Here is a 144179-nt window from a genome sequence, read left to right as displayed (position 1 = left end):
TACGAACACAGCATGATCTTGTCACGACTTCCGCCGAAGTCGCCTCCTCTCCTTGTTCTGCGGCGTTACCGGCTTTCTAGCCATCGCCGCTCCATTTTTCATGTATCCATTTGTTTTGTCTTGTTCCCTGCACACCTGGTTTTCATTCCCCAATCACACTACATGTATTTATTCCTCTGTTCCCCATCATGTCTTTGTGTGTGATTGTTTCGTGTTACGTGTCATTTTTGAGCGCTATTTCTGGTGTGCGTTTATTCTCTGTTTTTTATCACGAGGTATGTTTATTTGTTTGTACTTTATTATTGTGACTGTTTGCGCGTTTTTTGCACTTTGGGATATTGGATGGAGGTTTAGACGCAGTGACGTCCGTCAGTTGGTTTCTCCTGCCTAAATAAAGTGTGGCCTGTTCACAACTCTCTGCTTTCCTGCACCTGACTCCTCTCCCAGTACACACACACCTGACTCCTCTCCCAGTACACACACACCTGACTCCGCTCCCAGTACGCACACACCTGACTCCGCTCGCAGTACACACACACCTGACTCCACTCGCAGTACACACACACCTGACTCCACTCCCAGTACACACACACTTGACTCCTCTCCCAGTACACACACACCTGACTCCGCTCCCAGTACGCACACCTGACTCGATTCCCAGTACACACACACCTGACTCCACTCCCAGTACACACACCTGACTCCACTCCCAGTACACACACCTGACTCCACTCCCAGTACACACACACACCTGACTCCACTCCCAGTACACACACACCTGACTCCACTCCCAGTACACACACACCTGACTCCTCTCCCAGTACACACACCTGACTCCTCTCTCAGTACATACACACCTGACTCCTCTCCCAGTACACACACACCTGACTCCACTCCCAGTACACACACACCTGACTCCTCTCCCAGTACGCACACCTGACTCCTCTCCCAGTACACACACACCTGACTCCGCTCCCAGTACACACACACCTGACTCCACTCCCAGTACACACACACCTGACTCCACTACCAGTACACACACCTGACTCCTCTCTTAGTACACACACACCTGACTCCTCTCCCAGTACACACACACCTGACTCCACTCCCAGTACACACACACCTGACTCCTCTCCCAGTACACACACACCTGACTCCTCTCCCAGTACACACACACCTGACTCCTCTCCCAGTACACACACACCTGACTCCTCTCCCAGTACACACACACCTGACTCCACTACCAGTACACACACACCTGACTCCACTCCCAGTACACACACCTGACTCCGCTCCCAGTACACACACACCTGACTCCACTCCCAGTACACACACACCTGACTCCTCTCCCAGTACACACACACCTGACTCCACTCCCAGTACACACACACCTGACTCCTCTCCCAGTACGCACACACCTGACTCCACTCCCAGTACACACACCTGACTCCGCTCCCAGTACACACACACCTGACTCCACTCCAAGTACACACACACCTGACTCCTCTCCCAGTACACACACACCTGACTCCACTCCCAGTACACACACACCTGACTCCTCTCCCAGTACTCACACACCTGACTCCGCTCCCAGTACACACACACCTGACTCCACTCCCAGTACACACACACCTGACTCCACTCCCAGTACACACACACCTGACTCCTCTCCCAGTACGCACACACCTGACTCCGCTCCCAGTACACACACACCTGACTCCACTCCCAGTACTCACACACCTGACTCCTCTCCCAGTACACACACACCTGACTCCTCTCCCAGTACACACACCTGACTCCACTCCCAGTACACACACACCTGACTCCACTCCCAGTACACACACACCTGACTCCGCTCCCAGTACACACACACCTGACTCCACTCCCAGTACACACACACCTGACTCCACTACCAGTACACACACACCTGACTCCACTCCCAGTACACACACACCTGACTCCTCTCCCAGTACACACACACCTTACTCCACTACCAGTACACACACACCTGACTCCACTCCCAGTACACACACACCTGACTCCTCTCCCAGTACACACACACCTCACTCCACTACCAGTACACACACACCTGACTCCACTCCCAGTACACACACCTGACTCCGCTCCCACATCACACACACCTGACTCCACTCCCAGTACACACACACCTGACTCCTCTCCCAGTACACACACACCTGACTCCTCTCCCAGTACACACACACCTGACTCCACTACCAGTACACACACACCTGACTCCACTCCCAGTACACACACCTGACTCCGCTCCCAGTACACACACACCTGACTCCTCTCCCAGTACACACACACCTGACCCCTCTCCCAGTACACACACACCTGACTCCACTACCAGTACACACACACCTGACTCCACTCCCAGTACACACACCTGACTCCGCTCCCAGTACACACACACCTGACTCCACTCCCAGTACACACACACCTGACTCCTCTCCCAGTACACACACACCTGACTCCACTCCCAGTACACACACACCTGACTCCTCTCCCAGTACGCACACACCTGACTCCGCTCCCAGTACGCAAACACCTGACTCCACTCCCAGTACGCACACACCTGACTCCTCTCCCAGTACACACACACCTGACTCCACTCCCAGTACACACACACCTGACTCCTCTCCCAGTACACACACCTGACTCCACTCCCAGTACACACACACCTGACTCCACTCCCAGTACACACACACCTGACTCCGCTCCCAGTACACACACACCTGACTCCACTCCCAGGACACACACACCTGACTCCACTACCAGTACACACACACCTGCCTCCACTCCCAGTACACACACCTGACTCCTCTCCCAGTACACACACACCTGACTCCTCTCCCAGTACACACACCTGACTCCTCTCCCAGTACACACACACCTGACTCCTCTCCCAGTACACACACACCTGACTCCTCTCCCAGTACACACACACCTGACTCCTCTCCCAGTACACACACACCTGACTCCACTACCAGTACACACACACCTGACTCCACTCCCAGTACACACACCTGACTCCGCTCCCAGTACACACACACCTGACTCCACTCCCAGTACACACACACCTGACTCCTCTCCCAGTACACACACACCTGACTCCACTCCCAGTACACACACACCTGACTCCTCTCCCAGTACGCACACACCTGACGCCTCTCCCAGTACACACACACCTGACTCCACTCCCAGTACGCACACACCTGACTCCTCTCCCAGTACACACACACCTGACTCCACTCCCAGTACACACACACCTGACTCCTCTCCCAGTACACACACCTGACTCCGCTCCCAGTACACACACACCTGACTCCACTCCCAGTACACACACACCTGACTCCACTACCAGTACACACACACCTGACTCCACTCCCAGTACACACACACCTGACTCCTCTCCCAGTACACACACACCTTACTCCACTACCAGTACACACACACCTGACTCCACTCCCAGTACACACACCTGACTCCGCTCCCACTTCACACACACCTGACTCCACTACCAGTACACACACACCTGACTCCACTCCCAGTACACACACCTGACTCCACTCCCAGTACACACATACCTGACTCCACTCCCAGTACACACACACCTGACTCCTCTCCCAGTACACACACACCTGACTCCACTCCCAGTACACACACACCTGACTCCTCTCCCAGTACGCACACACCTGACTCCACTCCCAGTACACACACACCTGACTCCACTCCCAGTACACACACACCTGACTCCTCTCCCAGTACACACACACCTGACTCCACTCCCAGTACACACACACCTGACTCCGCTCCCAGTACACACACACCTGACTCCTCCCCCAGTACACACACAACTGACTCCACTCCCAGTACACACACCTGACTCCGCTCCCAGTACACACACACCTGACTCCACTCCCTGTACACACACCTGTCTCCTCTCCCAGTACACACACCTGACTCCTCTCCCAGTACACACACCTGACTCCGCTCCCAGTACACACACACCTGACTCCGCTCCCAGTACACACACACCTGACTCCACTACCAGTACACACACACCTGACTCCACTCGCAGTACACACACACCTGACTCCACTCCCAGTACACACACACCTGACTCCACTCCCAGTACACACACACCTGACTCCTCTCCCAGTACACACACACCTGACTCCTCTCCCAGTACACACACACCTGACTCCACTCCCAGTACACACACACCTGACTCCTCTCCCAGTACACACACACCTGACTCCTCTCCCAGTACACACACACCTGACTCCTCTCCCAGTACACACACACCTGACTCCTCTCCCAGTACACACACACCTGACTCCACTACCAGTACACACACACCTGACTCCACTCCCAGTACACACACCTGACTCCGCTCCCAGTACACACACACCTGACTCCACTCCCAGTACACACACACCTGACTCCTCTCCCAGTACACACACACCTGACTCCACTCCCAGTACACACACACCTGACTCCTCTCCCAGTACGCACACACCTGACTCCGCTCCCAGTACACACACACCTGACTCCACTCCCAGTACACACACACCTGACTCCTCTCCCAGTACACACACACCTGACTCCACTCCCAGTACACACACACCTGACTCCTCTCCCAGTACACACACCTGACTCCACTCCCAGTACACACACACCTGACTCCACTCCCAGTACACACACACCTGACTCCGCTCCCAGTACACACACACCTGACTCCACTCCCAGTACACACACACCTGACTCCACTACCAGTACACACACACCTGACTCCACTCCCAGTACACACACACCTGACTCCTCTCCCAGTACACACACACCTGACTCCACTACCAGTACACACACACCTGACTCCACTCCCAGTACACACACCTGACTCCGCTCCCACTTCACACACACCTGACTCCACTCCCAGTACACACACACCTGACTCCTCTCCCAGTACACACACACCTGACTCATCTCCCAGTACACACACACCTGACTCCACTACCAGTACACACACACCTGACTCCACTCCCAGTACACACACCTGACTCCGCTCCCAGTACACACACACCTGACTCCACTCCCAGTACACACACACCTGACTCCTCTCCCAGTACGCACACACCTGACTCCGCTCCCAGTACGCACACACCTGACTCCACTCCCAGTACACACACACCTGACTCCTCTCCCAGTACACACACACCTGACTCCACCCCCAGTACACACACACCTGACTCCGCTCCCAGTACACACACACCTGACTCCACTCCCAGTACACACACACCTGACTCCACTACCAGTACACACACACCTGACTCCGCTCCCAGTACACACACACCTGACTCCTCTCCCAGTACACACACACCTGACTCCACTCCCAGTACACACACATGACTCCGCTCCCAGTACACACACACCTGACTCCACTCCCAGTACACACACCTGACTCCTCTCCCAGTGCACACACCTGACTCCGCTCCCAGTACACACACACCTGACTCCGCTCCCAGTACACACACACCTGACTCCACTCCCAGTACACACACACCTGACTCCACTCGCAGTACACACACACCTGACTCCACTCCCAGTACACACACACCTGACTCCACTCCCAGTACACACACACCTGACTCCACTCCCAGTGCACACACACCTGACTCCGCTCCCAGCACACACACACCTGACTCCGCTCCCAGTACACACACACCTGACTCCGCTCCCAGTACACACACCTGACTCCGCTCCCAGTACACACACACCTGACTCCGCTCCCAGTACACACACACCTGACTCCTCTCCCAGTACACACACACCTGACTCCTCTCCCAGTACACACACACCTGACTCCGCTCCCAGTACACACACACCTGACTCCGCTCCCAGTACACACACCATTGACAGATCTGGTGTTTTGGATGGACAGCACAGTGTTGGGGTTGCTAGGTGATGGTTGTTGTTGCATGTGGAAAGGGGAACTAATTCTGGGTCCAACACCCATGTGTCAGAAGCATGGGGATGCTCATTTTGGACGATGTGGTTTTTGTGTTGCTGACTGTGTGATGTTTGTTTGTTGCTCTTTGGAAAGGAAACACATTCCGGTCGAGACCCAGCAGGAGAGGAGTGGGTCCATTAGGAGTCTCCGGATGCTCGTTTCAGTGAGCTGTTGTTCCAAATTAATCACAGAAGACTAAGAACATTGAAGGATTCAAAGTGAACGTTGTCCTTTTGGGATTTATATGTATTTTATTTTCTATTTTTTTGTGCTGCCATGCCTTTGCCATAAACAGAATGTCAGACTGGGCCTCTGGCCTAACTGAAGCATTCAACCAGACCGCAGACCCTCCATATCTACTGGAGCCAGCTCTATTCTATACATTGTTGTGAGATGAATATGCTTGACATAAGCAGGAAATCTGGGAATCCTCCAACAGATATTTCTGGAAAACCTGGCCAGTTTGGGGTAAGTTACCAGCATTTTTCAACCCTAACCTTTCCCCTCAGACGAACTATCTATAGGATATCTCATCTTTAAGATAAGCACCTGGCTTTTTAAAGTTAAATTATATCTGACGTATCGCTCTAATTTACACAGCGATTAAGGCACTTACAGTCATTAGTAATTAAAAGGTTGATAAATGTTTAATAAGAAAAGGCTAACCGGTCCGTGCCTGGGACTGAGTAAATATGGATGAGGAGGATGGGACACGGTGCCTAATTACTAGCTGTTACTAGGTAACATTAACCCTCCTTTTAAAAGTTGTTTATGGTGAGGGTTTAAAGTTTAAAGTCCATTTATAGACATTAGCCAGATAGCTAAGGCACTTAAAGGGGTATTTCACCCTGGCTTTGCCACGGCGTATAGTCATTAACATACTAACAACATTACGTTTTATCATCAACATCACAATTATCCAAACCACAAGCTACAACTACCACATTTTCATTTCACTGGTAGAATCAGGAAGGTTTAACTTTAACTGTGCATTCGTTTGCTCATAGTGGCTCATAGTGAACCACAAAGTTCGGCACTTATAGCGAATGCAGATACTGACCGCTAAGGTAGATGGGGCATGCCCACAAACTGGAATGATGACATTGTGTACTTTTAACGAACAACACACAGGAATCTCAGATCTTCTGTAGGCAAGATTTATTTTCTCTCGACAATGTTTGTTTTTCACTAACGTTTATCGTTATGCCTGGCTGTGCTAATTACAAACAAGCGTGAAAATGAGTTATCATTCACCGTTCTGCCAGTGACTTGCGGCTATCAAGAATGATGAGCCTTACAGTGACCAAAGAGATTATCAGAGTGCTTTTCAGGCTGAACTGATGGGGGATCCATTTCGACGACAACTGAGAAGTGATGCAATATCATAGATTTTTTTTTACCCCTTCAAAACCATCAGCTAAATCCATCAGCTAAATCCATCAGCTAAATCCATCAGCTAAATCATATCGCTATCTTTCTTTGGTATGCACACTGTCAATCAATTTCTAGACTGGTGACTACCTTCAGCAGAGTAAACCTGTTTGTTTGTTCGTTCTATCTTTGACTGATGTTAGCTAACGTAAGCTAGTTAACGTAAGCAAATTAAGAGTAGCTCAATCTGGTAACCATCTATTCCACTCTTGCCTGGAAAACACTCAGTTACTAGAAATATAATTCTTGATATAGCTAACTCACTCTCTGTGTATTGGTAACATTAGCGATGATGCTTGTGTATATATTGTCTATGGTTGGTTAGTTGGTTCTCAACAATCTTGCTGCCAATTTAGCGAGGCTGGTTAGCTAACAGCAAGTAGACAATATTGAAATGTCCACTTTAGGTATGGTAAGCTAACCAGATTAATAGAGATCAACTCAATTAGTGGGATGGTTAAATTGTGTATTGTTGTGTATTTTGTTGTAGGTGGTACAGAATCTAATTCCACTAACATGAGCTAGAATCTAATTCCACCAACCCCTAGCTCTACACAAGGTGAAGGTAAGTTGGCCAAAATATTTACAAGCAGATGGCTAAGATAGCTCAATTTACAGTAAGTGTCACGTCCTCACCCTAGTAAGATGTCTTTTTCTATAGTAGAGTAGGTCATTGCGTGACAGGGGGTGTTTTGTGTTTTTCTATGTTTTCCATTTCTATGTTTAGTTCTAGTTTTTCTATTTCTATGTTGGGGTTGTTTGGGGTTGATCTCCAATTGGAGGCAGCTGGTCCTCGTTGCCTCTGATTGGAGATCATATTTAAGTAGGTTTTTTTTCTTCCTGGGTTTTTGTGGGTAGTTGTTATACGTTTTGTGTGTGTTACCTGACGGAACTGTTGGTGGTCGTTTTGTTGTTTTTGTTAAGTGTTTCATTAATAAAGTAAATATGAGCACTCTACACGCTGCGCCTTGGTCCCCTTTAGACGACCCACGTTACAGTAAGCATGGTACAAACATGAATTTGTACGGCCCAGTACATCACTGGGGCCAAGCTTCCTACAATCCAGGACCTATATAATACTGTAAGTGGTGTCAGATGAAAGCCCATAAAATTGTCAGAGACTCCAGTCACCCAAGTCATTGACTGTTTTCTCTGCTACTGCGCGGCAAGCAGTACCGAAGCGCCAACTCTAGAACCAAAAGGCTCCTTAAATTAACAGCTGCTAACCCCAAGCCATAAGACTGTTGAACAAATCAAATGGCCACCAGACTATTACATTGACCCCCCCATTTGTTTTGTACACTGCTGTTACTCGTTGTTTATTATCTATGCATAGTCACTTCACCCCTACCTACATGTACAAATGACCTCTAACCTGTACCCCCGCACACTGACTCGGTACCGGTACCCCCTGTATATAGCCTCGTTATTGTGTTACTTTTTATAGTTTTTTACTTTATTTGGTAAATATTTTCTTAACTCTTCTTGAACTGCACTGTTGGTTAAGGGCATGTCACGGTAAGGTCTTCACTTGTTGTATTCGGCGCATGTGACAAATAAAGTTTGATTTGATTTGAATTTGGTAGTGTATGTTGTGTTATGGGGTTGCAGGTGATTAGAGGTAGCCTGAGGACTACAAAGTACCTTCCAGACCATGTCATCAATTTAGTCTACCCATCTTCTCTTTTTACCTTTTCTCTTTGTAAAACTCTGGTTTTCTGGAGTCATTCCACATGGCCCTGCTGAAAAATATTCCAAAGCATGAGAGAGCGGACACACCTTGCAATTATGGAGCACAACAAGAAACCAGCAAGGGACAATGAAAGGTATCAAATCAAGACTCTGTAGCAGTAATGACACAACCACCTCATTCTTCTCTCTGCAGATTCTCAAAACACAAATACAAAGACATGTCTTACATAAGTCCCCTGCAAATGGCTACTACTCTGTAAACCCAGACATTTAAATAGACTGATTTATCTGATTGTGGGCAACACAATATTGGTGTTGTGCTAAATTGACACTTCTTTGTGACTACAATGTTTATTTAATTTTTGAGTGCACAGAACTTTCTTTGTATTATTGAAATGACCTGCATAACAGGTTTTAAGTTAAGGAGGCTTGTGATATTTGTTTTTGCAAGAAGTAAACCCAATGAGTTTGTAGCCGTTTGACGCTAAAAGTTAACAGACGTCATCAACGTGGGAAACGTGCTGTACGTCCTTTGTAAAAATGTTAAATGAACATGGCAGTCTTCGGTTATAAAAGTTGATAGCTTGCTAACTTTTATGATTTTTGCGAATAGTCGTCTGATGTATTGGAGAATCTTAAAACGTGGTAAGAAGAAAACATGATGGAATTGATCTTTTGTTAAGTATAATCTTAGATTTCACAAGTAGTTTGTTTTCAAGTCCACAACTGTGAATACAGTTGAAGTCGGAAGTTTACATACACTTAGGTTGGAGTCATTAAAACTCGTTTTTCAACCACTCCACAAATTTCTTGTTAACAAACTATAGTTTTGGCAAGTCGGTTAGGACATATACTTTGTGCATGACACAATTTTTCCAGCAATTGTTTACAGACAGATTATTTCACTTAAAATCCGCTGTATCACAATTCCAGTGGGTCAGAAATGTAAATACACTAAATTGACTGTGCCTTTAAACAGCTTGGAAAATTGCAGAAAATGATGTCATGGCTTTAGAAGCTTCTGATAGGCTAATTGACATGATTTGAGTCAATTGGAGGTGTACCTGTGGATGTATTTCAAGGCCTACCTTCAAACTCAGTGCCTCTTCGCTTGACATCATGGGAAAATCAAAGAAATCAGCCAAGACCTTGTAGACCTCCACAAGTCTGGTTCATCCTTGGGAGCAATTTCCAAAAGCCTGAAGGTACCACGTTCATCTGTACAAGCTATAGCTAGCAAGTATAAACACCATGGGACTACACAGCTGTCATACCGCTCAGGAAGGAGACGCGTTCTGTCACCTAGAGATGAACATACTTTGATGCGAAAAGTGCAAATCAATCCCTGAACAACAGCAAAGGACCTTGTGAAAATGCTGGAGGAAACAGGTACAAAGTATCTATATCCACAGTAAAACAAGTCCTATATCGACATAACCTGAAAGGCCGCTCAGCAAGGAAGAAGCCACTCCTCCAAAACCGCCATAAAAAAGCCAGACTACGGTTTGCAACTGCACATCGTTATGTTTGGAAGAAAAAGGGGGAGGCTTGCAAGCCGAAGAACACCATCCCAACCGTGAAGCACGGGGGTGGCAGCATCATGTTGTGGGGGTGCTTTGCTGCAGGAGGGACTGGTACACGTCACAAAATAGATGGCATCATGAGGAAAGAAAATGATGTGGATATATTGAAGCTACATCTCAAGACATCAGCCAGGAAGTTAAAGCTTGGTCACAAATGGGTCTTCCAAATGGACAATGACCCCAAGAATACATCCAAAGTTGTGGCAAAATGGCTTAAGGACAACAAAGTCAAGGTATTGGAGTGGCCATCACAAAGCCTTGACCTCAATCCTATAGAAAATCTGTGGGCAGAATTGAAAAAGCGTGTGCAAGCAAGAAGGCCTACAAACCTGACTCCGTTACACCAGCTCTGTCAGGAGGAATGGGCCAAAATTCACCCACCTTATTGTGGGACGGTTGTGGAAGGCTTCCCAAAACGTTTGACCCAAGTTAAACAATTTAAAGGCAATGCTACCAAATACAAATTGAGTGTATGTAAACTTCCGACCTCAACTGTAATTCAATATCTTGCTGCTTAGCAAGTGAGCCAAACAGATGCCAGCTGAGTGTGAGAGTCCTAGACTGTTCGTGAGTGACTAGAGAACCTTTTTTAATCTTATAGAAGAGGGAAAATACCTGAACCTGACAGTGAAGCTTGTCATGGTAAGTAAGCATTTCACTGTAAGGTCTACTACACCTGTTGTATTCAGCATTTCACTGTAAGGTCTACACCTGTTGTATTCAGCATTTCACTGTAAGGTCTACACCTGTTGTATTCAGCATTTCACTGTAAGGTCTACACCTGTTGTATTCAGCATTTCACTGTAAGGTCTACTACACCTGTTGTATTCAGCATTTCACTGTAAGGTCTACTACACCTGTTGTATTCAGCATTTCACTGTAAGGTCTACACCTGTTGTATTCAGCATTTCACTGTAAGGTCTACACCTGTTGTATTCAGCATTTCACTGTAAGGTCTACTACACCTGTTGTATTCAGCATTTCACTGTAAGGTCTACTACACCTGTTGTATTCAGCATTTCACTGTAAGGTCTACACCTGTTGTATTCAGCATTTCACTGTAAGGTCTACACCTGTTGTATTCAGCATTTCACTGTAAGGTCTACTACACCTGTTGTATTCAGCATTTCACTGTAAGGTCTACTACACCTGTTGTATTCAGCATTTCACTGTAAGGTCTACTACACCTGTTGTATTCAGCATTTCACTGTAAGGTCTACTACACCTGTTGTATTCAGCATTTCACTGCAAGGTCTACTACACCTGTTGTATTCAGCATTTCACTGTAAGGTCTACTACACCTGTTGTATTCAGCATTTCACTGTAAGGTCTACTACACCTGTTGTATTCAGCATTTCACTGTAAGGTCTACTACACCTGTTGTATTCGGAGCACGTGACATATAAACTTTGGTTTGATTTGAGCTAATGTTAGCTAACTTATCTGGGTAGTGAGACAAAATGATCGTTTCAGATTTTAATTAGCACTAGCTAGTAAACAAAGTTAGCTAGCTATCTAGCTAGTAATGAAGTTCATGAATTAGTAAAGTGGCTGTGGATTGTGTGTGTGCCATCTTAACACGTGCGCATGCAGTCATATGGATGTTTGCCGAGAAAGCCTGTCAACATTCTGCTTTTGTACCCCCCCTCCTATCCATCCACCGTCATTATTCTAGGATCAGTCCACTTCCGTGTCTCTAAAATGATTTTCTGTGCACCTGAGTGACACTGGTCAATTGAGGACTCAGCTCAATTATAATTGGAATGAAGGAAGGGGCATTGGAGGACATCCTGAGGATTTAGGATCTAAAGGTAGGTCATACAGTATGTCGCCTGTAGCATACATTTGAGAAGTTTTCATTTGAATCCACACTGAACTTCAAGGGCCAGTTTCCCAGGCACAGATTACGCCTGGTCTAGAACTAATAGGCTTTTCCATGGAGAATCTCCGTTCACATCCTGTTTTAGTCTAGCACTTGGCTTAATCTGCGTCCAGGAAACTGGGCCCAAATGTACCAGATCACATTAGACTGCAGTTTCACACATTTTATAGAGCATATTCTTACAGGAACAAGTTGATGTCAACACTAGATGAACCACCATTCTCCGCGCCCTTCCTGTGTTTCTGAGTGAAGATGCCTCAGGATTTTAAGACATGCAGGGGCCAGTTGTTTACCTGTATATTTATGTCTTTCCCATGAAGCATCTCGTCTTAACTCCTAGGCACATGAGTGTCACGAATACGCAGGGAAGCAGGTGCAGAAGGAGAGTTTAATAATTATGAACAAATGCATACACGAATGCAAACCAATACTGTCTGATGACTGAGGCTACTGAGGGCTAAATAAAGGGAAGGTAAGGGGACCAGGGACCAGGTGTGTGGGTAATGATGGGGACCAGGTGTGTGGGTAATGATGGGGACCAGGTGTGTGGGTAATGATGGGGACCAGGTGTGTGGGTAATGATGGGGACCAGGTGTGTGGGTAATGATGGGGACCAGGTGTGTGGGTAATGATGGGGACCAGGTGTGTGGGTAATGATGGGGACCAGGTGTGTGGGTAATGATGGGGACCAGGTGTGGGTAATGATGGGGACCATGTATGGGTAATGATGGGGACCATGTATGGGTAATGATGGGGACCATGTATGGGTAATGATGGAAACCAGGTGTGGGTAATGATGGAAACCATGTATGGGTAATGATGGGGACCAGGTATGGGTAATGATGGAAACCAGGTGTGGGTAATGATGGAAACCAGGTGTGGGTAATGATGGGAACCAGGTGTGGGTAATGATGTGGACCAGGTATGGGTAATGATGGGGACCAGGTGTGGGTAATGATGGGGACCAGGTGTGGGTAATGATGGGGACCATGAATGGGTAATGATGGGGACCAGGTATGGGTAATGATGGGGACCAGGTGTGGGTAATGATGGGAACCAGGTGTGGGTAATGATGGGGACCAGGTGTGGGTAATGATGGGGACCAGGTGTGGGTAATGATGGGGACCAGGTATGGGTAATGATGGGGACCATGAATGGGTAATGATGGGGACCAGGTGTGGTTAATGATGGGAACCAGGTATGGGTAATGATGGGAACCAGGTGTGGGTAATGATGGGGACCAGGTATGGGTAATGATGGGGACCAGGTGTGGGTAATGATGGGGACCAGGTGTGGGTAATGATGGGAACCAGGTATGGGTAATGATGGGGACCATGTGTGGGTAATGATGGGGACCAGGTATGGGTAATGATGGGGACCAGGTGTGGGTAACATGGAGAGAGATGCTATGCTACTAGCTTCATGTCATGAATATGCATAGCTGTCTCGAGAGAGAGAGAACTCCAGTAGTGTTTTTTTTCTCCAAGTTTCAGGGATGTCACGTGTCCTGCTTACCATATATCAGTGCACATCTAACAACCTGAGCATTACAACACTTTTATTTAGATCCAATAAACCTCACGTAGCAAATAAGCCGTTACAATTTTTTTGGTGACCAAATTCAACACTCTCATTTACCTCTCTCTTCACCTCTCCCTCTCTGGTCCTAAGCAACCTGTTTACCCTTTACGGAACGGAGTAATTTTGGAGGTTTCAATATGTTTTTTCACACCTGCACTGTGAAGTTGACAATGTGTAATTGTCTAAGGTGCTTCTGAACTTTTGCTTTTTTCAGTGTAGTTAACTCACTGTTTTGTATTTACTGTTTATTTGAGTTAAGGCTAATTGAGAAAAATGTTGCTAATCAGTTTCCTAAAATGTTCTAAGTAAACTTACAGTTACATTTGAGTAATGGTGAATTACAATGTATAAGTAAGGGTGACTTTGCTAAACTCAAACATTTCAAGTATACATGCACCTATACACTTATTAAGTGACTTTGACATAAAAAGATTGTGGTGTTCACGTCACCATATTGATTTAATATAACTAGTGTTTTTTATGTACAGGAAATCAAAAATAACTAAGCTGATTTACATGACAATGTAAGTATACCTTACTCAAAGAGCAGAATTTGTATTACTCATATGAAGGTAGTACTGTTAACTTCAGCTATTTTAAGGTTCTTAACAGACTTTTGAGGTAATCAGTTTCCCAAAAAGTATTTAGTAGCCACAACTCATCCAGTTTTACAGTGTATCAGCTGTGTAGTGTTAGGGGGCAAAAACCAAAACGTGCACCCCTTGGGGTCCCCAGGACTGAGTTTGGGAAATGTTGACTTACGGCTCATGTACACTAGCACGCGGTAATTTGCCGAGTGCCGCTTCGACCGTCCAGAGTAGCTCACTTGTGGGCATGCGTCAAGAATTCCGCATAGAAAGTTTGTATGAAGGTCTGGTTGTTAAATGAGTACATAGTTTAATTCGTTCTCCGTTTCATGAATGTATTCACAGGTCAATAGTAATATAATCTAAAACGCGCAGGTGACAATCACAGTTGCTGCCCTGTTTCCAATCATCCACATGGCTGGGAGAACCTATTCAAGTAAGTAAATACATTTCAAAAATGTATTTTTTTTTATGCATTATTAGCTAACTAGCTACAGTGCAGGTTAACTCAAATGAGCTGCTAACGTAACTAGCTATCTATCTAGCCCATTTTACATACTGTATAGATAGCTATCTACGTTAATTCAATATTACCAGCTACCTAACTTTATATTAGCTTGCTATCTTGATGTATTTATCACTGTAAAAAACAAACTCCAAATGCATTTGTAGGTAGCTAGCTAGCAGCCATGGAGGAGGGTGAAAGGATAGCAGCCCCAACTGTCAAAGTGAGAGAGTAGACTATTCTGGATAGGGCAGGTACTTTTGTGTAGTTCCTGTCCCTAGAAGTGAGGACGGAGATAATAGAAGTGAGGATAGAGATAATAGAAGTGAGGACGGAGATAATAGAAGTGAGGACGGAGATAATAGTAGCATTATATTCAGTGCGGTCTGATTTGAGTATAATGAAGTCTGTTTCTTGTGAGGTTTTCTGTCCTCAGATACAGAGAGCTGTGAAGGCATGTCTGCAGATGAAGAGCAGTGGTTCTCAGTCCTGGTCCAGGGGACTCAAAGGGGTGCACATTTTTGTTTTTGCCTTAGCACTGCACAGCTGATTCAAATGATCAACTCATCATCAATCTTCAAGTGGTATTAATTAATTCATCTGTGATGCTATCCTTGATATGATCCTGTTATTGTCACATGCTACACATTTACATGTGTGTACACATGCATCTATCTATCCAATGTTGTCATGATTTGTTATCAGGGATATTATACTTTAGTAATCCACAATGACCTGGTGATGTAAAAGTCTAATAAAGACATTGTCTTCCATATTCCTACAGATACCTTGTAACTGGAGATTCCTTCAAAACGATTGCCTACAGTTACCGTGTAGGGCACTGCAAGGTTGGGTGACCAGGGCCATCTGGGACTGCCTCGTGGGGGAATTCAGGCATGTGTGGAGGCTACCTGTGTCCTGCATAACTTCAAGGGAATGGACATGAGGACCAGGAGGGGATCTGCAGCTCGCCGTCGTGTGCCAGAGGAGAAGTCTGCTGCACTGCAGGATGTTTCAATGCCGGGGTCCAACAACGCAGCAAGAGAGGAAATCTGTGTGCGGGAGATCTTCACCTCCTACTTCTTAGAAGAGGGTGCTGTTCCCTGGCAACACCATGGACTACACTATGCACAACCAAAGGCTCTTTTAAGAGCCATTCACATTGCAATAAGAGTATTCTTCCATTTACTTAACTATGTCAACTGCAGTTATTCAATTCCCAGTTTCTCTCATTTTGATTTCTAATTCTCAGGTGAGGGTGCTGTTTAGGTAAGGGTGTGACGTCTGTACAAAAACAAAACAGGCTATTTTAAATCACCCATATTGAAAAAATGTAGAACAATTAGACTAAAACACACACGTACACACTCATGTTTCAATCTGATTAATGGATTGTGTTGTGCAGTAAGCAGGCTCAGGTGTATATCTGTGGTTCCTTCCACCTTCAAAGAATAGGCAAGAGGGCCAAACATGGAGAATAGTAAGACACTTCATAACTACTCTATATTGTTGGTCCTTGTGTGTCTGTGCAGGTTTTTCAGTATAAAGTACTCTGCAGCCACTTAGTGTGGACACCAGGTGAGCTCACACACAGATTCCTGTTGAACACTGTTTCTTTAACTACCTTATTTTCTCAATAACAGTCTCTTTCCTTACCTTCATTCCTCTCTCCTCTTCTCCCTAAATCCTCTAGGGTTATATCAGCTGTGCCGGTGAACCCCTCCCGCATCTGAACTGGCTACATAGATGGCACAACATGAACAGAGGTGAGAGGTCACTTGGTCAGGTCAACAGGAAGTATTATTAAAGAGATGCTTTACATTGAAATACAGATAGATGTAGTAGTCCCAGAGTTAATGATCCAAGGTCATTTTGCATTTCACCTCCTGATGATTAGGATGACTGACAGTGTTAGAATAACAAAAAAACTCAAGGCTTAATCATGCTCTCTCTCCATCTGTCTCTCATCTGCAGGTATGTTTTGATGTGAGAGAGGATGCCAACCCCCATTCCCATCATCGCCACCTCACCCACTCTTAAGATAACCTTCGGGCTGACTAGAGACACTATTATATAATTGTGATGAACTGAGAGAATATTAGGGTAGCACTGTGATTCATTAATCATATGCTGTCTTCTCTGTTCTTACCTCTTTCCCTTTCTGTCTTTTACACCTCTCTCCGCCTCCTCTTTCTTCCTCTGTTTTTATAATGCACATCAGATGTGCATTGAAATACAGACTGAACTTGTATTTATAAAATTAAAATTATAATATTTATAATGCATGTATTATGCATTTATAACCCTTGGATAATGAACTTTCAATAAAACATTTCACATTCTCTACTGGTTGAAATGAAATCTCTCATTTGATGAAAAACTACACCTATCCTGTGTTTATCAGATCAAAGCAGATGAAGGAAATTAGATATTAAGATGAACCGGTTTTAAAGTATTTACATGATGCATAGGAAGTGTAGTGTTTTAAAAAATTATATTTATGTATATATGATTTACAAATCAGCCTTTAACTAGTTAAATCATGTTTCAATGAAATGTATTTATAAAGCCCTTCTTACATCAGCTGATGTCACAAAGTGCTGTACAGAAACCCAGCCTAAAACCCCAAACAGCAAGCAATGCAGGTGTAGAAGCACGGTGGCTAGGAAAAACTTCCTAGAAAGGCTTAAACCTGGGAAGAAACCTAGAGAGGAACCAGGCTATGAGGGGTGGCCAGTCCTCTTCTGGCTGTGCCGGGTGGAGATTATAACAGAACATGGCCAAGATGTTCAAATGTTAATAGATGACCAGGCGGGTCAAATAATAATAATCACAGTGGTTGTAGAGGGTGCAACAGGTCAGCACCTCAGGAGTAAATGTCAGTTGGCTTTTCATAGCCGATCATTAAGAGTATCTCTACCGCTCCTGCTGTCTCTAGAGAGTTGAAAACAGCAGGTCTGGAACGGGTAGCACGTCCGGTGAACAGGTCAGGGTTCCATAGCTGCAGGCAGAACAGTTGAAACTGTATCAGCAGCATGACCAGGTGGACTGGGGACAGCAAGGAGTCATCATGCCAGGTAGTCCTGAGGCATGGTCCTAGGGCTCAGGTCCTCAGAGAGAAAGAAAGAAAGAAAGAAAGAAAGAAAGAAAGAAAGAAAGAAAGCAAGAAAGCAAGAAAGAAAGAAAGAAAAAGAAAAAGCGAGAGAATTAGAGAGAGCATACTTAAATTCACACAGGACACTGGATAAGACAGGAGAAATACTCCAGATTATACAGACTGACCCTATCCCCCCAACACATAAACTATTGCAGCATAATTACTGGAGGCTGAGACAGGAGGGGTCGGGAGACACTGTTGCCCCGTCCGACGATACCCCCGAACAGGGCCAAACAGGCAGGATATAACCCCACCCACTTTGCCAAAGCACAGCCCCCACACCACTAGAGGGATATCTCCAACCACAAACTTACCATCCTGAGACAAGGCCGAGTATAGCCCACGAAGATCTCCCCTCCTTTGCTATGATGCCCCTACATAAGATCTGGTGCAAACAATTACCTTCAGAATTCACATAATTTGTTAAATAAAGTCCACCTGTGTGCAATCTAAGTGACACATGATCTCAGTATATATACATACACCTGTTCTGAAAGGCCCCAGAGTCTGCAACACCATTAAGCAAGCGGCACCACCAAGCAAGCGGCACTATGAAGACCAAGGAGCTCTCCAAACAGGTCAGGGACAAAGTTGTGGAGAAGTACAGATCTGGGTTGGTTTATAAAAAAATATCTGAAACTTTGAACATCCCACGGAGCACCATTAAATCCATTATTAAAAAATGGAAAGAATATGGCACCACAACAAACCTGCCAAGCTGCCACCAAAACTCACAGAGGGCATTAATCAGAGACACAACAAAGAAACCAAAGATAACCCTGAAGGAGCTGCAAAGCTCCACAGCAGAGATTGGAGTATCTGTCTATAAGACCACTTTAAGCCGTACACTCCTACACTCCACAGAGCTGGCCTTTACGGAAGAGTAGCTTTTCTTCCGGTGAAACTGGAGCTATTCAAATAAATAATCATAAATATTATGGATTTTAAACATTTAGGTACATAAACATGTCATATATCGGCTGAAAGCTTAAATTCTTGTTAATCTAACTGCACTGTCCGATTTACAGTAGCTATTACAGCGAAAACATGCCATGCAATTGTTTGAGGACGGCGCCCCACATCAAAATATTTTTACACGGTGCAGGTTTCATACATTCACATATAAATATTAAATATTTACTTAATTTTTGAAAATCTTCCTCTGATTTCTCATCCAAAGGGTCCCAGCTATAACATGTACTGTTGTTTTGTTATATAAAATCCTTCTTTATATCCCCAAAAAAGTCAGTTTAGTTGGTGCCATCGATTTGAGTAATCCACTTGTTCAACTTGCAGAGAAAGGAATCCAAAAATCTATCCCTAAACTTTGTTTCAACAAGTCAAAATACGTTTCTATTTACTCCTCAGATACCCTAAAATGTAATCAAACTATAATATTTATTTTGGAAAGAAGTATGTTCAATAGGAAACCAATTTTAGCAGGTGTGTAATGTCTTCATGGCGCACAAACACTAATTTCCAAGACTGTGTCCTATTAAAACTGTTATTTCTTATTCGTTTTTGAAGTTACTAGCCTGAAACCTTGAACATAGACTGCTGACACTCTGTGGAAGCCATATGAATTGCATCCAGGGAGCAAATTGTCAATATTACCTTTCTCTTGCATTTCTAAGAGGATGGTCTCTCTCAACAAAAAAGATTCAGGTTGGTTTTACTTTGGATTTTCTCCTACCATATCTAATGTGTTATATTCTCCTACATTATTTAACATTTCTACTTACTTCCAAGGGTTTTCTTTCAAATGGTACCAATTATATGCATATCCTGGCTTCAGGGCCTGAGCTACAGGCAGTTTACTTTGGGCACGTCATTCAGGCAGGAAATGGAGAAAAAAGGGGCCTAGCCCTAAAAAGTTAAAGAAAAAAATAAGCAAACACGTTTGGTGCTCACAAAAAGGCATGTGGGAGATTCCCCAAACATATCGAAGAAGGTACTCTGGTCAGATGAGACTAAAATTGAGCTTTTAGGCCATCAAGGAAAACACTATGTCTGGTGCAAACCCAACACCTCTCATCACCCCGAGAACACCATCCCCACAGTGAAGCATGGTGGTGGCAGCATCATGCGGTGGGGATGTTTTTCATCGGCAGGGACTTGAAAACTGGTCAGAATTGAAGGAATTATGGATGGCGCTCAATACAGGGAAATCCTTGAGGGAAACCTATTTCAGTCTTCCAGAGATTTGAGACTGGGACCGAGGTTCACCTTCCAGCAAGACAATGACCCTAAGCATACTGCAAAAGCAGCACTCAAGTGGTTTAAGGGGAAACATTTAAATGTCTTGGAATGGCCTAGTCAAAGCCCAGACCTCAATCCAATTGAGAATCTGTGGTATGATTAAAGATTGCTGTACACCAGCAGAACCCATCCAGCTTGAAGGAGCTGGAGCAGTTTCGCCTTGAAGAATGGGCAAAAATCCCAGTGACTAGATGTGCCAAGCTTATAGAGACATACCCCAAGAGACTTGCAGCTATAATTGCTGAGAAAGGTGGTTCTACAAAGTATTGACTTTGTGGGGTGAATAGTTATGCACACTCAAGTTTTCAGTTTTTTTGTCTTATTTCTTGTTTGTTTCACAATAAAAAATATTTTGCATCTTCAAAGTTGTAGGCATGTTGTGTAAATCAAATGACAACAAAAAAATATATTTTAATTCCAGGTTGTAAGGCAACAAAATCAGAAAAATGCCTAGGGGGGTGAATACTTTCACAAGTCACTGTAGAGTACATGATCAGTGAATATATTAAATGTACAGGCTACAATGTGGGGATCTCATGCATGGTAATAACTACATATATATACAACTTGCATCCTTGGCACAAAGTTATATTATATTCTACTCTATCCATAGGCTTCATTAATGTCATTCAGACTGTTTTGAAGTCGATACAACTGGCTATGATAGCTGAGGTTCATAGCTAGGTTCTGAACTAATATGTATACCAAACGTTTTAGGGTCCATACACATAGCAGCTACATAGCTAGCTATGCATCCGTAGGCATGCAGGTATTTTTATCCTCCACTGCACAATAAGCAAGACAATAGTTAGCTAGTTGCGTTACTTCAGCTGCATTGCATGGAAAATATCAGGAAAGCAAGCTTACAAAATGTACATTAACTTTGCAGTAAATGCTTTAGCTAGCTAGATTCTTTACATCCACTGTTTCACAAGACGACAGCCCGGTTTTCTGGTTGTTTCAGGAGTCCCTAAAACAAACCAGAATTACAATTTCATACTCATGTCACAACACCCATAAAGCTAGCCAGCTAGTCAGCTAGCTTGCCTCCCACGCCACGTTCGCGCCGCCCAACAGCTCCGCCCTCTCCATGTCTCCTCAATTTCCCATACTCAACAATTCCTACTATGTAGGAACTGCCCTTATAAGACCTTTCACTTTATCTTTAGCTCCCCATTCATTTTGATGACTGATCTTTCCTCTCAAAAGCAGCTCCCAATGTCCCCCTCATTGTTTCTAAACGCTAGCCAGTCCCATTCGGTTGACACCTTTACCAACAAAGGTGTGTCGCTCTATGTCCCTTCCACAAAACATGTAAAACGCTAACACCACATGTCTTTCCAGGAGAAGTGCAGTACCAGCAAATCTTCTGCAAGAGGACCAAACAGTTGGTGGTCAACAGAACTTTCGGCAGAGTCTTATCCAGCTAGCCATACACCGCAGACAAGACAAGACCATTCGCCATAAGCACAAAGAGTCTCAGCTTCCCCAGCCCACCATGCCAAACACCATTGCCAGTGTACCGAAGCCAGATAAAGGACTATGGCTGCGTTTACACAGGCAGCCAAAATCGGATATTTTTTTTTCAGTAATTGGTCTTTTGGCCAAACAGATCAGTTCTGAAAAAGATCTGATGTGATTAAGATCAATTGGTGGGGGAAAAGATCAGAATTTTTCTGCCCGTGTAAACGTGGCCTTTGTGGCTCAGCATAAGACCATGCAGAACAGGGGTCTCAGACCATGTAGAACTGCCATTCCCAAAGAAACATACAGTAAGAAAATACAGTATGATCAGTGTCTTAAAATTCAGGAGTGTGTCATGATCAAACTGCCATTCAGCTCCTCATGAGATATCTGCTTGAAATCCATCATAATACAGTGCATTGGGAAAGTATTCAGACCCCTTGACTTTTTTCACATTTTGTTAAGTTACAGCCTTATTCTGAAATAGATATATATTTTTTAACAATCTACACACAATACCCCATAATGACAACGCGAAAAACGTTTTTTAGAAATACCTTATTTACATAAGTATTCAGACCCTTTACTATGAGACTCGAAATTTAGCTCAGGTGCATCATATTTCCATTGATCATCCTTGAGATGTTTCTACAACTTGATTGGAGTCCACCTGTGGTGAATTCAATTGATTGGACACGATTAAGAAAGGCACATACCTGTCTATATAAGGTCCCACAGTTGATAGTGCATGTCAGAGCAAAAACCAAGCCATGAGGTCGAAGGAATTTTCCCCAGAGCTCTGAGACAGGATTGTGTCTGGCACAGATCTGGGGAAGGGTACCAGTTGGGGGTGAAGGGTACCAGTCGGGGGAGAAGGACCTTGGTTAGATAGTTGACCAAGAACCCGATGGTCACCATGACAGAGCTCCAGAGTTCCTCTGTGGAGATGGGAGGACCTTCCAGAAAGACAACAATTTCTGCAGCACTCCACCAATCAGGCCAAGTGGCCAGACGGAAGCCACTCCTCAGTAAAAGCCCCATGACAGCCCTCTTGGAGTTTGCCAAAAGACACCTAAAGGACTCTCAGATCATGAGAAACAAGATTCTCTGGTCTGATGAAACCAAGATTGAAGTCTTTGACCTGAATACCAAGCGTCACGTCTGGAGTAAACCTGGCACCATCCCTACAGTGAAGCATGGTGGTGACAGCATCATGCTGTGGGGATGTTTTTAAGCAGCAGGGACTGGGAGACTAGTCAGGATCAAGGGAAAGATGAACGGAGCAAAGTATAGAGAGATATAGATCAAAACCTACTCCAGAGCACTCAGGTCCTCAGACTGGGTTGAAGGATCCAACAGGACAACGACACTAAGCACATAGCCAAGACAACGCAGGAGTGGCTTCGATCAAGTCTCTGAATGTCCTTGAATGGACCAGCCAGAGCCCGGACTTGAACCTGATCGAACATCTCTGGAGAAACCTGATAAAAGCTGTGCACCGACACTCCCCATCCAACCTGACAGAGCTTGAGAGGATCTGCAGAGAAGAATGGGAGAAACTCCCCAAATAAAGGTGTGCCAAGCTTGTAGCGTCATACCCAAGAAGACTCGAGGCTGTAATCGCTGCTGAAAGTCCTTCAACAATGTACTGAGTAAAGGGTCTGAATACTTATCTAAATGTCATATTTCAGTTTTGTATTTTTTTTACAATGCAAATAAAATCTATAAACCTGTTTTTGCTTTGTCGTTATGGGGTATTGTGTGTAGATTGATGAGGGGAAAAAACGCTTTAATACATTTTAGAATATGGCTGTAATGTATCAAAATGTGGAAAAAATCTATGGGTCTGAATACTTTCCGAATGTACTCTATCTAATCCCACGTGAGGGATACAGTCCATGGGATACAGTTCTGCTACAATGACATGCAAGCAAAGGAATTCTGTTTGTGTATCCACGGTCATAATAGTAACTAATGTTAACTCTCGTCAATTTTGTTACGTAACTAGCTAGTAAAATCATTTAGTTGCTGATGTTACACGTTTGCTAACAAGTTACAAACGTGAGGCATGGCGCGTAACAGAGAAAGAGACAAAGCTGCATGTGAGCGCTCACATTTTTCAACATGTTTTTTACAAAAGGATAGATTTGGAGTTATATAAACTTGGATTTTTTGGGCAGGTACATATTCAGGATGTTACCTTCCACAGCATGGCCTTCGCTCCAGATCAAAACTGCAAACCATCAACCTAATTTTGACCAAAATTAACCGGAGAGATTACTGCTTCCAAGGTTTTCTTTTTCCAGGCTATACGGAGGGTGCTGTAGCAAACAAACAGCAGAGACCTGAGGACAACATCCAACCTGGAACTGAGTGAGTAGTGTTTGGTCTGATGCTATTTTGAAAGCCAAGAATATATATCTTTTTTTTAAATAAAGTACATTACAATTATATATTTTACTTAATGGGGACTGAATGCTGAGTTAAGGTTCCCAGGCTTGCAAGGACAGACCAGATACAAATTCAATCAGCACTAAGGTGTGAAGTAAAAGGTGTTGAGGCCTTTTGGCCCAACAAGTGTCAGGAGTCTTTGAAGCGTCCTCTGAAGCCCCCTCCTGCTGTTCAAAGACCATTCACTGGCATTTTCTACAAGAAATCTGCCTCCAGAAATAAAAGCTTCTCCCAAGTGGGTGTAACACGTACTCCCGTTGCCTGATGCACTGCTGCTTGGATTCCACCTGGCGATCTGTTCACTGTCTGCCCTGGTTGTCTCTCCCTGTCTGGTACCCCCACCACACTCCCCCTTCATTCCCGAGCTTTCGCTCGCCTCCAGCACTCAGGCACTGTTGGGGCGAGTGACTCTAAACTTACAATGGCTAGTCCCAACTCGTTATATATATTATATTTCTATTGTGCATTTTGCTATTCACCTCATGACTCCTGCATGCTTTGTTGACTACGAACTTTCTTTACCCAACCATGGGACAGACTATGTTTGTTCCCACACTCGAGACTCTGACTCTCTATTGGTTACACAGACTTTTGGCCTCCCATCCTATTCTAACCACCTCTCGCCGGCTTTGTATTCATGTTACCTGATGAAATTGTTGTACAATATGATCTTGTTGCCATCTGGTGCACATTCAGATGTTATAAATTAGCACTGCAGAGCTCTCCCTGTCCTCTGCCGTGCCTTGATTGTATTTCTGTTGATGATATCTAGAAATGTGCATGTACACCCTGGCCCATTTACTGTTGCTAGCCCCAATTCTGACTTGTGCTTTGATATCTGTTGCACTGATTTCTGCTCTCGTAAAAGCCAGGGTTTTCTGCACGTTAAAACTAGAAGCGTATTACCTAAAATGGATCAATTGAAAGTGTGGGTTCACAGCTCATTACTGAGACGTGGTTAAGGAAGAGTGTCTTGAATACTGATGTTAACCTTTCTGGTTCTAACCTTTTTTGGCAAGACAGATCTTCCAAAGGTGGTGGAGTGGAAATCTTTACCAAGGATCACCTTCAGTGCTCGGTTGTCTCCACCAAGTCTGTCCCCAAACAATTTGATTTGCTGATTTTAAGCATTAAACTTTCAAATAGCTCTTTGTTGACTGATGCTGAGTGCTATCGTCCTCCATCAGCACCGGCCTGTACCCTACCTGCCCTAAGCGCTCTCCTGGCCCCTTACACTAAGTCTGAATTTGTCCTGCTTGGTGACCTAAACTAGGACATGCTTAAACCACCTGACCAAGCCCTAAAGCAATGGGATTCCCTAAATCTTTCTCAGATTATTACCAATCCCGCAAAGTATGACTCCAAACACCCAGAAAAGGCTACTCTCCTCGATGTTATCCTCACAAATAATCCTGATAGGTATCAGTCTGGTGTTTTCTGTAATGACCTTAGTGATCACTGTTTTACAGCCTGTGTTCGTAATGGCTGCTCAGTGAAACAACCTGTCCTGATTTGTCATAGAACTTCATTGAGCAAGCCTTCCTTCATGAACTGGCCTCTGTAAAATGGTATAGGATCAGCTTGATCCAATCTGTCGAAGACTACTGGACCTTCTTTTTTTATATTTTCAGTGGTATTGTTAACAAACATGACCCCGTAAAGAAAATGACAATTAAAAACAGGTTCAGCCCCTGGTTCGACCGTGATCTTGCAGAGTTACTCCACCTCAAGAATTACATTTGGCGAAAGGCTTGGCACATGCCTGCTCAGGCTGACTGGCTCTCGTTCAGGCAAATGAGAAATAAGTGCGCACAGGCTATCCAGAAAGCCAAAGTTAGTTACTTTATTAAGGAGCAGTTCTCCCTCTGTGGGTTTAACCCAAAGAAGGTCTGGAAAATGGTTAAAGACCTGGAGAATAAACCCTCCTCCTCACAGCTGCCCATGTCCCTTAATGTTGATGATGTGGCTGTTACTGACAAGAAGCACATGGCTGAGCTCTTTAATCACCACTTCATTAAGTCAGGATTACAATTTGACTCAGCCATGCCTCTTTGCCCGTCCAGCATTTCCTCATTTTACATTTACATTTAAGTCATTTAGCAGACGCTCTTATCCAGAGCGACTTACAAGTTGGTGCATTCACCTTATAATATCCAGTGGAACAACCACTTTACAATAGTGCATCTAAATCTTTTAAGGGGGGGGGTAGAAGGATTACTTTATCCTATCCCAGGTATTCCTTGAAGAGGTGGGGTTTCAGGTGTCTCCGGAAGGTGGTGATTGACTCCGCTGTCCTGGCGTCGTGAGGGAGCTTGTTCCAGTTTTGACTGGGCTGAGCGGGAACTGTGCTTCCTCAGAGGTAGGGAGGCGAGCAGGCCAGAGGTGGATGAACGGAGTGCCCTTGTTTGGGTGTAGGGCCTGATCAGAGCCTGAAGGTACGGAGGTGCCGTTCCCCTCACAGCTCCGTAGGCAAGCACCATGGTCTTGTAGCGGATGCGAGCTTCGACTGGAAGCCAGTGGAGAGAGCGGAGGAGCGGGGTGACGTGAGAGAACTTGGGAAGGTTGAACACCAGACGGGCTGCGGCGTTCTGGATGAGTTGTAGGGGTTTAATGGCACAGGCAGGGAGCCCAGCCAACAGCGAGTTGCAATAATCCAGACGGGAGATGACAAGTGCCTGGATTAGGACCTGCGCCGCTTCCTGTGTGAGGCAGGGTCGTACTCTGCGAATGTTGTAGAGCATGAACCTACAGGATCGGGTCACCGCCTTGATGTTGGTGGAGAACGACAGGGTGTTGTCCAGGGTCACGCCGAGGCTCTTAGCACTCTGGGAGGAGGACACAAGGGAGTTGTCAACCGTGATGGCGAGATCATGGAACGGGCACCCCTTCTAATGCGACTATCCCCGATGCTTCTCCCTCTTTTTCTCCTGCCCCGCTACAAAGATTCTCCCTGCAGGCAGTCACTGAGTCCGAAGTGCTAAAGGAGCTCTTTAAACTTGACCCCCAAAAAACCATCTGGGTCAGATGGTTTAGACCCTTTCTTCTTTAAGGTTGCTGTCCCTATCATCTCCAACCTTTTTAACCTCTCTCTCCCTCCTGGGGCGATTCCCATTGCTTGGAAGGCAGCCACGGTTCGTCCGTTATTTAAAGGGGGAGATCAAGCTGATCCTAAGCTGATCCTAAGGCCTATTTCTATTTTGCCCTGTTTATCAAATGTGTTAGAAAAACTTGTCAATAATCAACTGACTGCCTTTCTTGATGTCTATAGTATTTTCTCTGGTATGCAATCTGGTTTCCGCTCACGTTATGGATGTGTTACTGCAACCTTAAAGGTCCTCAATGATGTCACCATTGCTCTTGAATATTGTGCTGCTATTTTTATTGACTTGGCCAAAGCTTTTGATACGGTAGATCATTCCATTCTGTGGGCCGGCTAAGGAGTATTGATGTCTCTGAGGGGTGTTTGGGCTGGTTTGCTAACTACCTCTCTCAAAGAGTGCAGTGTATACAATCTGCTGTCTTAGCCACTGCCTGTCACCAAGGGAGTACCCCAGGGCTCAATCCTAGGGCCCACGCTCTTCTCAATTTACATCAACAACATAGCTCAGGCAGTAGGAAGCTCTCTCATCCATTTATATGCAGATGATACAGTCTTATACTCAGCTGGCCCCTCCCCGTATTTTGTGTTAAATGCTCCATAACATAGCTTTCTTAGTGTCCAACAAGCTTTCTCTACCCTTGACCTTGTTCTGAACACCTCCAAAACAAAGATAATGTGGTTTGGTAAGATGAATGCCCCTCCTCCCACAGGTGTTATTACTACCTCTGAGGGTTTAGAGCATGAGGTAGTCACCTCATACAAGCCCTTGGGAGTATGGCTAGACGGTGCACTGTTCTTCTCTCAGCACATATCACTTGAAGCCATTGAGTCTGGTCAGTTTTTTTTCAGTTTTGCCTAAAGGACTGTGTTGTTAGTGTCCGCCTCCTTTTCAAAATCAATACACAGGAAGTCGCCATAGGGTGTATCAGTCAATACACCGGAAGTCGCCATAGGGTGTATCAGTCAATACACCGGAAGTCGCCATAGGGTGTATAAGTCAATACACAGGAAGTCGCCATAGGGTGTATCAGTCAATACACCGGAAGCCGTCATAGGGTGTATAGTTCAGCGCAGCGAAGTCCTGACCTGCCTTCCTCCTGGGCAATTATATGTGAAACATCTCACTGTTCTAGAAATGCCTCAGACATGATGAAAACAAGCCCAGATTCCCCCAGGGTGAAATTCCCCTTTAAATAATGCAAACCACAGATCTGCATTATTCAATTTCTGAATCGTTGGTCAGTGCTTCAGTTTCTTCCCAAAGATTTAGCATGTTACCCAGACAAGGTACTTTATAATGCAAACCACAGTTCAAATAACCATTTCCCTTTCTCTCATTGATAATTAACTGTATTTCATTATGAAATGAAAACTGAGCTAGAAATTTTGGCTAAATGTAAGCGTATGTTATACAGAAGTGGTATCTTAATTGATCACCCTGATGCAGGATAACTTTCCTGCAATGCAGGAAATTTAAAACATTGAGGTTTAAAAAGACTTCCGAAGTTTGTCATTTCCACGTAGAAATTTCAGACCTGATTTTCTCTTACAAAAATGTCCATTAATTATAATCCACATAATAATTCACATTTCATTTTGCTGCAGGATCAATTTCCTGCTGTAGAAAACTGTCTCAAAGGAAGAGCCTTCATGTGAAAACCTTTGCGTTTCAGTCCATAACAACAGATCAATATCAGTAACAGGACTGAGCTGCTCGCTGGCTAACATAATGATGGCCCATTATCATTAGGAGAGAGAAAACCACTCAGAGTTCATTTGTATGCATAGTAGGCTAGCTAAGATAATGTCTGCATCACAAATGAGACCTTATTCCTTCCATAGTGCACTACTTGTGAGCAGAGCCCTATGGGTCTGAAAAGTAGTAACCTATATAAGAAATGGGACAGACTGAATAGTACAGGGCAGTTACCCTTAGATATACACTGAGTGAACAAAACCGTAAGAACACCTTCCTAACATTGAGTTGCAAGCCCCCCCCCCCCACCCCTCTCTTTTGCCCTCAGAACAGCCTCAGTTTCATCGGGGTATGGACTCTTGTCAATACAATAGAGGTTGATATCTACAGTATACACTGAGTGTACAATATGTTGGGGCATTGATTCTACACGGTGTAGAAAGCGTTCCACAGGGACGCTGGCCCATGTTGACTCCAATGCTTCCCACAGTTGTGTCCAGTTGGCTGGATGTCCTTTGGGTGGTGGACCATTCTTGATACACACGGGAAACTGTTGAGCGTCAAAAACCCAGCAGCGTTGCAGTTCTTGACACAAGCCTGGCACCTACTACCATACCCTGTTTAAAGGCACTTACATCTTTTGTCTTGCCCATTCACCCTTTGAATGGCACACATACACAAACCATGTCTCAATTGTCTCAAAGCTTACAAGTCCTTTTTTAACCTGTCTCCTCCCCTTCAGCTACACTGATTGAAGTGGATTTAACAAGTGACATCAACAAGGGATCATAGATTTCACTTGGATTCACCTGGTCAGTCTATGTCATGGAAAGAGCAGGTGTCCTTAATGTTTCGTACATTCAGTGTATATTTAAGCAATGAGGCCCGAGGGGGGTGTGGTATATGGCCAATATACCACAGCTAAGGGCTGTTCTTACGCACGACGCGTCGCAGAGTGCCTGGACACAGCCCTTAGTCGGGGTATATTGGCCATATATCACAACCCCCCGATGTGCCTTATTGCCATTATAAACTGTTTACCACCGTAATTAGAGCAGTAAATAAATACATGTTTGGTCATACGCATGGTATACGGTCTGATATACCACGGCTGTCAGCCAATCAGCATTCAGGGCTCGAACCACGTAGTTTACGCTACATCATTAACCCCAGGGTTTAGTAACTCTTATTTTAACTCAATGACTGGACATATTGATGTACTCTAGTTAAAGAGCATTGCTGTGTAAGCTGATTTAGTAAAGGATTTAGTGTGTTTGTTGACTACAGCGTGTCTGGAGGTTTTCAGCAGGCGGCTCAGTATTGAATTAAGTGTCTGCCAGCTGTTGTCTTCTTCTCCCCTGTCTCATCTGTCTCATCCGAGAATATGTGTGTGTGTGTGTGGGTGTGTGTGGGTGTGTGTGTGTGTGTTTGTGTTTGTGTTTGTGTGTACCTCAAGCATCCATCCATCATCAAATAAGTCCCCTACACACTGTCTCCTAACTGAGCTGAAATACAGTAACTGTATACCTCTGTATACTTTCTCACTAGAAAGGTATTACAGCGAATGAGTGGGGTATGAAGTCAGCTTAAGTGAGTTTAACAGAAGACAAGTTTAAATTCACACTGTTTCTTGTGGAACGTTAAGTTTTCAATAACTCCTAGGTGAAGAGTCCATTACAGTAAGTAATTGTCAATACATTTGTTGAGTATATGTTAGGTCGTCTAATGTTAATATAGTACGGTAGGATTATATGTAAGGTAATCTAATGTTAAAACCTGTTGAGGACAGACGTGCGCTCCCAGGACTGCTACTTCCACAACAAATGTTGTTTTTGTTCCAAATAATCCATAGTTTTGTCCAAATACCCCTGTTTTGTTCATGCGTTCAGGTCACTACTCAATGGGCAACGCACGAGCACATTTCCACTCAAAAAAATTCAAAATGTTCCATTACCGTACTTAGAAGCATGTCAAACGCTGTTTAAAATACATTTTTATGCTATTTTTCTCGTAAAATAGTGATAATATTCCAACCGGACAATGCTGTATTCATTCAAAGAGGGAAATAAAAAATGGTGTGGTCTCGTGAATGCGCATCTCCAATCTCTTTGTCACCAGGCAGTCCACTGACAAACTGAGCTGCTAGTATCTGCCCAGAGACAGGAGACGCCTCAATACGGTTTCTGAAGGCTTTAGAGAGCCAATGGAAGCCTTAGAAAGTGCCACGTAACCCCACAGATACTGCAGTTTCGATAGAGAAGCAAAAGGAGAACTACAAATTCGCAGACAGGCCACTTCCTGCTTGGAATTTTCTCCGGTTTTTGCCTGCCATATGAGTTCTGTTATACTCACAGACACCATTCAAACAGTTTTAGAAACTTTAGAGTGTTTTCTATCCAAATGCACTAATTATATGCATATTCTAGTTTCTGGGCAAGAGTAGTAACCAGATTAAATCGGGTATGTTTTTTTCATCTGGCCGTGAAAATACTGCCCCCTATCCCAAACAGGTTATTAATATAGTATTGTAGGATTATGTGTTAGGTCATCTAATATTAATGTAGTATGGTAGGATTATGTGTTAGGTCATCTTATGTTAATATAATACAGTAGTATTATGTGTTAGGTCATCTAAAAAAAATTTTTTGGGGGGGGGGGCGGGGCACGGGGAGTTTTGTGGAGTCAGGTTTGGTACCTGAGCCAACTCCTCGTGCTTACCGTGGAGAGCTGAGGGGTGAACCAGAGCCAGTCAGGGAGATGAGTGAGGAACTTGACGCAAGATTCCGGAGAGAGGTATTGGCATTGAGAGCACTGCAGAGCGGGCGTGCTGAGGAGCGTGACACCAGTCCGGTGTCATATGCACCAGTTTCACGCATCTGGCCTTCAGTGCGCCTCCCCAGTCTGGCACGTCCTGTGTCTCCTCTACGCACTCGCTTGAGGGAGCGTGTGACCTGTCAGGCACCATGTTTTGCGGTGATATGCACGGTGTCTCCAGTGCGCATTCACAGCCCAGTGGGTCCTGTGCCAGCGCCCCGCACTTGCCGGGCTAAAGTGAGCATCCAGCCAGGACGGATTGTGCCAGTCCCACGCTCCAGACCTCCAGTGCACCTCCACAGCCCAGTACGCCCTGTGCCTGCTCCTCGCACTCGCCCTGAAGTGCGTTTCACCAGTCTGGGGCCACCTGTCCCGGCTCCACGCACTAGGCCTTCAGTGAGTCTCTCCAGTCCGGTGTGTCCTGTTCCTGCTCCCCGCACTCGCCCTGAGGTGCGTGTTACCAGTCTGGTGCCACCTGTGCCAGCCCCACGCATCAGGCCTCCAGTGCGCCTGCCCAGTCCAGGGTGCCCTGTCCGAAGGTGTTATAATGCCATCTAATGTTAATGTAGTACGGTAGGATTATGTGTTAGGTCATCTAATATTAATGTAGTACGGTAGGATTATGTGTTAGGTCATCTAATGTTAATGTAGTACGGTAGGATTATGTGTTAGGTCATCTAATGTTAATGTAGTACGGTAATTATGTGTTAGTACTTATTAATTTACGGTAGGGTGTTAGGTCATCTAATATTAATGTAGTACGGTAGGATTATGTGTTAGTCTTTTATTGTACTGATGTTAGGTAATCTAATGTTAATGTAGTACGGTAGGATTATGTGTTAGGTAATCTAATATTAATGTAGTACGGTAGGATTATGTGTTAGGTCATCTAATATTAATGTAGTACGGTAGGATTATGTGTTAGGTAATCTAATATTAATGTAGTACGGTAGGATTATGTGTTAGGTAATCTAATATTAATGTAGTACGGTAGGATTATCGAGTTGTGCCCCCTACATATCTTTGTAAATACATTCATCAAAAAAATATTCAAAATATAAATTTTACTTCATCACAGGGCTTTTCTCTGATGTAAATCAATGAGGCCTGCAAATATTTGAGGACCACTAGCCTTCGTCTCTTCAACAGAAGACTTTACCAATCAGTCACCCAAACAGAGTTTCAATGCATTTGTTTTGCAAATAGACCTTGAAAAGGTTTTCACAGCTATTCAAAAGACAAAATAAATCAAAATTGGACTGAGGTTTGGACTGAAGGACGTTGTCTGTTCTACATTCCCTGTGTCTTACACCTTTGTGTCAAAACTTTACGTTTTTTTTTCTTGTGTAATAGAAAACCCGGAGGAAGGCTCAACCTTGGAAGGGAATTAATAAAAAAAAACTAACTTTTGTAAGAAATATTTTTTGATATCACAGTATCGCTTGAGGGCGCATTGCAACTTTACTTATGATTTTCTAGCAGCTAGTTATTTACCCTGCTTTAACCTAATATGAGGAAGGTGTTATTATAGTGTGAGATGAGAAAGATGAGGAAGGTGTTCTAGAGAGGAAGGTGTTATTACAGATAATAAAAATAGTGTGAGATGAGGAAGATGAGGAAGGTGTTATTATAGTGTGAGATGAGAAAGATGAGGAAGGTGTTATTATAGTGTGAGATGAGGAAGATGAGGAAGTTGTTATTATAGTGTGAAATGAGGAAGATGAGGAAGGTGTTATTATAGTGTGAAATGAGGAAGGTGATATTAAAGTGTGAAATGAGGAAGGTGTTATTGAAGTGTGAAATGAGGAAGGTGATATTAAAGTGTGAGTGTCTGAAGCCAGAAGCTTCCCAACAGATGTAGAGATAGATGGACGGTAGCCTCTGCAGGTGGGGAATCAGATTAGGCCTTCTGTCAGCCACCGAACCACAACGACATTCTTGGATACAGAGAGGCAGACCCTGTAGGAGAGACAGTCTTCTTCTCTATGTGGGAATGGTTTGGCAGGAGGGCAGCAGCCAGTACAGTAGAGCAAAGGAGAGGGACATTGAATGGGCACTTCTGTGACGGCTTGATAACAAAAAGCATGTTTTTTGAAATTATACCTTACAGTTGCTGCTGCCACAGTGACAGAGAGAAGAAGACCCTTCATGTACTGTACTGTCCTCCTCTCTGTTGGAGAGGTATTCTATCCTCTCCTCTCCTCTCCTCTCCTCTCCTCTCCTCTCCTCTCCTCTCCTCTCCTCTGTCTGTGAATGGGTTGGCAGGAGGGCAGTAGCCAGTAGAGAAGGGAAAGGAGAAACATTTGGAGCAGTTCAGTAATGGCTGGCAGACGTAAAGTATGCAGTCACAGTTCTTCCTCAGTCACACTACGGTGTTTATTTGCTGTGAGTCGCAGTTCTACCTCAGTCACACTACGGTGTTTATTTGCTGTGAGTCACAGTTCTACCTCAGTCACACTACGGTGTTTATTTGCTGTGAGTCACAGTTCTACCTCAGTCACACTACGGTGTTTACTTGCTGTGAGTCACAGTTCAGCTGCAGTAGAACAACATTCAACATCATGCACATTTACATCCTGTATAGTTGGAAAAAAATTGAATAAAAAATAAAGCCGCAGTTGAAAAACAGGCTAAAGTTAAAATGGCGCCGGAAGAAATAGCAGCAGTTTTACGGGCGCCCAACCAATTGTCCTTCACCTAATACCTTTTTTTTTGCACTATTGGTTAGATCCTGTAAGTAAGCGTTTCACTGTAAGGTCTACACCTGTTGTATTCAGCGCACGTGACAAATAAACTTTGATTTGACTTGATTCAGGACGGCAGCTGAATTCCCTTCAATGGTGTTCATTGCTGACACGTTTCAAAGCGAGCTCCTTTGTCAAAGGACAACATAATCAAGCATGAACTCTTCAACTCTGAGGCTCGACAAGATTGAGCTCTCAATCTATTTAGTTTATGGTATCATTTCTTTGTCTGAGTCAGGCCTGGGAGTAGGACGGACCTACATGAGAGCTCTGTTTTACATGAAGACACGGGACCAGCTGGCAGCAGGATAAAACATTATACAGCTGTTATACATGAAGACATGGGACCAGCTGGCAGCAGGATAAAACATTATACAGCTGTTATACATGAAGACATGGGACCAGCTGGCAGCAGGATAAAACATTATACAGCTGTTATACATGAAGACATGGGACCAGCTGGCAGCAATATAGCACCCTATTTTCCATATAGTACACTATTTTTGACCAGGCCTATAGTCGGTCATATGGAGAACATTGTGCCATTTGGGATGCAGATTCGCACATCCTGTTGGGACTGAATAACCAAGCAGTTGGCTCCAGCTACGTCTGACTGGGGGCACAGCTAGATTAGACAGCTCAGGGAAGGTCAATGATTATCAGAGTCTGTTTCAAATAGAGGACCTGGCAGACTAAACCTGGAAGCTCTGCTACTGGTCCTGGTCAAAAGTAGTGCACTACATATGAAATAGGGTGCGATTTTGGATGCAGAGGCGTCACATTTCCCTGAAATGGAATTGGGAAGAATTTAACGACATGAGGAGGACAAGGTTTGGCCTCGGACTGGAAGGGAGAGATAGAATCAGACAGGACTGGAAGGGAGGGATAGAATCAGACAGGACTGGAAGGGAGGGATAGAATCAGACAGGACTGGAAGGGAGAGATAGAATCAGACAGGACTGGAAGGGAGGGATAGAATCAGACAGGAATGGGAAGGGGGGATAGAATCAGACAGGACTGGAAGGGAGGGATAGAATCAGACAGGACTGGAAGGGAGGGATAGAATCAGACAGGACTGGAAGGGAGAGAGAATCAGACAGGACTGGAAGGGAGAGAGAATCAGACAGGACAGGAAGGGAGAGAGAATCAGACAGGACTGGAAGGGAGAGAGAATCAGACAGGAGTAAAAAGGGGTAGGAATGACACACACTCAGACAAACACACACACACACACACACACACACACACACACACACACACACACACACACACACACACACACACACACACACACACACACACACACACACACACACTCAAAAGCTTGCATGCATGCACGCACACACACCTACAGACAGGGGGAGGGAGAGACAGACAGAGATTTTGGACACAGATAAGGCAGACAGATAGATAAGGTAGACAGATGGGGATGGGTAATTTCGCTGATTGACTAAAGTGCTGCAAGGTCATACTCTCTCTGTCTGTCTCTCTGTCTGTCTGTGGGTTTCGACTTCGTTACTCACATTTCAGACACATGAAATGAAATTAGATTAGATGTGATGTAATGCTATCGGGCCCTCAGACAGTGGGCCTTCTCATTACCACTGTAATGTTGTAAGACTACTGTAGTTCAGACAGTGGGCCTTCTCATCACCACTGTAATGTTGTAGAGACTACTGTAGTTCAGACAGTGGGCCTTCTCATTACCACTGTAATGTTGTAGAGACTACTGTAGTTCAGACAGTGGGCCTTCTCATTACCACTGTAATGTTGTAGAGACTACTGTAGTTCAGACAGTGGGCCTTCTCATTACCACTGTAATGTTGTAGAGACTACTGTAGTTCAGACAGTGGGCCTTCTCATTACCACTGTAATGTTGTAGAGACTACTGTAGTTCAGACAGTGGGCCTTCTCATTACCACTGTAATGTTGTAGAGACTACTGTAGTTCAGACAGTGGGCCTTCTCATCACCACTGTAATGTTGTAGAACTACTGTAGTTCAGACAGTGGGCCTTCTCATTACCACTGTAATGTTGTAGAACTACTGTAGTTCAGACAGTGGGCCTTCTCATCACCACTGTAATGTTGTAGAGACTACTGTAGTTCAGACAGTGGGCCTTCTCATTACCACTGTAATGTTGTAAAGTCAACTGTAGTTCAGACAGTGGGCCTTCTCATTACCACTGTAATGTTGTAGACTACTGTAGTTCAGACAGTGGGCCTTCTCATTACCACTGTAATGTTGTAGAGACTACTGTAGTTCAGACAGTGGGCCTTCTCATTACCACTGTAATGTTGTAGAGACTACTGTAGTTCAGACAGTGGGCCTTCTCATTACCACTGTAATGTTGTAGACTACTGTAGTTCAGACAGTGGGCCTTCTCATTACCACTGTAATGTTGTAAAGTCAACTGTAGTTCAGACAGTGGGCCTTCTCATTACCACTGTAATGTTGTAGACTACTGTAGTTCAGACAGTGGGCCTTCTCATTACCACTGTAATGTTGTAGACTACTGTAGTTCAGACAGTGGGCCTTCTCATTACCACTGTAATGTTGTAAAGTCAACTGTAGTTCAGACAGTGGACCTTCTCATTACCACTGTAATGTTGTAGAGACTACTGTAGTTCAGACAGTGGGCCTTCTCATTACCACTTTAATGTTGTAGACTACTGTAGTTCAGACAGTGGGCCTTCTCATTACCACTGTAATGTTGTAGACTACTGTAGTTCAGACAGTGGGCCTTCTCATTACCACTGTAATGTTGTAGAGACTACTGTAGTTCAGACAGTGGGCCTTCTCATTACCACTGTAATGTTGTAGAGACTACTGTAGTTCAGACAGTGGGCCTTCTCATTACCACTGTAATGTTGTAGAGACTACTGTAGTTCAGACAGTGGGCCTTCTCATTACCACTGTAATGTTGTAAAGTCAACTGTAGTTCAGACAGTGGGCCTTCTCATTACCACTGTAATGTTGTAGAGACTACTGTAGTTCAGACAGTGGGCCTTCTCATTACCACTGTAATGTTGTAGACTACTGTAGTTCAGACAGTGGGCCTTCTCATTACCACTGTAATGTTGTAGAGACTACTGTAGTTCAGACAGTGGGCCTTCTCATTACCACTGTAATGTTGTAGAGACTACTGTAGTTCAGGCAGTGGGCCTTCTCATTACCACTGTAATGTTGTAGACTACTGTAGTTCAGACAGTGGGCCTTCTCATTACCACTGTAATGTTGTAGAGACTACTGTAGTTCAGACAGTGGGCCTTCTCATTACCACTGTAATGTTGTAGAGACTACTGTAGTTCAGACAGTGGGCCTTCTCATTACCACTGTAATGTTGTAGAGACTACTGTAGTTCAGACAGTGGACCTTCTCATTACCACTGTAATGTTCTAGAGACTACTGTAGTTCAGACAGTGGACCTTCTCATTACCACTGTAATGTTCTAGAGACTACTGTAGTTCAGACAGTGGGCCTTCTCATTACCACTGTAATGTTGTAAAGTCAACTGTAGTTCAGACAGTGGGCCTTCTCATTACCACTGTAATGTTGTAGAGACTACTGTAGTTCAGACAGTGGGCCTTCTCATTACCACTGTAATGTTGTAGAGACTACTGTAGTTCAGACAGTGGGCCTTCTCATTACCACTGTAATGTTGTAGAGACTACTGTAGTTCAGACAGTGGGCCTTCTCATTACCACTGTAATGTTGTAGAGACTACTGTAGTTCAGACAGTGGGCCTTCTCATCACCACTGTAATGTTGTAGACTACTGTAGTTCAGACAGTGGGCCTTCTCATTACCACTGTAATGTTGTAAAGTCAACTGTAGTTCAGACAGTGGGCCTTCTCATTACCACTGTAATGTTGTAGACTACTGTAGTTCAGACAGTGGACCTTCTCATTACCACTGTAATGTTGTAGAGACTACTGTAGTTCAGACAGTGGGCCTTCTCATTACCACTGTAATGTTGTAGACTACTGTAGTTCAGACAGTGGGCCTTCTCATTACCACTGTAATGTTGTAGACTACTGTAGATCAGACAGTGGGCCTTCTCATTACCACTGTAATGTTGTAGACATCTGTAGTTCAGACAGTGGGCCTTCTCATCACCACTGTAATGTTGTAGTGGATATTGTAGGGTTGTGTTATGGAAATATTGATTGAATTCATATACTGTGTAAACGATGATAACAGAATAACAATAAATATCTCCAGGCATTTGTTTTACATGGGTAGAGAGTACATTTGGAAACCGATAGTACAGGAAATATTAGAGCAAGATGCTCTGAAACTTTTCAAACACCAAATACTTTTTGTGATAAAGGCGGATGACAAAATCATAGTAATTGGTCATTCACGTGTACTGTCTGAATAAGACTACACTTAGCGTTTATTACAAGACATAAAAGGAACAACGTCTGTGTCATTTGATGTATCGCTGCTTGAGTTTGCCCTCAACGTTTCAGAGGCTGCATTTAATTATGTTGTCTGTGTCCAAAATGGCAACCTTTTAACCAGAGCCCTATCAACCCTGGTCAAAAGTAGTGCACTATATAGGGAATAGGGTGTAATTTGGGATGCTAGCCAGTACCACATGAATAATCAGTACCCTGTAATATACCAGCGTTTCTGTTTTGCAACAGATCTGAGTCACAGAAATGAATAGTTTATTCACATGAAAACTCCACTCATGCCCCCTGAGGATTACATGCTGACATGCGTCCACCATTGCGGGCACATTGATTTTGTTCATCCACACCAGACGCGATCAGAACACACAAGTTGAAATATCGAAACGAACTCTGAACCAACTATATTAATTTGGGGACAGGTCGAAACACAGTAAACATTCATGGACATTTAGCGAGCTAGCTTGCTGTTGCTAGCTCATTTGTCCTGGGATATAAACATTGGGTTGTTATTTTATCTGAAATGCACAAGGTTCTTTTTTTCCTGGATCTTTGTAGAATTGTTACCCATTATGAGTCACAAAAAAAATGGTGTGTTCTCTTCTCCGACAATTAATCCACAGATTAATTAGGCCGATACGTAAGCTTATTAAATATCAGTGATACTATCAAGAACAGTGTGCGGTTTCCTTTTTTTTTCCTTCATCCTGTTTCAACTGTTGCCATGCACCTGTAACAAGATTGCTCAGATGTGCGAGTGCCTTTTGAATCTTCAATTAATCCACAGATAAAAGGGGAAACCTAGTTAGTTTCTAGTAATCTCTCCTCGTTCAGTCTTCTTTTTCTTTTTCTTCTTCTTCTTTGGACTTTATATGGCGGTTTTGCAACCAACTTGAAGGTGCATTACCACCACCAACTGGACGGGAGTGTGGACTCTTAAAAACCATTGAGGAGATTGGAGAGGCGGGACTTGCAGCTCGTCAAGCATCAAAAATAGAAGTTCTATTTTAGCGCCTGGCTATGCAGACGCTCGTTGACGTGTGCGAGCAGTTTGGATGACGTGATTGAATAACATGTACTGTTGAAGTCGGAAGTTGACATACACTTAGGTTGGAATCATTAAAACAATTTTTTCATCCACTCCACAAATTTCTTGCTAACAAACTATAGTTTTGGCAAGTCGGTTAGGACATCTACTTGGTGCATGACACAAGTACTTTTTTCAACAATTGTTTACAGACAGATTATTTCACTTATAATTCACTGTATCACAATTTCAGTGGGTCAGAAGTTTACATACATTAAGTTGACTGTGGCTTTAAATGGCTTGGAAAATTGCAGACAATTATGTCATGGCTTTAGAAGCTTGCGATAGGCAAATTGACATCATTTGAGTCAACTGGAGGTGTATCTGTGGATGTATTTCAAGGCCTACCTTCAAACTCAGTGCCTCTTTGCTTGACATCATGGGAAAAGTAAAATAAATCAGCCAAGACCTCCACAAAAATGTAGACCTCCACAAGTCTAGTTCATCCTTGGGAGCAATTTCCAAATGCCTGAAGGTACCACGTTCATCTGTACAAATAATATTACGCAAGAATAAACACCATGGGGCCACGCAGCCATCTTACCGCTCAAGAAGGAGACGCGTTCTGTCTCCTAGAGATGAACGTACTTTGGTGAGAAAAGTGCAAATAAATCCCAGAACAACAGCAAATTACCTTGTGAAGATGCTGGAGGAAACAGGTACAAAAGTATCTATATCCATAGTAAAACGAGTCCTATATCGACATAACCTGAAAGGCCGCCCAGCAAGGAAGAAGCCACTGCTCCAAATCCGCCATAAAAAAGCCAGACTACGGTTTGCAACTGCACATGGGGACAAAGATCATACTTTTTGGAGAAATGTCCTCTGGTCTGATGAAACAAAAATAGAACTGTTTGGTGATAATGACCATCGTTATGTTTGGAGGAAAAAGGGGTAGGCTTACAAGCCGAAGAACACCATCCGAACCGTGAAGCACGGGGGTGGCAGCATCATGTTTTGGGGGTGCTTTGCTGAAGGAGGGGCTGGTGCACTTCAGAAAATAGATGGCATCACGAGGATGGAAAATTACGTGAATATATTGAAGCAACATCTCAAGACATCAGTCAGGAAGTTAAAGCTTGGTTGCAAATGGGTCTTCCAAATGGACAATGACCCAAAGCATACTTCCAAAGTTGGAACAAAATGGCTTAAGGACAACAATGTCAAGGTACTGGAGTGGCCATCACAAAGCCCTGATCTCAATCCTTTAGAAAATGTGTGGGCAGAACTGAAAAAGCGTGTGAGCAAGGAGGCCTACAAACCTGACTCAGTTACACCAGCACTGTCAGGAGGGAATTTTTACTAGGATTAAATGTCAGGAATTGTGAAAAATGTAATTTAAATGTATTTGGCTAAGGTGTATGTAAACTTCCGACTTCAACTGTATGTGTTAATGTATTTTTGCAACATTTGCACACACAATGCGGGTAGTGTGGTCAGCATGTTAGAAACCAAATGACTGATAGTTAATTTGTGAAAGGATGATGCTTGTACTTTAAGCCACTTGGAGGTTTATAGAGAGGCAAAGAGAGGCATTGTCTGAGCGTTAAGGAGAAAATACATCTTCTGCTTTGAAATATAGTGTATGTACTGCATTGGTCTCAATGGGAGACAAGCCGTGGGTGGTAGGAAGGAAGACTTCCGCTGTTAGAAGTACTGCTGAGCCTTGATGTTGTCTTCTTTCTCATTTTTGGAATCTTCATGGGAAAAGACTTATGGCATCACTTGCCTTCTTTTGATAGAGGGAGAGAGAAGGAGAGAGAGAGGGAGAGGGAGAGGGAAAGAGAGAAGGAGAGAGAGGGAGAGGGAAAGAGAGAAGGAGAGAGGGAGAGGGAAAGAGAGGAGAGAGAATGAGAGAGGGAAAGAGATAAGAAGAGGGAGAGGGAAAGTGAGAAGGAGAGAGAGAGGGACAGGAAAAGAGAGATGGAGAGAGAAGGAGAAAGAGAGGTAGAGGGGAGGAGAGAAGGAGAGAGAGAGGGAAAGGGAAGGAGAGGAGAGAGAGGGAAAGAGAGAAGGAGAGAGAAGGAGAGAGGGAAGGAGAGAGGGAAGGAGAGAAGGAGAAAGAGGAGAGGGAAAGAGAGAAGGAGAGAGAAAGGGAGAGGGAAAGAGGGAAGGCGAGAGAAGGAGAGAGCGATGGAGTGGGAAGGAGAGAAGGAGAGGGAGAGTGAAGGAGAGAGAGAGAGAGGGAAAGAGAGAAGGAGAGAAGGAGAGAGGAAGAGAAAGAGAGAAGGACTGAGAAAGAGAGAAGGAGAGAGAAATATAGAGAAGAAATGAGAATGGAGAGGGAAAGAGTGAAGGAGAGAAGGAGAACTGTGATTTAGACATCAAGCGGATTCGTGATGTACCCGTTGTACACCAGTCATGAAGTCAGGCGTCTTTAAGGCGTGGACAGCCAATATTGCTGTGCTGAGATAAACTGTCAGTCATGACTAACAGAAACATGTTCATATAAGTGTCTTCCCTTCAATTGGCTTTTTCAAAGACACTTTGTGTTTGAGAATATGTCTTAATTGCAACAGCATCTCCCATATGTCTCACATAGGCTCCTGTATGACTGTACCCCCCTGTAGCTACACTACATTTTGTATTACATTTATTTATTTATTTAACTAGGCAAGTCAGTTAAGAACAAATTCTTATTTACAATGACGGCCTACCCCGGCCAAACCCAGACCCAATTTAAATACAATCTGTTAGCACTGAAATCACACGAGTCAGTGCCTTACTGATACAATCCTTCAGTTAATTATCGTAGAACAAAAGACATGTGGCATCAGGATTGATGAAGGCTACCACTGCAAACATTGACAGCATCAATTTGCTGGGTCGATTCTGTGCTGCCCTATGGGACTCCCAATCACGTCCGTTTGTGATACAGCCTGGAATTGAACCAGGGTGTCTGTAGTGACGCCTCTAGCACTGAGATGCAGTGCCTTAGACCGCTGTGCCACTCGGGAGCCCACCTGCTCGTTGAACATCTCATATGGAGTTGGTCCCCCCTTTGTTGCTATAACAGCCTCCACTCTTCTGGGAAGGCTTTCCACTAGATGTTGGAGCAATACTGAGGGGACTTGCTTCCATTCAGCCAGAAGAGCATTAGTGAGGTCGGGCGACTGATGTTGGGTGATTAGGCCTGGCTCGCAGTCGGCGTTCCAATTCATCCCAAAGGTGTTCGATGGGGTTGAGGTCAGGTACAAAAGTTGAAGAACATATGCACATCCAGGTACTTTCCTCAGGTGCTGCTGGAGTTGTAGACAAACTCATGGAAAACAGAAAGGAAAAACGCCACACACTGCCGCTCACGTTCCCAGGTGATATTTATTAACAACGTTTCGACCTTTAGGTCTTCATCAGGGCTCTGTGCGAGGGCCAATCAAGTTCATCTACACCGATCTCGACAAACCATTTCTATATGGACCTTGCTTTGTTCACGGGGGCCATTGTCATACTAAAACATGAAAGGGCCTTCCCCAAACTGCCACAAATTTGGAAGCACAGAATCGTCTAGAATGTCATTGTATGCTGTAGCGTTAAGATTTCCCTTCACTGGAACTAAGGAGCCAGAACCATGAAAACAGCCCCAGACCATTATTCACCAAACTTTACAGTTGGCACTATGCATTCGGGCAGGTAGCGTTCTACTGGCAAACCCAGATTTGTCCGTCCCTTAATATGTCACCTGTTCATTTGGAGAGCATTGACAGGTACCAGTGCAGTTACACCTATAGCTTTACACAGAGATAAGGAGCATTGACAGGTCCCAGTACAGTTAGACCTATAGCTATACATAGAGATAAGGAGCATTGACAGGTCCCAGTACAGTTAGACCTATAGCTATACATAGAGATAAGGAGTGGCACAGCAAGCCAGCAGGCCACATATGCCCCCGATTGTTCTGTCATTTCCCACAACACAGAACCTGCGTCCCAAAAGGAACCCTATTGCGTATAAAGTGCACTACCAGGGCTGTGGTCCAAAAAATAGTGCACTAGGAAACAGGGTGCCATTTGGGAGGGATCCAGAGAGTGGGACAGAGTAGATGAATGCATCTAGGATCTAGATAGCAAAGCCAGAGAACAGAGAGAGCTTGTAAAATATGCATGTGTGCTGAAAGACCCTTTGTCATAGTGGCCTGACTGAGCTTGACATGGGAATAGCCCAGCTTTCAGTGGAGAAGGAGGAGGAGGAGGAGGAGGAGGAGGAGGGGGAGGGGAGGAGGAGGGGGGGAGGAGGAGGAAGGGGGAGGGGGAGGAGAAGGAGGAGGATGAGGAGGGGGGAGGAGGAGGAGGAGGAGGGAGAAGGAGGGGGAGGAGCAGGAGAAGGAGGAGGAGGGGAGGAGGGGGAGGAGGAGGAGGAGGAGGAGAGGAGGAGGAGGGAAAAGGAGGGGGAGGGAGGAGGAGGAGGAGGAGGAGGAGGAGGGGGAGGAGGAGGAGGAGGAGGAGGAGGAGGAGGAGGAGCTGTGGTCACTTCAAATGTCAGGTGCAAAGTGCCACATACAGCAACATGACGTGAGAACCCATCCGGACCTGTCCTGCTCCTGTGTGTGTGTGTGGTGTGGTGTGTGTGTCTGTGTGGTGTGTGTGTGCGTGTGTGTGTGGTGTGGTGCGTGCGTGTGTGTGTGGTGTGTCTGTGTGGTGTGTGGTGTGTGCGTGTCTGTGTGGTGTGTGCGTGTGTGTGTGGTGTGTGTGTGTGTGTGTGTGTGTGTGTGTGTGTGTGTGTGTGTGTGTGTGTGTGTGTGTGTGTGTGTGTGTGTGTGTGTGTGTGTGTGTGTGTGTGTGTGTGTGTGGTGTGTGGTGTGTGTGTGCGTGTCTGTGTGGTGTGTGGTGGGTGGTGTGTGCGTGCGTGTCTGTGTGGTGTGTGGTGTGGTGTGGTGTGTGCGTGTGTGCGTGCGTGTGTGTGTGTGTGGTGTGTGTCCTGCTCTTACTCCTCGTCTCCTCTCCCGTCTGCCCATGGGTGGTTCATGGCACCTTCTAAAATAGAACTTCTGTCACCTTCCAAACAAAGGGGTCACGACCTGTCAGGAGCAGAAAAAGTCCAATCTGTCAGTCTGACTGACTGTCTATCTGCATCAGCTGCTAGCTAGGGGAATCAAGAGGCTGGCTCAAAGACATACAGCTGAAATACTTAGCATCCATCCCCTAGCTGGAAATACGACCATAAAGAACAGAATACAACAGCAGATGTTGAGAATGAATCTTCCTCTAGATAGTTTGTATTGGGAATAGACTACAGGTATATTATTCCTGTGCCAGAGGAGTAAGATGGGCCAAGCCTGCACAAACAATATTATGTTTAGTATCACAAGATCTGCTGTTATTCTGACAAAGAAAACTGTTTTGGTAAATAAACTAAAATCCTCACCTCGGAGTCATCATTGTGACAGAATATGACCCACACTCCACTGTGACCTCACCATGACCCCCCAGCCCCCCCTCCCCCAGTGTCTGGAATGGAGAGATGTTCCAAAGTGCAAATATTAGGGACAACTATAAGCAGGGAATCTGAAGGGTTGTCGTGACCTCTCAAACACCTGACCCCTGACCTCCGGGTCAATCTGGGAAAAGCATCTTGTGCTACTGCTGAAGTTAGCCCTCTATAGAACCCCAGAGAGAGATGACTCTGTCTTCCCTGTTCACTCTGTTGGGGAAGGAAGATGCCTGGGATTGTTCTATCTGGTCTTGTAATATCTGTAGCTGACTTTACACTGGGCTTTCTATATCTTAAAGACATTTTTTTGGGGGGGGTAGATAGACTCTGTGTCTCTCTCTCAGCCTCTGTGCCTCTCTCTGTCTCTCTCTCTCTCTTCCATTCTCTTTCTTTCTCGTTCTCTATCTCTCTCTTTCTTTCTTTCTCTCTCTCTCTCTCTCTCTCGTTCTCTCTCTCTCTCTCTCTCTGCCTCTGTGCCTCTCTCTTCTCTCTCTCTCTCTCTCTCTCTCTCTCTCTCTCTGCCTCTGTGCCTCTCTCTCTCTCTCTCTCTCTCTCTGTCTCTTTCTTTCTCATTCTCTCTCTCTCTCTCTCTCTCTCTCTCTTTCTTTCTTTCTTTCTTTCTCTCTCTCTCTCTCTCTCTCTCTCTCTCTCTCTCTCGCACGGGCACTCTCTCACTCTCTTGTTTTCTCCCTCTCTCTCTCTGTCAGTTGGTCTAAGGTTAATAACAGGCTGTGCTGGTGTGGAATGAAATGAATTCTTTGTTGCAGAGCAGAGTTTTCCAGTGCAACAAATTGGCAGAGAGGCCCCGAAAACAGGGGGAAGTTACATATACCCAAAACATCCCCACTAAGGAGCACCATAGGCCTCCTGTTAAAACGCAAATACCACATTTTAAAATTCATATGCAGCTTTTAATATCAACTTGTAATTTCATTATGCTGTTTAAGAAATGGTCACACTTGAATTTACAACTTAATAAATTGCATTAAAATGACTTTGAAAATCACATTTTTGAGTGGCCCATTGAGAATGCTGTGAGACTGCAAAACAGGGCGCACGTCAAAACACCTGCTGTTGCAGAATGAGCAGCCCTAATGGTGGTTGGCCAAAACTCAGAGACACTCTCTGTGGAATCACCAATGGGAATTCATTAACTAGGAGGCACAAGAAGCAACGTCATCGTTACCACTGCAATGCTACAGTTGGGTTATTTCACTATACAGTATAAAGTGTAGAAAGAGGAGGAAGGGAAGCGCTACTGAGGTACACAATAGTAAATGTTGGTAGACAGAAGGTGCTCTTTGGTAAAAGGGGTGAGTTGTTCATCAAAAAGAAAGGAGGACCAAGGCACTCTTCATATAATTCATTAAAATGCCTTTATTTGTATGGCATGTTCAATAGAAACAAAGTTTTAAAAAGTCCTTTCGAAGTACTCCCTGACGAAGGCCACGCAGCCGAAACGCGTTGGATTTTTAAAACTTTGTTTCTATTGAACATGCCATACAAATAAAGGCATTTTAATGAATTATATGAAGAGTGCCTTGGTCCTCCTTTCTTTTTGATGACAGTATAAAGTGTGTGTGTGTGTGTGTGTGTGTGTGTGTGTGTGTGTGTGTGTGTGTGTGTGTGTGTGTGTGTGTGTGTGTGTGTGTGTGTGTGTGTGTGTGTGTGTGTGTGTGTGTGTGTGTGTGTGTGTGTGGAAGCTTTTAAACTAGCCATGAATAACACATTTGCTGCATGTGAGTAGGAATCAATTTACTCACGTGTTTATTTATGTTTATTTATTATGTTTATTTATTTTCCCTTTTGTACTCTATTTGCACATTGTTACAACACTGTATATATTTGAAATGTCTTCATTATTTTGGAACTTCTGTGAGTGTAATGTTTACTGTTCATTTTTGCAAGATCGAAAGGTTGCAAGATCGAATCCCCGAGCTAACAAGGTAAAAATATGTCATTCTGCCCCTGAACAAGGCAGTTAACCCACTGTTCCCCAGTAGGCCGTCATTGAAAATAAGAATTTGTTCTTAACTGACTTGCCTAGTTAAATAAAGGTAAAATAAAAAAATAAATACATTTCACTTTTGTTTATTATCTACTTCACTTGCTTTGGCAATGTTAACATATGTTTCCCATGCCAATAAAGACCCTTGAATTGAACTGAATTGAGAGAGAGAGAGAGAGAGGAAGAGAGACAGAGAGAGAGAGAGACAGAGAGAGAGAGAGACAGAGAAAGAGAGAGAGAGGAAGAGAGACAGAGAGAGACAGAGAAAGAGAGAGAGAGACAGAGAGAGAGAGAGAGAGAGAGAGAGAGAGAGGAAGAGAGACAGAGAGAGAGAGAGAGTGAGAGACTAGAGAGTGCACCACATAGCATTGTGTAATGTGACTGTTGAACCCTTAATAAACACATAGCATTACGTCAGTCTGCGTTTCTATCATTTGTATACATCATTTTTACATTTTTTAATTTAACCTTTATTTAACTAGTCAAGTCAGTTAATAAGAACAAATTCTTATTTACAATGACGGCCTACCCCGGGCCAAACCCGTACGACGCTGGGCCAATTGTGAGCCGGCCTATGGGCCCAAATTACAGCACATTCAGCCGTGGGGCCGATTTTTCCTTGAGCGGATGGTCTGGGGACTGGAACGCAGTTATAACTAACGGGTACACTGCTGGAATCCCAAACAGATATAGTGTTTGAGAAGAACAGAGTCATTTCAAACCTTGATTACATTGGGATGTGATCACACGTCTCTCTATTTATGCGTGGGAATACTTGGGAACATATTTCCTAAGTTAAAATCACGTTGAGCTCATTTCCTGGTGATTTTAGACTATTTTATGTGCTAGAACTAAAATAAAATCTATATTTTTTTTATTAAACATTTTTGCCGAATTTGGCCCTGGTGCCGCCTATTGGGGTATCCTGGCCGACACATCGGGGCGGCAGGCAGCCTAGTGGTTAGAGCGTTGGGCCAGTAACCAAAACTTTGCTGTATCGAATCCACGAGCTGACAAGGTAAAAATCTGTCGTTTTGCCCCTGAACAAGGCAGTTAACCTACTGTTCCCCAGTAGGCCGTCATTGTAAATAAGAATTTGTTCTTACCTGACTTGACTAGTTAAATAAAAAATAAAAAGAAATTCAGTGATCAAATATGAAATAAGGAAATGTATCTGATTCTGTTACATGTTCACTCCAGTAATACTATTAATCACTGCAAATAGAGTATATTTTTCTTCGATCAGTTTATCTCTCATTGGTCTGGGAGGAGATATCACAGTCTCACCCTGAGTTCCTCTCAAACTCTCCAACGCCTCCTAGCCTTCACAGTGGAAGTAAAGTTCTGAAGTGGTGAGTGTGTGTATGGAAACAGTGAGGTTTCTCTCATCCTGTAGATGTGTGTGCCCTCTTCCAGCTAGACGCTGACACTAAGCACTAACCCTTAACTGGCACTGTGCCATGATATAATGATGAACATGCCAAGTGGAGGCAGTGGAGTGTTGGGTGGGATTCTTATAGGATTTTCAAGCCTGAGTTAAGCCAGTGAGGCAATTATCACATTTTGAGAACCGAGCATGAACCCACTGCTCTGCTCTCCTCTCATCTCCTGCCCTCTCCTCTCTTCTCCTGTCCTCTCCTCTCATCTTCTGTCCTCTCCTCTCCTCTCTTCTCCTGTCCTCTCCTGTCCTGTCCTCTCCTCTCTCTCCTGTCCTCTCCTCTCCTCTCATCTCCTGTCCTGTCCTCTTCTCTCTTCTCCTGTCCTCTCCTCTCATCTCATCTTGTCTCCTGTCCTCTCCTGTCCTCTCCTCTCTTCTCCTGTCCTCTCCTGTACTCTCATCTCTTCTCCCATCCTCTCCTGTCCTCTCCTGTCCTCTCCTCTTCTCAGACAGTCCATCTTTTACTCCACTGGTCGGGCGCCTAACCAATTCTGCTATTATGTGTTTTTTGTCACGTTATTTGTAACTTATTTTGTGCATAATGTTTCTACCACCGTATCTTAATGCAAAAAAGAGCTTCTGGATATTAGGACAGCGATCACTCACCTCGGATTAGACAAAGATTTTTTCTTCAACAAGCAGGATGTACTTCGATCACCCGACAAGGCCAACATCTCCATCATTGCAAGAGAAAGAGACGCAGGTACAGAAGATCTGTACTCCACACACAGAGATGCGTACAAAGCTCTCCCTCGCCCTCCATTTGGTAAATCTGACCACAATTCTATCCTCTTGATTCCTGCTTACAAGCAAAAATTAAAGCAGGAAGCACCAGTGACTCGGTCTATAAAAAAGTGGTCAGATGAAGCAGATGCTAAGCTACAGGACTGTTTTGCAATCACAGACTGGAACATGTTCCGGGATTCTTCCGATGGCATTGAGGAGTACACCACATCAGTCACTGGCTAAATCAATAAGTGCATTGAGGACGTCGTCCCCACAGTGACTGTACGTACATACCCCAGCCAGACGCCATGGATTACAGGCAACATTTTCACTGAGCTAAAGGGTAGAGCTGCCGCTTTCAAGGTGCGGGACTCTAACCCGGAAGACTTTAAGAAATTCTGCTATGCCCTCCGACGAACCATCAAACAGGCAAAGCGCCAATACAGGGCTAATATTGAATTGTACTACACCGGCTCCGACGCACGTCTTATGTGGCAGGGCTTGTTAACTATTACAGACTACAAAGGGAAGCACAGCCACGAGCTGCCCAGTGACACAAGCCTACCAGATGAGCTAAATCACTTCTATGCTCGCTTCGAGGCAAGCAACACTGAGGCATGCATGAGAGCATCAGCTGTTCCGGATGACTGTGTGATCACGCTCTCCGTAGCCGACGTGAGTAAGACCTTTAAACATGGTAATGGCTCACATTAACACCATTATCCCAGAAACCCTAGACCCACTCCAATTTGCATACCGCCCAAACAGATCCACAGATAATGCGATCTCTATTGCACTCCACACTGCCCTTTCCCACCTGGACAAAAGGAACACCTATGTGAGAATGCTATTCATTGACTACAGCTCAGCGTTCAACACCATAGTACCCTCAAAGCTCATCACTAAGCTAAGGATCCTGGGACTAAACACCTCTCTCTGCAACTGGATCTTGGACTTCATGACGGGTCGCCCCAGGTGGTGAGGATAGGTAGCAACACATCTGCCACGCTGATCCTCATCACTGGAGCCCCTCAGGGGTGCGTGCTCAGTCCCCTCCTGTACACCCTGTTCACCCATGACTGCGCGGCCAGGCACGACTCCAACACCAACATTGAGTTTACAGTCGACACAACAGTGGTAGGCCTGATCACCGACAATGATAAGACAGCCTATAGGGAGGAGGTCAGAGACCTGGCCAGGTGCTACCAGAATAACAACCTATCCCTCAACGTACCCAAGCCTAAGGAGATGATTGTGGACTACAGGAAAAGGAGGACCGAGCACACCCCCATTTTCATCGACGGGGCTGTAGTGGAGCAGGTTGAGAGCTTCAAGTTCCTTGGTGTCTACATCACCAACAAACTAGAATGGTCCAAACACACCAAGACAGTCGTGAAGAGGGCACAACAAAACCTATTTCCCCTCAGGAAACTAAAAAGATTTGGCATGGGTCCTCAGATCCTCAAAAGGTTTTACAGCTGCAACATCGAGAGCATCCTGACTGGTTGCATCACTGCCTGGTACGGCAACTAATCGGCCTCCGACCACAAGGCACTACAAAGGGTAGTGTGTACGGCCCAGTACATCACTGGGGCTAAGCTGCCTGCCATCCAGGACCTCTACACCAGGCGGTGTCAGAGGAAGGCCCTAAAACTTGTCAAAGACTCCATCCACCCCAGTCATAGACTGTTCTCTCTGCTACCGCATGGCAAGCGGTACTGGAGACCCAAGTCTAGGATCAAAAAGCTTCTCAACAGCTTTTACCCCGAAGCCATAAGACTCCTGAACAGGTAATCAAATGGCTACCTGGACTATTTGCATTGTGTGTGTGTGTGTGTTTGTCCCTCCCCAACCCCACTTTTACACTACTGCTACTCTCTGTTTATCATATATGCATAGTCACTTTAACCATATCTTCATGTACATACTACCTCAATTACCCCGACTAACCGGTGCCTGTATATAGCCTCCCTACTGTTATAGCCTCGCTACTGTATATAGCCTCTCTACTGTTATAGCCTCACTACTGTATATAGCCTCTCTACTGTATATAGCCTCGCTACTGTATATAGCCTCTCTACTGTATATAGCCTCGCTACTGTTATAGCCTCGCTACTGTTATAGCCTCGCGACTGTTATTTTTCACTGTTTTTATTTCTTTACTTACCTATTGTTCATCTAATACCTATTTTTTACTTAATAATTGCACAGTTGGTTAGTAAGCATTTCACTGCAAGGTTGTATTAAGCATTTCACCTGTTGTATTCAGCGCACGTGACAAATAAACTTTGATTTGATTTGTCAATGTTTCAGAGGTAACCTGTAATTCAGATAACCCTGTCTGTAATTCAGCTTCCCCTACCCATAATTCAGCTGACTGTACCCATGTCAAGCTGTCCCTACCCGTGTTCAGCTGAACCTACCCGTGTTCAGCGGACCCTACCTGTGTTCAGCTTGATGCCACTTACTGCTGTGGCTGTCCAATCCCACAGAATTGATGTATGAGTGCCTTGAGTAACCGAACACAATGTGACTGGTTTTAGCTCAGCCAGTGAGTGAGTCCTGCCTAGGCTCTGGGGTAAGTTAGTGGGCAACAGAACATGATGTGACTGGTTTTAACTCAGCCAGTGAGTGAGTCCTGCCAAGGCTCTGGGGTAAGTTAGTGGGCAACAGAACACAATGTGACTGGTTTTAGCTCAGCCAGTGAGTGAGTCCTGCCTAGGCTCTGGGGTAAGTTAGTGGGCAACAGAACACGATGTGACTGGTTTTAGCTCAGCCAGTGAGTGAGTCCTGCCTAGGCTCTGGGGTAAGTTAGTGGGCAACAGAACACAATGTGACTGGTTTTAACTCAGCCAGTGAGTGAGTCCTGCCTAGGCTCTGGGGTAAGTTAGTGAGGCAACAGAACACGATGTGACTGGTTTTAGTTAGTTTAGTTAGTTAGTGGGCTGCTGCGTCATTTTCAAGTTATAAAGCTGTGGAGTTCACAGAACAGTAGTGTGGTTCACAAGGTTGTAGAAAATAGATGTTAGATTTGATATTGTGTCTCATCTAACTGATGCTCCTTTATCCTGAAGTATACTGAACAAAACATATAAACATAACATGCAACAATTTCAATGATTTTACTGAGTTACAGTTCATATATAAGGAAATCAGTCAATTGAAACAAATTCATTAGGCCCTAATCTATGGATTTCACATGACTGGACAAGGGGTGTAGCAACAGGTGGCCTGGGAGGGCATAGCCAAAGGCCAACCCACTTGGAAGCCAGGCCCACCCACAGGGGAGCCAGGACCAGCCAATCAGAATGATTTTTTTCCCCCACAAAAGAAAGGTCTTTATTACAGACACAAATACTCCTCAGTTTCATCTGCCCTCTAGTGTGTTGATGTTTGCTTAGTCCACCCTCTATTGTGTTGATGTTTGCTTTGTCCAAACTCTAGTGTGTTTTCAGCTTCAGAATCCTTCAATTTGTGAGCCTATGCCTCAACACCAGCAGTACACCTTTCTTTCCAAAGGGGGGCAGTCAAAACTCAAGTAGCTGAGAGAACTAGTGGAAAAGCCACCTTTATTCCATACTGTTGGGATTTAAGACAACAACAAAAAACGTCCACACTATCCACTCCTCCACATTGTACTGGAAAACCCCTAGAGCTATGTCCCACATGGTAATGGTAATAGTGCACTATATAGGGCATAGGGAGCGATTTGGGACACATCCCAGTTCAGAAGACAGGTTCCATAATGGGACTGTGGTGTTATTATAACAACCTGGTGGCAGAACGTTTGAATGTAGTTAACATTTATAATTTTGCCTTTTTTAAATGTCATTTAAACATCACATGTAGTTGGTTACCAGACTGGTTTAGATGTAGCTTTCTGACACTGAGTCTGATTGTAGTTGGTTACCAGGCTGGTTTAGATGTAGCTTTCTGACACTGAGTCTGATTGTAGTTGGTTACCAGACTGGTTTAGATGTAGCTTTCTGACACTGAGTCTGATTGTAGTTGGTTACCAGGCTGGTTTAGATGTAGCTTTCTGACACTGAGTCTGATTGTAGTTGGTTACCAGGCTGGTTTAGATGTAGCTTTCTGACACTGAGTCTGATTGTAGTTGGTTACCAGGCTGGTTTAGATGTAGCTTTCTGACACTGAGTCTGATTGTAGTTGGTTACCAGGCTGGTTTAGATGTAGCTTTCTGACACTGAGTCTGATTGTAGTTGGTTACCAGGCTGGTTTAGATGTAGCTTTCTGACACTGAGTCTGATTGTAGTTGGTTACCAGGCTGGTTTAGATGTAGCTTTCTGACACTGAGTCTGATTGTAGTTGGTTACCAGGCTGGTTTAGATGTAGCTTTCTGACACTGAGTCTGATTGTAGTTGGTTACCAGACTGGTTTAGATGTAGCTTTCTGACACTGAGTCTGATTGTAGTTGGTTACCAGGCTGGTTTAGATGTAGCTTTCTGACACTGAGTCTGATTGTAGTTGGTTACCAGGCTGGTTTAGATGTAGCTTTCTGACACTGAGTCTGATTGTAGTTGGTTACCAGGCTGGTTTAAATGTAGCTTTCTGACACTGAGTCTGATTGTAGTTGGTTACCAGGCTGGTTTAGATGTAGCTTTCTGACACTGAGTCTGATTGTAGTTGGTTACCAGGCTGGTTTAGATGTAGCTTTCTGACACTGAGTCTGATTGTAGTTGGTTACCAGGCTGGTTTAGATGTAGCTTTCTGACACTGAGTCTGATTGTAGTTGGTTACCAGGCTGGTTTAGATGTAGCTTTCTGACACTGAGTCTGATTGTAGTTGGTTACCAGGCTGGTTTAGATGTAGCTTTCTGACACTGAGTCTGATTGTAGTTGGTTACCAGGCTGGTTTAGATGTAGCTTTCTGACACTGAGTCTGATTGTAGTTGGTTACCAGGCTGGTTTAGATGTAGCTTTCTGACACTGAGTCTGATTGTAGTTGGTTACCAGGCTGGTTTAGATGTAGCTTTCTGACACTGAGTCTGATTGTAGTTGGTTACCAGGCTGGTTTAGATGTAGCTTTCTGACACTGAGTCTGATTGTAGTTGGTTACCAGGCTGGTTTAGATGTAGCTTTCTGACACTGAGTCTGATTGTAGTTGGTTACCAGGCTGGTTTAGATGTAGCTTTCTGACACTGAGTCTGATTGTAGTTGGTTACCAGGCTGGTTTAGATGTAGCTTTCTGACACTGAGTCTGATTGTAGTTGGTTACCAGGCTGGTTTAGATGTAGCTTTCTGACACTGAGTCTGATTGTAGTTGGTTACCAGGCTGGTTTAGATGTAGCTTTCTGACACTGAGTCTGATTGTAGTTGGTTACCAGACTGGTTTAGATGTAGCTTTCTGACACTGAGTCTGATTGTAGTTGGTTACCAGGCTGGTTTAGATGTAGCTTTCTGACACTGAGTCTGATTGTAGTTGGTTACCAGGCTGGTTTAGATGTAGCTTTCTGACACTGAGTCTGATTGTAGTTGGTTACCAGGCTGGTTTAGATGTAGCTTTCGTCGGGGCATGGACTCTACAAGGTGTTGAATGCTTTCCACAGAGATGCTGGCCCATGTTGACTTCAATGCTTCCCACAGTTGTGTGAAGTTGGCTGGATGTCCTTTGGTCCTGTCACAGGAAACTGTTGGGTGTGAAAAACCCAGCAGCATTGCAGTTCTTGACAAACTCACACTGGTTCACCTTGCACCTACTACCATACCCCGTTCAAAGTCACTTAATTATTTTGTCTTGCCCATTCACCCTCTGAACAGCACACATTTACAATCCATGTCTCAATTTTCTCAAGGCTTAAAATCCTTCTTTAACTTGTCTCCTCCCCTTCATCTACACTGATTGAAGTGGATTTAACAAGTGACATTAATAAGGGATAATAGGTTTCACCTGGATTAACCTTGTCAGCCTATGTCATGGAAAGGTGTTTTGTACACTCAGCGTATAGCAAGGAGGACTTTGGCTGAGCCTTCATAACTGGGTCAAAGCGTTAAACAGTTTTGGAATGGTCCTGTCACCTCAGAGTGAGGGGTAATGTTATGGTCCTGTCACCTCAGAGTGAGGGGTAATGTTATGGTCCTGTCACCTCAGTGTGAGGGGTAATGTTATGGTCCTGTCACCTCAGAGTGAGGGGTAATGTTATGGTCCTGTCACCTCAGAGTGAGGGGTAATGTTATGGTCCTGTCATCTCAGTGTGAGGGGTAATGTTATGGTCCTGTCACCTCAGAGTGAGGGGTAATGTTATGGTCCTGTCACCTCGGTTTGAGGGGTAATGTTATGGTCCTGTCACCTCGGTGTGAGGGGTAATGTTATGGTCCTGTCACCTCAGAGTGAGGGGTAATGTTATGGTCCTGTCACCTCAGTGTGAGGGGTAATGTTATGGTCCTGTCACCTCGGTGTGAGGGGTAATGTTATGGTCCTGTTACCTCAGAGTGAGGGGTAATGTTATGGTCCTGTCACCTCAGAGTGAGGGGTAATGTTATGGTCCTGTTACCTCAGAGTGAGGGGTAATGTTATGGTCCTGTCACCTCAGAGTGAGGGGTAATGTTAAGGTCCTGTCACCTCAGTGTGAGGGGTAATGTTAAGGTCCTGTCACCTCGGTGTGAGGGGTAATGTTATGGTCCTGTCACCTCAGTGTGAGGGGTAATGTTATGGTCCTGTCACCTCGGTTTGAGGGGTAATGTTATGGTCCTGTCACCTCAGTGTGAGGGGTAATGTTATGGTCCTGTCACCTCAGTATGAGGGGTAATGTTATGGTCCTGTCACCTCAGTATGAGGGGTAATGTTATGGTCCTGTCACCTCGGTGTGAGGGGTAATGTTATGGTCCTGTCACCTCAGTATGAGGGGTAATGTTATGGTCCTGTCACCTCAGTGTGAGGGGTAATGTTATGGTCCTGTCACCTCAGAGTGAGGGGTAATGTTATGGTCCTGTCACCTCAGTGTGAGGGGTAATGTTAAGGTCCTGTCACCTCAGTGTGAGGGGTAATGTTATGGTCCTGTCATCTCAGTGTGAGGGGTATTGTTACGGTCCTGTCACCTCGGTGTGAGGGGTAATGTTATGGTCCTGTCACCTCAGAGTGAGGGGTAATGTTATGGTCCTGTCACCTCAGTGTGAGGGGTAATGTTATGGTCCTGTCACCTCAGTGTGAGGGGTAATGTTATGGTCCTGTCATCTCAGTGTGAGGGTAATGTTATGGTCCTGTCACCTCAGTGTGAGGGTAATTTTATGGTCCTGTCACCTCAGTATGAGGGGTAATGTTATGGTCCTGTCACCTCAGTGTGAGGGGTAATGTTATGGTCCTGTCACCTCAGAGTGAGGGGTAATGTTATGGTCCTGTCACCTCGGTGTGAGGGGTAATGTTATGGTCCTGTCACCTAAGTGTGAGGGGTAATGTTATGGTCCTGTCACCTCAGTGTGAGGGTAATTTTATGGTCCTGTCACCTCAGTGTGAGGGGTAACGTTATGGTCCTGTCACCTCGGTGTGAGGGGTAATGTTATGGTCCTGTCACTTCAGTGTGAGGGGTAATGTTATGGTCCTGTCACCTCGGTGTGAGGGGTAATGTTATGGTCCTGTCACCTCGGTGTGAGGGGTAATGTTATGGTCCTGTCACCTCGGTGTGAGGGTAATGGTGTACATTATTAGCAGCTTCTCTCTGTTGTTGGATGGTGACTCTAGATATTAGAACACATGCAGCCCTTATTCCAGCAGGCAGAATGAACACACACACAGTCTGGCTCCAGTGCACCAGAGGGTCTAAGACAGTAATGTGTGGTTGTGGATACTTCACACTGTTACATTAGAGGGCCATGCCAGAGTATCTCCTCTAAATACACATTAGGTAACCCACAGCACCAGACAACCCTCTCTAGGTGTGGACTGCGAACGTTGGCAGACACACAGACAAGATATGTTTCGAGTATCTGTTGTCAACTCCGTCACTGATGGCCCTTAAGATCGTGTTTTTATTGTTGTAAATATTCTGAAAAATATATATTTGTAATCGCTGTTCTGCAACATATGCTGAAACAATGGAAGTATTTTCTGTGTTAGACCTAGGGATCATTTTTGCTTTAATAACATGTGGCTCAGTTGGTAGAGCATGGTGTTTGCAACGCCAGGGTTGTGGGTTCGATTCCCATGGGGGACCAGCAAGGAGAAATGTTTTAATAAAATGTATGCACTCACTACTGTAAGTCGCTCTGGATAAGAGCGTCGGCTAAATGACTAAAATGTAAATGTAATTTTATGTTCTAAATCTAGAAAAATATGCCAAAATGCTAACGAATTAGCCCTGGAACATTCAATAGTGCTACAAAACAAAACAAAACAAAAACATGTTTGGAGATTTGTACTACATATTTGAATAATCTAATATTAGAATTAAACAATCAAGGCCTTTAAACAATTGTTGGACAATAACTATAAAAGTAAAATGGCCTTAGACAAACTTACATTTTAGTCATTTAGTAAATGCTCTTATCCAGAGCAACTTACAGTAGTGAATGCATACAATTCATACATTTTTTTTCTTTCTCCGTGCTGGTCCCACGTAGGAATCGAACCCACAACCCTGGCGTTGCAAACACCATGCTCTACCAACTGAGCCACATGGGACCACAGAAATGAGACAAGTTAGTTGCATTTTATGAAGAAAACAATACATATAGGATGTTGTTCCTTTATGTTGTGAAGACTCATACTTTATCAAAATATATATTTGTTAATATTAAGACAAATATTTGAGATTGTCCCTTTCTTTCAAGAATCCCTGAGCTCTTATTAAACAGCTAAATCTTCTCTCAGCTCAGGGTAAAATGTAAAGTCGTATAAGATTAGCTTTAAAAGTGCATATTTTTCTCTCTGGCCCATGCTCGGACGTCGCGGGGGGTCCTGCGAAACTGCGCTACGCCACTGTACGCCATGGCAACAGACATTCGTTTATCCTCCTCAATGAGTCTGGATCTGAGTACCTACCCAACCCGTCACCAAATACAAACACATTTGGGGCCATCTGATTGGTCCAGAAACCGATGGGTTGTGCCAGAGCCAGAACACAGGTGGGTAAAGCGGCAGTTTTAAAATGTGTCATTGGCTTTGATACTCTGATTGGTTAGAGACGATGCCTTTGTTTTGGACAACGCCCCTTGTGCCCCTCGTCACCACAAACGACTTCACTGATGGTCATCTCAGACTGAAGTATGCAGCGGACAAATTTGGTGTCAGGCTAAGTCACTTCATCATCATTTGTTCTTAACTGACTTGCCTAGTTCAATAAAGGTTAAATAAAAATCATCACTGAAGTGCTGTATTTTCTCAGCACCAATAGAGGGCAGTGTTTCTTTCATTTCACTTCATCCACAGCTTCTACGTGATTTCAGTCATTTTCTCTGCTTAACTGATCCCACTGAGCACATTGCAATGAAACGTTTGTATTGATGCCTGCCTTCAATAAGCTACGATACCTTCTTAGCATTCTATTCTGTCTGTACTGCAAAGCTGTCTTATCTTAATCAGGCTCAGGATAGATAAGTTCCCTTAACTTAATCACACTTGCGATCGATAGGTTCATATATCTTAATCGAGCTCAGGATAGATAAATTCACCTAACTTAATTCAATTAAAATTCAAATGAGATTTTACTGTGTTGCAGGCTCGCAGCCATGGCCTGCATGAAACCAGTTTCAGTTCAATTCAAATTGTGTAAATGTAATGAAATAATGTTTTCTAACTTGAGAAAGTCTTATTTGAGGAAAGAACCAGTCTGACTGTCAGTGTTCCTTCTTACATAACAAGGATTCTGGGCCAGATCTTCAAATTTACTTACAACAATTAACAAACTGGGGACAAACTAATAGCAAATATTGATGTTTATTATCTTGACTTGTACACAATTTAAATGGATAGACTTTAAACATTTTCAAGCATGCATCTCTGTTTGTGTCCATTGACTGTGAAAATCAACAATATGCCACATTCATGTACATTGGCCTGAGCCTCCATATATATCTGTGTGCCTTTACTGTTGTCCAACTCATCAAACCACAAGGAACTTTCCTGCTCTTCCTAGTTAAAGATGTGTATAAATAATGTCAACCATTTTGACAACAATGCTGTAAATGCAGCCTAAAGAGAGCTAGCCTACAGTATGCTTCAGACAGAGCACTCAGCCCAAAGAGAGCTAGCCTACAGTATGCTTCAGACAGAGCACTCAGCCCAAAGAGAGGAAGCCTACAGTATGCTTCAGACAGATCACTCAGCCCAAAGAGAGCTAGCCTACAGTATGCTTCAGACAGATCACTCAGCCCAAAGAGAGCTAGCCTACAGTATGCTTCAGACAGAGCCCTCAGCCCAAAGAGAGCTAGCCTACAGTATGCTTCAGACAGATCACTCAGCCCAAAGAGAGCTAGCCTACAGTATGCTTCAGACAGAGCCCTCAGCCCGAAGAGAGCTAGCCTACAGTATGCTTCAGACAGAGCACTCAGGCCAAAGAGAGCTAGCCTACAGTATGCTTCAGACAGAGCACTCAGCCCAAAGAGAGCTAGCCTACAGTATGCTTCAGACAGAGCCCTCAGCCCGAAGAGAGCTAGCCTACAGTATGCTTCAGACAGAGCACTCAGCCCAAAGAGAGCTAGCCTACAGTATGCTTCAGACAGATCGCGAGGTATAATCGTGTTATGTGTACAAAGCATGGGGGGAGTGAAAACAGAGGGAGTTAAAATCATTCCCTTTAACAGGCAGCAGCAGCTCCATGTGTGTTCATGCTTTCCCTCTCTCTCTCTCTCTCTCTCTCTCTACGTCTCTCTCTCTCTCTCTCTCTCTCTCTCTCTCTCTCTCTCTCTCTCTCTCTCTCTCTCTCTCTTCTGTCCCCCTCGCTCTCTGTCTCTAGAACAGTGTGCATTACCAAGCACATGCATTGCATCTTTCCATCCCCTAATTGTGATGCAGTGGCTGGGAGAGATTGTGAGAGAGGAGAAAGAGGAGGGCCAGTCGTTTACCAATCACAAGGGTTTCCCCACCTCCGTCCCTCCATCCATCCCTCCCTCCCTCCCTCCCTCAGTCTCTAAGCACATTGGGGGAGGAAAAAGTGCTGGGCAGAAAAAAAAGTGATAAGCAGCTTTGAAACACATTCCCGCTGAATCAGGGTGTGTGTGTTCGACACAGACGCAGACAGCACAGCATTGGCTAGCTCTCTCTCCCCCACAGACACAGAAGCCAGCGAGTGTCTCACAACCAAAGCAAACATAGCCTTATTAACGTGACGAGTGGGAGACTCAGGGAGACACGACTGACTGTCTACTCTCAGGGAGAGGAGGAAGCTGGGAACACTTGACTTCCAAACACCCTGATCCAGAGCACCTGGAGGGAGGAAATCCTTCCCTCTGCATATGCTGAGGAACACACAACAACGACTACAAGCCTGAGAAGAAGAAGAGAGACCAGCACCAAGGTCTTTCTCTCTTTCTACCTCTCTGTCTCCTGCTGTGGAGCTCATCTCTTCAGTCCCTCAAGGTGTTCTGCTGACCGGATTGACTGATCTGCTGTCATCATGGCAGATGGAGAGGAGTGTCTCTCACCCATTGGTCTGGACTGCTGCTCCTGCTGCCTGGACCTGGCCAACTGTGACGACCCAGCTGGAAGTGGGGGCCAAGGCAGAGGCCACAGCACCCCCCTGATGGGCAGCCCCACGTCGCTCAGCCACTTCCGCCACTTCCGGGAGCAGCTGACGTTCCAGAACCAGAACGTGAACACAGACAAGCTGAACAGCATGATGAGGCTGGACTCTCTGGAGTCTGTGGTCAGAGATCCCTGTTACCTGCTCAACGAGGGCATCTGCAACAGCAACATCGACCAGACCACGCTGTCCATCCTGCTGTTCTTCCACAGGTACTGTCCCTCACCTATATCTCTCATCCTCATTTACACCTCCACCTTTATCTCATCCTGTTAAGTTGCTGATACATTAAACACCTCAAAACATCTCTAGATTCACATTATCTCAGTAAACATTACGGTGTAATTATTTTTGTAAGTACTGTACAATGTAATAATTATTGTGATTAATCATTGTTATATTGTGCTTACAGCAGTAATCTTACACTGTACCTGGGTTATGGCAAGGCGTAGGGCTGGTTAAGTGCAATGTAACAATGATTCACTTCAATACTGTCACTGTACTTACAGGACAGGTAATAAACCTTCAACACTGTACTTACAGGACAGGTAATAAACCTTCAACACTGTAGTTACAGGACAGGTAATAAACCTTCAACACTGTACTTACAGGACAGGTAATAAACCTTCAACACTGTACTTACAGGACAGGTAATAAACCTTCAACACTGTACTTACAGGACAGGTAATAAACCTTCAACACTGTACTTACAGGACAGGTAATAAACCTTCAACACTGTACTTACAGGACAGGTAATAAACCTTCAACACTGTACTTACAGGACAGGTAATAAACCTTCAACACTGTAGTTACAGGACAGGCAATAAACCTTCAACACTGTACTTAAAGGACAGGTAATAAACCTTCAACACTGTACTTACAGGACAGGTAATAAATCTTCAACACTGTAGTTACAGGACAGGTAATAAACCTTCAACACTGTACTTACAGGACAGGTAATAAACCTTCAACACTGTACTTACAGGACAGGTAATAAACCTTCAACACTGTAGTTACAGGACAGGTAATAAACCTTCAACACTGTACTTACAGGACAGGTAATAAACCTTCAACACTGTACTTACAGGACAGGTAATAAACCTTCAACACCGTAGTTACAGGACAGGTAATAAACCTTCAACACTGTACTTAAAGGACAGGTAATAAACCTTCAACACTGTACTTAAAGGACAGGTAATAAACCTTCAACACTGTACTTACAGGACAGGTAATAAACCTTCACCACTGTACTTACAGGACAGGTAATAAACCTTCAACACTGTAGTTACAGGACAGGTAATAAACCTTCAACACTGTACTTAAAGGACAGGTAATAAACCTTCACCACTGTACTTACAGGACAGGTAATACACTTTCAACACTGTACTTAAAGGACAGGTAATAAACCTTCACCACTGTACTTACAGGACAGGTAATAAACCTTCACCACTGTACTTACAGGACAGGTAATAAACCTTCAACAATGTACTTACAGGACAGGTAATAAACCTTCACCACTGTACTTACAGGACAGGTAATAAACCTTCAATACTGTACTTACAGGACAGGTAATAAACCTTCAATACCGTCACTGTAATCCAATTGTATTGGTCGCATACACATATTTATCAGATGTTATGTAGGAAACTGCTTCTGTTCCTAGCACCAACAGTGGAGTAATATCTAACAATACATAACAATAATACTGCGCTGTTGGAGCTAAGGACATAAGCAGTTCGTTACACCCACAATAACATCGACTAAATATGTGTATGCGACCAATAACACTTGATTTCATTTTATAACCCTTCAGTACTGTCACTGTACTTACAGGACAGGTAAAAATCCAGGGACTGTAACGTAAGGAGATACCCCTCCTCCTCCTACTCACCTGAACTGAAAGTTGTTAGGTCATTGTTACCCTCCATTCCACCTTTCTGTTAAACTTTCCGATTATGTCATTTTTCAATGTTTATTGACAAGGAATGTATTGGTGATATCCCTGTCATAGCCACAAATGACAACAATAATGTCATCAACCTAATGAAAAATAATAACGTAACTATTCTACCTCAATCAAACATCACAATTGATAAATTAGGTTGTTTAAAAACGGACATGCTATGAATGTTTCTGATTTGAGAGCTGAATGACATCCCTATGAAGTCAACTTGTTTTCAGTAGCCCTCATTTCTACATATAAAGATACAATTATGCATTTCCCTCTCCAATGTATAATAATAACTTTTCAAATAACTCAGTCAAAAGACACAAGAAACACAATCAAATGTATTTATAAAGTCCTTTTTTCATCAGCAGTTGTCACAAAGAGCTTGTACAGAAACCCAGCCTAAAACACCAGAGAGCAAGCAATGCAAATGTAGAAGCACAGCGGCTAGGAAAAACTCCCTAGAAAGACGAGGAACCTTGAAAGGAACCTAGAGAGGAACCAGGCTATGCGGGGTGGCCAGTCCTCTTCTGGCTGTGCCGGGTAGAGAGGAACCAGGCTATGAGGGGTGGCTAGTCCTCTTCTGGCTGTGCTGGGTGGAGAGGAACCAGGCTATGAGGGGCGGCCAGTCCTCTTCTGGCTGTGCCGGGTAGAGAGGAACCAGGCTAGGAGGGGCGGCCAGTCCTCTTCTGGCTGTGCCGGGTAGAGAGGAACCAGGCTATGAGGGCTGGCCAATCCTCTTCTGGCTGTGCCGGGTAGAGAGGAACCAGGCTATGAGGGGTGGCCAGTCCTCTTCTGGCTGTGCCGGGTAGAGAGGAACCAGGCTATGAGGGGTGGCCAGTCCTCTTCTGGCTGTGCCGGGTGGAGATTATAACAGAACATGGCCAAGATGTTCAAATGTTCATAGATGACCAGCATGGTCAAATAATAATAATCACAGTGGTTGTCGAGGGTGCAACAGGTCAGAACCTCAGGAGTAAATGTCAGTTGGCTTTTCATAGCCAAGCATTCAGAGGTCAAGACAGCAGGTGCGGTAGAGAAGGAGAGAGAGGGAGGGAGAGAAAGAGAGTTAGAGACAAGAGACAGCAGGTCCGGTACAAGGTAGCACGTCTGGTGAACAGGTCAGGGTTCCATAGCCACAGGCAAAACAGCAGGTCTGGGACAGGTAGCACATCTGGTGAACAGGTCAGGGTTCCATAGCCACAGGCAAAACAGCAGAAACTGGATCAGCAGCACAACCAGGTGGACTGGGGACGTGAAAAGCCAAGAGTCTTCATGCCAGGTAGTCCTGAGGCATGGTCCTAGGGCTCAGGTCCTCCGGGATGGAAGAGAGAGAGAGAGAGAGAGAGAGAGATGGGAAAATTAGGGGAAGCATACTTAAGTTCACACAGGACACCGGATAAGACAGGATAATTTCACCATATATAACAGACTGACCCTATCCCCCGGCAGATAGACTACTGCAGCATAGATACCGGAGTCTGAGACAGGAGGGGTCGGGAGACTCCGTGACCCTATCTGACGATACCACCGGACCGGGCCAACCAGGCAGGATATAACCCCACTCACTTTGTCAAAGCACAGCCCCCACACTAGAGGGCTATCAACAGACCACCAACGTTCTACCCTGAGACAAGGCTAAGTATAGCCCACGAAAGGGACTTCCTGTTCGGCAAAAGCGGACAGGATGTTCAGGTCAGTGACTCAACCCACTCAAGTTGAGTATAGTGGGAAAAAAAGCCTGGCACTGCGTGACGCACACCTCTCCTAGGGACGGCATGGTAGAGCACCAGTAAGCCCTTCAAAAAAACTGGGAAAAAACATCACAAACCTCTAGAGGTCACAGTAAACACAACGCATCACAAACCTCTAGGGGTCACACTAAACACAACGCATCACAAACCTCTAGGGGTCACACTAAACACAACGCATCACAAACCTCTAGGGGTCACACTAAACACAACGCATCACAAACCTCTAGGGGTCACACTAAACACAACGCATCACAAACCTCTAGGGGTCACACTAAACACAACGCATCACAAACCTCTAGGGGTCACAGTAAACACAACGCATCACAAACCTCTAGGGGTCACACTAAACACAACGCATCACAAACCTCTAGGGGTCACACTAAACACAACGCATCACAAACCTCTAGGGGTCACACTAAACACAACGCATCACAAACCTCTAGGGGTCACACTAAACACAACGCATCACAAACCTCTAGGGGTCACAGTAAACACAACGCATCACAAACCTCTAGGGGTCACAGTAAACACAACGCATCACAAACCTCTAGAGGTCACACTAAACACAACGCATCACAAACCTCTAGGGGTCACAGTAAACACAACGCATCACAAACCTCTAGGGGTCACACTAAACACAACGCATCACAAACCTCTAGGGGTCACACTAAACACAACGCATCACAAACCTCTAGGGGTCACACTAAACACAACGCATCACAAACCTCTAGGGGTCACAGTAAACACAACGCATCACAAACCTCTAGGGGTCACAGTAAACACAACGCATCACAAACCTCTAGAGGTCACACTAAACACAACGCATCACAAACCTCTAGGGGTCACAGTAAACACAACGCATCACAAACCTCTAGGGGTCACACTAAACACAACGCATCACAAACCTCTAGGGGTCACACTAAACACAACGCATCACAAACCTCTAGGGGTCACACTAAACACAACGCATCACAAACCTCTAGGGGTCACAGTAAACACAACGCATCACAAACCTCTAGGGGTCACAGTAAACACAACGCATCACAAACCTCTAGGGGTCACAGTAAACACAACGCATCACAAACCTCTAGAGGTCACACTAAACACAACGCATCACAAACCTCTAGGGGTCACAGTAAACACAACGCATCACAAACCTCTAGGGGTCACAGTAAACACAACGCATCACAAACCTCTAGGGGTCACACTAAACACAACGCATCACAAACCTCTAGGGGTCACACTAAACACAACGCATCACAAACCTCTAGGGGTCACAGTAAACACAACGCATCACAAACCTCTAGGGGTCACAGTAAACACAACGCATCACAAACCTCTAGAGGTCACACTAAACACAACGCATCACAAACCTCTAGGGGTCACAGTAAACACAACGCATCACAAACCTCTAGGGGTCACAGTAAACACAACGCATCACAAACCTCTAGGGGTCACACTAAACACAACGCATCACAAACCTCTAGGGGTCACACTAAACACAACGCATCACAAACCTCTAGGGGTCACACTAAACACAACGCATCACAAACCTCTAGGGGTCACACTAAACACAACGCATCACAAACCTCTAGGGGTCACACTAAACACAACGCATCACAAACCTTTAGGGGTCACACTAAACACAACGCATCACAAACCTCTAGGGGTCACACTAAACACAACGCATCACAAACCTCTAGGGGTCACAGTAAACACAACGCATCACAAACCTCTAGGGGTCACAGTAAACACAACGCATCACAAACCTCTAGAGGTCACAGTAAACACAACGCATCACAAATATCTTGTCATATTGGACGCGTTTTGAATTAGTTTGGGTGGATTGCAGAAGGCTTATTCAAATCTAAATATACACCTCTTTCATCACTGCCAAACTGTAAATGTAAACCACAGGTTTGTTTGGAAACATGCTGACGTGTTAGTTGGGATTAAAGTTGGCATGCAACTGATTACTGCCAGTTCGCATCTCCCTTTGGCAGCACTAACCAACCCTAGGGATGACTTAAACTCAGTTCAAATTAGAGTTAACAGACTTCCATTAAAACTCTTCCATCGCTTCAGCAGCCATCATTGCTGTACTTCTGATTTATGAAAGGTTTAACAATACTGTCTGTACACACTTTGAAAGCACTAACAGTACTGTCTGTGCACACTTTGTTAGGACTAACAGTACTGTCTGTACACACTTTGTTAGGACTAACAGTACTGTCTGTACACACTTTGTTAGGACTAACAGTACTGTCTGTACACACTTTGAAAGCACTAATAGTACTGTCTGTACACACTTTGTTAGGACTAACAGTACTGTCTGTACACACTTTGTTAGGACTAACAGTACTGTCTGTACACACTTTGTTAGGACTAACAGTACTGTCTGTACACACTTTGAAAGCACTAATAGTACTGTCTGTACACACTTTGTTAGGACTAACAGTACTCTCTGTACACACTTTGTTAGGACTAACAGTACTGTCTGTACACACTTTGTTAGGACTAACAGTACTCTCTGTACACACTTTGAAAGCACTAACAGTACTGTCTGTACACACTTTGTTAGGACTAACAGTACTGTCTGTACACACTTTGTTAGGACTAACAGTACTGTCTGTACACACTTTGTTAGGACTAACAGTACTGTCTGTACACACTTTGTTAGGACTAACAGTACTGTCTGTACACACTTTGTTAGGACTAACAGTACTGTCTGTACACACTTTGTTAGGACTAACAGTACTGTCCTGTGTAGCTCAGTTGGTAGAGCATGGCGTTTGCAATGCCAAGGTTGTGGGTTCGATTCCCACGGTGGACCAGTACAGAAAAAAAAGTATGAAATGTATGCATTCACTACTGTAAATCGCTCTGGATAAGAGTGTCTGCTAAAATACAAAAATGTAAAAAATTTTAGGACTAACAGTACTGTCTGTACACACTTTGAAAGCACTAACAGTACTGTCTGTACACACTTTGAAAGGTACACATAACAAGTGGCATGTTGGGTTTCTGAACAGTAAAATGTGAAGGCCTACTGAGAAATATCTAAGCTAAGACCAGGAGGAAGACATTATGTTGACAACGAGCATTGTTATCGACGGAGACGCCACCTTTGACTTCCATATCCAGTACATTCAGAAAGTATTCAGACCCATTGACTGAGTCCACATTGTGTTACGTTAAAGCCTTATTCTAAAATTGATTCAATTCATGTTTTTCTCTCACCCATTTACACACAATACACCATAATGACAAAGTGTAAACATGTTTTTAGAAATGTTTGCAAATGTAGTGAAAATTAAATACAGATTTATCTTATTTACATACATATTCATACCCCTGAGTCAATACTTTGTAGAAACGACTTTGGCTGTGATTACAGCTGTGAGTCTTTCTGGGTCGCTAAGAGCTTTCCACACCTGGATTGTGTAACATTTGCCCATTATTATTTTCTAAATTCTTCTAGCTCTGTCAAATTGGTTGTTGATCATTGCTAGACAACCAATTTTCAGGTGTTGCCATATATTTTCAAATCCATGCAGCGTAATATGTGACTTGTTTAGCCCTAAAGGTTTAGTCCTGAACTTTTTTAGTCTTGCCGTAACAAAGGGGTTAAATACTTTATTGACTCAAGACATTTCAGCTTTAGATTTTTTATACATTTGTAAACATTTAGAAAAACATAATTCCACTTTGACAATATGGGGTATTTTGCATAGGCCAGTGACCAAATATCTAAATTTCAAACATTTTAAATTCAGGCTGTAACACAAGAAAATGTGGAAAAGGTCAAGGGGTATGAATACTTTCTGAAGGCTCTGGATGTTAATCTCTTGTGATGATATACAAATAACAGTGAAAAGGGTAGAGTACATCGGCGGACCTATCACCATTCCATATTCCTGTGTGTGTGTGTGTGTGTGTGTGTGTGTGTGTGTGTGTGTGTGTGTGTGTGTGTGTGTGTGTGTGTGTGTGTGTGTGTGTGTGTGTGTGTTTGTGTTGTATGCAAAGGGAATACTCTGTTGTCGATGTATTTATGATAGGGTGGGTGTATCGGGCTGATGGGACTATTGCAGAACACGGGTCAAAAACCTTTAGGCCAAAGCCACTGTGGTCAACTGGTCCTTCCTTCCTCTGTAGAGTTGAGCAAATTTCCTGCAGAAACGATGATACTTGTTTATGCCAGCCAGTGATTTATTCATTAATTGGATGAATACTAAAACACATGATTTGTAGTTGGATATGATGAAGGTGTGTGGTCATTAAATGCTGCAGGACGGCCATATGCAACGGTCTGGATTGCAATGGGATGGTGAAAGACGGAGGCAGGGGGTAGTTGTAATGAAGACACCAGTCTGCAGACAGAATACTCAGCCTACTACCTGGCAACTCCCTATACCTGCAGGGAAATCACAGATGGCTAGATAAAAACTTGGCATTTGGAACAAGAACTGGCTTAGGGAAAGTGTACACCCTGGACTCTGGTACAGGAACTGGCTTAGGGAAAGTGTACACCCTGGACTCTGGTACAGGAACTCCTTCCCTCCCTCCCTCCCTCCCGCCCTCCTGCCCTCCCATCCTTCCTCCCTCCCTCCCTCCCTCCCTCCCTCCCTCCCTCCCTCCCTCCCTCCCTCCCTCCCTCCCTTCCTTCCTTCCTTCCTTCCTTCCTTCCTTCCTTCCTTCCTTCCTTTCATCCTTACTTCCTTCCTCCCTCCCTCCCTCCCTCCCTCCCTCCCTCCCTCCCTCCCTCCCTCCCTCCCTCCCTCCCTCCCTCCCTCCCTCCCTCCCTTCCTTCCTTCCTTCCTTCCTTCCTTCCTTCCTTCCTTCCTTCCTTCCTTCCTTCCTTCCTTCCTTCCTTCCTTCCTTCCTTCCTTCCTTCCTTCCTTCCTCCCTCCCTCCCTCCCTCCCTTCCTTCCTTCCTTCCTTCCTTCCTTCCTTCCTTCCTTCCTTCCTTCCTTCCTTCCTTCCTTCCTTCCTTCCTTCCTTCCTTCCTTCCTTCCTTCCTCCCTCCCTCCCTTCCTTCCTTCCTTCCTTCCTTCCTTCCTTCCTTCCTTCCTTCCTTCCTTCCTCCCTCCCTCCCTTCCTTCCTTCCTTCCTTCCTTCCTCCCTCCCTTCCTCCCTCCCTTCCTTCCTTCCTTCCTTCCTATCTTTATTACTTTTCTTTGTATTATTTTCTTTTTTCTTTTTTTTTCTTTCAGATTTTCAGTTTTTTTGTCTTTCGATTTAAAATGTTTATATTTTTTATATTTCCTTTCTTATATATATTGTATATATATTTTGCATACATTTTTTTAGGGGGTAGTTCAGCTTTAATTGCAGATAGATTGTTACTTCCATCAATGTAATTGTCTGCATCATTTCCAATCCCCCATAAATATGTTGTATAAATGTACGGTACATATAAATTATATATTTTTTATATATTTTCCTTTATTTTCCCCTAAATTAAAAAAAATAAAACAGTTACAAATAGTAACAAAAGAGGAATAAAATACACACACACACACACACACACACACACACACACACACACACACACACACACACACACACACACACACACACACACACACACACACACACACACACACACACACACACTGGGACAGCAAATAAGTTGTTGGACCATTTAGCAAACAATTGAAGACAAAACAAAAGATCGTGCCGCTCAGAATAGACTCAGGATTCAGACAGATGATGTCCCAAATTACACCCTATTCACTATGCTGCTGTTGGATTCAGACATAGATAGCTACTCAAGGTGAACTCTTTAGGAAGTCCATTATGAGTCAAGAGAGATAGAGATAGAGAGGGGCTTGGTGAGACCGACTCAGAACAGTGCAGAGAGATACAGTAATGGTGTTTTAATGGACTTGTTGAGTTACAGCATTGTTGTGACTGTGTGAATGGGTTTTGGTGCTCCGCCAGGAGATGTCTGGCAACAGTGTAGTGTCCTTGTTATATGGTGGTGTGTGTGTGTGAGAGGTGTTCCCCTGTTGTCTGTATGTCTGGTTCAGGGTACCATCAGGAGTCATCTGTACATGCTCTCTCTCCGACCCAAACGGAGTCACTCTCAGTGGGGGACAGCTGTCGCTGTCAGGCTCTGTCAGTGGGGCAATCACCACATCACCAGAGGAACTACCAACAAGGACATGATTCATTATTTATCCACTCATACAGAGATCTGCTCATACAGAGATCCACTCATACAGAGATCTACTCATACAGAGATCTTTTCATACAGAGGTCTACTCATACAGAGGTCGACTCATACAGAGATCCAGTTAAGACTCACAGGCAGACAGTCAGACAGAGATGCGGCCTCACACAGGCAACTGACTGAAACTGATTGAACAAGTCCAGTACGTTCCCTACAGTAACTGTCCATCTAGAAACAGACATTGGGCTGTGTTGTGTAGCAGCCACTCTGGGCTTGTTAGGCCATGAAGGAAGTCAATGATAATGTCATGAGTTGATACTGTCAATAGTAGTAGTGTAGTACTGAGTAGATACTGTCAATAGGAGTAAAGTAGTACGGAGTAGATACTGTCAATAGTAGTACTGAGTAGATACTGTCAATAGTAGTAGAGTAGTACTGAGCAGGCAGGTACTGTCAATAGTAGTACTGAGTAGATACTGTCAATAGGAGTAAAGTAGTACTGAGTAGATACTGTCAATAGTAGTACTGAGTAGATACTGTCAATAGGAGTAAAGTAGTACTGAGTAGATACTGTCAATAGTAGTACTGAGTAGATACTGTCAATAGTAGTAGAGTAGTACTGAGTAGATACTGTCAATAGTAGTACTGAGTAGATACTGTCAATAGTAGTAAAGTAGTACTGAGTAGATACTGTCAATAGTCGTAGAGTAGTACTGAGTAGATACTGTCAATAGTAGTAGAGTAGTACTGAGTAGATACTGTCAATAGTAGTAGAGTAGTACTGAGCAGGCAGATACTGTCAATAGTAGTACTGAGTAGATACTGTCAATAGTAGTAGAGTAGTACTGAGTAGATACTGTCAATAGTAGTAGAGTAGTACTGAGTAGATACTGTCAATAGTAGTAGAGTAGTACTGAGTAGATACTGTCAATAGTTGTAGAGTAGTACTGAGTAGATACTGTCAATAGTAGTAGAGTAGTACTGAGTAGATACTGTCAATAGTAGTAGAGTAGTACTGAGTAGATACTGTCAATAGTTGTAGAGTAGTACTGAGTAGATACTGTCAATAGTAGTAGAGTAGTACTGAGTAGATACTGTCAATAGTAGTAGAGTAGTACTGAGCAGGCAGATACTGTCAATAGTAGTACTGAGTAGATACTGTCAATAGTAGTACTGAGTAGATACTGTCGAAGGCACTGCATCTCAGTGCAAGCGGCATCACTACAGTCCCTGGATCAAATCCAGGCTGTATCACATCCGGCCGTGATTGGGAGTCCCATAAGGCGGTGCACAATTGGCCCAGCGTCGTCTGGGTTTAACCCGGGGTAGGCCGTCGTTGTAAATAAGAATTTGTTCTTTAACTGACTTGCCTAGTTAAATGAAGGTTAAATAAAGTACTGAGTAGATACTGTAAATAGAAAAAGGAGATTACTGATATGCTGACCTCACCATTCTTTTGTCCTTGAAGAGATAAACCTAATAATCTGAGACAGTTTAAGCTCCAAGGGTCATTGTATGAATCAGCTGCTGTTCTTACTGTTCACTGTAATTGTTGCAGAGCCTTCATTGCCTTGTGACCCAGTCTACGGGTCTCAGCTCTGTGTTGACATCTCACCATGGGCCAGTTCACTTGTTGAATAAACTTCTGTTTACATCTAAGAATGACAAACTCGCCGTGTCTTGCTCTGTTGATATAAAAAGGCCTTACAAAAAAAAAGTGATTTATTCTTAGAAAAGACTGGTAGAGCAGGAGGGAAGTAATAGAGAGAGAGTCCATTACTGAGGTCAAAACCGACAGAATGAGTTGAACTCATTATCTCTGTGAAGAACGTGTTATCTCCCTAAGTGATCCAGCGGCTTCTGTCTTTTTGAGGACACAGAGTACTTTTTCAGCAGGACTATAGTGCAGATTTTTTTCTTGAAAACAAAATCTGAAATGGCTCAACTCTGCCATACTAATATGACTTCAGTCTTGGGCAGAATTCCACAAAACGATGAAACAAAAGCAGTCCCACCCATTGGTACAGTCATTTACCTAACAAGCATAGTACAAAGCCAACACCCTCAGATGTAATATTAATCATCATTGCATGCCAACGACAAAACTTCTACACCAGATCAATTAGCCAAACAGATACAAAAAAAGAAAAGAAAATTGGCCAACTTCAAAAGAGAAAAGGGACTGCCACCATCACACATCCATTTGTTATTTTATTAGGTCTGCCCGTTGGGGAAAACTCCTGACATCTAGCTAGGGTGAGCTAGTTGGCATGGAAGGGAACGTGTTATTTAAATTCAGTGGCAGAGGTTGAGTGGTGATAACTGGCTGGAGTGTGTGTGTGTGTATGTGTGTGTGTATATGTGTGTATATGTGTGTGTGTGTGTGTGTGTGTGTGTGTGTGTGTGTGTGTGTCTGTGTGTGTGTGTGTGTGTAGTGGTAGAGTGGTGATATCTTGCTGTAGTGTGTGTGTGTGTATGTGTGTGTGTGTGTGTGTGTGTGTGTGTGTGTGTGTGTGTGTGTGTGTGTGTGTGTGTGTGTGTGTGTGTGTGTGTGTGTAGTGGTAGAGTGATGATATCTTGCTGTCGTGTGTGTGTGTGTGTGTGTGTGTGTGTGTGTGTGTGTGTGTGTGTGTGTGTGTGTGTGTGTGTGTGTGTGTGTGTGTGTGTGTGTGTGTGTGTGTGTTAGTGGTAGAGTGATGATTCTGTTCTTTGTGTGTGTGTGTGTGTGTGTGTGTTGTTAGTGGTAGAGTGGTGATAGCTAGCTGCAGTACTGGCCCACACGCCAGTCTTATCTGCTTGTACTCAGGCTCAGTCTGGCATGTATTAAAGATAATAAAACAGGCTGTAAACACAACACACCCCTGTCAACATACACAACACCAGCCATCCTGGCTGTAAACACAACACACCCCTGTCAACATACACAACACCAGCCATCCTGGCTGTAAACACAACACACCCCTGTCAACATACACAACACCAGCCATCCTGGCTGTAAACACAACACACCCCTGTCAACATACACACACCAGCCATCCTGGCTGTAAACACAACACACCCCTGTCAACATACACAACACCAGCCACCCTGACTCTAAACACAACACACCCCTGTCAACATACACAACACCAGCCATCGTGGCTGTAAACACAACACACCCCTGTCAACATACACAACACCAGCCATCCTGGCTGTAAACACAACACACCCCTGTCAACATACACAACACCAGCCATCCTGGCTGTAAACACAACACACCCCTGTAAACATACACAACACCAGCCATCCTGGCTGTAAACACAACACACCCCTGTCAACATACACAACACCAGCCATCCTGGCTGTAAACACAACACACCCCTGTCAACATACACAACACCAGCCATCCTGGCTGTAAACACAACACACCCCTGTCAACATACACAACACCAGCCATCCTGGCTGTAAACACAACACACCCCTGTCAACATACACAACACCAGCCATCCTACAATACCTGGGTATTTAGGGCTAATATTATTTGTATTTTGTATTTGTATTTATTAGGGATCCACATTAGTTCTTGCCAAGGCAGCAGCTACTCTTCCTGGGGTTTATTAGGGATCCACTTTAGTTCTAGCCAAGGCAGCAGCTACTCTTCCTGGGGTTTATTAGGGATCCACATTAGTTCCTGCTAAGGCAGCAGCTACTCTTCCTGGGGTTTATTAGGGATCCACATTAGTTCTTGCCAAGGCAGCAGCTACTCTTCCTGGGGTTTATTATGGATCCACATTAGTTCTTGCCAAGGCAGCAGCTACTCTTCCTGGGGTCCAAACATTTTAAAGCACTTACATTACATACAAAATATAAAACAGTACATCATATAACATTATTACACCACTACCTATCGACAATACAAGATGGCGCTGACAGAGATGGTCGCCTTGCTTCGAGTACTTAGGAAACTATGCAGTATTTAATTTTTTTATGTATTATTTCTTACATTGTTTAAACCCCCCCCCCCCCCCCACAGTTCCCTCAACCATCCAAGACCCCTCCCACAGTCCACCCCCAAGAAGAAAAAATATTATAATAATAAATACAAATTGTAATAATTCCATTCCCCCCCCAATAACCCAACAACCAAGAAAATGAACTAAAGAGAAAAAGACAAAGGAAAACAGAAAACAACAATGCAAAAAAAAGGACATCAAGAACAACTAAGATCATAACAGGTCAACTGTAATATGTTAGAGTGTCTGGCACTATTTACATGTGTGTGTCCCCATGTATGTCAAATCAAATCAAAGTTTATTTGTCACGTGCGCCGAATACAACAGGTATTTCACCTTACAGTGAAATGCTTACTTACAGGCTCTAACCAATAGTGCAAAAAAGTATAAGGTGAAAAAATAGGTAGGTAAAGAAATAAAACAACAGTAAAAAGACAGGCTATGTACAGTAGCGAGGCTATACAAGTAGAGAGGCTACATACAGACAGTGGTTGGTCGGCCCAATTGAGGTAGTATGTACATGAATGTATAGTTAAAGTGACTATGCATATATGATAAACAGAGAGTAGCAGCAGCGTAAAAGAGGGGTTGGGGAGGGGGGGGGGGGGGGGGCACACAATGCAAATAGTCCGGGTAGCTATGTGTGCATTTGATTGACAGTGTGTGTATATGCATGTGTACAAACACCTGTACGGCATCAGCCTCAGGCAAACCGGCATTAGCTGTAAAAACACTGCCCCTCAGTGTCATTCAAACATACTTTTTATTATGTTATATTTTGACTTTATTTTTTATACTTTTATCTTGGACCATCATTCTATCCCCTGGCCAGCAACTCCACTCCCACTTGTCTCCAATTCCACATCCTAACCCTCAGCGTCCCTCAGCCCATCCCACCTATCTCTGCTGGCCACATTCTTTGGATTTCTACACAACATACAGTATGTCTTTCAACTATGCTGTGATGTTTAATGTACAATTTCAATCTATCTAGTTGAATAGAATCCACAGATTGCGTGTTGAAGATAAATATTTTTACTAAGAGTATTAGTATATTAGTAATTGACTGACCCGGTCTCTCCAGATCTCCTAACAGTACTATCTCTAGGGTCAATTTTAGATCAATGCTATGCGTTTTCAGCCATTCCTGAACCTGAGACCAGAAACAGGCTACCTGAGGGCAATACCAAAATAAATGGTCTATTGATTCTGTATCCTCACAACAAAATCTGCAGAGCTTCAATGATTTTATTCCCCAAATATTTGTTGATGGCAAGACTTCTATATAATAATTTGAATCTTGCGTTGTTTTATATATCAACTCATACACCCTGTACCATGGAATCAGTACATCAAAATCTCTTCCCAACAATTTTTCAATCTGTATGGCACAGTTGTCAACATCCTGGTCCTCAAATGAAACTGGTATACTTTCCTATTTATGCTATTTGTATTCCTCTGCCAGTTTTGATCCTTTATATTGGGCAGACAGACCAGTTCCCTACCTCGTCCCGCTGCCACCTGCCTCCTCCATTTTTGGGGTAATGCTGTAATCTATTGGTTGTACTCTTGGATTGAGCAGACCTTCCCGTACAATTTTGATAACTCTATGAAAGACATAACCTTACCATTCCAATTTACAATATCATTTAAGAACAATATACCCTGGATTGTTACCTTGGCTGTGAGTGCCTTGTTCTCTCCATGGAGCGTGAGAATTTCACTCTGGCTGAACTCCAAACTTCCCCTCATCCCTGTTACCTCCTCACACAACTTTTCCATTGTTGCATGGATTCCAGGCAGAGCACTAGCCTCTACTTCAACGGTAAGTAAATCGTCCGTGTCTGTAGATTAATCTGTCTTTAATTTTTTTTTGTCGGGTTAGAGTTCTTTTTTGAGGTAGCCGGATCTTTCCATGATGGAGTATGTTGCTCCTCCATAGCATAAAACTGTACTCAGCGATTTCCCTCAGGATCTCCTTAGTATCCACAACAACGACCGGTGTGTCTGTAGTACAGCCACCAAGCGCTGTTGTTTGGTTAGCGGTGTTTCAGTAGCACAGCCACCTAGCACTGTTGTTTGGTTAGCGGTGTTTCAGTAGCACAGCCACCTAGCACTGTTGTTTGGTTACCGGTGTTTCAGTAGCACAGCCACCTAGCACTGTTGTTTGGTTAGTGGTGTTTCAGTAGCACAGCCACCTAGCACTGCTTTTTGGTTAGCGATGTTTCTGTAGCACAGCCACCTAGCACTGTTGATGTTACGAGCCAAACTTAAAAGTTAGCTAGCTACTGAGAAACATTTCAATACACTATTAAAACAACATTTCCAAAACAACAAACCAAGCTCTCCTTCGTTCAACGGGAAGTGACATTGTTACCCCAGAAAATCTTAAGTCTTATTACATACAGTCGGGAAGAACTACTGGATATAAGAGCGACGTCAACTTACCAACATTACAACCAGCAATACGAATTTCCCGAAGCAGATCCTCTGTTTGGACCACCACTCAGGACAATGGACATTATCCCAGATGCCGACCCAAAACAACGGTGTCGCAGAAGGCCTCCTGGTCAGGCTCCGTAGACGTGCACATCGTCCACCGCTCCCAAGTATACTACTCGCCAATGTCCAGTCTCTTGACAACAAGGTAGATGAAATTCGAGCAAGGGTCGCCTTCCAGAGAGACATCAGAGATTGTAGCATTCTCTGTTTCATGGAAACATGGCTCTCTCGTGATATGTTGTTGGAATCGGTTCAGCCATCGGGCTTCTCCATGCATTGTGCAGACAGAGATAAACTCCTCTCTGGGAAGAGGAAGGACGGGGGTGTATGCTTCATGCTTAACAACTCATGGTGTAATCATAACAACATACAGGAACTCAATTCCTTCTGCTCACCGGACCCAGAATTATTTACAATCAAACTGACGAGAATTGTCTTGGGTGATAATATGGGCGATATTATCACCCAAGAGAATTCTCGTCAGTTATCGTCACAGCTGTATACATTCCCCCTCAAGCCGACACCAAGACGGTCCTCAAGGAACTTCACTGCACTCTATGTAAACTAGAAACCACATATCTTGAGGCTGCATTTATTGTAGCTGGGGATTTTAACAAAGCAAATTTGAGAACAAGGCTACCTAAATTCTATCAGCACCTTGATTGCACTACGCGCGGGGGGTAATACACTCGATCACTGCTACTCTAACTTCCGCGATGCATACAAAGCCCTCCCCCGCCATCCTTTTGGCAAATCCAACCACGACGCCATCTTGCTCCTACCGTCTTATAGGCAGAAACTCAAACAGGACGTACCAGTGACTAGACCCATTCAACGCTGGTTTGACCAATTGGAATCCACGCTTCAAGATTGTTTTGATCACGTGGACCGGGATATGTTCCGATCAGCCTCAAATAACAACATTGATTTATACGCTGACTCGGTGAGTGAGTTTATGAAGAAGTGCATTAGAGATGTTGTACCCTCTGTGACTATTTAAACCTACCCTAACCAGAAACCGTGGATGGATGGCGGCATTCGTGCAAAACTGAAAGCGCAAGCCACCGCATTTAACCATGGAAAGAGGTCTGGGACTATGGCTGAATATAAACAGTGTAGTTATTCCCTCCGCAAGGCAATCAAACAAGCAAAATGCCAGTACAGGGACAAAGTGGAGTCGCAATTCTTAGGCTCAGACATGAAACATATGTGGCAGGGTCTACAGGAAATCACGGACTACAAAAATAATAAAAAACACATCACGGACACCGACGTCACGCTTCCAGACAAACTAAACACCTTCTTTGCCCGCTTTGAGGATAATACAGTGCCACCGTCGCGGCCCGCTAACAAGGACTGTGCCCCCACCCCCCTTTCTCCGTGGCCGACGTAAGTAAAACATTTAAACGTGTTAACCCTCGCAAGGCTGCTGGCCCAGACGGCATGCCTAGCTGCGTCCTCAGAGCATGCGCAGACTAGCTTGCTGGTGTGTTTATGGACATATTCAATCGCTCCCTATCCCAGTCTGCTGTCCCCACATGCTTCAAGATGGCCACCATTGTTCCTGTACCAAAGAAGGCAAAGATAACTGAACTAAATGACTACCGCCCCGTAGCACTCACTTCTTTCGTCATGAAGTGCTTTGAGAGACTAGTCAAGGGTCATATCACCTCCACCTTACCATATACCCTAGACCCACTTCAGTTTGCATACTGCCCCAACAGGTCCACAGACGATGCAATCGCCATCACACTGCCCTATCCCATTTGGACAAGAGGAATACCTATGTAAGAATGCTGTTCATTGACTACAGCTCAGCATTCAACACAATAGTACCCTCCAAGCTCATCGTCAAGTTGGAGGCCCTGGGTCTCAACCCCGCCCTATGCAATTGGGTCATGGACTTTCTGACGGGCCGCCCCCAGGTGGTGAATGTAGGAAACAACATCTCCACTTCGCTGATCCTCAAGACTGAGGCCCCACAAGGGTGCGTGATCAGCCCCCTCCTGCACTCCCTGTTCACCCACGACTGTGTGGCCATGCACACCTCCAACTCAATCATCAAGTTTGCAGACAACACAGCAGTAGTGGGCTTGATTATCAAAAACGAAGAGACAGCCTACAGGGAGGAGGTGAGGGCACTTGGAGTGTGGTGTCAGGAAAACAATCTCTCACTGAATGTCAACTAATGAAAGGAAATGATCGTGGACTTTAGGAAACAGCAGAGGGAGCACCCCCATCCACATCGAAGGGACAGCAGTGGGTGAACAGGGGGTTGTCCTTCCACGGTTCCATAGCTTCCCACTTTTCTGTTGTCCTTCCACAGTTCCATAGCTTCCTACTTTCCTGTTGTCCTTCCACAGTTCCATAGCCTCCTACTTTCCTGTTGCCCTCCTGGAGTGCATTAGCCAGCTTCTCTCTTTCACTCATCATAGCGAACAGGACACCACCCAACCCAAATAAAACCCACCAAGTTCTTGGTCACCACCCCATTAAACTCCCACCAAGTCTAGTGTTGATCTGGACCAGGACCAGAGAGTCTACTCTATATGACAATGTCCTGGTTCAATCTGGCATTCATCATAGGAGGTGATTGTTGACTACAGGAAAAGGAGGACCGAGCACGCCGCCATTCTCATCGGTGGGGCTGTAGTGGAGCAGGTTGAGAGCTTCAAGTTCCTTGGCGTCCACATCACCAACAAACTAAAATGGTCCAAGCACACCAAGACAGTCGTGAAGAGGACATGACAAAACCTATTGCCCCTCAGGAGACTGAAAAGATTTGCCATGAGTCCTCAGATCCTCAAAACGTTTTACAGCTGCACCATTGAGAGCATCCTGACAGGTTGCATCACTGCCTGGTATGGCAACTGCTCGGCCTCCAACCGCAAGGCACTACAGAGGGTAGTGCATACGGCCCAGTACATCACAGGGGCCAAGCTTCCTCCCATCCAGGACCTCTATGCCAGGCGGTGTCAGAGGAAGGCCCTAAAAATTGTCAAAAACTCCAGCTACCTTAGTCATAGACTGTTCTCTTTGCTAACACATGGCAAGCAGTACTGGAGTTCCAAGTCTAGGACCATTCTTCCGCAGTCCACTGACAAAAAGGTCTCATTCTTCTTCATTTTTCAGACAACAAGCCTGAAACAATGTCTAAAGACTGTTGACATCTAGTGGAAGCCATGGGAACTGCAATCTGGGTCCTAACCCATTAGATACTGTAAAGGCATTCAATTGAAAATACCCACATAAAAAAAATCCCACTTCCTGGATGGATTTTTCTCAGGTTTTCGCCTGCCATATCAGTTCTGTTATACTCACAGACATTATTTTAATAGTTTTGGAAACTTTAGAGTTTTTTCAATCCAAATCTACAAATTATATGCATATCCTTGCAAAGGCTTCTGGGCCTGAGTAACAGGCAGTTTACTTTGGGCACGCTTCTCATCCAGACGTCAAAATACTGCCCCCAAGCCATAAGAAGTTAATAACTCTCCCTACTTGTACATAATTACCTCAATTACCTCGACAACGGTGCCCCCCGCACATTGACACATGGACACGTTGACTCTGTACCGGCACCCCCTGTTTATAGCCTCCACATTGACTCTGTACCGGTACCCCCTGTATATAGCCTCCACATTGACTCTGTACCAGTACCCCCTGTATATAGCCTCCACATTGACTCTGTACCGGTACCCCCTGTATATAGCCTCCACATTGACTGTGTACCAGTACCCCCTGTATATAGCCTCCACATTGACTCTGTACCGGTACCCCCTGTATATAGCCTCCACATTGACTCTGTACCGGTACCCCCTGTATATAGCCTCCACATTGACTCTGTACCAGTAACCCCCTGTATATAGCCTCCACATTGACTCTGTACCGGTACCCCCTGTATATAGCCTCCACATTGACTCTGTACCAGTACCCCCTGTATATAGCCTCCAAATTGACTCTGTACAGTAACACCCTGTATATAGCCTCCACATTGACTCTGTACCGGTACCCCCTGTATATAGCCTCCACATTGACTCTGTACCGTAAAACCCTGTATATAGCCTCCACATTGACTCTGTACCAGTACCCCCTGTATATAGCCTCCAAATTGACTCTGTACAGTAACACCCTGTATATAGCCTCCACATTGACTCTGTACCGGTACCCCCTGTATATAGCCTCCACATTGACTCTGTACCAGTACCCCCTGTATATAGCCTCCAAATTGACTCTGTACAGTAACACCCTGTATATAGCCTCCACATTGACTCTGTACCGGTACCCCCTGTATATAGCCTCCACATTGACTCTGTACCGTAACACCCTGTATATAGCCTCCACATTGACTCTGTACAGTAACACCCTGTATATAGCCTCCACATTGACTCTGTACCGGTACCCCCTGTATATAGTCTCCATATTGACTCTGTACCGTAATACCCTGTATATAGCCTCCACATTGACTCTGTACCGTAACACCCTGTATTGGCCCCGCTATTGTTATTTACCCCTGCTCTTTAATTATTTATTATTCTTATCTCTTACTTTTTGTTGTTGTTGGTATATTCTTAAAACTGCACTGTTGGTTAAGGGCTTGTCAGTAACCATTTCACTGTAAGGTCTACCACTTTTGGTTAAGGGCTTGTCAGTAATCATTTCTCTGTAAGGTCTACTACTGTTGCATTCGGCGCATGTGACAAATAAAATGTGATTTGATTTGATCATAGGATACCACCCAACCCATCCAACCCCCACCAAGACCAAGTCCAGTTTTAATTTCCCCAGTAACAGTAACGACGAGGCAGATTAGGCAGGGCTCCAACTTCAGCCATTTGACTCTCTCTGAGACTGAAGCGAGTTATTTGTCCTGTCCTCTTGTGCTTATTCCAGGCCATTCCGTACAGACCACAGAGTGCTGGAGAACAGGGATTCGGTTGTTTGCCAATTTTTTTTTATTAAGCCTGTGATTTGTTTCTGTTGATTTAAAATAAAAACTTGACAGGGCTAGATGAGAGAAAATAACAAGATGCATCCTGTCTGAGCCTTTACGTCTGGGTATTTTTTTACAAGAGCAAGTCGTGCCATGGGAACAGGGCGGGTACAGGGCGGGTACAGGGCGGGTACAGGGTGGGTACAGGTTGCATGGGGGCAGCATTAGCCATGTGGGAGTGTTGGTATGTACACTATACTCCTATGCGTGTGTCTCTGTTACCATGTCTGTGTCCTATTCCCTAAATAGTGCAGCCCTGTGGGCCTTGATCAGAAGTAGTGCACTATATAGGGAATAGAGTGTCATTTGAGACAAATCCAATCTTTTTAGAACAACTATGTTCACTAATTGGTGATGCCATTTAGCCTGTACTGGCTGGCTGACTGGTGGGCTGGCTGCATTCTTTCCAGTGAGATGTCATGGCAGTGATTCACCATTACAGCGATGCATGGTGATGGTCATTTAGTTTGTTTATGTGCTACAGAGGTTAAACAGACTGAAAGGAACACAGAGACTCACAGAGTGGAGCTCTGGAAGGAACACAGAGACACAGATAGTGGAGCTCTGGAAGGAACACAGAGACACAGAGAGTGGAGCTCTGGAAGGAGCACAGAGACACAGAGAGTGGAGCTCTGGAAGGAGCACAGAGACACAGAGAGTGGAGCTCTGGAAGGAACACAGAGACGCAGAGAGTGGAGCTCTGGAAGGAGCACAGAGACGCAGAGAGTGGAGCTCTGGAAGGAACACAGAGACACAGATAGTGGAGCTCTGGAAGGAACACAGAGACACAGAGAGTGGAGCTCTGGAAGGAACACAGAGACACAGAGAGTGGAGCTCTGGAAGGAACACAGACACGCAGAGAGGGGAGCTCTGGAAGGAGCACAGAGACACAGAGAGTGGAGCTCTGGAAGGAATACAGAGACACAGATAGTGGAGCTCTGGAAGGAACACAGACACAGAGAGTGGAGCTCTGGAAGGAACACAGAGACACAGATAGTGGAGCTCTGGAAGGAACACAGACACAGAGAGTGGAGCTCTGGAAGGAACACAGAGACACAGAGAGTGGAGCTCTGGAAGGAACACAGACACAGAGAGTGGAGCTCTGGAAGGAACACAGAGACACAGAGAGGGGAGCTCTGGAAGGAGCACAGAGACACAGAGAGTGGAGCTCTGGAAGGAGCACAGAGACACAGAGAGTGGAGCTCTGGAAGGAGCACAGAGACACAGAGAGTGGAGCTCTGGAAGGAACACAGAGACACAGACAGTGGAGCTCTGGAAGGAGCACAGAGACACAGACAGTGGAGCTCTGGAAGGAGCACAGAAACAGAGAGTAGAGCTCTGGAAGGAGCACAGAGAGACATTGAGAGACTGGCTAATAGTGCAAGCTTAGTTAGGAGGTAGAGAAGGATTACTCTGCAAAGAAAGCCAATTGCAAGACACTGATGCAGGAATGTAAAATATGTCTCTCTCTCTCTCTCTCTCTCTCTCTCTCTCTCTCTCTCTCTCTCTCTCTCTCTCTCTCTCTCTCTCTCTCATCCACATAGCTCTATAATGACTTGCATTGCTATGGCTGGGGTGATCCAGGGAGAGAGTTTCTCAGGCCAGCCTGCAGTGCTTACAAAGACCTTTCTATCACAAAACTGGATGAAACACACAGGAGACATTAAGTTGATGGGGCAGTAGTTACAATGGGAGGGAAGTTATGTAACATTTCACTTGATAGAGGAGAATGGTGTAACTTTTCTCAATCTGATGGTGAAAGACGGTTTAGGATGAGTTGAGATCATGAATGTTTCTATGGTAGAGAAATGTAGGGAAACAGCACTACTCTTAATCTGTCACTTTCTGCCCTGGGTCATTGCCTTTTATCCAGTCTGTCTCTTTCATTAGTAAATATTTATTTTACTAGCTAATTTTATGTGTTGCGGGTATAGGGTGTTAGCCCTACACAGAACCAGACCAGGGGTTGCTTGACCTCCCTCCTACCCTCCGACCTGTCCCGTTTGGTTGCACCTGCCAGGGGTTACTTGACCTCCCTCCTACCCTCCGACCTGTCCCGTTTGGTTGCACCTGCCAGGGGTTGCTTGACCTCCCTTCTACCCTCCAACCTGTCCGGTTTGGTTGCACCTGCCAGGGGTTGCTTGATCTTCCTCCTACCCTCTGACCTGTCCCGTTTGGTTTCACCTGCCAGGGTTATATCCCCCCTCTGGCTTAGCTCAAAGGGTAATTGGCTTCTTGCTCTGGATGCCTAATCTGCTTTGACAAGGTAACAGATGACCCCTAACTTCACCTGTAAAGTGGGGCCTTATAGGGGTCAACTAAGTTCTCCAGTCCCACTGCACTCTTAAAAAAATGGTGCTATCTAGAATGTAAAAGTAATTCTCGGGTGTCCCCATAGGAGAATCCTTTGAAGAACCCTTTATGGTTCCAGGTAGAACCCTTTATGGTTCCAGGTAGAACCCTTTATGGTTCCAGGTAGAACCCTTTATGGTTCCAGGTTGAACCCTTTATGGTTCCAGGTAGAACCCTTCGTAGTTCCAGGTAGAACCCTTTTGGGTTCCATCTTGAACACATTCTACAGAGGGTTCTTTGTGGAATCAAAAAGGGTTCTCATTTTTTTAAGAGTGTACCAGTGTCCTTTGTTCAAATCAAATCACATTTTATTTGTCACATGCTTCATAAAAAACAGGTGTAGACTAACAGTGAAATGCTTACTTATGGGCCCTTCCCAACAAAGCAGAAAGATTTTTTAAAAGAAATAATAGAAAAGTAATAGTAAATACACAATGAGTAACGATAACTTGGCTATATACATGAGGTACCAGTACCGAGGCTATGTGCAGGGGCAGTGGCGGATTTAGGTATAGGCGACATGGCAGCCGCCCAGGGTGGCATCTTGCCGGGGGTGGCACGGGGCACCATCGCCGCTCCACCTTTCATTTTCCATTTGTTTTGTCTTGTTTTCCCGCACACCTGGTTCATATTCCCTCATCAGACTAAATGTATATTACCCTCTGTTTCCCCCATGTCTGTGTGTGGAATTGTTCTTTGTGTAGGGTGTTACGTTACAGGCTGGCCTGCGCTAGGTTTGTTTAAAACCTAGGTTTGTTTGTTTTGTTTAATCCGGTTCATGTTACCGTGGTTGTGCTTTGTGCTGCCTCGCCTGTGCCTTTGGGCCAGGGTGTATATTAAAGTTCTCCTGTTATCACCCATCTCTGCTCTCCTGCGCCTGACATCCTGGCAACCAGTCACTCACCCCGTTACAGAATCAGCAGGAGCGGGTGCCCCCATAGTGGGGGTAGAGGAGTGCGTCCGGGAGCATCTCATCACCCCGTTACAGAATCAGCAGGAGCGGGTGCCCCCATTGTGGGGGTAGAGGAGTGCGTCCGGGAGCACACGATGATGCATCACCATCTCGGCGCTGTCATGGACCGTGTCGTCCAGACTATGGACCGCTGGGAGAGACAAGGAGTCCCTCCAGTGCCCCCACCAGCACAACAGGGGTCTCCACTACTCGCCTCCCCTGCACCCGGTCCCAGTGGGATTTGTCTCGCCCTTCCCAGGGAGTTTGATGGGACGGCGGCACGCTGCCAGGGGTTCCTGCTGCTGCAGCTGGACCTGCATCTGGGGACCGTCCACCCGGCTCTTCGGGACGTGAGAGGGTGTCCGCTCTCGTCTCGTGCCTCTTGGGGAAAGCCCTGGAGTGGGCTAACGCCATGTGGGTAGAAGGAGATGCGGCGCTGGACCACTTCGAGGAGTTCACCCACCGCTTCCGGGCAGTCTTTGACCACCCGCCCGAGGGTAGTAGCGGCGGGTGAACATCTCTTCCACCTGAGGCAGGGAACGAGGAGCGCCCAGGAGTTCGCCTTGGACTTCCGGACCTTGGCCGCCGGAGCGGGATGGAATGACAGATATCTTCACCGCTTGCCGTGTGGTAGCAGAGAGAACAGTCAATTACTTGGGTGACTGGAGTCTTTGACAATTTGTAGAGCCTTCCTCTGACACCGCCTGGTATAGAGGTCCTGGATGGCAGGGAGCTCGGTCCCAGTGATGTACTGGGCTGTACTCATCAGGCCAAGCAGTTTCCATACCAAGCGGTGATGCAGCCAGCAGAAATACTTTCAATGGTGCAGCTGCAGAACTTTTTGAGGATCTGAGGGCACAAGCCAAATATTTTCAGAGTGGGAAGAGGCATTATTGTGCCCTTTTCACAACTGTGTTGGTGTGTTTTGGATCATGATAGATATTTAGTGATGTGGACACAGAGGAACTTGAAGCTCTCGACCTGCTCCACTACAGCCCCGTCGATGTGAATGGGGGCTTGCACGGGCCACCGTTTCCTGTAGTCCACGATCAGCTCCTTCGTCTTGCTGACGTTGAGGTAGAAGTTGTTGTCCTGGAACCACACTGCCAGGTCTCTGACCTCCTCCCTGTAGGCTGTCTGCAAATTGAATGATGGTGTTGGAGTTGTGCACGGCCACTCAGTCATTGTTAAGAAGGGAGTACAGTAGAGGACTAAGAACAAACCCCTAAGGGGCCCCCGTGTTGAGGGTCAGTGTGGCAGATGTGTTGTTACCTACCCTCACCTCCTGGGGGCGGCCCGTTAGCAAGTCCAGGATCCAGTTGCAGAGGGAGGTGTTTAGTCCTAGTGTCCTTAGCTTAGTGATGAGTTTGGAGGGCACTGAGGTGTTGAACGCTGAGCTGTAGTCAATGAATAGCATTCTCACATAGGTGTTCCTTTTGTCCAGGTGGGAAAGGGCAGTGTGGAGATTGCTTCATCTGTGGATCTGTTGGGACGGTATGTGAATTGGAGTAGGTCCAGGGTCTCTGGGATGACGGTGTTGATGTGAACCATGACCAGCATTTCAAAGCACTTCATGGCTACAGATGTGAATGCTACGAGACAATTGTCATTTAGACAGGTTACCTTGGCATTTTTGAGCACAGGGTCTATGGTGGTCTGCTTGAAACATGTTGGTATTACAGTTGTGATTGAAAATGCGAACATAGTGCTGAATAAATCGGTGAATTAAACAGACGTTGTAAACAGTTACTAAGTAGCACAGAAGAGTATCTAGTCCTCACAACTGAGTCGAGGAAATTATAATAAAATGTTATTTGCTTTTAACATTAACGATGTGTCTTCTTTCCTCCGTCTGCTAGATTTCAACACCAAGCTAAAGGAGACCAGTTTTTTTGGTCTGGGCTTTGTTGTCAACACATTTTACTTACAGTTTATTCCATGTGTTTATGAGGTGACAGTTATTGTATAAGAGGAAACTGTGAATGTTTCCCAAATGGCACCCTATTCCCTATATAGTGCACTGCTTTTGACTTGTACTTTTTTTTAGCTCTATGAGCCCTGGTCAAACGTAGTGCACTATGTAGGGAATAGGGTGCAATTTGGGACGAACACCAGCTGAAACTGGGTGAAAGTCCTCACAGAGTAAGGGTCCTAATAAATGTTCACGTTGATGATGATTTATGTAGTCAAAGTGCATGGCCCATTTAAACAGCATGAATATCACTGTTGTTTTTCCCATTCCATATTTTCTTTTACTTTTTGAAAAAGACAGCTTTCAACACAGTTTGCATTGGATACATTGCATGCAAAGAGAATACTTCAAATGCAGTAACCTTTGTACGTCACGTCAGCAGGAGTTGGACTCAATTCAGGTTTTAAAAAGTAGGTGAGGGTATGACTTTAATAGACCTGTCAGTATAGTTGTAACTTACACTAATTACCATGTGTGCACCAGACCTTATAGTATGTAAGACATGTACACTACTGTAGAGCACACCCTAAGAAACCCTGCATATAAGGCTGTGCTGCCAAATGGCACCCTATTCCCTATGTAGTAAACATATTTTGACCAGTTTCCTTAGGAATTAGGGCGCCATTTGGGACGCAGTCTAAGGGTAAAGCACCTGAGGGTGTATGTCATTCGCATGCGAGTGGGCTGTGACTCCTCAACCGTGAGTGATGTGTTTTGGTTGACTGGTGAAGCATAGTCCCAGACAGTCTTGTTCTCTCTCAGTTAGGTAACAATCAAGGTGATAATGGACTGGAAACCAACAAAACAATCACACCATACTTTAGGCTTATTACCTGAATCATCAGTATAATTTGAATTATATAACATTCAGATACTGTACATAGCTCAATTTGATTAACATTATTTTATTCACCATAACAAATAGATATGGTAATACAGGACATCCTTGTCTTAGACTTCTAGAAAATCGAATGAATGCCAAAAGTGAAAGGAATACTGTAGAAGAGCATGTCCCCCTGGTAACTTTTGGCCAATAAACAGATAATGGGGCCTGGTTTCAGGATGTGCTTTAGACTCAGAGAGCTCTGATAGTTCCCTGCCTTTTATACTCATAATAACCATCAAGACAAGATATCTATTACTGTACCAACAAGTAGGAGCCTGTCTGTCCTGTCCACAATGTTAGGAGAAATAACAATAATAATCTGGGTTACAGAGGGAGAGCACAAAGCTTGTCGATGTCAAGACAAACACATCTTATTCTTGCTAATTCATGAACAAATCATGTGTAGTTCAAGCAGACACGATCTAATTCAGGTGATAATTCATTGTGTGATATGTCACATAGACCCAATGGGCGATACTCATGTTAACAATAGACTACAATAAGTAACGTTCTTCCTTCAGAAGTTACACACCTTAAAAAAACTACACAGATGTAGTATCTTAATTTGAGCCGGTATGCTACAGCAGGAAAATAATCCTGCAGCAACAGGAAAAGTGAATTGTGATGTGACAAATCAGATCTGATATTTTAAAGTGGAAATTACACATATCAGAAGCCTTTGTAGACCTCGATTACACTACAAGTTTGCATATCCTGCTGTGCAGGAAAATTCTCAGCAACAAGAGATCCTACGTATGTTTGTATTAATTTATAACAATGAATCGAAAATGATTCCAACAATCGCAAAGGTGGTGATGCAGATAACAAAGCAAATTTGAATGTTCCATACTTCCATCAAATTAACTTCTGAAGGTTTAATGATAAACCATTAGCTAAAAAGGGCCGTTTTCAGCAAAACACATGCAAGAAAACAATACCAGCTTAGACAAGACTCTCAGATGGAAATAAAAAGCAGTTGTACAGGCTTTCTGCTTCATGTCCAGGCATCATTGTATAGGCCTAGGGTTAGTCCCAAATTGCACCGTATTCCCTATATCCAAACGTGGTGTACTAAATATTGAATAGGGTGCATTTTGCATGCAGACCCTAGTCTACACTGGCACCTTTCTCTTGGTAGAGAGGCCATCACATCACAAGGCAATTGTGTTTTGTGGAGTCAGTCAGTGAGTAAGTCAGTTCACCTTAAGAACTGGGAGTACAGCCAAGACCACTACTATCAGAGGAAGGACAGCAGAATAACAGCTGTGTGTTGTGATCCCTCCCTCCCTCCCATCCTCCTTCCCTCCCATCCTCCTTCCTTCCTTCCCTCCCTCTCCTCCTCCTCATCTTTCTATTCCTCTTTTTTCATTAATTTTGCTTCTCTGTCAGGCACCTCAAGATACAGGGCGAGGGCTCTCCTCGCTTCTCTAGCAGACACTGCTGCTACTGGGTTTATCAGATGATTTATGTCTCTGTGAAATAGAATTGTATTGGTATAATACTAGTGTTTGCGCATGTCTGTATAGAGGAGAGCCCTAGTCTATCTGTTTGATACAAAAACGATCTTGTAGAAGTGTTTCATTCAGTTTTCACCAGCTACACAAGTGACAAACACAATATCCTGAAAATGTACTGATAATAACCAAAATAATTCCCCCTAAATGATGTAACATAAACAGGAACTTCAGTGACAGAATGTGGTCAGTAATATCTTGAAAATAGAATAATATGCCACTTCTATGACCGTGTGTTTATCCAAGGTCTGTCTAATAATAGTGGCCTTTCTCTCTGTCCCTGTGACACGGTCACACTAAGTTCCATCCTGTGTTATAGTAGCCAACCACCATTCATCTACAGAGAGAAAGAGAAAATTGTGTTTGGTGGCTGTTGAGTTGTGTTTGGTGGCTGTTGGTTGTGTTTGGTGGCTGTTGGTTGTGTTTTGTGGCTGTTGGTTGTCCCGGTAGCTGTTGGTTGTCCGGGTAGCTGTTGGTTGTCCGGGTGGCTGTTGGTTGTCCCGGTGGCTGTTGGTTGTCCCGGTGGCTGCACTGGTGCCTTTAACATTCTACATTCTACAGGCCAACTGACTAACTCACCTTGTTTCACACTGCCGTAGGCATTCTGACTGTCAACATTATTAGATAACATAATACTCTTCACCTGAGCCTGAAATAGACCTTAACCAAACGCCACAGAGTATGTGATGCAGACAAGTGACAGACATGCTAATTATCAAGCGCAGGCAGGGCAGGGGTACACTGACCGACTGCTTAACTTGTGCCAGATGAGACTTAGTTGGTGCTCACTGGCTGTTAAAAGAAGAAGCATGTGTAAAGATATGGAACAGAAAGGAATGCCTTCCCTGTAGCTCAGTTGGATTCGATTCCCACGGGGGGCCAGCACAGAAAAAAATTAAATAAAAAAAATATATAAAAAAAATGTATGAAATGTATGCATTCACTACTGTAAGTCGCTCTGGATAAGAGCGTCTGCTAAATGACTAAAATGTAAATGAATGGGATGGTAGAGGAGTGTCAATATGGCTTTGCAGTGCTTTCCATTGACACAATACAGATTCTGTAAATGTTATTACTGCATTTATAAAATTAAGCAGGTAGCTAAATGTCCACGGAGGTCCTGGTGTTTTTCCTGACTGTTCTCTGGTCCTGGTGTTGTCCCTGTAGATTAAACCTGTTTGACTGTTCTCTGGTCCTGCTGTTGTCCCTGTAGATTAAACCTGTCTGACTGTTCTCTGGTCCTGGTGTTGTCCCTGCAGAATAAACCTGTCTGACTGTTCTCTGGTCCTGGTGTTGTCCCTGTAGATTAAACCTGTCTGACTGTTCTCTGGTCCTGGTGTTGTCCCTGTAGATTAAACCTGTCTGACTGTTCTCTGGTCCTGGTGTTGTCCCTGCAGATTAAACCTGTCTGACTGTTCTCTGGTCCTGGTGTTTTTCCTGACTCTTCTCTGGTCCTGGTGTTGTCCCTGTAGATTAAACCTGTCTGACTGTTCTCTGGTCCTGGTGTTGTCCCTGTAGAATAAACCTGTCTGACTGTTCTCTGGTCCTGGTGTTGTCCCTGTAGATTAAACCTGTCTGACTGTTCTCTGGTCCTGGTGTTGTCCCTGTAGAATAAACCTGTCTGACTGTTCTCTGGTCCTGGTGTTTTCCCTGTAGATTAAACCTGTCTGACTGTTCTCTGGTCCTGGTGTTGTCCCTGTAGATTAAACCTGTCTGACTGTTCTCTGGTCCTGGTGTTGTCCCTGCAGATTAAACCTGTCTGACTGTTCTCTGGTCCTGGTGTTGTCCCTGCAGATTAAACCTGTCTGACTGTTCTCTGGTCCTGGTGTTGTCCCTGCAGATTAAACCTGTCTGACTGTTCTCTGGTCCTGGTGTTGTCCCTGCAGATTAAACCTGTCTGACTGTTCTCTGGTCCTGGTGTTTTTCCTGACTGTTCTCTGGTCCTGGTGTTGTCCCTGCAGATTAAACCTGTCTGACTGTTCTCTGGTCCTGGTGTTTTTCCTGACTCTTCTCTGGTCCTGGTGTTGTCCCTGCAGATTAAACCTGTCTGACTGTTCTCTGGTCCTGGTGTTTCTCCTGACTGTTCTCTGGTCCTGGTGTTTTTCCTGACTGTTCTCTGGTCCTGGTGTTGTCCCTGTAGATTAAACCTGTCTGACTGTTCTCTGGTCCTGCTGTTGTCCCTGTAGATTAAACCTGTCTGACTGTTCTCTGGTCCTGCTGTTGTCCCTGTAGATTAAACCTGTCTGTATAAGCCAGAGGGTGTCATTTGGGACTGAAATCATACATCTCTTTGAGATTTGACTTGAGGTTTTGGGTGAGCGGGGTCACTGAGTAGCAAATGGGTTTGACTTAAAAATCTCCCCACCTGGTTCTCAGTTGTGCAAAAATAAACAGTTAATCCATGAAGTGCTCATAAACCAAGTGGTTTTGTTATGTTTTCATGTATCACCTCCCCTTTAAGGCGGGTTGTGTTATGTTTCATGTATCATCTCCCCTTTAAGGCAGGTTGTGTTATGTTTTCATGTATCACTTCCCCTTTAAGGCAGGTTGTGTTATGTTTTCATGTATCACCTCCCTTTAAGGCGGGTTGTCATCACGTGTAAAGTAGATTGGAATAGACGCAAGTCACTTCAGATTACGCAATGTTGTGCGTGTCTGTGCAATGGTACTCAGAAAGTTAATCCAAGCAGCTAGTCTCCCTAGCACTCAACCCATATTTAGTTACATATTAGATTAACTTTTCATTAGAATACATTTATCAATTCATTTAGTGTTTATCAATTCATTTATCAAGTCATTTAAACTTGGTCTTCAGAACATGGTGCTCTAATAAATGACTTAATAAGTCCACATTCTACATTTGCATTGGCAGCAAAATACACTTATGCAATGTTAGAAACCAGCAACATGATCACATCTATGACCCCGGTTCTGATCAAATGTAAACATGATCAGAGGTTCTGGCCCTCTGTTGGTGTTTTAATCACTCAACAAAATCTGCACAGCCTTATACTGTTTTGCTAGACTTCATCTGGACAACTTAATAGCATGTCTGCAATTGTCTCCCTCTTTAAAAAGTTCAATATGCGCAAATAACGCTGCGGGTATGAAAAGGTGATGACGCAAAATCTCTATATCAAAGTCAGCCAACCAGGAGAGGACGTGCGCAGGACAAGTAGCGATGAATTGTTTAGAGATATTTCTGAGATATTTGGCCCACGTAGGCAGAACTGAAAGCCAGCTAGCTGTCACCATGTTTGAGTCCCAAAGGACACCTATTCCCTATGTCTTGCAATACTTTTGACCAGCTCTGGTCAAAAGTAGTTCACCACATAGGGAGTATAATGCCATTTGGGACACGGTCCTTATCTTCCCCCAGCATCGGAGAGCTCTGTCGGTGGTTCACACAAACATGTCAGGAGATTGGCAGGATTCCAGAGCACGACAGACATGCTAGCTACACTCTACAGAGAGGGTCAGGAGAGGTAAAGGAACCAGCTACACTCTACAGAGAGGGTCAGGAGAGGTAAAGGAACTAGCTACACTCTACAGAGAGGGTCAGGAGAGGTAAAGGAACCAGCTACACTCTACAGAGAGGGTCAGGAGAGGTAAAGGAACCAGCTACACTCTACAGAGAGGGTCAGGAGAGGTAAAGGGACTAGCTACACTCTACAGAGAGGGTCAGGAGAGGTAAAGGAACCAGCTACACTCTACAGAGAGGGTCAGGAGAGGTAAAGGAACCAGCTACACTCTACAGAGAGGGTCAGGAGAGGTAAAGGGACTAGCTACAATACATTCCATATCACTATGAGTCTGTGAATATGCACACTGAAGCACTGTCCTGGCACAACCTGACTATGGAATCATTCAAATTAAATGTGTAAAAGGTACAGATGATGAAGTTAAATGTAATAAAAGCAAAGTGAAGGAGCAGGTGAGGGAGTGCCAGCCAGGTACTGTAAATATACACTGTCTGAAGCCCCATACAATTGAAACCTTATTGTTTACCTGAAGCCCCATACAATTTAAACTTTATTGTTTACCTGAAGCCCCATACAATTTAAACTTTATTGTTTACCTGAAGCCCCATACAATTTAAACCTTATAGTTTACCTGAAGCCCCATACAATTTAAACTTTATTGTTTACCTGAAACCCCATACAATTTCAACCTTATTGTTTACCTGAAGCCCCATACAATTTAGACGTTATTGTTTACTTGCAGCCCCATACAATTTAAACCTTATTGTTTACCTGAAGCCCCATACAATTTAAACCTTATTGTTTACCTGAAGCCCCATACAATTTAAACTTTATTGTTTACCTGAAGCCCCGTACAATTTAAACCTTATTGTTTACCTGAAGCCCCATACAATTTAGACATTATTGTTTACTTGCAGCCCCATACAGGAGCAGTACAGGGGCTTGATGTTGACATACTTTGCTCTGATACTTTTAAAACCTGGAGAAAGAAGTCCCAAAGGACCATTTGTTTTTATGTCCTCAGGTTTACAGAGAATTGGGTGAGGACGCATTTCCTGCACTTATCTCTGAATATAGGTATTTCCCTTTCCTGTCCTTTGTTGTGAGAAGTCCCACAATTAAGCAGAGCCTTGATGCCAAACATCAGTAATGTCATTGAATCTACGTCTTAAAGCCTGAAGAGGTCAACATCCATTTATAACGCAAAGCAAAGTCCTCGACAAGGCAAGCTATCAATGTCAGCTGTGTTCCTTTAGACCCAGAGATGAAGGAGAAACTCCTCCAAGCGTACAGCACCCCCCCCCCACGCCTTTTAGACAATTATAATAATCGTATTCTGAAAGTGAAGGTAATTTATTTACTAAAGAAAAGATTGTCAAGGAAAACTACATGGGGAAAAAATATATATATAAAATGTGGATACGTTTACATTCATTTCAAAACTCATTGATTTTAAGCCAATAAGAAGTTCTGGTCCCAATTGGGCCCAGGTCAAAAGTAGTGCACTTTAAAATGGAATAGGTTGCCATTTGGGACAGAGTCAGTGACACATTGCCAAGAGAATCTGATTAAAGGAATGACATGCTCTCATATGTTTTACCTTCAAAAACAACAGAGTCTCAAAAGTAATATCTTGTCATCCTATTGAAACGCTGTGTCGAGAGAAATGTACTGTATGAATTTATCATTGTTTTTTTGTTTTTGTAATTGTATTCTGTTCAACGGTCGTTAGGGCACTTTTCTACGTCAAAACTAAAGCAGTTGCCTCTCCCACCATTCCCTCCCCAACAATTCTGCACGTCCATCAATCGGCGAAGACAGCACCTTTACGGTGTCTCTAACGGCACTAAATGCTCTACATAATGCCCTACTTTGCATCAAAGCCCCTATGAGCCCTGGTCAAAAGTAATGCACAAAATTGGGAATAGGGTGCCATTTGGGAGCCCCCTGTGTCTGAGGGCTGAGGGGTGCAGCAGAGGGGCTTTGAACTCAGGAAAGTAAAGGCACGGTCCCTGTTCCTGCAAACTCCCAAACAAAGCTCCCTCCCCATCGAGCTACTACAGCTCCAGTGTGTGGGTGTGTGTGTGTTTACGTGTGTGTGTGTGTGTGTGTGTGTGTGTGTGTGTGTGTGTGTGTGTGTATGGCGTGAGCTATTGGTGGGCTCCAGAGGTGATACGCTGTTCTGTAGAACAATAGTTGGACTTTAGAGCCATTCTTCTAGTGGTGGAGAGGAAAGAGAGCAATTTAACCTTTTTGTTTACCTGAAGCCCCATAACATTTAAACTTTATTGTTTACCTAAAGCCCTGTACAATTTAAACCTTATTGTTTACCTGAAGCCCTGTACAATTTAAACCTTATTGACGAATGAGGAGTGCATCAGAGGGGCTTTGAACTCAGGAAAGGAGAGTCACGGTTCCTGTAAACTCCCAAACAGCCTACCTCCCCGTAGAGCTTTTACAGTAATGGCTTTAAATGACGTGGCAGCAGTGTTTGATGCCAATTTATCCCCCCCCCCCCCTCACCCGCCAAATGAGTCGAGTCCCAAAATGGTACTCATGATATATCGTAAATGCAATTTAATTGGGCATTCAAGGTCCCCTTGTTTGTCTTCCGCATTTCTGGTATTTGTAATCTCTCCCCTGTGAGATGGTCACTGGTCACTATCTGTGAGACTGTACAGTAAAGGGGAACTCTCCACTCTTGAACAGTTGTCAGTGGTGACTTGATGCCTCATGGGTACATTTAAAGAGAGTGTTTCCCAGTGTGCCACAGTTGGTGAGGACAGAGCCCTCTTTCACAGTTGACATAGATATTAGCTGAAAGAGAGAGTGGCAGAGCTGACACAGTCAGTCGCTAGTGAGACTTAAAGCACTGCAGAGCCTTATGTAAAGTCCATTTATATGTTTTATCAGCCTGTGCAGTGTTAGGAGGAAGTGGATCTGTGGCAGTCAGGCAGTAAATTGGGGCGAGGAAGTGTGTGTGTGTGTGTGTGTGTGTGTGTGTAGTGCCTCTCTTTTTCGACACTGCCCTGCACCCCACTCCTCTCCCCACTGCAGATGGACTTGGTAATGTAAGCCTTCCGTGACAGAGTCCTCGCTTTGCTCTGTTATTCCCCCATCACACATACACACAGACACACACACAGACACACACAGACACACACACACATCCATACGGACAACACACACACACACAGACACACACATCCATACGGACAGCACACACACATACATTCATACAGACAACACAGAAGCACACACACACACACACACACACACACACACACACACACACACACACACACACACACACACACACACACACACACACACACACACACACACACACACACACACACACACACACACACACACACACAGACACCTCCTCCATCGTTATAGGAGACTGTTGTGTTATTGGAAACATTGATTGTCTCCGACCTAGCTATGACCAGCCGGCCGTGAATAACACACACAGACAGATTTGGGGTTCTCTGTAGAAAACAATACATAATTAATGTGTTAGTATGGTTAACGGAACCACTTCCACAGCACATGGAGGAATCAGGCACATCTGGAACAGTTGTGACTGGATGCGTCTCAAATGATACCCTATTCCCTATACAGTGCACTACTTTTGACCAGTGCCTATGGGGCTTTGGTCCAAGGTAGTGCACTAAATAGGGAATAGTGGTAGAATCCAAGATGGCGCTGCAGTAGGACGTGTGTAACTGTCTTTGTCTTATCCCGTGTAAATAGCCGGTCTTTTTCGTATATATCTTAATCTCACTTTCTATCTACGAACTAAATATACTTTCCTGCAACCTGCCTCACCCAATGTGGTACGGTTCTGCTATTTTTATTCCTTAATAGAACTGGAACGTCCATTAGGAGCTAGTCAGCTAACTAGCTACTAGTCTTTGTTAGCCACGGCTAGCGGTCCTCGCCTTTTTTTCCCCCGTCCTCAGCCAGCCTTAGCTCGGACAACACCTGCCAGTCTGCACAGCACGATATCAACCCAGAGCATATCAGACTTTTCTCTCTACCATTTCACCGGATTCCTGCCGCTCTGGATCATAACACCGGATCATTACTCCGGATCATCGCGGCTAGCTAGCTGCAAACGAGTGGCTACTGTTAGCTACTGCCTCTGTCACGAAGCAAGCACCAGCTAGCCTTGAGCTAGCCTCGAGCTAGACCCGAAGCAAGCACCAGCTAGCCTTGAGCTAGCCTCGAGCTAGGCCCGAAGCAAGCACCAGCTAGCCTTGAGCTAGCCTGGAGCTAGGCCCATATACCAGCTAATTCTAGGGCTACAATACCTCCTTTGCCAATTGGCCTGGACCCTTTATTGTCGACATGGAGCCCCGTCGATCCATCACAACTGGACTGCCGACGTGATCGCCCGATGTGGTCTCAACAGGCTATTCTGTTACGATGTCGCCAAAGAACCATCTACTAGCCCGGGCCCGCTAGCTTTTCTGAATGCTGTGTCCCCTGCTCGCCTAGCGTAGTAGTGACTACCAAAGGGCACCTTGACTCACCTATTGCTGCTCTTTTGACCCTATGATCACTTGGCTACACAGCTGATGCCCCCTGGACTGTTTCAATAGCACGGTACCTCATTTTGTTTACCTGTCAGCCCCAGCCTCGAACTCAGGTCCTGTATGTACCTAACTGACCCGCTCTGCCCAGTCATCGCCGTTTAGCCATTGTTGTCTTAGCTCTCCTGATCAACACCTGTGATTGCTTTATGCCTCTCTCTAATATCAATATGCCTTGTCTACTGCTGTCTTGGCTAGTTTTTACTGTTTTATTTCATTGTAGAGCCTTCAGTCCCGCTCAAAATGCCTTAGTTAGCTCTTTCGTCCCACACAACACACATGTGGAGACCACACCTGACATTACTTGTCCCTCCAGCGACGAAACCTCTCTCATCGTCACTCAATGCCTAGGTTTACCTCCACTGTGCTCACATCCTACAATACCCTTGTCTGTACATTATGCCTTGAACTCTATTCTTCCACGCCCAGAAATCTGCTTCTTTTATTCTCTGTCCCCAACGCACTAGACGACCGGTTCTTATAGCCTTTAGCCGTACAACTATCCTACTACTCCTCTGTTCCTCTGGGGATGTAGAGATTAACCCAGGCCCTGAAGCCCCCCAGTTCCACTCCTATTCCCCAGGCGCTATCATTTGTTGACTTCTGTAACCGTAAAAGCTTTGTTTTCATGCATGTTAACATCAGAAGCCTCGCCCTAAGTTTGTTTTATTCGCTGCTTTAGCACACTCCGCCAACCCTGATGTCCTAGCCGTGTCTGAATCCTGGCTTAGGAAGGTCACCAAAAATTCTGAAATTTCCATCCCCAACTACAACATTTTCCGCGAAGATAGAACTGTCAAAAGGGGTGGAGTTGCAATCTACTGCAGAGATAGCCTGCAGAGTTCTGTCATGCTATCCAGGTCTGTGCCCAAACAGTTTGAGCTTCTATTTTTAAAAATCCACCTTTCCAGAAATAAGTCTCTCAATGTTTCCACTTGTTATAGACCCCCCTCAGCCCCCAGCTGTGCCCTGGACACCGTATGTGAATGAATTGCCCCCCATTCATGTTCAGAGTTTGTACTGTTAGGTGACCTAAACTGGGATATGCTTAACACCCCGGCCATCCTACAATCTAAGCTAGATGCCCTCAATCTCACACAAATTATCATGGAACCTACCAGGTACAACCCCAAATCCGTAAACACGGGCACCCTCATAGATATCATCCTGACCAACCTGCCCTCTAAATACACCTCTGCTGTCTTCAACCAGGATCTCAGCAATCACTGCCTCATTGCCTGCGTCCGTAATGGGTCCGCGGTCAAACGACCACCCCTCATCACTGTCAAACGCTCCTTAAAACATTTCAGTGAGCAGGCCTTTCTAATCGGCCTGGCCCGGGTATCCTGGAAGGATATTGACCTCATCCCGTCAGTAGAGGGTGCCTGGTTATTCTTTAAAAGTGCTTTCCTCACCATCTTAAACAAGCATGCCCCATTCAAAAAATGTAGAACTAAGAACAGATATAGCCCATGGTTCACTCCAGACCTGACTGCCCTTGACCAGCACAAAAACATCCTGTGGCGTACTGCATTAGCATCGAATAGCCAACACGATATGCAACTTTTGAGTTAGGAAACAATATACACAGTCAGTTAGGAAAGGAAAGGCTAGCTTTTTCAAACAGACATTTGCATCCTGCAGCACAAACTCCAAAAAGTTCTGTGGCACTGTAAAGTCCATGGAGAATAAGAGCACTTCCTCCAAGCTGCCCACTGCACTGAGGCAAGGAAACACTGTCACCACTGATAAATCTACGATAAACGAGAATTTTAATAAGCATTTTTCTATGGCTGGCCATGCTTTCCACCTGGCTACCCCTACCCCGGTCAACAGCTCTGCACCCCTCCACTTGCCCAAGCCTCCTCCATTTCTCCTTCACCCTAATGCAGGTAGCTGATGTTTTGAAAGAGCTGCAAAATCTGGACCCCTACAAATCAGCTGGGCTAGACAATCTGGACCCTTTCTTTCTAAAATAATCCACTGCAATTTTCGCAACCTCTATTACTAGCCTGTTCAACCTCTCTTTCATATCGTCTGAGATCCCTAAAGACTGGAAAGCTGCCGCGGCCATCCCCCTCTTCAAAGGGGGTGACACTCTAGACCCACATTTTTACAGACCTATATCCATCCTACCCTTCCTTTCTAAATTCTTCGAAAGCCATGTTAATAAACAGATCACTGACCATTTCAAATCCCACCGTACCTTCTCCGCTATGCAATCTGGTTTCCGAGCTGGTCATGGGTGCACCTCAGCCACACTCAAGGTCCTAAACGATATCATAACCGGCGTCGGTAAAAGACAATACTGTGCAGCGGTATTCATCGACCTGGCCAAGGCTTTCGACTCTGTCAATCACCGCATTCTTATCAGCAGACTCAACAGCCTTGGTTTCTCAAATGACTGCCTCACCAAGTACTTCTCAGATAGAGTTCAGTGTGTCAAATCGGAGGGCCTGTTGTCCAGATTTCTGGCAGTCTCTATGGGGGGTGCCACAGGGTTAAATTCTCGGGCCGACTCTTTTCTCTGTATACGTCAATGATGTTGCTCTTGCAGCTGGTGATTCTCTGATCCACCTCTTCGCAGACGACATCATTCTGTATACTTCTGGCCCTTCTTTGGACACTGTATTAACAAACCTCCAGACAAGCTTCAAATCCATACAACACTCCTTCCGTGGCCTCCAACTGCTCTTAAATGCAAGTAAAACTAAATGCATGCTTTTCAACTGATCGCTGCCCGCACCCGCCCACCCATCTAGCTCACTACTCTGGACGGTTCTGACTTGGTATTTGTAGTTGTCCACATATTCTTAGGTGTCTGGTTAGACTGTAAACTCTCCTTCCAGACTCACATTAAGCATCTCCAATCCAAATTTAAATCTAGAATCAACAAAGCATCCTTCACTCATGCTGCCAATTATACCCTCGTAAAACTGACTATCCTACCGATCCTTGACTTCGGCGATGTCATTTACAAAATAGCCTCCAACCCTCTACTCAGCATTCGTTTTGCCACCAAAGCCCCATATACCACCGACCACTGCAACCTGTATGCTCTCGTTGGCTTGCCCTCGCTTCATATTCGTCACCAAACCCACTGGCTCCAGGTCATCTATAAGTCTTTGCTAGGTAAAACCCCACCTTATCTCAGCTCACTGGTCACCATAGCAGCACCCACCCATAGCACGCACTCCAGCAGGTATATTTCACTGGTCATCCCCAAAGCCAACTCCTCTTTGGCCGCTTTTCCTTCCAGCTCTCTGCTGCCAATGACTGGAACGAATTGCAAAAATCACTGAAGCTGGAGACATATCTCTCTCACTAACTTTAAGCATCAGCTGTCAGAGCAGCTTACCGATCATTGCACCTGTACATAGTCCATCTGTAAATAGCCCACCCAACTACCTCATCCCCATAATGTTTTTTATTTTTTTTATCCTTTTCACCCAAGTATCTCTACTTGCACATTCATCTTCTGCACATCTATCACTCTAGTGTTTATTTCCTGAATTGTAATTATTTCGCCGCTATGGCCTATTTATTGCCTTACCTCCCTAATCTTACTACATTTGCACACACTGTATATAGACTTTTCTATTGTGTTATTGACTGTACGTTTGTTTATCCTATGTGTAACTGTGTTGTTTGTGTCGCAGTGCTTTGCTCTATCTTGGCCAGGTCGCAGTTGTAAATGAGAACTTGTTCTCAACTGACCTACCTGATTAAATAAAGGTGAAATAAAAAAAATAAAAATAGGATGTAATTTAGGACACAGCCACACATCCTCTGTCTTCAGTGCTCCACTGGGTTGGTTTCCATGCAGGCTGTGGGTACTGCACTGTACATGCTGAACAGTGCCTTTCTCTGAGACCATAACGTTACTGTACTCACATGCAATGTGAACAACAATGTTCATAGCTGTATCAGATTCCCCTATGGCCCAGAGTAGCCTCTGTCTGGAATGAAGAAGCGGTTCTATAGAACTAGAAAATATAGGCCTGTATTCATACAATGTCTCAGAGTAGGAGTACTGATCTAGGACCAGTTTTGCCTTTTAGATCATAATGAAGAAGCTTACATTGACTGGGAGGGAACCTGATCAAGCACTACCACTCTGAGAACCTTATGTGTCTTGGACTGGCTATACAGTAAGACTGAAGCTTACCAAATATGTCTACACCAGAAAATGGCTATTTCATTCCACTTAGTACGGTAGCTATTATTTCCCTGCTACCAGAAGTGAAACCATCTCATTGAATCTTATCCTCTGATGAAGCTCTTTACCTAATTTACTGACAGAAAATTACATTTGTAAAAGAGAAATTGATGCAGATAAAACCCACAATTCAATTTTGCTGATACAATTTCACCAACTGAGTCCCAAATGGAAGCCTATTCCCTGTTTAGTGTACTACTTTTGACCAGTGCCCTATGGGCCCTGGTGAAAAGTTGTGCACTATATAGGGAATAGTGTGCTGTTTGGGTCACAGTAAAAATGTCATCATCAACTACGGTGACTTCCTTGTTAGTCGGAACACGTCCACATTGGATCGGGAAAGGACTGACTCAATTTGTTGCAAATATAATAATCATGGTGGTACTGTAGACGGATGGTAATATGATTTAAATCTCATTGAGCTCATTTGTCGTTTGGGCTCCCTCCAGTCCATGGCTTCTGTTTCACCTCGGAGACAAATGCTCTCAGTCGGTAGGGAAATGACAATGACAATCATAGCAGCTACAGTATATTGTATGCCTCCAAAATGGCACTTTATTCCCTATATAGTGCACTACAGATGTAGCATCTAAATTTGAACCAGTTTGCTAGGGCAGGAAAATAATCCTGCAGCAACAGGAAATGTTGATTATTACATGGATAATAATTAATGGATACTTTTGTAGGGGTTGGTACATTTTTCATTAGGGAAAATCAAGTCTGGTAAAAGAGGTCAAATAAAATGGAGGTGTAGAGCTGTAATGGACAGTTACAACTGGGGGTGTAGCGCTGTAATGGACAGTTACAACTGGGGGTGTAGAGCTGTAATGGACAGTTACAACTGGGGGTGTAGCGCTGTAATGGACAGTTACAACTGGGGGTGTAGAGCTGTAATGGACAGTTACAACTGGGGGTGTAGAGCTGTTAATGGACAGTTACAACTGGGGGTGTAGAGCTGTAATGGACAGTTACAACTGGGGGTGTAGAGCTGTTAATGGGCAGTTACAACTGGGGGTGTAGAGCTGTAATGGACAGTTACAACTGGGGGTGTAGAGCTGTTAATGGGCAGTTACAACTGGGGGTGTAGAGCTGTTAATGGACAGTTACAACTGGGGGTGTAGAGCTGTAATGGACAGTTACAACTGGGGGTGTAGCGCTGTAATGGACAGTTACAACTGGGGGTGTAGCACGGTAATGGACAGTTACAACTGGGGGTGTAGAGCTGTAATGGACAGTTACAACTGGTGTGTAGAGCTGTAATGAACAGTTACAACTGGGGGTGTAGAGCTGTAATGGGCAGTTACAACAGGGGGTGTAGAGCTGTTAATGGGCAGTTACAACTGGGGGTGTAGAGCTGTAATGGACAGTTACAACTGGGGGTGTAGAGCTGTTAATGGGCAGTTACAACTGGGGGTGTAGAGCTGTTAATGGACAGTTACAACTGGGGGTGTAGAGCTGTAATGGACAGTTACAACTGGGGGTGTAGCGCTGTAATGGACAGTTACAACTGGGGGTGTAGCGCTGTAATGGACAGTTACAACTGGGGGTGTAGAGCTGTAATGGACAGTTACAACTGGGGTGTAGAGCTGTAATGAACAGTTACAACTGGGGGTGTAGAGCTGTAATGGGCAGTTACAACTGGGGGTGTAGAGCTGTTAATGGACAGTTACAACTGGGGGTGTAGAGCTGTAATGGACAGTTACAACTGGGGGTGTAGAGCTGTTAATGGGCAGTTACAACTGGGGGTGTAGAGCTGTAATGGACAATTACAACATGTTTTTAACAATGATGGGGATAGTTTGGCAAAATCAAGGCGGGAGTGAGTTCCAGATCATAGGGCCTCTGTAGGTTATTGAATTGAGAATCGGTTGTTGTTGAATCTGGGTGGGCGTTGCTGTTGTCTGTTTCTTGTTGAGTAGTTATGGAATTCATATGTGGTGGTGAAATAGTTGTTTTTGAAGAAAGATTGTATTAAGTGATTTAAAGAGCTGTAAACAAATTGAACAACTTGAAGATAATTAATTTGATAAATATTCAGGAGTCCTAATTGTTTGAAAAGTGGTGCTGAATGGTCTCTAAAAGCATCAGATGATGTTATTATTACTGAGTGTTTCTGCAGGCGATTGATAGTAGTTTGGTACGTTGTGTCCTGGTCCATGTAATGTTACAGGAGGTGTGCTTATTTCTTTTGATCTTAGAGATTATTATCGTTATGTGTGGTTTCCATGACAATTTATCATCAATAAAAAGACCAAGAAAGTGTGTTGTACAGGCTTGATCAACTGGTATATTATCAATATGGACCCATATGTAGTCTGGATTGGATTCACCAAGAAAGTATGTTGTACAGGCTTAGAGCGTTGGGCCAGTGACCGAAAGGTTGCTGGATCGAATCCCTGAGCTGTCAAGGTAAAAATCTGTTGTACTGCCACTGAGCAAAGGCAGTAAACCCACTGTTTCCCGGGCGCCGAAGACGTGGATGTTCATTCAGTTGTACAACTGACTAACTATCCCCCCTTTCCCTAATCAACAGGTATATTATCAATATGGACCCCTACATAGTCTGGATTGGATTCTCTGTTCTTGGACCAAATAATAAATTTGTTGATTTAAAATCACTTGGAGATATTGCAGTTTATCATGAACAATATTAATACGATCATTGAGGTCTCTGTGAGAGTAAAACACACTTGTCTTATCAGCAAATAATATCTGGGAGAGCACTTTGGATGCTTTAGGCTGATCATTTATATAGATCAGAAATAATAGGGGACCAAGAATTGATCCTTGCGGCACACCACACTTAATCTCCCGAATGCTTTTGAGAGATCCAGAAAAATACTGAATGTGATCATTTTCCTTATGTATTTCGTCAATTAAATAAGTAGAGTGAGATTTTTCTGAAGCCATACTGATGTTTGTATAAGAGACTTGCCTTTTTAAGATATTTCATTAATCTGTTATATGCAAGCTTCTCTAAAATGGTCGAGGTAGACGGCAAAATTTGTCATTTTTAAAGTTTGATTAACTTTATGAATTGGAAAACTTTTGGCCATTTTCAGTTCATAGGACACAATGCCCTTAGCAAATTATAAATTGAAAATGTGGGCAATAGGTGTGATAATAAAATCAACCATTTCTTTAGCCGGCTTAGCGTCCAATCTGTCGTGACCTGAGGTGGTGTTTATCCAAGACAATAAGATTTCACGTAACTTATTACAGGACACAGCGATAGATTGGAACTTGCTAGAATGGGACAGATTCATGAATTATATTGGGCGATTGTGAGATTGTAGTGGCTCCATTATTAAAAGCCGTTCTCCCCTCAGCAGCCTCCTGTGGTAAGGTTCTAGTGATGACACACGAGCCAGTCAGTGCCAAGGGGAAACCCTCTACTGTCAATGTATAGGAGAGTGACTCCACTGTCAATGTATAGGAGAGTGACTATACTGTCAATGTATAGGAGAGTGACTCCACTGTCAATGTATAGGAGAGTGACTATACTGTCAATGTATAGGAGAGTGACTCCACTGTCAATGTATAGGAGAGTGACCCCACTGTCAATGTATAGGAGAGTGACTCCACTGTCAATGTATAGGAGAGTGACTCCACTGTCAATGTATAGGAGAGTGACTATACTGTCAATGTATAGGAGAGTGACTCCACTGTCAATGTATAGGAGAGTGACTACACTGTCAATGTATAGGAGAGTGACTATACTGTCAATGTATAGGAGAGTGACTCCACTGTCAATGTATAGGAGAGTGACTCCACTGTCAATGTATAGGAGAGTGACTACACTGTCAATGTATAGGAGAGTGACTACACTGTCAATGTATAGGAGAGTGACTACACTGTCAATGTATAGGAGAGTGACTCCACTGTCAATGTATAGGAGAGTGACTACACTGTCAATGTATAGGAGAGTGACTACACTGTCAATGTATAGGAGAGTGACTCCACTGTCAATGTATAGGAGAGTGACTCCACTGTCAATGTATAGGAGAGTGACTACACTGTCAATGTATAGGAGAGTGACTACACTGTCAATGTATAGGAGAGTGACTACACTGTCAATGTATAGGAGAGTGACTCCACTGTCAATGTATAGGAGAGTGACTACACTGTCAATGTATAGGAGAGTGACTACACTGTCAATGTATAGGAGAGTGACTACACTGTCAATGTATAGGAGAGTGACTCCACTGTCAATGTATAGGAGAGTGACTACACTGTCAATGTATAGGAGAGTGACTCCACTGTCAATGTATAGGAGAGTGACTACACTGTCAATGTATAGGAGAGTGACTACACTGTCAATGTATAGGAGAGTGACTATACTGTCAATGTATAGGAGAGTGACTCCACTGTCAATGTATAGGAGAGTGACTATACTGTCAATGTATAGGAGAGTGTCTCCACTGTCAATGAATTGTAGAGTGACTCCACTGTCAATGTATAGGAGAGTGACTACACTGTCAATGTATAGGAGAGTGACTATACTGTCAATGAATTGTAGAGTGACTACACTGTCAATGAATTGTAGAGTGACTCCACTGTCAATGTATAGGAGAGTGACTACACTGTCAATGTATAGGAGAGTGACTCCACTGTCAATGTATAGGAGAGTGACTCCACTGTCAATGTATAGGAGAGTGACTACACTGTCAATGTATAGGAGAGTGACTCCACTGTCAATGTATAGGAGAGTGACTCCACTGTCAATGTATAGGAGAGTGACTCCACTGTCAATGTATAGGAGAGTGACTCCAATGTTTATCTTTTTTAATGTGGAAAACAAACTACGAAGATAAAGTTGTAATTCATTCTGGTAGATGTTTGTATTTAAAAGACAAGCAAAACAACTCAATCAAATTACTGAAATAGCAATTTGAAAGACAACCCCTGTAAATACATTACTGTCTGATAGGAAATGAACCATGTTAGTTATCATTACTGTCTCATTGGGCATGGACCATGTTAGTTATCATTACTGTCTCATTGGGCATGGACCATGTTAGTTATCATTACTGTCTCATAGGGCATGGACCATGTTAGTTATCATTACTGTCTCATAGGGCATGGACCATGTTAGTTATCATTACTGTCTCATAGGGCATGGACCATGTTAGTTATCATTACTGTCTTATAGGGCATGGACCATGTTAGTTATCATTACTGTATCATAGGGCATGGACCATGTTAGTTATCATTACTGTCTCATAGGGCATGGACCATGTTAGTTATCATTACTGATTAACATGACATTAACTGACTGGATCATACAGAGGAACATGCCACTAAAAGACAGATGTCTCTATTTCCTGGATCACACGGTTCTCATGAGGGTGTGAAAATCAGGCAAGATGGAGAGAGAGGAGGCTCAGAATGACAAAGAGCCCTCAGACAGGTGTGTGTGTGTGTGTGTGTGTGTGTGTGTGTGTGTGTGTGTGTGTGTGTGTGTGTGTGTGTGTGTGTGTGTGTGTGTGTGTGTGTGTGTGACTGGGTGGCTTGTTGAGGTTGTTGTGTAACCAGACACCACCCAGACTGTGTCTCTTGTAAAGAGCGACTTGGGCGTTGTTAGCAAAGATGTTTCACCAACCAGAACGGTTCACTGTCTACACTAATGTTTTGGAACACACACTCCTAACTCACTCAGGTATAGACCACGGGGGGGGGTGTCCAACATAGCCCAATTCCACTAGTGAAAACACTGCACGGTGCCTGTCTGTCTGGCTGCCGGTGTTGTAATTATTCAACTAGCCGACTCATATAAGCGTCTCTTCAGTGGCACCAGATAACAGGCTGACATGGATGGTGTGAGGAGACGAGAACTGCAGAGGAGACCTGACTACATAATGACATGAAAGTAAAGGAGTGGCGTGGGCGCAACAGAAACAGAATAATAGATGTTATTTCAGTAAGACTCATTGATCTCGGGGCTCGAGCGGCACAGTATACATGTTAGTTAGTCGCATATAGGCCATCAGACACGAGATTTGCAGCCCAAATGGCACCCTATTCCCTACATAGTGCTCTATTTTTCACCGGAGACCCATAGGCCATGGTCAAAAGTAGTGCACTATATAGGGAATAGGGTGCCACTTGGCAAGCAGTCTGGCCATCAGCCAGTGAACCATGGAATTTGAATGGCCTCTATTTTTCCCAGTTCTTAGAAAGGTTATCTACAGTGAGGGGAAAAAGTAGTTGATCCCCTGCTGATTTTGTACGTTTGCCCACTGACAAAGAAATTATCAGTCTATAATTTTAATGGTAGGTTTATTTGAACAGTGAGAGACAAAATAACAACAAAAGAATCCAGAAAAACAAATGTCAAAAATGTAATAAAATGATTTGCATTTTAATGAGGGAAATAAGTATTTGACCACTCTGCAAAACATGACTTAGTACTTGGTGGCAAAACCCTTGTTGGCAATCACAGAGGTCAGACGTTTCTTGTAGTTGGCCACCAGGTTTGCACACATCTCAGGAGGGATTTTGTCCCACTCCTCTTTGCAGATCTTCTCCAAGTCATTAAGGTTTCGAGGCTGACGTTTGTCAACTCGAACCTTCAGCTCCCTCCACAGATTTTCTATGGGATTAAGGTCTGGAGACTGGCTAGGCCACTCCAGGACCTTAATGTGCTTCTTCTTATTGAGCCACTCCTTTGTTGCCTTGGCCGTGTGTTTTGGGTCATTGTCATGCTGGAATACCCATCCACGACCCATTTTCAATGCCCTGGGTGAAGGAAGGAGGTTCTCACCCAAGATTTGACGGTACATGGCCCCGTCCATCGTCCCTTTGATGTGGTGAAGTTGTCCTGTCCGCTTAGCAGAAAAACACCCCCAAAGCATAATGTTTCCACCTCCATGTTTGACGGTGGGGATAGTGTTCTTGGGGTCATAGGCAGCATTCCTCCTCCTCCAAACGCGGCGAGTTGAGTTGATGCCAAAGAGCTCCATTTTGGTCTCATCTGACCACAACACCTTCACCCAGTTGTCCTCTGAATCATTCAGATGTTCATTGTCAAACTTCAGACGGGCATGTATATGTGCTTTCTTGAGCAGGGGGACCTTGCGGGCGCTGCAGGATTTCTGTCCTTCCCGGCATAGTGTGTTACCAATTGTTTTCTTGGTGACTATGGTCCCAGCTGCCTTGAGATCATTGACAAGATCCTCCCGTGGCGTTCTGGGCTGATTCCTCACCGTTCTCATGATCATTGCAACTCCACGAGGTGAGATCTTGCATGAAGCCCCAGGCCGAGGGATATTGACAGTTCTTTTGTGTTTCTTCCATTTGCGAATAATCGCACCAACTGTTGTCACCTTCTCACCAAGCTGCTTGGCGATGGTCTTGTAGCCCATTCCAGCCTTGTGTAGATCTACAATCTTGTCCCTGACATCCTTGGAGAGCTCTTTGGTCTTGGCCATGGTGGAGAGTTTGGAATCTGATTGATTGATTGCTTCTGTGGACAGGTGTCTTTTATGCAGGTAACAAAATTAGATTAGGAGCACTCCCTTTAAGGGTGTGCTCCTAATCTCAGCTCGTTACCTGTATAAAAGACACCTGTGAGCCAGAAATCTTTCTGATTGAGAGGGGGTCAAATACTTATTTCCCTCATTAAAATGCTAATCAATTTATAACATTTTTGACATGCGTTTTTCTGGATTTTTTGTTGTTGTTATTCTGTCTCTCACTGTTCAAATAAACCTACCATTAAAATTATAGACTGATCATTTCTTTGTCAGTGGGCAAGCGTACAAAATGTTTTCCCTCACTGTATTAGATAATATCTACTAACATCTACAGATATCAGGATGAGTCCACTCCCATGAAAGATGCAGTATGTCCTAGTTAGTGCTGATAATCAGACCCCCTCTGGTGGTGACAGTCTCATCGTGTTTATTGCCCTCTTATCAACTGATACTCCCCATTATGGCCCTGTCTCTGAGAAGGGCTCTAGAACTCATCATAGAAACAACTTCTCATTCCATTCTAATTTGGAATTGATTCTAATTCCATGAGTTCTATAAAGGGAGTGAGATCAGCTGTCATTGAGCTGCTCAGACCTCCAGTGTTCTTGCCTGACTTCCTGGTAGAGTTTACAGGGGAGTTGACAGTGGTTTTGCATCCCAAATGGCTCCCTATTCTCTATATAGTGCACTACTTTTGGACATCTTCCATAGGGCTCTGGTCAAAAGAAGTGCACTATATAGGGAATAGGGTGCCATTTGGCATATATTCGTAGAGTTTAGAGGAGAAATTACAAGGACTGTTCCCAGCCGTATTGACGGACCAGCAACAGAGAGAGGGATTTAAACAGGGAGATGACTGGTTTCAGGGTGTTACCATTGATCTGTCTCTGTGTTCCCACCATGTCAGGACATATCTGTATGGATATCTTTTTAATTAGTCTGCATTATGTTGGCTTTGTGGGATCACAATGTGGGATCATCATCATTCAGAATATGGTGTGTCAAATCTCTATCTAGCTAGGTATGAAATGAAAGTCTTGTTGACTTGCAACAGCTCAGTCAGTGGTTTCTACAGCTACTCTGTGGACTAATACTGACGCATTTTTTCATCTTCAAAGCATATGTAATGTGATGCCCTTGTTTTCGACATGATGTCCTGCTTCAACTTGTTTTAAATGTGAATAACAACTGTAACATGTCTACAGTACACTATATCTCTCAATATTTCTGTTAGCATTTTGCCCAGGTACAAAAGACTACCAAATGAACTGGATTGACTCGTCTGTTGAGAAAACTCTGACATTTTGACATAAGAACATACCGTAGGTAAGACGATAAGAGGTTGGCTTCATGTTCCATAACAATGGAAGACTAGTGTCTTATTATGGACAAGATTCCAGTCTGTTGCACAAAAAGATTCCATCAGTAATCAATAGATAAAACGTTTGCGAAATGTTTCAATTTAAAGAATTCCCCCTCATTGTGAATGAGGTTCATATTCTGTGCGTGGACAGCTGTTGCGTGAGAATGGTTGCCAATGGTATGGTCCTAATACGGCCTTGGAAAATCACATGACGAGTGCCACTATGTGCTGCGTTGTGCGTAGGCCTTGGCCAACATCCAGAGGTATCCTCGTCAGTTTTCTCTTTGTGTTTTGAGAGAGAGAGAGAGAGATCGCTGAAGAAACAGAAACAACGGTGAATAACAGAACAGTGAAAGCATCCCTGTCTCTCCACTATCCTCTCATTCGTTGGTTGGTCGTTGGAATGGGAGCCTGTTGGTCGCGTCCCTGCATTGTCCCACTCCCTAGCCAGGCCAGAAGCAGACCACCACTCCCACACCCTGGGCCAGCCCAGCAAACCATCCAGCGACTAGCCGAGCCGCCTGCTGCCGTCCCAGCCCCACTGCAGACACAGAGACGTCTGAGCAGCGTTGCGAGAGCCATGAACTACCACTACCAACCCCCCTACTCACCTAGTCTGTCCCAGAGGGGGTATCGGCGGTAAGTGGTGGTCGGAGCACGTTCGGCGTGTGTTCGGAGCATTTTCAGAGCATGGTCGGAACATGTGTGTGGATGGCTGAATGTGTCATTACATTGTCAAGAGAAGGTACAGGGACAGGCAGGAATAGTAGGGAAGGTTGACATTTGGTTGATTTGTAACTGGTTAATAAACACTAGGGAAGTTATATTCCTCTAAAATATTTAATAAAATTGGTCTGGAAGTCTGGATGTATATTGTAGTAAAATACTTCTGTCTGTATATAAAATACTGAATCATTCTGTTTGACAAGGGAACAACTGTCATTATCATTATTTCTTAGACCCTTGTTTTGCTGCCAGTAAGACAGTGGGTCCATTGTCTATGGGTGAAGAACATGCATTGTGTTTACAGAGAAGAAGAGTCTGTCAGAGACATCTCCCCTCTTCTCTGGGTGACAAACTGATGGCTTGAGATTTGGGTTTCATTGTATGTCTCACTCCACTTGTCAGTCAGTGCATTTATGCTATTCTCTGCATCGTAGAGGCTTACCTTCAGCAGCATTGCACCCTGCATCCTACTGCTGGCTTGCCTCTGAAGCTGCAGTAAGCAGGGTTGGTCCTGCTCGGTCCCTGGACGGAAGACCAGGTGCTGCTGGAAGTGGTGTTGAAGGACCAGTAGGAGGCACTCTTTCCTCTGGTCTAAAATAAAAGTAGAATATCCCAATGCCGAAGGGCAGTGATTGGGGACATTGCCCTATATAGGGTGCTGTCTTTCGGATGGGACGTTAAACGGGTGTCCTGACTCTCTATGGTCACTAAAGATCCCATGGCACTTATCATAAGAGTCATGGTGTTAACCCTGGTATCCTGGCTAAATTCCCAATCTGGCCCTCATACCATCATGGCCACCTAATCATCCCCAGCTTCCAATTGGTTCATTCATCCCCCCCTCCTCTCCCCTGTAACTATTCCCAAGAACGTTGCTGTAAATGAGAATGTGTTCTCAGTCAATTGACCTGGGAATAGGTCTGTCTGTCTATTATGCACATAATGTAAAACTCCTAGTTCCCTCTGGGCTACAGAGGTGAATACATACTGTAGACTACGTTCTAAATATAACAGTGCACTACTTTTGAACAAAGCCCTGTGCTGGGCAAAAGTAGTGTAGTATTTAGTGAAGTACAGTGTCAAAGCCTTGGGCCTCTGGAGGTCACCATGGGGTCGCAAAGCCTTGGGCCTCTGGAGGTCACCATGGGGTCGCAAAGCCTTGGGCATCTGGAGGTCACCATGGGGATCCAAAGCCTTGGGCCTCTGGAGGTCACCATGGGGATCCAAAGCCTTGGTCCTCTGGAGGTCACCATGGGGTCGCAAACCCTTGGTCCTCTGGAGGTCACCATGGGGTCCCAAAGCCTTGGGCCTCTGGAGGTCACCATGAGGATCTAAAGCCTTGGGCCTCTGGAGGTCACCATGGGGTCTCAAAGCCATGGTCCTCTGGAGGTCACCATGGGGACCCAAAGCCTTGGGCCTCTGGAAGTCACCATGGGGATCCAAAGCCTTAGTCCTCTGGAGGTCACCATGGGGTCGCAAAGCCTTGGTCCTCTGGAGGTCACCATGGGGATCCAAACCCTTGGTTCTCTGGAGGTCACCATGGGGTCCCAAAGCCTTGGGCCTCTGGAGGTCACCATGAGGATCTAAAGCCTTGGGCCTCTGGAGGTCACCATGGGGTCTCAAAGCCATGGTCCTCTGGAGGTCACCATGGGGATCCAGATGGGAGATACAGAGAGACTAAATCTGTTAGAATGTGTTTTGTTTGGCTCTCAGACCAGGACATCTGATGGAAAGTCTGATCCAACGCCTAATTGGCTGTATCATGACTCATCGATCCAGGGGTGTGTACCAAATGGCACCCTTTTCCCTGTATAGTGCTCTATTTATGACCAGAGTGCTCTGTGCCCTGGTCATAAATAGTGCATAATGGGGAGAATATGGTTCCATTTGGGAGACTGTAATGAGTCATAGATCCTGCTAGTCCCTTTAGGCTGGAGCACACTTAGCTCAATGGGCACTGGCTGACAGTTTCCCTTATAGCATATAAACGATAAGAGGACTGAGGCTGAGGAGAAAATAAACAGTAGAAGGACTCGGGGTAATATGGCCGAGGAGAATTAAACCACTAGGAGGACTCAGGTTAATATGGCTGAGGAGAATTAAACCACTAGGAGGATTCAGGTTAATATGGCTGAGGAGAATTAAACCACTAGGAGGACTCAGGTTAATATGGCCGAGGAGAATTAAACCACTAGGAGGATTCAGGTTAATATGGCTGAGGAGAATTAAACCACTAGGAGGACTCAGGTTAATATGGCCGAGGAGAATTAAACCACTAGGAGGACTCAGGTTAATATGGCCGAGGAGAATTAAACCACTAGGAGGACTCAGGTTAATATGGCCGAGGAGAATTAAACCACTAGGAGGACTCAGGTTAATATGGCCGAGGAGAATTAAACCACTAGGAGGACTCAGGTTAATATGGCCGAGGAGAATTAAACCACTAGGAGGACTCAGGTTAATATGGCCGAGGAGAATTAAACCACTAGGAGGACTCAGGTTAATATGGCCGAGGAGAATTAAACCACTAGGAGGACTCAGGTTAATATGGCCGAGGAGAATTAAACCACTAGGAGGACTCAGGTTAATATGGCCGAGGAGAATTAAACCACTAGGAGGACTCAGGTTAATATGGCCGAGGAGAATTTAACCACTAGGAGGACTCAGGTTAATATGGCCGAGGAGAATTAAACCACTAGGAGGACTCAGGTTAATATGGCCGAGGAGAATTAAACCACTAGGAGGACTCAGGTTAATATGGCCGAGGAGAATTAAACCACTAGGAGGACTCAGGTTAATATGGCTGAGGAGAATTAAACCACTAGGAGGACTCAGGTTAATATGGCTGAGGAGAATTAAACCACTAGGAGGACTCAGGTTAATATGGCTGAGGAGAATTAAACCACTAGGAGGACTCAGGTTAATATGGCTGAGGAGAATTAAACCACTAGGAGGACTCAGGTTAATATGGCTGAGGAGAATTTAACCACTAGGAGGACTCAGGTTAATATGGCTGAGGAGAATTTAACCACTAGGAGGACTCAGGTTAATATGGCTGAGGAGAATTAAACCACTAGGAGGATTCAGGTTAATATGGCCGAGGAGAATTAAACCACTAGGAGGACTCAGGTTAATATGGCCGAGGAGAATTTAACCACTAGGAGGACTCAGGTTAATATGGCCGAGGAGAATTTAACCACTAGGAGGACTCAGGTTAATATGGCCGAGGAGAATTAAACCACTAGGAGGACTCAGGTTAATATGGCCGAGGAGAATTAAACCACTAGGAGGACTCAGGTTAATATGGCCGAGGAGAATTAAACCACTAGGAGGACTCAGGTTAATATGGCCGAGGAGAATTAAACCACTAGGAGGACTCAGGTTAATATGGCCGAGGAGAATTAAACCACTAGGAGGACTCAGGTTAATATGGCCGAGGAGAATTAAACCACTAGGAGGACTCAGGTTAATATGGCTGAGGAGAATTAAACCACTAGGAGGACTCAGGTTAATATGGCCGAGGAGAATTTAACCACTAGGAGGACTCAGGTTAATATGGCCGAGGAGAATTAAACCACTAGGAGGACTCAGGTTAATATGGCTGAGGAGAATTAAACCACTAGGAGGACTCAGGTTAATATGGCCGAGGAGAATTTAACCACTAGGAGGACTCAGGTTAATATGGCCGAGGAGAATTAAACCACTAGGAGGACTCAGGTTAATATAATATGGCCAAATGTTGTTCAAATACCAGTACTTTGTTTATATTGTCATGGTGAGCAGTGCTTCTCTCTCTCTCTCTCTCTCTCTGTCTGTCTCTATATCTTTCTCCATGTCCCTCTCTCTCCCTCTCTCTCTCTGTCTCTCTCTCTATATATATTTATCCATGTCCCTCTCTCTCCCTCTCTCTCTCTCTCTCTCTGTCTCTCTTTCCATATTTCTCCATGTCCCTCTCTCTCTGTCTCTCTCTCTCTCCATATTTCTCCATGTCCTTCTCTCTCCCTCTCTCTCTCTCTGTCTCTCTCTCCCTCTCTATCTTTCTCCATGTCCCTCTCTCTCCCTCTCTCTCTGTCTCTCCATCTCTCTCCCTCCTGTTTAGATAGGAAACAGTACAATACACTTTTAAAAATACCAGTACTAAGCCATGACCACTGTGACTAACCCCCAGAGAGTTTCCAACCAGAGACAATAGATGTAATACTCTTCCCAACCTGCACCTTATTCCCTACACACTACCCTATGGGCCCCTGGTCAAAAGTAGTACACTACCCTATGGGCCCCTGGTCAAAAGTAGTGCACTACCCTATGGGCCCCTGGTCAAAAGTAGTGCACTACCCTATGGGGCCCCTGGTCAAAAGTAGTGCACTACCCTATGGGCCCCTGGTCAAAAGTAGTGCACTACCCTATGGGGCCCCTGGTCAAAAGTAGTGCACTACCCTATGGGCCCCTGGTCAAAAGTAGTGCACTACCCTATGGGCCTCTGGTCAAAAGTAGTGCACTACCCTATGGGCCCCTGGTCAAAAGTAGTGCACTACCCTATGGGCCTCTGGTCAAAAGTAGTGCACTACCCGATGGGCCCCAGGTCAAAAGCAGTGCACTACCCTATGGGCCCCTGGTCAAAAGTAGTGCACTACCCTATGGGCCTTAGGTCAAATGTAGTGCACTAAATGGGGAATAGGGTGCCATTTGGGATGCATCCTAGCCCTTCTTACAGCCAAGCCTGGTAGCTCCACAGCACAGTGTGAAATCACAAGTGACAGGTACTATGAATACTAATATGTTCAACAAGGCTCTGTGAGATCTGATTGGTGTAGACCAAACTGGAGTCTCGCCTAGCTAATTGGATCCGATGGGTTACAGAATAATTCATTCCTTCCTCACAAAATGGAGTACAGTACAACTTACTTTTCTTATATGAGCTAAAATAGTGACACAAAGGGGTGTTAGAGGTGTTAAAGTTATAACTGTGTTGCTATATAGTGACTGCACATAGCAACAAGGCAGCTATGATGGTGCATGTAACTAGGTAGGTCTATCTATGGATGACAGTATTGACCCCTATAAGATGTCCTTATGCTTAAACTCTTGCCTGATAGTGAGAGCCTATTAGGACAACAAAACCACATTTTATATTACAAATTAAATATAATATTATTTAAATTCCATGCATGAAAATCCTCCAAGGATATGACGCCTGTAAATATTATTTCTGAAGTGAAATTTCATCTCTCGCCAGCTGGTGGAAGCAGAGCTCTAGAGGAGAGGAAGGAAATAACCAGAGCCTTGCAGTGGGTGGAAAAGTACCCTGGAGGTCACCAGAAAGGGCTTCCCCAAAACTTCTGTTTGCAACATGCTGCAATGTCTTCTACTATTGCACCTGCAGATAACACCGACTCAAAACAATAAACATTATGTAGACATCCTGTTATAAACCAATAATACATGCATTATTAATGCATTCAATATATCCAGATTCTAGTTTGGCTCTATAGGCCATCTGTTTCATAATGTCGCTTTACTGTTGCACGTGATCCCTGACAAATTAATCATTTAATGAAAAAGAGCAATATAATAGATGTACTAGGCCGATAATAATTATACACAATTCCGTTGTAGCATTTCCTTAAAAAGATTATCAGCTGATGAGAATCAACAACGAAAAAACCAAACAGTAATTCCTAGTCTGCATACGACATGTCACGCAACCAAAACCCTTTCACTCCCCCAAAAACTGCGTGTGGAAAAACACACAAGCACACACTTTTTTTGGTGCATTTTTTGTTGTTGTTGCCTGTTTGCTTTAAAGTGTAAATGAAGTCGGTGTCCGGGTCAACTGAGTGCTCATTGTGTTTGTGGGAGTTCAGAAAGGGGGCAGAGGGAGAATCATGCCATAAGGCGGATTTGCATAAATGATTCTCCGCGTCAGATGACGTCAGGACACCGTTCGGTTATAAGCGCCGCCGGTAGCAGAAATAGACCCATTCGCTGAAACATAACGTGGCTCACATCACTGGCATTAACCTACCGCACTACACTCAACTCACTTCACAACAGAAGCAACCGAGTCGAGTCAGTCGAGTGATTAAGCTGAATACAGTAACCTAGAATTGTATCTAGAATAGGTAGATTTATCTACTCAACCAATCGCAAACGTGGCGAGAAGCATTATCCAAACGAGTCTGCTGCTAAATTTGACTACGGAGATCTTCAAAACGCCAATGGAGGTTGCTGTCTATCAGTTGCATAACTTCAGCATCTCCTTCTTCTCCTCGTTAGTAGGAGGAGATGTGGTGTCTGTAAAACTTGACAACAGGTAAATAGAAAAACCGCTCTGGATTGTGTGTGTTATTGATGCGTAATTTGTGCGTTATATATTTCATTCAAATATTTCATCTAAATTGTTATAATTCGACATTTCTTTCTTTACAAATAGATTGAGCAAAGTAAGGTTATGCTGGTATTCGTTATGATATAATTGGAAATACCGTATTATAAATGTCTAATTCTGTGCAGACTTTGAGTAATGCAATTTGACTCCAATCCGCCGCGTGTGGGTGCACTATGGGTGCATTTTCAAACGCATAAAAGTGGAGTATCTTGAAGCAATGTCGATACAAAGTAATCAATTTCATGTCATAGTTTGCAGTGCGCAACAATGTATCTAGCTAGGTTGCAAAAAAAAAAAAAAAAAAACCTGAATTGTAGGACAGTGGTAGGCAGGCATACTGGTTTTTCATACACATGCCCAATCTCAAATAGGTTAAGACTTGTACCAAGTTTCATTCAAAGACACAAAAAAGCCTAAACGCAAATTAAATAAACATTTGTGACGATGATGGCATTACGTGGCAATTGCATCTCAAAAGACTGAAAATAAGTTATCCTGGTGCCATAAAGGCAGTCTGGTGTCAGCATCTATATGAGAGAGCATCTGTACTTACTAGGCTATCTGTTTGTTCCTTTTGATCCAATGCTCTGGCTTGATATGTTGACTTATGGCTTCTCTTCTTCTCTCCTCCACAGTGCCTCGGGTGCTAGCGTTGTTGCCATTGACAACAAGATAGAACAGGCAATGGTATGTATCAGCAGCAGGATTATACACTTTATTATTCATAACATCACTCATTAGTAGCCCAGAAAACTATGGGCTATTCCATATCCCACCACATTCATGCACTTTGCCCATAGTCATCATTTTCTGTATGTTGATAATCATAGTAGACTAGGCTTCAGTCAAGTACTAGTAAACGGTAGTACTGTAGAAGCATGGTAGTCTGTATGTGCCTGCAGCTTTGGGTGGCTACAGTACTGCACACTCAATACATGTGATGTGGCATGGGACTATGTTCTTTCTGCTGCATTCTGAGTCAGACAGGGAGGAAGCTATAGATGTGCACAATAGCAGTCAGACTATTACCTATTTAGTTTACAGATCAACTTTTAAACCTTAATCCTGGCCATATGGGTACAAGTCTCTGTAACCACATGGCCTGTTACTACAAGTGTTTGTAAGGCACGGTAGGTTAAGCTTAAACTATGAATCACCTTACATGGAGAGATTTGTGGTCGGATTGTATGAGTTGCCCAGAACGCTTTCTCTCTCTCTCTCTCTCTCTCTCTCTCTCTCTCTCTCTCTCTCTCTCTCTCTCTCTCTCTCTCTCTCTCTCTCTCTCTCTCTCAAACAGACGTCTCTAACAGTAGATCTCATTCCTTCTCTCCTATCTTAGGATCTGGTGAAGAACCACTTGATGTATGCAGTCAGGGAGGAGGTAGAGATCCTCAAGGAGCAGATCAGAGAGCTGGCTGAGAAGAACAACCAGCTAGAACGTGAGAACAGCCTTCTGAAGAACCTGGCCAGTCCAGAACAGATGGAGAGCTTCCGGGAACGGGTTCCATCTGACTCAGACGCTCTGGTCCCCCTGCAGCTGGACAACCAGTACCAGCAGCAGGCCCAGCAGTACCAGCAACAGGCCCAGATGGGACTCCATAACCCTGACCAGTCCTGTCCCTTCAGTGCTGGCTCTGCTGTATAGGTGGCCCTGCCTTTGACCTCCCATTCTAAACTGATCGTCGCTGCCAACTTCAATGAAGCTGTCTGTAACAGATGATGAAACACACAATTGATGAACGGAGCACATGAAAAGACGCTCTAACTAGCGGCTATAGGCTGAAGCTATACGCTAAGATAAGCCCCGTCCTACGACATCTAGACTCTTTCTCTTTAGACAAAAGCGCTAAACGAGAGGGCTCACATGTAGCCAGCCGGAGAACGCTTGCATTGGGACAGAGGTGAGGCTCCGGCCTTCTGGGGCCAGGAGGGCCAACACTTCAGCCATTCTCTACCACCCCTGCTACAGAGGGGGGAGAGGGCTAAGAGACAGTGCTGACCCGGGGATCTGATCCTGTGGATGCCTCTCCATACCTCTCCTGGTCCAGCCAAGGAAAAAGGAAATCTTTCCTCAAGACAGATGGCCCTCCAGTCACCACTAGATCCCACCCCCATTTAACTAGGCAAGTCAGTTAAGAACAAATTCTTATTTACAATGGCAGCCTATCGGGGAACAGTGGGTTAACTGCCTTGTTCAGGGGCTGAACGATAGATTTTTTTTACCTTGTCAGCTCGGGGATTCAATCCAGCAACCTTCCAGTTACTGGCCCAACGCTCTAACCACTAGGCTACCTGCTACCTGAAATCCATGTGGATTTCTTCTTCTAACTGCTGATAGTACAAGCTCTGAGTAGTTAGAAAATATCTCAACCATCTTGTGACTGTTTCCACCTGCCACCATCTACTGATATTCTCTGTCAATATTCCTTAAGAAGAAGCAACGTGTCTTTAGGAAACCAAACCTGAGCTCCAGTACAACGAGTAGAGGAGAAGGAGGATCTAGGAGATCCTGGACTGTTGCTGGGAGAGAGAGGCCTGTTGCTTCTCTATCTCAACCTCGCTGGTGATAGGAGATGCTGGACTGTTGCAGGGAGAGAGAGGCCTGTTGCTTCTCTATCTCAACCTCGCTGGTGATAGGAGATCCTGGACTGTTGCATGGAGAGAGAGGCCTGTTGCTTCTCTATCATAACCTCGCTGGTGATAACTGATTACCATCATCATGATTCAGAACATCATTGCTTGTATTCTTTGCAGTTGGGGTGTGCTGCTTATGGGGGAAAATCCTGCTATTTTACATTTGTTTTGTGATTCTGAACAAAATGGAATACTTGTTAATAGGAGCGTTGTAACTGTTCAGTTAAATGATTTATTATGGGGATGGAATTATCTACTACCCAGTATGCCTAGCTCTGTACATTTTATTAACGTGTTCAGAGTAGTGGGCTGGAGATGAATTTGAGCAGCTGTGAATGCGATCCGGACCTAGCAGATATGTTCTGTATGTTCAGATGCCAACCTCAACTTGAATCAATGGCATGACTATAGTGCCTATCTCCAGAAGAGGTATACCACATTTCCACAATAGACTTTGTGTTTTCTAACTACCAAAGACTTTGTCTCATTACTACTCCAAACGAAACCAAGCAACCTGGACCAGGTGTACATCGTTCACAGAGAGAACTCTTTGTTAGCGCGTGGGTTTTGATAAACGTTGGGTATTGTTGTTGTATTGTGTCCATGAAACAGGTATTTGTAATGATGGATGCAAAATGTCCGTTTGCAATAAACCTTCTGTTTACACTAACGCCATGTTGTTTTCCTTTCAGTTGTTCTTAGTCAAGAGTATTGCAATCTACATGGAGAGTAACAAGAATATATAATTAACTATTTAGCATACATTGACCACTCGCAACAACAACTCATGTTGTTAAGAGCTTCAAGCACACTGCTATTGGGTTTAAGTTATCTAAGAGTTGAGAGTAATTATGCAAAAGTAAAGGATTTATACGTAGGCTTACAAATTGAAGCTTAACATTGGACATCGAACTAATGATCATTTAACAGAGGAACTAAATGTAGCTTACGTGTGTAGGTCAAATGAAAATCCACAACATTTTCTTAAATCTTTGTCCAAAGCAGCACGTCTGAACTTTTTCAAACAACTAAGTGTGTAGTAATGGTTGTCCAAGGGGCAGCTAGCCTAGAAGACTAAAAAATACTTTGTCCCAAAAAAACTAATCCTTCCGCCGTATTGGCAGCTAGTGTGTTACTGGCGCGTGTCTGTGTTGGTTTTTGGGTTCTCTACTGTGCTGTCCTGGTCTGGGCGCTCAGGGCTACACCCATGAAATGAGAAAAGGAGTGAGTATAGTAGGTTAGGACAGCATAACCAGCAATGACAGCATGATGGGTAAACCAACAGGTCTCAATCCAGAAACAGTACACATTTGGTAGTATGGATAAACCGACAGGTCTCAGTCCAGCAACGGTATGGTAGTATGGATAAACCAACAGGTCTCAAACCACTAACTGGACATATCTGGTACCATGATGGGTGAACCAACAGGTCTCAGTCCAGCAACGGTATGGTAGTATGGATAAACCAACAGGGCTCAGTCCACTAACAGGACATATCTGGTACCATGATGGGTGAACCAACAAGGCTCAGTCCAGCAACAGCATCTGGTAGCATGATGGGTAAACCAACAGGGCTCAGTCCAGCAACAGCATCTGGTAGCATGATGGGTAAACCAACAGGGCTCAGTCCACTAACAGGACATATATGGTACCATGATGGGTGAACCAACAGGGCTCAGTCCACTAACAGTACATATCTGGTAGCATGATGGGTAAACAAACAGGGCTCAGTCCAGCAACAGCATCTGGTACCATGATGGGTGAACCAATGGGGCTCAGTCCACTAACAGGACATATCTGGTAGCATGATGGGTGAACCAACAGGGCTCAGTCCACTAACAGGACATATCTGGTAGCATGATGGGTAAACCAACAGGGCTCAGTCCACTAACAGTACATATCTGGTACCATGATGGGTGAACCAACAGGGCTCAGTCCAGCAACAGCATCTGGTACCATGATGGGTGAACCAACAGGGCTCAGTCCACTAACAGGACATATCTGGTACCATGATGGGTAAACCAACAGGGTTCAGTCCAGCAACAGCATCTGGTACCATGATGGGTGAACCAACAGGGCTCAGTCCACTAACAGGACATATCTGGTACCATGATGGGTGAACCAACAGGGCTCAGTCCACTAACAGGACATATCTGGTACCATGATGGGTGAACCAACAGGGCTCAGTCCACTAACAGGACATATCTGGTAGCATGATGGGTAAACCAACAGGGCTCAGTCGACTAACAGTACATATCTGGTACCATGATGGGTGAACCAACAGGGCTCAGTCCAGCAACAGCATCTGGTACCATGATGGGTGAACCAACAGGGCTCAGTCCACTAACAGGACATATCTGGTACCATGATGGGTAAACCAACAGGGTTCAGTCCAGCAACAGCATCTGGTACCATGATGGGTGAACCAACAGGGCTCAGTCCACTAACAGGACATATCTGGTACCATGATGGGTGAACCAACAGGGCTCAGTCCACTAACAGGACATATCTGGTACCATGATGGGTAAACCAACAGGGCTCAGTCCACTAACAGGACATATCTGGTAGCATGATGGGTAAACCAACAGGGCTCAGTCGACTAACAGTACATATCTGGTACCATGATGGGTGAACCAACAGGGCTCAGTCCAGCAACAGCATCTGGTACCATGATGGGTGAACCAACAGGGCTCAGTCCACTAACAGGACATATCTGGTACCATGATGGGTGAACCAACAGGGCTCAGTCCACTAACAGGACATATCTGGTACCATGATGGGTAAACCAACAGGGCTCAGTCCAGCAACAGCATCTGGTACCATGATGGGTAAACCAACAGGGCTCAGTCCAGCAACAGCATCTGGTACCATGATGGGTGAACCAACAGGGCTCAGTCCACTAACAGGACATATCTGGTACCATGATGGGTAAACCAACAGGGCTCAGTCCACTAACAGGACATATCTGGTAGCATGATGGGTAAACCAACAGGGCTCAGTCGACTAACAGTACATATCTGGTACCATGATGGGTGAACCAACAGGGCTCAGTCCAGCAACAGCATCTGGTACCATGATGGGTGAACCAACAGGGCTCAGTCCACTAACAGGACATATCTGGTACCATGATGGGTGAACCAACAGGGCTCAGTCCACTAACAGGACATATCTGGTACCATGATGGGTAAACCAACAGGGCTCAGTCCAGCAACAGCATCTGGTACCATGATGGGTAAACCAACAGGGCTCAGTCCAGCAACAGCATCTGGTACCATGATGGGTGAACCAACAGGGCTCAGTCCACTAACAGGACATATCTGGTACCATGATGGGTAAACCAACAGGGCTCAGTCCACTAACAGGACATATCTGGTAGCATGATGGGTAAACCAACAGGGCTCAGTCGACTAACAGGACATATCTGGTACCATGATGGGTAAACCAACAGGGTTCAGTCCACTAACAGTGCATATCTGGTAGCATGATGGGTAAACAAACAGGGCTCAGCCCTGTTTTTCCATATGACTGAACACATCAAATGAGGCATCTTATTTAGATGGAGATTACATCAGGTCCCGTAGTCTTACATAGAGGTCCAGGATGAATGGTGTGGTCCAGGGTTAGTTTCCCTTAGTTTACATATTGGTCTTTGATATAGTGTGGATAAGGCCTGGAATGCTTCAGGATCTGAATGACAGTTCATTCTGTTTGGAAAATATTTTAAATCAAATGTTTATTGTCACATGCTTCGTAAACAACAGGTGTATATTAACATTGAAATTCTTACTTATGGATCCTTCCAAACAATGCAGAATCCCCCCACCCCCCCCAAATATATATATCTAGCAGTGTGATGTTGTTCCCCTAGACCAGGGCTGCTCAACTCTCTTCCTGGAGATCTACCATCCTGTAGGTTTTCACTCCAACCCTCTTCCTGGAGATCTACCGTCCTGTGGGTTTTCAGTCCAACCCTTTTCCTGGAGATCTACCGTCCTGTGGGTTTTCAGTCCAACCCTCTTCCTGGAGATTGACCGTCCTGTGGGATTTCAGTCCAACCTTCTTCCTGGAGATCTAGCGTCCTGTGTGTTTTCAGTCCAACCCTCTTCCTGGAGATCTACCTTCCTGTGGGTTTTCAGTCCAACCTTCTTCCTGGAGATCTTGCGTCCTGTGTGTTTTCAGTCCAACCCTCTTCCTGGAGATCGACCGTCCTTTAGGATTTCAGTCCAACCTTCTTCCTGGAGATCTACCATCCTGTGGGTTTTCAGTCCAACCCTTTTCCTGGAGATCTACCGTCCTGTAGGTTTTCAGTCCAACCCTCTTCCTGGAGATCGACTGTCCTGTGGGATTTCAGTCCAACCTTCTTCCTGGAGATCTACCGTCCTGTGTGTTTTCAGTCCAACCCTCTTCCTGGAGATCTACCGTCCTTTGGGATTTCAGTCCAACCTTCTTCCTGGAGATCTACCGTCCTGTGGGTTTTCAGTCCAAGACTTTTCTTGGAGATCTACCGTCTGTGGGTTTTCAGTCCAACCCTCTTCCTGGAGATCGACTGTCCTGTGGGATTTCAGTCCAACCTTCTTCCTGGAGATCTACCGTCCTGTAGGTTTTCAGTCCAACCCTCTTCCTGGAGATCTTCCGTCCTGTGGGTTTTCAGTCCAATCCTCTTCCTGGAGATCTACCGTCCTGTGGGTTTTCAGTCCAACCCTCTTCCTGGAGATCGACCGTCCTGTGGGATTTCAGTGTAATCCTCTTCAGTCCAACCGTCTTCCTAATTAGCTGCTCAATAAGACCTTAACTAGCTGAATCAGATCTGCTAAATTAGGGTTGGAGTGAAAACCTACAGGACAGTAGATCTCCAGGAAGAGGGTTGTGCAGCCCTGCCCTAGATTATACACCAAGACAAGGACCAGTTCACACAGACGAGTTCAAGAGGGGATGTTAATCATTTGATAATAATAATTATGTCTGTTTTTATTTCATTATAGCTGCAAAACTAATGTTATTTTTTGTGTGCAAACACTTTTTCATATCTATATTGTAAATACACTTGATTGTAAAAGTTTTGTATATTTTGGTTTGGTCCATCGTGGCATATCTGTGTTACCTTACCCTCCTATTGTTCTCTCTTGCCTGACTTTCAGTTAGCAAGGTGCCTGAGAGCTGGGACTGCGCCAAGGGCTAACGTTGTCTCTTCGTGCGCAGGACAAATAAAAATCCAACCAGCAGACCTCCAGTTGTGGCAGTGTCCTCATTAAATTACACAACGCAGAACGAACCACGCTACATATATATTTTGAGTTATTAATCCTACGAAACACACTTCTTACGAAAGCAAATACACATTGTACAGAGAATATGTGCCAGAGCGAATCTTCTATGTTAATGAGTACAGACACGCATCACAGTGGAATTTCACCGGACACTCCAGTCCAAACATAACACGATGTGCAACAAGTCGACTCACTAACAATTCCTGTATTTTCCACCAATACTGTTAAATTTTAATGACCAGGGCATGGCCTATGGAACGGAATGTTACTTTAATGTTACTTTTGATTGGAGCTACAGGATGATTTCCTGCCTGCATGGGAGCCTGTGATTGGTTGTCAGGAGTTCTGGGGTTATGCAACGGGAACACATCTGTTTCAGTTGGAAATATGGTGGCTGTGTGTGCAGTGTGAGTCGGGCCCAGCCTAAATGTGGTTAGGGTTTGCATGCAAAGAGATAATTTGCCCTCGTTCACATGCCTTGGCTTTCTGCAGACATATACACCATGTTTGTCCGTCTTTGATAGCTGTGTATTCTTAATGTCAACCCTCTGCTTGGTCTACCAGGGTGGTATGACAGAACACCGATTGAAGTTGGCTATTATGGGAACTCAATGCAACTTCACTATTATTTATTCTTTCCATGAAAAAAATAGAGGCCTATCCTTCAAGTGACTGTTTTGTTGATGGAATCTCCATTGAAAATATGAACATTACATTTTTATCTCCATTGGAAACAGCTGTAGATTCAGTTTAGACAAAGACAAGGTATTCCATGATAGCCCTTTATCAGCACCTTCATTCACATTTCTCTGGACAAAGAACTATATGGTGAGGTCTACTGTATAAACTGAGTGCAAATCCTAAAATCACTCAAGGGTTGTGTCCCAAAATGCACCCTATCCTCTATATAGGGCAGAACTATTGACCAGGACCCCACTATATAGGGAATACGGGGTCATTTGGGACACTACCAAGAAAGGGGATAGAACGCAGAACAATGCATGGTACCATGCTGAGACTGGTCACAATCTGTCAAGTTAATCAGTATTTACTGCCCCTCCAGCTTTGTAACCCATTTAACGCTACCACTGTGTGTTGGTGCCATAGTAACACAGCTAACACTACCACTGTGTGTTGATTCCATAGTAACACAGCTAACACTACCACTGTGTGTTGATTCCATAGTAACACAGCTAACACTACCACTGTGTGTTGATTCCATAGTAACACAGCTAACACTACCACTGTGTGTTGGTGCCATAGTAACACAGCTAACACTACCACTGTGTGTTGGTGCCATAGTAACACAGCTAACACTACCACTGTGTGTTGGTGCCATAGTAACACAGCTAACACTACCACTGTGTGTTGATTCCATAGTAACACAGCTAACACTACCACTGTGTGTTGATTCCATAGTAACACAGCTAACACTACCACTGTGTGTTGGTGCCATAGTAACACAGCTAACACTATCACTGTGTGTTGATTCCATAGTAACACAGCTAACACTACCACTGTGTGTTGGTGCCATAGTAACACAGCTAACACTACCACTGTGTGTTGGTGCCATAGTAACACAGCTAACACTACCACTGTGTGTTGATTCCATAGTAACACAGCTAACACTACCACTGTGTGTTGATTCCATAGTAACACAGCTAACACTACCACTGTGTGTTGGTGCCATAGTAACACAGCTAACACTATCACTGTGTGTTGATTCCATAGTAACACAGCTAACACTACCACTGTGTGTTGATTCCATAGTAACACAGCTAACACTACCACTGTGTGTTGATTCCATAGTAACACAGCTAACACTACCACTGTGTGTTGATTCCATAGTAACACAGCTAACACTACCACTGTGTGTTGATTCCATAGTAACACAGCTAACACTACCACTGTGTGTTGGTGCCATAGTAACACAGCTAACACTACCACTGTGTGTTGGTGCCATAGTAACACAGCTAACACTACCACTGTGTGTTGATTCCATAGTAACACAGCTAACACTACCACTGTGTGTTGATTCCATAGTAACACAGCTAACACTACCACTGTGTGTTGGTGCCATAGTAACACAGCTAACACTATCACTGTGTGTTGATTCCATAGTAACACAGCTAACACTACCACTGTGTGTTGGTGCCATAGTAACACAGCTAACACTACCACTGTGTGTTGGTGCCATAGTAACACAGCTAACACTACCACTGTGTGTTGATTCCATAGTAACACAGCTAACACTACCACTGTGTGTTGATTCCATAGTAACACAGCTAACACTACCACTGTGTGTTGGTGCCATAGTAACACAGCTAACACTATCACTGTGTGTTGATTCCATAGTAACACAGCTAACACTACCACTGTGTGTTGATTCCATAGTAACACAGCTAACACTACCACTGTGTGTTGATTCCATAGTAACACAGCTAACACTACCACTGTGTGTTGATTCCATAGTAACACAGCTAACACTACCACTGTGTGTTGGTGCCATAGTAACACAGCTAACACTACCACTGTGTGTTGATTCCATAGTAACACAGCTAACACTACCACTGTGTGTTGGTGCCATAGTAACACAGCTAACACTACCACTGTGTGTTGATTCCATAGTAACACAGCTAACACTACCACTGTGTGTTGGTGCCATAGTAACACAGCTAACACTACCACTGTGTGTTGATTCCATAGTAACACAGCTAACACTACCACTGTGTGTGTTGTTTTTTTAAATTAGAAATAACAAAAACAAAGGCGCAGCTGTGCTTGAAACCCCGTTGATGTGAATTTCACAAAGAGTCAATAGTCCTTCCAGTTGTGTTGATCCTTCAAACCAAATATATCATTTAATGCAAATCGTTTTTTAACTGAGTGGGGTCATGTAAAGTGTTGTTGCATACGTGTGAGTTGAGTTTGGGACATGTTTTATGTGCCTCATTGTGACTATCTGTTATTAAGAGAGGAATTATTCCCACATTGGCACGTCGGCTTAATTAATTCAATAATGAGTTTTAAAGATGCCTGCTGCAATCTCTTCCGTCTTCAAAAGTCCACATATGTACGTAGGTGAACGAGCCAGCCTAGCTTTTATGTCTGGCACAGAGTCTATGCCCTCCATGAGTAACTTAGGGACTAGGGTCTGTGCCCCAAATGTCACATACACCGTTTACAACAGGTAGAAAAAGGTATGGTGAAAGGTTTACTCGCAAGCTCACTCAACAGGGCCAGTACAAGTATCAATATCAATATAATCAAAAGTCTAATAAAAAGTACAAGTAGTAGAAGAAACATGCATGGTAATTAAACTGATATGTACACAATAGGATATACAGTATAAATGATGAATGTTAAGTATGACTGTGTTTACAAATAGGCCTATAAAGGGGATAGTGTCTTGGTCGCGCAGTTGAATTAATATATAGGGAATAGGGAAACAGTAGTGACCAGTATATGACTGTATTTACAGTGACAAGTTCAACTACCATCTTCGTCCCCAAATAGAATCGTCATGGAAATAACGAGCTCCAAAGATCCCATAGGTCATTAGCTTCAGAGAGGCCCGAAAGATGATTCCTCGGTAATCAATACAGTGGGTTTTACAAAGCCCCTCTTTTTTTCTCTACAGTATTCTCCCCAAACAGCCTCTCGACTATGATGTAGCCTCAAGATCCTCAAGATGTAGCCAGGGGCTTCATGCCCATAGGGGGGCACAATGGCACGTATTTGTCATTAAACATTTTCCCATGATATCTGCCTGTAGTGATGATGTGTGTTATGATCCCATGTGATGTGTTGTAATTTGGATGTAATATCCTAGGCATGTTAGTACAGTATATTGAGATGTGGGATTTACAACAGTCACAATGACAGATACACTATATATACAAAAGCATGTGGAACCCCTTCAAATTAGTGGATTCAGCTATTTCAGCGACACCCGTTGCTGACAGGTGTATAAAATCACAGCCATGCAATCTCCATAGACAAACATTAGCAATAGAATAACCTTATTGAAGATCTCAGTTACTTCCAACGTGGCACTGTCTTAGGATGCCACCTTTCCAACAAATCAGTTCGACAAATTCCTGCCCTGCTAGAGCTGTAAGTGCTGTTATTGTGAAGTGGAAACATCTGGGAGCAACAACGGCTCAGCCGCGAAGTGGTAGGCCACACAAGCTCACAGAAAGGGACTGCCGAGTGCTGAAGTGCGTAGCATGTAACAATCGTCTGTATTCAAAATGTTCCAAACTGCCACTGGAAGCAACGTCAGCACAATAACTGTTTGTTGGGAGCTTCATGAACTTCCACGGAATAATGGTCTGAGGCTGTTTTTCATGGTTTGGGCTAGGCCCTTAGTTCCAGTGAAGGGAAATCTTAAAGCTATAGCATACAGTACAGTATAAGGACATTCTTGATGATACTGTGCTTCCAACTTTGTGGCAACAGTTTCAGCATGACAATGCCCCCGTGCACAAAGCGAGGTCCACACAGAAATGGTTTGTCAAGATCAGTGTGGAAGAACTTGACTGGCCTGCACATAGCCCTGTCCACAATCACATCAAATACCTTTGGGATCAACTGGAATGCCAACTGCGAGCCAGGCCTAATCGCCTAACATCAGTGCCTGACCTCACTAATGCTCTTGTGGCTGAAAGGAAGCAAGTCCCCACAGTAATGTTCCAACATCTAGTGGAAAGCCTTCCCAGAAGAGTGGAGGCTGTTATAGCAGCAAAGGGGGGGACCAACACCATATTAATGCCCATGATTTTGGAATGAGATGTTTGACTAGCAGGTGTCCACATACTTTTGGCCATGTAGTGTATTTCTGAAGGCCAAAGCACATGATATTTACACTTTAATAAAGAGTCTATTGATTCACCGGTGCGTCAGTCTAAGTAACATGATATAAAAATCCACATCAAAATCCGTCAATTTAACCTGATATCAGTTTTGCATTCTGCATTAGGCGGCAGGTAGCCTAGTGAATAGAGTGTTGATACTAAAGGCCAAATTTTATATTTTACCTTTGCATCGTTCGCTTTTTACACAACAAGCTGCCATCACGGGGTAAAATCTTTTTGCGTTTCTAGAAAGTCGAGATATTTGTGTCTAACGGTGTGTTCGTACTGTAGTTTCACTCTACCAACAGCATCCTATGTGAACCACGACAGTATGTTTCCCTGAAGCCACATCAAGGACGTGCTTCTATCTTCAAATGTGTAACTGGAATTAATAGCAAATTAGTGGCGTTTTTGCAAGAGGAAAGGATAATTGCTGAATGTAGCTACTGCTCATTTAACACTATAGAGGACTGAATATTGTCTTATAAAACTATAAAATAAATAAACGTAATAATCTATAACGTTAGCAAGTTGTGTATGTGAATCATTAAATTGTCTAGGATAAGTGAGCGAAAAGTCATTATGATATAGACTTAGGTTATATGTGTGATGTTATTCTGGTTGGCTCAAGTGCCAAAATAAGCAGCCATGTTAGGAATGTGGCCAGCCAAGCTTCAGAACATATTCTAAAAACAAGTGTGGAACAAAGGTGGCTGGCATTTGGTTTGTGATTTCAAGGTAACGCCTCGGTTGAGGATACAGCCAGGGTACACACATAAAAAGAGCCCTGGAGGGTTCTACTGTGACATGTTTCTAAGGGTTGTCAGGGGGAGTGTCAAAGCTATGGGGGTTGGGGGAGGGGCCTCTCCCTCTCAGTGTTACATTACATAGTCTAGCACCATGTTATCACGTTAATCTGAATCATAACATAGTCTAGCACCATGTTATCACATTAATCTGAACCATAACATAGTCTAGCACCATGTTATCACATTAATCTGAACCATAACATAGTCTAGCACCATGTTGTCACATTAATCTGAACCATAACATAGTCTAGCACCATGTTATCACATTAATCTGAACCATAACATAGTCTAGCACCATGTTATCACATTAATCTGAACCATAACATAGTCTAGCACCATGTTGTCACATTAATCTGAACCATAACATAGTCTAGCACCATGTTGTCACATTAATCTGAACCATAACATAGTCTAGCACCATGTTGTCACATTAATCTGAACCATAACATAGTCTAGCACCATGTTATCACATTAATCTGAACCATAACATAGTCTAGCACCATGTTGTCACATTAATCTGAACCATAACATAGTCTAGCACCATGTTATCACATTAATCTGAACCATAACATAGTCTAGCACCATGTTGTCACATTAATCTGAACCATAACATAGTCTAGCACCATGTTATCACATTAATCTGAACCATAACATAGTCTAGCACCATGTTGTCACATTAATCTGAACCATAACATAGTCTAGCACCATGTTATCACATTAATCTGAACCATAACATAGTCTAGCACCATGTTGTCACATTAATCTGAACCATAACATAGTCTAGCACCATGTTATCACATTAATCTGAACCATAACATAGTCTAGCACCATGTTGTCACATTAATCTGAACCATAACATAGTCTAGCACCATGTTATCACATTAATCTGAACCATAACATAGTCTAGCACCATGTTATCACATTAATCTGAACCATAACATAGTCTAGCACCATGTTGTCACATTAATCTGAATCATAACATAGTCTAGCACCATGTTATCACATTAATCTGAACCATAACATAGTCTAGCACCATGTTGTCACATTAATCTGAACCATAACATAGTCTAGCACCATGTTATCACATTAATCTGAACCATAACATAGTCTAGCACCATGTTATCACATTAATCTGAACCATAACATAGTCTAGCACCATGTTATCACATTAATCTGAACCATAACATAGTCTAGCACCATGTTGTCACATTAATCTGAACCATAACATAGTCTAGCACCATGTTGTCACATTAATCTGAACCATAACATAGTCTAGCACCATGTTATCACATTAATCTGAACCATTACATAGTCTAGCACCATGTTATCACATTAATCTGAACCATAACATAGTCTAGCACCATGTTGTCACAATCTGAACCAATGCCAATGGTTCTTCTTTGTCTAATTGTACTTGAAAGCACAAAAACACACCCCATCCAAGATCAGCTGTAAGTGTTGGCCTGGTTCCCTTCCGGTAGTCTTCCTTTTAGTCATTGTTAGTTCGAATAGCCATGGCCCCTGTCTGGGAGTAACAATACTGCTGTGTTGATCTATACCTTTCTGTGATGCTCCCAGGCATAGAGAACAGTCAGGCTCTCTTAGTAAAACACATCTGATGTGTACGTGTTGCAGGATGCTACGTAACTTTTTCTGTAGTATGTTAGAGGGCTTTACACGGCATACACTGTCATACATACAACTCTGTAGCATCATATTCCAGGCAGTGTCTTGTCTTATGACACACAGAGGACAGGGGAGAGAGAACAGGCCTACAAACAACAGCTGGACCAGAGCTGTAACAAAAGCCAACCTGCCTAAAATGTTATTTTGTTTCTTTTGACTGTCATGGTTTTCAAAGCCAAACGTTCAGAAATGAGCCCTTTTGTCTTAGCAGTTAAGCTGTTTGAGTTTCCCTGTGAAAGGAATCGTTAAGCACAGCCTTTCTTTGCATGCAAACACACACTGAGAGGCCTTGCGGTCGCAATAAGCTGGGACACATGGGACGGGTGGGTGAGGACATGTATAGACATGTATAGATTGGACATTGATATTGTAGACCCACACGCACACACACACACACACTCATCCCAGATTTGGGGACAAAAGGGGACTTTATTAAATGAACAAGTCATCAGTGAGTTCAATCTCAAACTGTGTTAAAGTGGACATCATCTAGGTGCTCCGTTGGATATGGGAAAGCTCATATAGCCTAGGTAGCGGCAGGTAGCCTAGTGGTTAGAGTGTTGGGCCTATAACCGAAAGTTTGCTAGATCAAATCCCCGAGCTGACAAGGTAAAAATCTGTTGTTCTGCCCCTGAACAAGGCAGTTAACCCAGTGTTCCTAGGCTGTCATTGTAAAATAAGAATTTGTTCTTAAAACTGACTAGTTGAATTAAAAAAGTAAAGAATTCTGTGATCAAATATGAAATCAGGAAGGATTTTGGTCCCAGCATTGTGGCTTACACAGAGAAACTCACTCTACTGTGACAGCAAGTGCTTAGACTGAACCCCAGATAACATGAGAGTTCCCAGTCCCCTTAGCCCAGGGTTAACAGGTGAAATGAGGATGTTTATTTTCTCTTTGACGTTGAGACCTTTGGGTCTGTGAAATTGTTACTTTACAGGTGCCAGGTAAGTTTGACCAGGCTCTGGTCAAAAGTAGTGCTCTAAATAGAGAATAGGGTGCTATGTGGGACGTAGCCCCTAGGAAAATGATTCACTCTTCAGTCCTCAGTCTGTGAAACTTACCTGCCATCTGTAAAGTAACAATTCCACTTATTTCACACCCAAAGGTCTCAACACCAAAGAGAAAACAACATCCTTGTAGGGCTTTTAAACACTGCATTTGCTAGGTCTTTGACGCTAGGTCTTTGACGCTAGGTCTTTGACGCTAGGTCTTTGACGCTAGGTCTTTGACGCTAGCAAATGTTCTCATGCAGTAAACAATAATAACAAGCATAGGAAGTAGAACTTTGACCTTGGTGTTGTTGAGAATGACAAACTGTGTTCTGTATCAGGGCAGCTTCATTCATCCCTGCTCTTACTATTGCTATAGTAGTACTATAACTAAGCTCCAATACTACAACACAAATCCCACATGCTTGTACTTTCGGTTCTTCTCAGCACACCACACAAATACTGTTTGTGGACCTCATCTAGAATTATCTGGTTTGTTAAAAGAATGTATTTGGAATGTATTTGATTCCATGTTATTTAGTTCCATCCTCATTGTATTTGGAATGTATTTGATTCCATGTTATTTAGTTCCATGCTCATTGTATTTGGAATGTATTTGATTCCATGTTATTTAGTTCCATGCTCATTGTATTTGGAATGTATTTGATTCCATGTTATTTAGTTCCATGCTCATTGTATTTGGAATGTATTTGATTCCATGTTATTTAGTTCCATCCTCATTGTATTTGGAATGTATTTGATTCCATGTTATTTAGTTCCATGCTCATTGTATTTGGAATGTATTTGATTCCATGTTATTTAGTTCCATGCTCATTGTATTTGGAATGTATTTGATTCCATGTTATTTAGTTCCATGCTCATTGTATTTGGAATGTATTTGATTCCATGTTATTTAGTTCCATGCTCATTGTATTTGGAATGTATTTGATTCCATGTTATTTAGTTCCATGCTCATTGTATTTGTAAACTCTTCCATCCTCCTGCTCCAGTTCTATCCCTTCACTGGTCCTGACACTGGGGTTTTAGGAAGCGTTGGATGTAAACAAGGAAGTAAATGAACTTCAGACAGTACTGTACTGTAAATAGCCTCACTGTGTGTTGGCGGAGGGAAGAGGAGAACAGGAAGTTACCTTCAGGGTTGTTGTTGTGGTTCAATGTTCTCTACAGAATTAATTACACTTTGTATATTGTGTAGTGTATATTTAGGACAATTAAAAACACACAAAGAATTGGGTTATGTCACGTGGTGGAAAAGTGACGTAATCTTAGGATATCTTGAATGATTTGTGACAACAACATTGACTGCACATGCCATTGACAATCTGAAATATATCCTAGGAAGAGACTTCTAAGGTTGGTAGATAAAATAGTGAAAAAGCTGGCTGCATGACGACGGCTGCATGACGACGGCCCCATAAATAATCTTCTAGATGCTTCACGGGGATTTCCGATGTTTCAATAATTATGGAGCCAAAAACATAGAAAGATCCAGAACCCTAAAAACCATACATAGAAACTTAAGCCCTAGCTTGATCTGAATCTGATTGTTTGGATACATGTTGTTAGGTGGGGAAGGCTGGCTGGAAGATCCATGCTGCTGGGTGGGGAAGGCTGGCTGGAAGATCCATGTTGCTGGGTGGGGAAGGCTGGCTGGAAGATCCATGCTGCTGGGTGGGGAAGGCTGGCTGGAAGATCCATGTTGCTGGGTGGGGAAGGCTGGCTGGAAGACCCATGTTGCTGGGTGGGGAAGGCTGGCTGGAAGATCCATGCTGCTGGGTGGGGAAGGCTGGCTGGAAGATCCATGTTACACGGTGGGGAAGGCTGGCTGGAAGGCTGGCTGGAAGATCCATGTTGTTGGGTGGGGAAGGCTGGCTGGAAGGCTGTTTGGAAGACCCATGTTGCTGGGTGGGGAAGGCTGGCTGGAAGACCCATGTTGCTGGGTGGGGAAGGCTGGCTGGAAGATCCATGCTGCTGGGTGGGGAAGGCTGGCTGGAAGATCCATGTTACACGGTGGGGAAGGCTGGCTGGAAGGCTGGCTGGAAGATCCATGTTGTTGGGTGGGGAAGGCTGGCTGGAAGGCTGTTTGGAAGACCCATGTTGCTGGGTGGGGAAGGCTGGCTGGAAGACCCATGTTGCTGGGTGGGGAAGGCTGGCTGGAAGATCCATGCTGCTGCGTGGGGAAGGCTGGCTGGAAGATCCATGTTACACGGTGGGGAAGGCTGGCTGGAAGGCTGTTTGGAAGATCCATGTTGCTGGGTGGGGAAGGCTGGCTGGAAGACCCATGTTGCTGGGTGGGGAAGGCTGGCTGGAAGATCCATGCTGCTGCGTGGGGAAGGCTGGCTGGAAGATCCATGTTACACGGTGGGGAAGGCTGGCTGGAAGGCTGTTTGGAAGGTCCATGTTGCAGGGTGGGGAAGGCTGGCTGGAAGATCCATGTTGCTGGGTGGGGAAGGCTGGCTGGAAGATCCATGCTGCTGGGTGGGGAAGGCTGGCTGGAAGATCCATGCTGCTGGGTGGGGAAGGCTGGCTGGAAGATCCATGTTGCTGGGTAGGGAAGGCTGGCTGGAAGGCTGGCTGGAAGATCCATATTGCTGGGTAGGGAAGGCTGGCTGGAAGGCTGGATGTGTTATTGGCAAATTCAGTCAGATTCTGTCTGCTGTCTCGTCTTATTTTCCTGCTGGCCCGGCGTCACCACTGGGAACAGGGAACAATCCAGTCACCCCTGGGAAAAACTCACTGGACGCCTCTTCACACGAATCATTTAAAAATATACTGACTAGCTCATAAGTTCTAAATATAGCGACTAGCTAATAACTTATGATATTGCAACTAGTTAATACATTATAAATATAGTGACTAGTTAACACGTTATAAATATAGTGACTAGTTAACACGTTATAAATATAGTGACTAGTTAACACGTTATAAATATAGTGACTAGTTAACACGTTATAAATATAGTGACTAGTTAACACGTTATAAATATGGTGACTAGCTAATAAACTATAAATATATGACTAGGTAATAAGCTATAAATATATGACTAGGTAATAAGTTAAAAATATAGTGACAAGCTGGCGAGGCCGGTGAGTTTCTCTTCCTGTCATGCAGCCAGAGATCAGATCCAGACTACCCTATTTTCACATCCCAAATGGAAACCTATTCCGTATATAGTGCCCATAGGGCTCTGGTCAAACGTAGTGCACTACATAGGGAATAGGGCGCCATTTGGGACACTCCCTGTGGTCTATACAGTATGTCTTCTCCCACTATGTCTATTTAAAGTGTGTCTGCCCTGGAGGCATGTCCTGATGCCTATTATACAACAGTGGGGATGTGATGAGCAGTTGAAAACATAGCCACTGAAGATATGCACACAACAAATCTATCTATGACAAGAACATACAAAGGTAAATAGTAGTACCGTTTCTATTGTGTCTACAGGGATTCATCTATTTCCATACAAATTAAAATGATTTCAGTGCACACGTGGGAACACACACACACACACACACACACACACACACACACACACACACACACACACACACACACACACACACACACACACACACACACACACACACACACACACACACACACACACACACACACACACACACACACACACACACACACACACACACACACACACACACACACACACACACACACACACACACGTCAGTCTACCATATGCATGCTTTGGCGTATATGAGTCATAGAGGCTTCTTTTTCCCACAGGCAGAATGTCCTAGGAAAGAACCTGTTTTGTAGCATTAGAAGACTTGCAACATATTCTACATTTCCTCAAATGTATTTCTCATAAAGGCAGATTGAGTAATTTATTCGAAAATAAATTGCATTTATTTCACAACAGGGGTTCCCATTATACTAGTCCCTATATATAACATACAACAATCCCAATCTGTCACAAACCAGCAAACCAGTCTAGCTTAATAGAAAACGCCTTAAGAGAAGAGGTCGTGTGAATGCTCACTTAGATGCTTAATTAATGCTCAATTACATTGAATTTAATTGAATTGGACTGGAAACCCATCAGAGCAAACAGTATGATATTTTTTTTATTGAGACGATTATCAAAACCATTTGGTGTGTTTATTTCCCTCTTCTGTCTGGCTTTCTCTGGCGCCTCGGACAGGGAAACTATCTCTTGAACAAATGGGTGTGAACATTTCCTTATTAGGGCAGAGTTACATAACTCACAGTCTGGCACCTATCTGTGCCAGGAGAGATGATATTATAGCGCATGGTGATGATACTGTTGATCACAGTTCAACTTAAGGCCTACCTTATCCCCAGGGCTTGTGTGTACCCAGCTGGCACCCTATTCCCTATTTAGTGCACTACTTTGACAAAATAGGGTGCCATTTTGGATGATGCCTCCATCACAGTCCCATGTCTTTCCTTTGTCACATTTCACTATACAGCACTGTCTCAATATATCTTTCCCAAATAATTTTAAGCATTTGTCTACAGGTGCAGAGTCAGACATGTTGGTTCCAGGAACTCAGCCAAGAACTCCTCAGCTAAGAACTCCTCAGCCAGGAACTCCTCAGCCAGGAACTCAGCCAGGAACTCAGCCAGTATCTCCTCAGCTAGGAACTCAGCCAGGAACTCAGCCAGTATCTCCTCAGCTAGGAACTCAGCCAGGAACTCAGCCAGTATCTCCTCAGCTAGGAACTCAGCCAGGAACTCCTCAGCTAGGAACTCAGCCAGGAACTCCTCAGCCAGGAACTCAGCCAGGAACTCCTCAGCCAGGAACTCAGCCAGGAACTACTCAGCCAGGAAATCAGCCAGGAACTCCTCAGCCAGGATCTCAGCCAGGAACTCCTCAGCCAGGAACTCAGCCAGGAACTCCTCAGCCAGGAACTCAGCCAGGGACTCCTCAGCCAGGAACTCTTCAGCTGGAACTCAGCCAGGAACTCAGCCAGTATCTCCTCAGCCAGGAACTCAGCCAGGAACTCCTCAGCTAGGGACTCAGCCAGGAACTCCTCAACAGGAACTCCTCAGCAGGAACTCCTCAGCAGGAACTCCTCAGCCAGCCAGGAACTCAGCCAGGAACTCCTCAGCCAGGAGCTCCTCACTCCTCAGCCAGGAAAGTGGTGTTCGCTTATTGTGTAACAGATTCAGTAGGTGTTATCTGCACAACATCTCTCAGCATGTCAAAGTCCTGACATTTATTATTTACAATGGATTGATTGTTACAATCACAAGATGGTAGATCAAAATGTAATGACACACAAAAATACCTGTTTGACACATGATATCTCATTTAACACAATGTCTTGGATTCAACTTAATTCAGAGAAATGTAATGAATCATTATCTCTTTACTACTTGTCACTAATATATACCATTAAAACATATAATTGTATAGTGAGAAGAGAGGTAAAGCATTTACATGCGAGGTTTAGGAGTGGGAGAGGAGTGGGGAGTGGGGGAACACATACACACACACGCACACACACACATAGTGTGTTTACTCTAGCATCCTATAATGAGAATAATTCTCCCACACCTGTCTCCCAGCAGCTCTCACTATGGAGCGAGACTGTTTGAACTCAGTGTGCGAGAGAGAGAGAGAGAGAGAGAGAGAGAGAGAGAGAGAAAGGGAGAGAGACAGAGAAAGAGACGGAGAGAGAAAGAGAAAGACAGAGAGAGAGAGAGAGATATAGAGAGAAAGAGAGAGAGAGAGATAGAGAGAGAGGGATAGAGAGAGAGAAAGTGAGAGCAGAGAGAAAGAGCGAGGAGGAACCAGGACACAGTGTTCTCTGAGGAGTTTACAGCCTTCCTGTGGTTTCTCGGGTTGTGAACTTGAAAGGGCTACGTTTAGAAGTTCCAAGCCGAGCCCACGTATTGGATAACAGACACTAGTATATGTCTCCATGCAGCTAGCTACGCTACATACATTTAGACGTGCCAGGGTAAGGCTTAGACAACACAGAGTAGACGACCACGTGTAGCTAGCTTTATCGGAGATAAAAATAAAACCACATCATAGAGCTATAGATGTTTAGACGTGTCAGGCTGAGCCCTCCGTAGCTATGTTAGGTAACTCAAGCAGACGACTCCGTGCAGCTAGCTAGGCTACAGATGTTTAACATGCCAGGAAAAGGCTTAGAAAACACAGGGTAGACTTCAACTTGCAGCTAGCTATAGTCATTTATCCCGTCATTGTAAATAAGAATTTGTTCTTAACTGACTTGCCTAGTTAAATAAAGTTATTAAAAAATAAACATTTATAAACCTATAGCTGTGTGCATTAGATAACGCAGCAGAGAAGGCCTAGACAACTCCATGTAGCTAACAAGGCCCAGGTCGAAGGATTATTACAGTGGAAATGACATGCCACCCCTGTTTGTTTACCTGACTTTATAAAACACTTGTTGGCTTCAGATGGCAGAGATGTCACGACTTCCGCCGAAGTCGGCTCCTCTCCTTGTTCGGGCGGCATTCGGCGATCTCCTTGTTCGGGCGGCGTTCGGCTCTTCTCCTTGTTCGGGCGGCATTCGGCTCCTCTCCTTGTTCGGGCGGCGTTCGGCTCCTCTCCTTGTTCGGGCGGCGTTCGGCTCTTCTCCTTGTTCGGGCGGCGTTCGGCTCTTCTCCTTGTTCGGGCGGCGTTCGGCTCTTCTCCTTGTTCGGGCGGCATTCGGCTCCTCTCCTTGTTCGGGAGGCGTTCGGCTCCTCTCCTTGTTCGGGCGGCGTTCGGCTCCTCTCCTTGTTCGGGCGGCGTTCGGCTCCTCTCCTTGTTCGGGCGGCGTTCGGCTCCTCTCCTTGTTCGGGCGGCGTTCGGCTCTTCTCCTTGTTCGGGCGGCGTTCGGCTCCTCTCCTTGTTCGGGCGGCGTTCGGCTCCTCTCCTTGTTCGGGCGGCATTCGGCGATCTCCTTGTTCGGGCGGCGTTCGGCTCCTCTCCTTGTTCGGGCGGCGTTCGGCTCCTCTCCTTGTTCGGGCGGCGTTCGGCTCCTCTCCTTGTTCGGGCGGCGTTCGGCTCTTCTCCTTGTTCGGGCGGCGTTCGGCTCCTCTCCTTGTTCGGGCGGCGTTCGGCTCTTCTCCTTGTTCGGGCGGCGTTCGGCTCCTCTCCTTGTTCGGGCGGCGTTCGGCTCCTCTCCTTGTTCGGGCGGCGTTCGGCGATCGACGTCACCGGCTTTCTAGCCATCGCCACTCCATTTCTCATATGTCCATTTGTTTTGTCTTGTTCCATTACAGACCTGGTTTTCATTCCATAATCACACTGCATGTATTAAGTCCTCTGTTCCCCTCCATGTCTTTGTGTGTAATTGTTTATTGTTATGTGAGATGTTCACGCGCTATACTTTTGTACATGTTCCGTGTTTTCTTTTGGGCACTTTGAGTCATTTTGTGCCTATTTCTTGACCGGAATAAAAGTGCACCTGTTAAATCTACTCTGCTCTCCTGCACCTGACTTCGCCTCCCGTACACAGCCATACCAAGAGAAGTCTTCCCTACGTACCACGGGCAACACACACCTTTTCTTAGAAACACTTGTTCAGATGTAGGATCTTAATTTGATCACTCTTTAATTGCTGAGATTTTTCCTGTACAGGAGGAAACTTGTAGTTTATTCAAGGTTTAAAAAGGGTTCTAAAGTTTGTTTTGCCCTAATGAAAAATGTATAAACCCCTACAAAAAATTACGTTCATTATAATCTACATAATAATTCACATTTTTCACATCCTGTTGCTGCAGAATTATTTTCCCGCTGTAGCAAACTGGATCAAATTAAGATGATTCATCTGTTTTACTACACAACCTATTCATATTTTCCTCTTCAAGTTTCTATAAAATAAGAGACTTCAAGAGTAAGACCATGTGTTTCGTCTGCGGTCTTGAATGTTATACTTATGTAAGTCAGTCCTATGATATGTTGGAAATTCTATAAACCCAACTAAAATATGAAATGGCTGAGCATTTAATACACTAATCCACAGCTGGAGAAGAGTTCACATTTCCTCTTGGTTTAGGGTCTCACTGTCACAATGCTAAACACATGTCATGAAATGCTGCTATGGAACAAAATGTATTTAGAGGGGAAGTAGGCTACTGCATTAAAAGTTGCTTAAATAATCCCATATTTAATTATAATTGTTTGATTGAATTTATACTGTCATATTTCAGTATAGAAGTGATGCACAGTAAGTCCTTGTATAAAATGTGATGCATGGCAATTATACGTTCTATAATTTGCAATAATATAAAGCATAGACTATTTTTAAGAGCAGATTATTATTGCAACTTTAATACAACTTTATTTGATTCATTAAGGTAAATTGAATCACACGTATCTTACTGAATAAATTGTTCTTTCTAGCTAGCATCATAAGCTTTTCTATCTCTTATTTATGCAACATGTAGGACTTGAATGTCAACCAGTCTCAGCCCTGAAGGCTGTGAATATTGAATGTTTTAAATTCTGCTATTTCCTCTGAATAGGTTCATTGGTTTAATTCATTGCTTAGAATAGCCAAACAACCTTAAAGACACAAACAATCATTACAGTTAAGTTACTTAATAACTGACCCCAAAGCTGGTCTGCGGTGGCAGGTAGCTTAGTGGTTAAGAGCATTGGGCCTGTAACCGAAAGGTCTTTGGTTTGAATCCCCGAGCCAGCAAAGTGTAAAAATCTGCCGTTCTGCCGTTGAGTAAGGCAGTTAACCCCCAACAACTACTCCCACAGGTGACTATAATGTCTTGGACCTCTGATTCAGACGGGTTGAGTTAAATGCGGAAGACACATGTTGGTTGAATGCATTCAGTTGTGCAACTGACATTCACGTTAAACCTTAGGAAGAAAAAAAAAAAACTC

General features: G+C 44.4%; 1 protein-coding gene across 1 annotated transcript; it reads left to right on the top strand.

Moving 5' to 3' along the window:
* The first annotated feature begins 61269 nt into the window (after positions 1–61269).
* LOC106604170 (uncharacterized) lies at positions 61270–122369 on the top strand. The gene is made up of 3 exons (XM_014198590.2): positions 61270–61983; positions 119701–119752; positions 120405–122369. The coding sequence occupies exons 1-3, from the start codon at positions 61646–61648 to the stop codon at positions 120708–120710; spliced, it is 696 nt and encodes a 231-aa protein (XP_014054065.1). The 5' UTR covers positions 61270–61645; the 3' UTR covers positions 120711–122369.
* Positions 122370–144179: the final 21810 nt, after the last annotated feature.

The sequence above is a fragment of the Salmo salar genome, chromosome ssa05 (assembly GCF_905237065.1).
Source record: "Salmo salar chromosome ssa05, Ssal_v3.1, whole genome shotgun sequence".
In the NCBI taxonomy this organism is placed as follows: domain Eukaryota; kingdom Metazoa; phylum Chordata; class Actinopteri; order Salmoniformes; family Salmonidae; genus Salmo; species Salmo salar.
This window is presented reverse-complemented; position numbering and strand designations above follow the sequence as displayed.

Excerpts from the sequence above, each read along its gene's own strand:
- LOC106604170 (XM_014198590.2), top strand. The coding sequence starts at position 61,646 with ATGGCAGATGGAGAGGAGTGTCTCTCACCCATTGGTCTGGACTGCTGC. Across the intron at positions 61,984-119,700 it reads ATCCTGCTGTTCTTCCACAG|TGCCTCGGGTGCTAGCGTTG; the intron begins GTACTGTCCCTC and ends TCTCCTCCACAG. Across the intron at positions 119,753-120,404 it reads ACAAGATAGAACAGGCAATG|GATCTGGTGAAGAACCACTT; the intron begins GTATGTATCAGC and ends CTCCTATCTTAG.